The 138,760-nt window shown below is 37.9% G+C and overlaps 1 protein-coding gene, 1 non-coding gene and 1 pseudogene across 6 annotated transcripts; 1 reads left to right on the top strand and 2 right to left on the bottom strand.

The window, feature by feature from the left end:
* Window positions 1-13,994: 13,994 nt before the first annotated feature.
* Window positions 13,995-14,186, bottom strand: LOC116637633. The gene has a single exon (XR_004300511.1). It is a non-coding gene; the product is annotated as a U2 spliceosomal RNA (small nuclear RNA).
* Window positions 14,187-17,070: 2,884 nt separating this feature from the next.
* Window positions 17,071-77,953, bottom strand: GUCY1A1 (guanylate cyclase 1 soluble subunit alpha 1). Of its 5 annotated transcripts, none has more exons than XM_032413049.1 (10): window positions 77,731-77,953; window positions 77,279-77,352; window positions 46,046-46,414; window positions 42,403-42,464; window positions 38,251-38,309; window positions 36,206-36,915; window positions 34,367-34,852; window positions 30,672-30,815; window positions 27,200-27,354; window positions 17,071-18,676 (listed from the first exon to the last, which is right to left on the bottom strand). In XM_032413049.1, the coding sequence occupies exons 3-10, from the start codon at window positions 46,298-46,300 to the stop codon at window positions 18,475-18,477; spliced, it is 2,073 nt and encodes a 690-aa protein (XP_032268940.1). In that variant the 5' UTR covers window positions 46,301-46,414; window positions 77,279-77,352; window positions 77,731-77,953; the 3' UTR covers window positions 17,071-18,474. The 5 variants fall into 5 exon arrangements, with proteins under 5 accessions (XP_032268940.1, XP_032268941.1, XP_032268942.1 ...); XM_032413050.1 differs by lacking the exon at window positions 77,731-77,953 and adding an exon at window positions 77,495-77,708; XM_032413051.1 differs by lacking the exons at window positions 77,279-77,352; window positions 77,731-77,953 and adding an exon at window positions 76,693-76,927.
* A 15,141-nt stretch (window positions 77,954-93,094) lies between these two features.
* On the top strand, window positions 93,095-93,470 carry LOC116637290 (annotated as a pseudogene).
* The last annotated feature ends 45,290 nt before the right edge of the window (window positions 93,471-138,760 follow it).

The following is a 138,760-nucleotide window of genomic DNA, read 5'->3' as shown; positions in this document are numbered from 1 at the left end:
CTTTCTTTCTTTCTTTCTTTCTTTCTTTCTTTCTTTCTTTCTTTCTTCTTTCTTTCTTTCTTTCTTCTTTCTTCTTTCTTCTTTCCTTTCATTTTCACCTCTGCCAAGAGACCCATTAAAAAAAGACCATAAATAAATGGCCATAATTTCCAAGACTACTCAGACCTACTTTCTTGGCCTTCTTTGGAAATCTGTGGTTTCTCCAGTGTAACTTGGGTAAAGGTGATTTTAGTGAAGCCAAGAGTTGTCCCATATGAAAAAAAAGTGGTACAGTAGTGTAGTGAGAACTATGAACTAAATAGGGAGTCCTGAGCTGTGATGTGGCTGTTCTCACATATGTAACATTTGATATGTTGTGGTGGACAGAATCATACCCTCCCCTCCCCATCCTCTTCCTCTCCTTGAGATGTTTATGTCCTAATCCCCAGAGCCTGTGAATATGGCAAAAGGGACTTTGTACACATGATCAAGTTAAGGATATTGGTATGTGGACAGTATCTTGGATTTTCTGAATAGGCCTGATATAATCATAGAGGTTCTTATAAGAGAGAGACAAGAGTATCAAAGTCAGAGAAGATGTGGTGATAGAGGCAGAGGTGGGAGTGATTCAAGGAAGGAGCCATGATCCAAGGAATGCAGGTGGCCTCTAAATACTGAAATAGGCAAGAGAATGGATTCTTCTCTAGAACCGCTAGGAGGAATGCAGCCCTGCTGACACCTTGATTTTAGGACTTCTGACCTTCAGAACTGTAAGGTAATAACCTTTTGTTTTAAGCCACTAAATTTTTGGTAATTTGTTATAGCAGCAATAAGATACTAATACAGTTTTCTCAGTATCCTTTCTTTTCAAATTCTGAGGTCTCTTGAAGACATTGTTAAGGACTGAATATTTATGTCCCCTAAAATCCATATGTTGAAGCCTTTTCCAATTCCCAATGTGACAGTATTAGGGCCCTTGGTAGGTGATTAGGTTTAGGTGAAGTCATAAGGGTGGGTCCCTAAGAGGGGATTAGTGTCCTTATAAGAAGAGGAAGAGGCCAGCCATGTGAGGATACAGCAAGAAAACAGACATCTATAAGCCAAGAAGAGGGCCCTCTTCAGGAACTGAATCTGTCACCACCTTAATCTTAGACTTTCTAGCCTTTAGAGCTGTGAGAACTAAATGTCTGATATTTAAGCCACCAGTCTATGGTATTTTGTTATAATAGCCCAAGCTAAGACAGACCTATAAATTATATTTCTTTTTTTTCTTTTTAAATTTTTATTTAAATTCTAGCTAGTTAACATACAGTGCAATATTGGTTTCAGCAGTAGAATTCAGTGATTCATCACTTACATACAACACCCAGTGCTCATCATAACAAGTACCCTCCTTAATACCCATCACCCATCTAGCCCATCCCCCACTCACCTCCCTCCATCAACCCTCAGTTTGTCCTCTATTGTTAAGTCTCTTATGAATTTGTTTCCCTCTCTCTCTCTCTTTTTTATAAGTTATATTTCTATGCTAATCTTTCAGAGATGTCAGTAATAGTAGCAAATCTCCCACTCTATTCCTTGCATATCCTATTACTATATGTATCGATCTCTTCTCCTGTTGGCTCTGTTGTGTTTCACTGAGAAAAGGATCACACTGATATAGCTTATAATTAATCTAGGATCACGGGCCCCCCTCCCATGGTTAGCCACAGCCTTCTTTGAAAGAATGATCTTTCCCCAGAATTAATTGACACAGAAATTGTTGGTCTCTCCATCAGTCAAAGTTCTGCATTGCAAGCAACAGAAACTAGCTGTGGCTGACTTAAACACAAAAGGAAACATATGAATACTGACTAATTCACAGAATCACAAAGAAGACAGGAAAAATAGTGGGAAAAACATCAATTACATGTAATTCTATTTATTTCCTGCATGAGAAGTGATCCAAAAGCTATTGATTTGAGTCAGTTGTAAATATTACATAAGTATGTAGATTTGGGGAGTTTTCCTTTTTACAAGAAGATAGATGGCATCATTTTACAGTTTTTGACTTGGGGAACTAAAAAATTATCTTTGCTTTTTGTGCTGGTAGGTGCCTTACAGGGTCTGCAGGTTTTTCCTGCCAGTCTTCTCAGAGCTAGAAACCTTCCTTCCACCATTACCAAAATATTTGGTCTGTTTCCCAACACTAATTAATTTTTCTATTTTTTAAATTGCATTTCAACATCAGGAATACATAGAGAGAGGTAGTTCACCCTGAGAATTGAGAATGAGGCTTGAGAAAAAGCCAGCAGTGAAACTAGAAGGCTGGGAAAAGAAAAGGGGAGCAACATATGAAACTAATCATCTTGGGGTAAGGAAAAATTCTGGAGATGAGTCACATTTCAGTGATGAGTGTGTGAATAAAAATCAAAAGGTTATTTATCAGGGATTACACTAAACATACTGATTATACATTTGAGAATAAATGCAGTGAAACCCCTATAAACCAATTGATTGGCTTTTATAGGTCTGAATTCTACCATTTTATCTTCTGGTTCATGGTTTCCTTGGCACAGATTCTTAGTAACTGTCATTTAGTCTTTGTCACAGATGTAACCCTGTGTATGGTGTATGGTCTGGCATTTTGGGGTCTCTTTTACTCTAGACTCAGTGTACTAGACCGTGCATATCATCTCCCTAACCTACTGAACCTTGGAGAGCTAGGAATAAGCAAGATAGAAGGAATCCAAGGAAGCTGCATGCTCCTTGCCTCGGTAAATCACTATGGTACACAGGAAGTAGGGGACCTGTGGGTTGAAATGCTTACCAAGCAATCCATGTGGTTAGAAAAATATTAGTTGTTAGCACATCTTGCCACCCAGGGGTAAACCTTAACAGTTACCCCAACCCTTTGGGAAGAACTATAATAGATCACTGGGATTGAAAATGCTGATAAAAATTTCTTGAGAATTTTGTGCAAAATGCAGATCCCTGGGCCCCAGCCCTGCTATTCTAATTGTTAGGTCTGTGATTGTTTCCCTGGGATTCTGCAATTTTAACAAGCATCCCATTCCTCCAATGATTCTAAAGCAAGTGGTCCACATTTAGAGGTCCACTGTCTGGTTCCCAGGTGAAGTCTAATGCATGGTACTCTTGGGCTCCTCTCACTTGGTATCAGGGTTTAAAAAGGAATGACACCTAATGCTCAGGGAACACCCTGTAAATAACTACAAGAGATTCTCATGCAGGTTGCTTCAGCTGCAAGAAAATTCTGTACAGACTCTTTCCAGCTCCGGCGGCGATGAGCTCCTATTAACAGATGTTCTGCAAGATTTCTGCTCTTAGTGCAAAACTTGTCCTGGAAAAAAATTGCGCTCAGTGTGCAATTGGTTGGGTGGGAAGCAGCCAGCATGCAAGATATGATTGGCCAGAGCATCTGATTAAAGGAGAATGAACCCCTCCAGCATTCCTTCATAACCCATACTGTAGCCAAAGAGTGGTGATGCCCACTATCCACATAAGAAATCTATGGATCAGAGACATTTCCTTGCCTTTGCTAGGTTATAATAAGACTTATTATTATTACTATTTCTTTTTTAAGGTTCCTTACCTCCCTCACCTGGGAACCCCCCAGTTTATAATAGGGAGGGTGTTTTTTGCTCTTCACTCAGATGCATTTCATCTTTCCCTGGAGATAAACGGTTCTGGGCCTTGGTCCAGTAGGTTCAGCAGATGATGGACAAAATCCAGAGAGCATAATCAACATTGTCCTGTTCTGAGAGAGGGGAGAGGGTACATCGTGCTCTTCCCCTGGAGGCTTACATGCGTTGCCACATTAAGATTCTACCTTCATTGCAAATGGCAAGATTTCATTTTTTTTGATGGCTGCTATGGTGAGCGCTGTGAATTGTGTAAGACTGTTGAATCATAGACCTGTACCTCTGAAACAAATAATACATTATATGTTTTAAAAAAAAAAAGATAGCAGGAAGGGAAAAATGAGAGGGGGGAAATCGGAGGGGGAGACCAACCATGAGAGACTATGGACTCTAGGAAACAAACTGAGGGTTTTAGAGGGGAGGAGGGTGGGGGCATGGGTTAGCCTGGTGATGGGTATTAAAGAGGGCATGTATTGAATGGAGCACTGGGTGTTATACGCAAACAATGAATCATGGAACACTACATCAAAAACTAATGATGTAATGTATGGTGATTAACATAACATAATAAAATAAAATTAAAGAAAAAAAAGATTCTACCTTCATTGTCACCTACTCTCAGTGCCACATTGCTTCCAGACCTGAAGATGGGCCTGATGAGGCCAAAAACATTCAATCTCCTGACCATGTGGGACTGCCAAATAACTGGTGGCACAAAGCGCAGAACACTGCCCAGTACTAAGTATGTCCTCAATGAATCGTTATGCCAGGAACTGCGCTGGTCACTCATGTGATCAATTTCTTCCCCTTCCTTGCAGTGAGGCTAGCCATGTCACTTAGTTGAAGCTAACAAAGTGTGAACAGAAAGGACACATGTCACCTCCAAGCCCGAACATAACAACCTGCCGTACAAACATTCCCATTTTCTTTCCCCTTCTGCCCAATGGGTATCTATGCTTAGGGTGTTGCTGAAGATGAGAGTTTTGTCTGTCCAGGCCCTGAATGACTAATGAAAAGTCACCCCGCCTCCCACCCCCCATTTTGTAAAAGATAAACAGCTCACGCGGGCTACTAACACTTTGGGTTTTGTTTATTTGAGGGTTAGCCTACCTTAAATAACACAGTATGAGCTGAGGGTTTGCAGATTGCATTGTTCGCGTTAGTAATACTTCTGCCTCCTGTACCATGTACCACCTTCGCAGGACAGGAAGCTGAGGACATTATTTGCCCTATACTCTGTCCATCCAAATGGGTGTGGGACTCTGGCTTGCCCTTGTGTTAAGAATCCAGTTTTCCAGTTAAGAGGATTACTGTTTCCGTAAACAGGAAGCAAAGGTGTAATCTGGGACTTTATCTGGTCTCAAAATCATCAGGCAGAAAGTTTGCCATGAGTCATAATGTTCGAGTTATTGACACAACCACTCTCTGGGGACTGAACCCAAAACTATTAATGTCTGTACTACTGGGCCAGCTCCAGGATGCAAACCTACCACCCTGTGCCATCTACAATTTAAATAATGACACACAGCTATCTCATATCAGAAGTATGAGAGCAACAGTACTAACGTAAATCTCACTTTATAGAAACTGTATTCTTGACAACTACATAACAGTTCTGAAGATCATAAATCAGATCACTTTAAATGTATCAAGGGTAGATATTTAATGAAATCCTAATATGAGCTATGAGTTATAAAGGAAAGACTCTTTTGATACAGTGAACATTCCATTTTATCATAATTTTCATAAAGCAGGTTTGCTATCCTAGAGAAATACGTAAGAGCCACAATCTCTAAAGCCCACTGGGTTGGGTAGGTAATAGAAGAGTGATGAAACAGATTGGGTACATTTAAGACAAAAGGGAGTGTTGGGGAATGCAGTGAGCCAGTGAATATTTTCCCAGCCCAAATGAATATTTTTCCAGCCTTTCATTGACAGGATAGATTGTGGGCCAGTAATGCTAAGTACACTGAAATTCCTTAGTGAGATCTATGATCTGAATTTCTATGCAGAATCATCTAATTTTTAAATTTTGGCATTCTGTCCTAACATTTTCCTACTTGCAAGCTAAAAAGTTAGCCTGAGGCAGTTCCAAGGGTGCTGGCAGAAAATGTCAGACTCTTGGGACAGTGACTTAAGGACTGTATTACTCACAACAATAGCAATAGCCAGTTTCCTGAGTCCCAATTCCCACAGGATAATGCAAAGTGGGCCAGGAGGCACCTGTGCATGCAGTGGGTTATATTATATCCTAGAAACCTTGACCTTAGGGAACCTGAGTCTTTTATCCTGGACTGTAGGTATGCCTTCCTTTGCTCCAGAGGGAGATACTACCTGTATCTTCCAGGGTAGTTTGCTATACAAACATCCTTGAAAAAGATAGCATGGGAAAAAGGCAGTCAGAGACTCTAGTCGTAAGACATGCATAAATATGAGGTGTCCATGGAAAATTATTTCCCAACAATATTCATCACTAATTTTACGCCATCTTGGCTTCTGGTGAATTTTACAAGTATAGCACCCTGATTAATCTGATTGAAAGAACTGAGTCCAAATCTGTTCAATTTGGCTCATACAGCATTTAGTTATAGCTAGTATCAACAGCACTCTGGGCAGCAGAATGAAGCCATGCTGAATACTGACCTCAACCTTGCCCCAGAATCCCAGACCCAAACAGCTGAACAAGCCCCATAAACCACCAGGTTTAATTTCGAAGGCCAGGTGGCTTTCTCCTCAAGTTTCTGTAGTGACTTCTGCCCTTGGTCAGGTTAGAGATTGCATAGACTCCACCTTGACCTGCAAGGGGAAAGTCTAGGGCAATTTTATCATCATTCATAATCACCCAGACCAGCAAACTGAGGCTGGGTGTGAAGCCTTCGAGGGCTTACATGGTGACTTTGACTTCAGCTAAAGTTGGGGGAAATTTTATTGCACCTTAGTCTAACCATATGACTCCCATCACCAGGACATCTGCTTGCAGTGTATGCATAAATAATTAGTCAGTTATCCCTCCAGGAAGCTTCCCTGGGTAATCAAGGATGATCCCACTCTGGAGAGATCTCTGTACTCCTCTGCAGGCGTCTACGCTTGGCATTGCATTAGACATTTGAAGGTGTCATATTCCTTCCTTATTACTCCATACCCTTACAGTACAAGTCACTGAGTTTTCAGAATGAAGAAAAATTAATGCTGTGCTTCCACACAAGGAGTATAGTCCCAGGTGGCATGTGGTGCCCCAGAAAGAAAATCGTTCTGTTTACCATTCTTGGGATCTCTCAAGTAGAACCTACTTTAGTCAGGGGCAACAGGTTGATAATGCCTCCTCTGTTGCTTCCCAGAAAGCTAGTAGACAGTGGGGTTCCCAGTTCAATTTGAATACATGAGTCTATTGTTTGTTTGTGGAAGCACTGAGTACAGTTGGCCCAACCTGTCCTAAAGATCCATGCCACCAGCCAATGGTACTTATTAGGTCCACGGAATGACTGAGCAACAGCTATAGGAAGGGGGTGGGAAAAATAGTTTGTGTAGGATACGCATGTGCTGGAGCCATCCCGTGTCTGATAGATTCAGTAATGCTGAGGGAGTGGTAATTAATTCACGTTCAGAGTTGTCTCATCGGAAATGGCAGGCCAGTGGTCAGCAAAATTTAAGGCATTTAATACAGTTTGGAACCAAACTAAAGCATCTTCTTTTATGAGGAAGGATCCAGGGATGATAAAGATATTAATACTCTCCCCTCTGCCACATTTCCTGGCGGTCAATATGTTTGCTCTCCAGGGGCCAGGGTTGTTGCTTCTCCTTCATCACCATGAATCTGTTTTAGTAGCTGTAACTTCACTTTTTTTGTAAATTTTCCCCTATTTTCACCCAGACCATTCACCTACAAAGGCTAGATGGTGAAAGACAAGGGCATTTTTATTTAATTTAAAAAAAAATTTTTTTAAAAGATTTTATTTATTTATTTGAGAGGGAGAGTGAGCGAGCAGAGGGAGGAGCAGAGGGAGAGGGAGATGTATACTCCCCACTGAGCAGGGAGCCGGATGTGGGGCTCGATCCCAGGACTCTGGGATCATGACCTGAGCCAAAGGCAGATGCTTAACCGACTGAGCCACCCAGGTGCCCTGACAAGAGCATTTTTAAATAAAATGCAGAAAAATTGATTGAATTCCTCCCTTTGGCCTATGTGGGGACTTGGTAAAAATTATACTCAATCAAGAGATCATTTTATGATTTAGGACCGTGTTAACCCAACAAGGGAATCCAAGCGGCAAATTAAGTCTGCATTTTCTAGGTCCCATGGTATCTGGGCTGCCAAACCAGAGGCTGGAAAGCCATGCTGGCCTGGGATTTCTGTTATGAACAGAAAGAAGATCATGCCCAGGAAAAGTCAGAGCAAAGTCCTGAAGTTTTAAATTAGGTCTATTTGGCAGCTCCTTATCCCTTTCATTCTGTTCATTACTCAAGAAGCAGCCTAGAAGAGATGATTCCTTTCTTGAGACAACTGCATTCAGTAATCAAACTTCTTTATTAAGGTGTGTAAACCAAGAAGAGGTGATGGGAGTAGAGTCAAAAAAATTTTAGTCAATTTTTGAGAAGTTCATTCTAGTGGTCAATGATACAAGTACTTGAGGATGCTAGGAAGCATGGAGTTGAATAATTTGAGTATCAGCACATTGTTGAGTAGCTTTTGCAACTAAACGTACACCATTGTTAGACTGTAAATGTTGCAAGAAAGCTAAAACAATACAGAGTTTATTTCCAAGGGCTACAATAATGTAACAGCAATGAGCTGATCCAGCTGGAATGCAACACTGTGATCCAAAAAAAGTGTCAACATTGGTGATGTACCACTGATAGTTTCACGAAGGGGTCAAAGGTCTGAACCAGATTGTGGTGCCTGGCCTGTGATGGTGAGTGTGTTGCTATGTTCACCACAATGATGGATCCAGGGTAGTGATGGTGGAAATGTGAATGGTGCAGTTTCATCCAGTCTCTGCATTCCATTCCATATCTTTAGAGAACAGGTCCTTATCGCAGGCGTTTACATGAATCATTCAGCAATTGTGATTTGTTCTGACTGTTCATGGCCCCAGAGAGGGGTATCTTTAGTTTGCTAATATGTAATTGTTCAAAGAGCTAGGACATTAGCAACAACCCAGGAATAAGTAAAACTATACTAGGGCACCACTGGGTTTTAGTTTGGCTGAACTGTCAGTGAGCCCGGCTCGGACATGGAGGAAACCTCTGTGGACCAAGGCTCCGCAGAGCCGGGAGCTGTGCTGTAAGCAGCAGAGTAGGGGATGAAGTTTCTCTACAGTGATAGCTGCCACTTTCCCATGGAAAGCTGAGATGCCACTGGGGTTAGGCTGGCTGCAAGCTTGAACATCCTGTTTCTATTTACCAAGTGAGGCTTGTGAGCCATTCCCACCTTGTTAATCACTGAGTCTGAGTCAACCTAGTCTGAAGTGGGAATATCAGGCTGGACGGTCTCAAGACCGTCATGGGTAAGGCATTCAGTCTGACAAGAGCCTAGTGGCAGACTAATAAAGGTTTGATAGTAAGAGTTGTTTAGTAGCTCTTTCAGGGAGGCAATAAGTCTAAACCTCAAAGAGGACTTCTGGGGAAGGCTGACTTCTCTTACCAGAGGCTGTAATCACTAAAACTATCAGAGGAGAGACTTGTAGCTCAGAGATGTGGCTAAAGTTGCAGGGCACCAAAGTTACTAGCATTTACCTACATGCTGCTCTTACTGATCAGGAGAATTCCTTCTGGCATTTAGGGAACAGGGGAATATGAGCATATAACACATCAGTTCCTAATATACATTCAGATATTGATGTGACAACAATGCACTGAATTAACCTAAAAGGCCCTAAACACAAGGCACATTTGCTTCCCTTCTCCACTATGATTCCTGCCTAAATTCTATTAATTGAATTCACTGCCCCATTCCAACAAGGCCACGTAGGATGGTGACTTGTGTACAACATAGGTATAACATTCTGATTTCCTTCCTTACCCCTCCCCAAAGGTCCCCACCCCTCCAACATTTAGATAGGTGCTTATGACCTTTGATTCTCCATGGGTGCAGGGAGACCTTGGTGTCACTCGTAATTGTCTTTCTCCTTAAAGCTGCTGAGGTCAGAGTAGAGAAGAAAGGATGGGTAAAGGGGTAAAGAGAGCAAGAATGGCTCTAATCCACTAAGCAAGGAGCATTTGCTTTTAGTTTGTTGCACATAGCGGCATCTCATGGTTTAACAAAATGGGCTTCCGAAGTCTGACCTGCACAACACTAGCAGGTGGGGATACCCTGACTCAGCAGACATAGCAACACTGTATTCCAACTGGGGGCATGGGGTTTGCTCACCTTAGCTGACAAGCGATTGACGTGGACAGCAGCAACTTCTTTTTAAGGAGATCACTTTAATCTGGGGCCAATTGTTTCACCATTACTAAGAAAATATCCTTAAATTCTTGCCTAATTTAAGTGTAAAGTCTAGAGGAGTTTTCTGGGGCTGCACGTCTGACTTCAATAATTCCTCTATGTCAGCCTCTCATTTTCCAGTGAGCCACTTTGGTCAACAATGTAAATCTAATTCAGGGTAAAGGTCCCAATATAGGTTAATGCCTATATTAGTTGCTAGGATTGTTGAAACAAGTATCTAGGTGGCTTAAACAGCAGAAATTTATTGTCTCCCAGTACAGAAGACTAGAAGTCCAAGATCAAGGTGTCAGCAGGGTTAGTTCCTTATGAGACTGTGAGGAAGAATCCGTCCCATGACTCTCACTTAGTTTCTAGTTTTTCTTGTCAATAACTTGTATCCCTTGACCTATAAAAGTATCACCTCTATTTCTGCCTTCATCTTCATATGGCATTTTCCCTGTCTGTATCCAAATTTCCCCTTTTTATAAGGATATCAGTCATATTGATTAGGGGTCTATCTGCTCCAGTAGGACCTCATTTTAACTAATTATATCTGCTCTGACCTTTTTCCCAAATAAGGTCACATTCTGATGTACTGGGACTAGGACTTCAACAGATGAATTTAGGGTAACACATTCAACCTGTAACACTGTTTTACTATGGTTTCCCATGAGAGTTTGTCTGTTTCAGGGAAATCCCCCCAAAAGAACCAAGCTCCCCTATGGCAGCCAAGACTATTGAAAAGAACTTCAAGAACTTTAACCGTCATCTCTGAGAAGATCTCAGGTTAGCATGAAAGCCTGTAGGAAGGGCTAAGTCTTAAGACTTCCCAGCAGCTGCCATTCTACCTTAACAAGCATTGTGCATCTAGCACACTCATCTCCCAAGTGAACTAACTGAAATTTTAATGATTCACCTGATTCATGCTCATAGGGCATGCAGATTTCTTTCCTTTGCTTTGAATGTAAATGTACACCTCTGTAACTATTGTCTAAAGAGGGTTGTAAATTTCCTTTAACCCAGGACTGATCTTTGCATCAGTTTGGATAATGAGGTAGACTTGAGGCTGGCAGCCTGATTGGGAAAGTCTTCTCACTTGGAGGAGTACAAGCAACAACTAAGCCACTGTTCAGGCAACTGGCTTTGAACCTCCTTTCTGATACTTGACATGAAAAATCCCTCCCTAATTCTTCCTCACTAGCAAAACAACAAAATGGAGGACCATTTATCACCCTGCTGAACATATGATTTGGTCACCATGCTTGTCACCGATTCCCACAGACTCTTCCCTCAAATCCTGTTAATCAGCCCACAAGACCTTCATAATCCTTCTTCCAGGAAGCCATGTCTCTGTCAGCATCCCATTCTCATTGCCAAAACTGTCAATAACTATGAGGAGTGAGATTTTACTTCAGTTGCAAATTAACAAGTTAAACTGCCACAATTTCATGGATGCTGGTAGAAGACACAAAATTCCTGGGTCAGAGATTAAAGACTTCATTTCTCACAACTATGATAGCAGACAGAGAGTATCAGCTTGATCTTGCACTGGTTCCCTGGGCCCCAATTTCTTTCTTTTTTTTTTTTTTTAAGATTTTATTTATTTGAGAGAGAGAGCGAGAGCTTGAGAGAGAGAGCACAGAGGGAGAGGGAGAAGCAGACTCCCCACTGAACAGGGAGCCCAATGCAGGGCTCCATCCCAGGACCCTGAGATCATGACCCATGCCAAAGGCAGACACTTAACTGACTGAGCCACCCAGGCACCACTGGGCCCCAATTGCTGCACAACAACGTGAAGAGAACCAAGTGACCCCTGCACATAAAATGGGTCTCATAGGAAAGAAGCCCTGAGTTTAGGAACACAGATTTTTATAATGGTCACTAAATATGCCTGCCTTTTTGCTCAAGGGAAACGTCATCTTGATTTTCTAAAGTGGTTTCCTATACAAACATCCTGAAAAGATAGTGTAGACCAAAGGCAGTCCGTACTCCTGTTTCTCTACAAAATACAAAGGCAGTGATGGAAAATTGCTTTTTTAGTAGAATGTAGCTGAGACAAATTGTCCCCAGAGCTTGTACTACTAACCATTACACTTGGATAGGCAGAATGCAGTTTTATTCTTGTTTAGGTTATTTTAAAAAAAATTTTGACTTCATGGGTGATTTGAAAACCTTGGATATGAGTTTTATTGAAAATAGGAGCTTTACATATCTAAAGAAATGTATTTTGGTTATGTTAGTGCCGTATTTGACAGTAATTTTTGAAGAGGGATAACAGTTGTTGGTCCTGTTTTTCCACACTGTTGTGTTGGAGGTTTCTTATATCGGTAGCAGCGAGACCTACAGCAGAACAAATGTGTTTGCATGACTTGGAACAACATTGCTTTTACTTGACTCGACAGTTCATTTTTTTTCTTTTTAAACAGCACTCATTTTAAATTTTAAAAAGATTTTTATTAACACTTTTATTACAATATTTCTGTGGCAGCAATATCTAACAAGCTTAGACACAGGATAACTTTTTGATAGATTTTGCAACTCTGCCAGAAGCAGAACTCAAAATAAATGTGTTATTTAAAGCAACTGTGACAGTAATAATGAAAGGAGTGTTGTTAGTATCAAGGAAATTTTCAATGCAAGGTCCAACAGCTGATTCTATTTTACATAGAAGAAAAATGAAAAGAAATGTTTAAATTAGAAAAAAAATGAGATACCTGTAGCAATGCACATTGACCAAAAACTGGAGAAAAATAGGTTGATATGTTAAAAATTTGCCGAAAAGAAAACTTTAGTTGCCGGATGCGAAGCCCCATGAATCATTCCACAGAGTAGGACCAAATAAACTAATTCCCTTTATTCCTCAAAAATCAAAAATGGTTACACCTAAAGCAAAAGTTACTGATTTTTCCCAGTTATACACTTTGCATTTCAAATAGTATTTACATTTTTTCCTCTCTTGATAATAAGTTCTTAAGTTTGAGGGTTATGCTACCGCCCTGGGGTGTTCTAGCACTAGAATCCAGGGAGGCTCCGAAACTCTGGAAATACAGATAAGTCTTAGGGTATAAGGTCATATGCACATTTTAGGATGGGTGATGCTTTGTACTTTCATCTTTTATCCAGTTTTTATAGTGATATGTGAAGTGAAAATGAAGACCCACTAGCTTATTGTAGCAGTTTCCAAAGTAAAATATAAAGATGATTCACTGGGGCTAAGTGAAGAAAATACTAGAATTTTTATTTATATTCGTGCTCATTTAAAAAATAAAATAAGTTTTACCACTATATCATAGTATATTAGATTGAGGGCAGCACATTTTATTTATCATAAACCTTAATAATATTTACATTTATGCTTATATATTTATAATAGAGTGTCAGTGTGTTAAAATATTTTACTAATGGTGTGCAGGAATCCAAAGATTGAAGAACACTGCTCTAGATGAGTGAATATCAAGTTGCCATAAGATTTTGCAAGCCATCTTTAATTAACATGTGGGAGGAGGTGAAGGAACAGTACATTCTCAAATACTAATATATTTTTATTCACTTCAACTTTCCAAGACACTATTTATTTGGGGAAGAAGGCAGCTAATTGTGATTGAACAGTGCCTAGATGCTGCATATCCCTGCTTCACTGGGCATCACTATTACTGAATGCATAGAATTCCGTGACCACTATCACTATAACTTTCCAGAAGGCTTCAGTTTTGCCTCCTTTATTCTTGCTGTGTAATACATCGGATTGTCCAGCTGCTGTAGCAACATTTTTGTTTCGCTTTGTTTTAATTTTCTGTGAACCTCAGAGTTCTTTCTTTGATACAAATGGATTTGGCAACATTTCAGACCAAACAACCATCTTAGCAGATACTTTAAGATTTGGACATTATGCAAAGTCATTTCTTGCCAAGCAAATTTCTTCACAATCTGTAAGGTTTATTTGCAAGGTAATATTTTGACATTAAATACTAAAAAATTGAAAGGCAGCACCACCTTACCCAAAATCTTCACCAGAATACCTGGGAAGTCCTAGATCTGCCATCTAAATTTTGTCCTGATTTTTATCCCAGTTTAAATCCAAAATATTAAACTGATAAGAACAGATACTACACTTGATCTTAGCCAAAAGGCCGAGAAGCGATATTAATCTTTTCCTGAAACAAAGTTCATTATAGTGGAAAAAGAGTCTGCTCTGATGATAAAAGGAGCCTGGCTTTTAGAATATCACCTTTTTTCTCTGTTTGCTTAGTTTATTTTTATTTTTATTATTTTTTGAAATGAGAATCTATGCATTTATGATCCTATGCTATTTAAAAAAATAGTATTTATTTATTTATTTTTGCAGGCACTGAATAGAAGAATTGGGCATAGGTAAGAGAATAGCTTTGGATGAAGAAGAGTGTAGATTGTGTGAGATATAGTCAGAACAGATGCAGGTGTGACAGGTTAAGAGCAAAGCTGCTTCACAGGAAATCTATAGATGGCAACAAAATGTAAAATGTTTGAAGTGGATGAAAGTAAGAATACCAAATGAGTGCATATCATCAACATAATAAAAGGAGCACTTAAAAGGAAGCTGCACTTTGTCTAAAATCTGGAAGCAAAAATACTAAGAGCAAAAGGAATCTGAGCGCAACAAAGACGATGAAGGACTAATTACTTCCATAAGCTTATGCTCTTCAGGACAGGAGTGATTCTTCCCTGTCTCACTAGAGAATGCGAAGATTTCCCAAGCTTTATGAAGAATCCTAACCACAAATGTACATTTTAACACTGTAAACTTTGATTAAAGTACATTTTAGTGTTCTCAGCTTAATAAAGCGAGCTGGCCCTGCTTTTAGCTTGTATTTAGACAAGGGGATTGCACTTCTCTATGGTCTCTGCAGCATTGTGTTCTTGCTTTGAGGAGGATGGTAAGTCCGTCAACATAGGAATTGTAACACCTCTGGCCTAGCTCCTTCCAGTGACCACCCTCCCATCTCACACACCCATCATATCCCCCAATCCTTCTACCTTTCAAATCTGCCTTTATTTAACTTTCCAGGTCCAGCATCTAAAGAGTGAAGTAGCACTAAAGTGTGCAGTCAGGCAAAACACACTTTATGCTTTATTATTCAGTAAAGGTTCACGATCCATCAAGCCACCCCAATGAGGATGTGTGAGAGATTCCTTTTCACTTTTTAATAATGATTTATCCAGGTAAAATCCATGCACTTAAAACTACTACAATAATTCATTAACCCATTCTTTTTGGGACTATTAACTGTTGTTTTAACAGCAATTTGAAAGTTACTTTAAAGCATTATATAGCCCCAGACTTCACTGGGGCTCTGCGTGTAAAGCTCCAGTTGGGCACTTTCCCATTTGGGGAGTCTCAGGGAGCCATGTCTAACCCCCAGACCCACTATGTGGAGTAAACAGTCCCCTTTGTTCACCTCATTCACTTGCTAGACCCGCCATAGAACACCCTTCCCCATTCTATGACTGCTTCTGACCTAACCATAGGACATGCTTCGAAGGGTCTGCCTGGGCATGACTGGCAATATGAAGTATTTGGAGGAAAGGTTAGTAAAACGTTAAAGCAACTTTTCCTTCCTTCCCACCAAAGGATCTGAAGGACTAATGGCCTTTAGATAATATGAAATTCCAATACCAGATACGCCACCTTTATGTTCATATCTGTGTGTTCAAACTCAGGAAATAGCATGAATCATTTTCTTTTGAGATATAGAAGGAACAAGAAGCCATGGATGGAAACAATAAGACCAGAACAGAAGGAACAGTTCCTGGAATTCCGGGGAATTAGGAAAAACAGGCTGATTGGGAAGCACTCTTGGGACCCACATTACTTTTTCAAAAAGTTAACCTGGCAACAATATTCAGAACCCTCAACCCCCAACCCTGTCATACACCCTCCCTGTCCATTCTTTCCTCCATCCTCAATTTCACTCCTAACTTCAGAGCTGCTGGTTTGATCTCTTACTTTCCTTGAAAACTTACCCTCTAGGCTCTCTGTCCCTGGCTACCATCAGTGGTCTGGATCTGAAAATGTCTCCATAATTGCTACCCTCCAAAGTGGATAAGCTAGAGAGAAAAAAGGGTTTCCTTAATTTTCTTAGCATCCACACTGTCAATTTTGAATACATTCTATCATGGAAATGTATGTTCATTGTAAGATCCCTAAAGTATTCCATAATTAATGAGCCTTTGTAGGCTGGCCTAGAGTATCTATCACAGAAGATTTAATTTCTCTGTGAAATTACATTTTTGGTAACTTTTATTTAGGTAAGATTTCAAACTTATGGAATAGTTACAGCAATAGTACAAGGAGTTCCTATATACCTTTTACTCATGTTTACATTTTCTTCCATTGGTTCCATATGTGTGTATACAGAGAAAATATTTTTTGAATCTTAATTAACTTACAAACTTAGAAGACAAATTATTATCAAACAGGGTCTGTTTAAAAATTTGATAAAGAGACATTGTGTTTTATGCTTTTTAATTTCCTTTAATTCATTAATCATTTTTGTTGTAATAAGGGTTCAGTTCCAGAAAGAAAAATGTATTTAAGTCTTTATTTTTCTTTAAAATGTTTTTATTAACTTCATATAATTGTGAGACTATAACTCTATTTTCCCAAGGCCTATGGTACTTTCCAATGATAGGATTGGTATTTAATAAGATACAATCAGTGCTTCAAGAGGTTGGGATATCATTCACTAAATTGTTGTATCTGTCATAGTAAACTTGGGATACTAGAGGACAATCAGTAATCACTTTTTATTCCTGAGCTCACCAGGCTGGTGTATCTATGACTCTGCTAATACTGATTTAAAAATTATAATGTTCATCTTTCTCCTCTTTTGAAATGGAGCTCTTTTTAAAATCAGATCCTTTTTTTTTTAAAGATTTTATTTATTTAACAGAGAGAGACACAGTTAGAGAGGGAACACAAGCAGGGGGAATGGGAGAGAGACAAGCAGGCTTCCCGCCGAGCAGGGAGCCTGATGCGGGACTCGATCCCAGGACCCTGGGATCATGACCTGAGCCAAAGGCAGATGCTTAACAACTGAGCCACCCAGGTGCCCCTAAAATCAGATCCTTATCCCAAACCAAACTCTGTAGGTTATTTAGTTCTTCAGAGAGCTTACACTAATATCATTAAAAATAGAAGTTCCAGCTCCAAAAAATGTTTGAGAATTTTCTTAATGAGATCATAGCATCATTTTCTTCATCAATACTAACATTCTCTTTAAAAAATATCATTGAGATCATTCAACTAGAATAAAAACATTCACAAATGTGTACTTAATTAGAGAAAAAAACTTGATGATTCTTAAGACATACATACACACCAAAGTGTCCAACACAAATATTTAAAAATAAGCTATTAGCCAGAAGAACAAGTCTCAATTCCCACTTCTGAACTTAGATTTTCTTATTGGAACTTTATACGGCTCAGCATGGCAATGCAGGATGTCTGCTGAAATAGATCTAAATTTCTGTGTGTGTGTTTAAATGTTTTACTTCTGGACATTATGGTATATCCCCTGGATTCTTTCTCTCATGTTGCTTCTATAAATTAAATTAGAATGATATTATTGCATTTTAATATAGGCTGTAACCCTCTTTTATCCTGAATGTTATGATACAAAAATGAATTAATAGGAATTAAATTGTTAATATGAATTAAAATAGCCTTTACCAAAGTGCAGAATAGAAAAATGTCAAACAAAAGGCAGTATTTATTGATATGACACATTACGTTATGGCAGATATTTTTATAAAACAATCTTTGATATTTATAGAAGAACTACTTTATATTCATATTGCATCTAACCCATAATTGCTTATTTTCTTAAAAAAAAAGAAAAAGAAAAAGTGCAACAGAAAAAATATTCAACCTATTTTGTTATATACACCAACAGTGAAATGAAGAAATGTAATAAAATGCAGAGCTGAAAGGTTCAAAGAGCTTATGGTATCAAAGACTCTAATTTCTATTTGAAAAGCTTTTTGGAGGTCACACTATCACAAATGCACTTTTACAACCATGGCATTCCACCATGACACAAGACTGCGCGGGTCATTCCATCAGGCTGTGCGGGTCAGGACACTGCAATTACCTGATAGATGTACATGTGCTGAATTGTGAGTACAGATAATAAGTGTAGTGGGTATAGTAACAGAAATAAACCCCAAATGCCATTTTTGAGGTTTCTTTCCTTTTTTTTTCCCCTCTAAAGACTTGAGTATCGAAGTAAATACATTTTTGTCATGTTAAGTGGAAGAAAAAGTAGATCGTGACTTAGCTCCTGAAATTTTAATACTGTTCTTAGTCATCTGCAATCGTAAAGTGCTTTTAGAGATTCCACCCATGCTCACAGGAGTCAAAACCCAAGGACTAATAATCAGATATATATTTTGCTAATCTATTCCTGAGGCTTTGCCTAAGAAATTGGCATTGCCATCTTCAACATCTTTCTTCTGGAACCATGGTTTTGAATTTGTTCCTGGTTGATAAGCTTCCAGGAAATGACAGATTCCAGGAATTTCACTGGGGAAGTTTGGTGGAAGTTCTTCCCTTGATCGAGGGGTAAACACAAAACCAGGGCAGTCTTTGAGTAATCTGAAAAGATTAAAATAAAAATATTAATAAAGATTAAAATAAAAATATTAATATTAAAATTTAATACTGATATAACTGTCTATGCAAGAAAAAACAACCAACTAAATCAATATTCCTGAGAATACAGATCTTCCTTGACTTATGATGGGGTTACATATTAATAAGTTGAAAATACCATAAGTTGAAAATGCATTTAACACACCTAACCATGTAACCTACAGAACATCATAGCTTGACCTGGCCTGTCTTAATGTGCTCAGAACACTTAAAGTAGCCTTCAGTTGGGCAAAATCCTCTAACACACAGACTACTTTATAATAAAATGTTTAATATCTCATATAATTTATTCAATATTTTATTGAAAGTGAAAAACAGAATGGTTGTAAGTGTATTGGTTGTTTATTCCCCTGATTGCGAATAAGAGTGTCATGTGGCATATCTCTAGTTAGGGAAAAGATCAAAAATTAGAATTCAAACTATGGTTTCTACTGAATGTATAGTTTTCCCACCATTGTAAAGTTGAAAAATCATTAAGTTAATCATCAAAAGCTGGGGAATCTCTGTATTAATAAACCAATCATTTTCAGTGTGATTGACAGAACGATCATAATGATTTTTAAAAAAATCTTTACAGAAGAACAATGAAGAATCAATTCACAATAACAAAAAAAATTCTACCAAATAATATATTTCACTCATATTAGGAAAAAAATTTATAAAATATTTTTGTAAAGATATAACCAATAATTCATATAACAGTAAATTCACAATAGTGGGGAAAAAACCAAAATAATCCCAAACTCTAATAATAGCAAAAGACCCCCAAACCCATGCATAAACATAGTTTTATAGAATAAGGCTTCCTAAGTTGAAAGAGAAAAGACATTGTCCATTTATTGATTCATTTATTTCATAAATATTATGGAGAAGTAGTCAAGGGCAAGAAGTTGTAAAAGAGAAGTTCTATATAAGATATATAGATATAGATATATATCAATAAGATATATATATATATAATCAAAGAATAACATTTGAATCTCTCAATAGAATTTTTAAGAATTCTAGGTTAGTACGACTAAAAGGAGATTTAATTGTACAAATTGACACTCTTCTTACTATCTGGTATTTGAAATATTTCTTCTTAAATGTATCTGTTTACCGCATTTTATTATCTGCTACTAACTATGTATCCATTATAGTAAACTCATTTTATTGTATTTATTTTTAGTTTATTTTTAAAGTTTTTATTTATATCCCAGTTAGTTAACATACAGTGTGATATTAGGTTCAACATTTCCATCGGTGCTCATCACAAGTGCCCTCCTTAATCCCCTCCACCTATTTCACCCATCCTCCACCCTCCTCCCCTCTGGTGACCATCAGTTTGTTCTCTGCGGTTAAGGGTCTATGTCTTGGTTTGCCTGTCTCTCTCTCTCTTTTTCCCCCTTTGCTCGTTTGTTTTGTTTCTTAAATTCCACATATGAGTTAAATTCATTTTAAGTTCCAATCCTACTGATGAAGTTACTGGCTCTTCTTTCTATTTGCTTCCCTAGCTTTCTGTCAAATGCAAACTTAATAAGCATTTCTCTAACCTATTATTCAGGTATATGTATTCAGGATGGAAAATGTTGACAGTTCTGGGCACTAAACCAGCTTCCCCAGAAAACCACTTATATCTGCCCAACCAGACCATGGCCTCCGACTCATCTGTTTGTGATGTCATGCCTAAATGTAATAGAATGATGGTGCTGCATTATATTTGGTACCGAGACACCTCTCTATGTACTGGAGAAACCAAAAGAATAGAAATCCAGGTTTCAAAAATGACAGACCTCAAGTAGAAAAGAACATGTGAATATTCAATTAGCTAATTTTTAAAAAGTCATCAGTAAATATGTAATCTGCAAAATAATTAATGAAATGATGCTTTAGTCATGATCCATAAATATCTGAGTGTCTGTTATTTATAAGGCATAATATTGGGTAATATATAATGAGAAGTTACAGAATTCCATAGTATTAAAATTATAAGCTTCAAAGTCTGGTAGATCTAGGCTGGAATAGCAGCAAAGATGTCAGTTTTCTAGCTTTTAAGATGGAGTAATAATAGTACAGGTCTCTTAGGACAGCTGTGAAGATGAAGTAAATAGATTAAACATGATTGGTTAAGCATCAATTAATTATCAGTTAACACTCATCATATTGGTAACATTTAGGGAATAGAAACCTTCATATACTGTTGGTGGGGTATAAATTGGTAAGACCAATTTGGACAGCTAATTGATGCTTAGTAAAGCTAAACTGGACATTGCCTGTGATCTGGGAATACCATTTGTAGGTATCTTATAGATATACATGGCTTATTCATACTCTAGAATACATTTTGTATCACATGCACATATAGTGAATGCTAGACCTGGCTCATACTGGCTTATGAGAGCCAACAGCTAAACATTCAGGAATTTTATGAGCCAATTAACTCCATCTGTAGCTAAAACCTGCTGTGGTGGGAGTACGTACACCATAGAAATCGGTAAATGCAAAAAATCAAAGATTCTCCACTTTACTCCCAATGCTGGTTTACCTGCACGCCGCTGCATTAGGAATAGTTTAAATAAATGAACTAGGTTTCCAATTCATCAAAAAAAAAAAAATCTCAAAAACATAATATGCAGCAGATTTAAGGCAAGTCGGGAAAGGATATGGATAGGTTGAATGGACATCTATTTTTCTCTGGTGGAACCTAAATGAGAGTTACACTCTTGGCTTCTCTCTGCCCACTTTCTTTCCTGGTAGTGAGTTTGGGAGAAGCTGCTGAGCATGCTCTTCTCAGTGCCTTCCTGCCTCTCTTTGGGAACCTGCTTGTCTGCGGGAAATGTATGTTCTCAGCTACTCCTACAAACCCTAAGGGGCATAGAGTCCAACATGTCAGACAGTTGGGGGGGCTAGAATATTTTATTTTTTTTTTATAAAATAGGGATCTGAAACAAAAATGGTAATATACTGACATTTATTAAATATTAGTATTGGCCACATGGGTGTCACATTTTCTTTGATTTTTTTTCTGTAGGTTTAAAATGTTTAAAAATTAATTATAAAAATGCATAAAACTATAAAGGCTTGATAAATAACAATAATAAAATTATAGGTAATTAAGATCTTTCTTTTTTCTGTCCACATCAACCCAGCATCTTCTATCGAATATGGTAATTACAATATTAACCTTACATTTGAGTTTATATAAAATATTCAGCACTTAGAAGTGGCCTTGAAGTATACCATTTGAATTGAGGTGCCTTGCTCACGAAGGCACATCTGGAGAGCTGTGTTTAGCTGTACAGCATGTCTTCTGAATACAAATTCTATGCTTTAAGAAACTTACAGATAAACACAATTAGAGTATCATGAAGTTAGAAATGTTCATTAAATCATCTTCAAGAAAAAATCAGATTTTTAAAAAAGATTATTTATTTGAGTGACAGAGAGCATGCAGGGAGGAAGGGCAGAGGGAGAAAAGAATCTTAGGCAGACTCTTTGCTGAGTGGGAGCCTGACGCGGGGCTCAGTCTGACGACTCAGATCACCACCCTGAGATCACAACCCGAGCTGAAACTAAGAGTCAGACGCTTAACCGACTGTGCCACCCAGGTGTCCCAAAAAGATCAGAATTTTTAAGGAAAACGGGTTGGAAAAATAATACCATTTAGATAAAAGCCCGATGGAGGTCAGACCCAAGAAAAGCAACAGTCTCAGGGCAGATGTCCACATATGGTGGGAGTTTTTCTTTACTCTCTCTCAACCCAATACCATTTTCCCCAAATTGTTGCATTAACTCTCCTTTTTTCTGTCATCTCTCCATATTCTCTTTCTCTTCTCTGTTCCTTCCCCTTATAGAATCCAAGTCCTGTTTCTCTGTTACTAGGTTCTCAGATGTTTCTTGCAAACAGGAGTTCCTGGGTCTACTTCCCCACCCACCCTGGGCAGTATCCATTTATATCCCCCACGAGCCATTTTTGTCTTTAATGATCCCTGGATCACCACATACATCTGTCTTATTAATCCACTGACCTGGAACTTGGACAATACTTAGTCTCGTCTCTGTTTTCTGCACTGCAGTAAGATCAAACAAGAAGGCAGAACATTGTCCCCGAAAATAAAATTCCTCATGACATTTAGAATAAAGGAATGTATAACTGTCATGACACAGCAACATTCTAAATTACTGATTAGAATTGGAAGTGAAAGGCAAGGTTTGAAGTTAAGGATTTTTTGTGCGCGTGGGGTATGTATTCCGTGTCCTGAATTTACAAGTGTTTTGTAAGTATATCAGGGATGTTACGTTTGATATTCTTTTATTTTTTGAGAAATGTCACCCTAGGTTTCAATGTATTACTAGTAAAGTTCTCCAAAGAAATAATTAGGTTTTATATTTGTACAATTTCTAATAGAGTATACTGTTTGTCCCAAACTTGGACAGAACTGGAATTATGTCTCTATTTTACAATCCAGTTGTTAAATTTCATAAAGCATGGATTTTTGATTCAATTTAAATTATCTATTCTCTTTTAAATTTTCCTATTATTTGGAAAAAAATAAAGTAGTTTTTAAAAGAAAGCCTTTTAAAATGTGGTTAAACGTATTTCACATTAAATACTTATTTCTTGCCTAAATAAAGCATTTTAACTACCACTTGCCCTTTAGAGAAGACATAAGTATTTCCTATATGAGAGTAAGAGGTAAGTAAATTGAAAAAGGAAAAAACAAATAAACCATACCATATTTGTTTACAAAAGATAGAAATAAATTTAGCAAATGCATTGATGTTCAGTATCGATTAAATTTTCATTATCATTTACATATGTGCATAAAAACACATACTAAGAAATAATGAAAAAAACACAAAAATGTGAATAGTTACTGTCTCTGGATCGTGAGATTGAGTTATTTTTATTTCCTTCATAACTTTCAGATATTGTAAATTTTCTAAAATAAGCATATATTACTATTATAATCAAAAATAATTGATTAAAAAAAAAGGTGACATTATGTATGGTGTAAAATCCTGTACGTGCATGCTTAGTAACATTGCCTATATGTCATCATATTAATAAATCCTTAGAGGATATTTTTTGTGGTGTCACAAAAAATAATAATAAATCTAAGGATTTAAGCTATGAGCCTTCTCCGGTTGCTGAAAATGTATATCAAAGTGTCATGATCCTCTGTTGGAAGACACGAGATCCTAAATAACATTTGGGGAGTAAAATGAGTAGCTGATATCAATGTCTCCTATCAAGATTTAAGACAACCAGACTTTGAGATATGAAACAAAGGAAAAATTTGGAAAAGTTTTGTCTTATACTGTCTGAAAACAATTAAAATAGAAGAAACAGAAAATACACTTTTTTTTATGCAAAGGTTTGGTTTTAAGGATAGATACACAGCCAAGGACTCCTCATGGTGCTCATGCATATATATTATGTTATTGAACGCGCAACAGCAATGAATGGATTAGCAAACACTCTTACTAATTATTACTCTCACATCCTCCAGAGAGCAGAGTCATATCCTCTAAGGATTTGAGTTCTTATCCCTGCCTGGCATATGTGGGAAGACTCCAGGGCTATTACCATTACAACACTCTCCAAGGACTTTTCCAATTCTCTTGCTGTCGTGACTCATTTTCAGATCAAAGAGTGGACTGTCAATCAATCCATCCTTATTGCTTTCCTACTGTGTTCCAGGCACTGATCTGGGAAGTGGGGCTATAAAACGTATATGCAGGAGGCTGACACTCTACAAGGGGAGGCAGGCAGCAAACACATAAAGAAAACACCGTTTCAGACACAGGTGTGAGCTAAGAAGATGAAAAAATAAAATAATGTGAGGTGTGTGGGACGAAAGTTGTTCCTCTAGCTACGGCTGTTAACTGACTAGTGTGTCTTTGAAGAGGTGACATTTGGCTTAAGGTCTAATTCTGAGAAAGAGGAAGACGCAGGATGATCCAGGGAAGAAGTGGAAAGCAGAGGAACAGCCAGTATCCTTGATTCAAGAATGGGTTTAGCAAGTCTGATGAAAAAAAGGAAGGCCAGGGTGGCAGGGTATCAGCGAGCGAAGGAGAAAGTGGAAGAAAATAAAGTGACACAGGTTGTTGGCAGGACACTGATCAAAGAGGACATTTTAGTCTGTGGTGACATACTTAAATTTTATTCTGGCTGCAGTGGGAAGCCATTGGAGGGGTTTTAACGCAGGAGTGATGAGATCGGATTTATACTTTCGAGAGACAATCTGGCTACTGTGTGGCGCGGATGGACGGTGGGGAGGAGGTGTACAAGAAAGCAAGCAGAAGGGTGAGGATGATCCTGGGTTGGCTCCGGTGGGACAGAGGAGGGAGCCTTGCCTTGGGGTGCAGTCCTGAAGGAAGTGAAAAAAGATGTATTCAGGATATAATTTGTAGGTGGATGTGGTAAGTTGTGGGGGGGGAGAAAGCAATGATCACTCTGAGATTTAGAGTCGAAGGAATGCGGTAGATGGTGGTGCCATTTTAAGAAGGTTGATAAAGCTAGTCTGGATGGGGGTAGTGGATATTTCATCAGGCTCTGGTATATGGGAAATCATTTGTTCTAAGATGATCATGTTAATTTTAATTTGTCAATTAGTCATCCGAATAGAAATATAGAATAAGATACACAAGTCTGTAGCTCAGTGAAGAATTGTGGGATGGGCTAGAGATTAAAAAAAAAAAAAAAAACGTGAGTCAATAAAGTCCAGACATAGAAGACAATGGGGACAGAGCTCCGGGCACTTTGAAGGTTTGGTAGGGAAAGAGTAACAACACAAAACACTGAGACGGTGAAGTCACGGGGTAATGAGAAAACCAGGTGAGTGTGGTGTCACAAAAGCCTAAGAAGAAAACGTTCAACAGAGAGAGTGGTCAAGCTATTCAGTTACCATTGAGATGTTGAGGAAGATAAGGGGAGAGAACTGACCATGATTTTCGCAAGGGACACCGATGACCCTGATAAGAGCCATTTCAATGGAGTGCAAGGGACACATGCCGATCGGTGTGAGTCAGAGAGCCAATGGGAGGTAAAAAAAAAAAAATAGAGACGGTGAGCATGAACTACTCTTGCAACGAGTTTTGCTGGAAAAAGGAATAGAAATATAGGGGGTAGCTAAGATACACTTGGAAACAAGGAATATACTATTTTAAGAGGTCTGATAGTAAGATATGTCTGTATTCTGATGGGAATAATCGTTTCACCAGAGAAATTAATCTTGGAGGTAGAGCAGGTATTTTCAGGAGACAAGTTTTTGAGAAAGCGAGCGATGTGGCAGCACTCAGAGCAAACCTGGGGGGATCGTCTGGAAGAGGAGCAGCGCGGAGGGCGGCACTGTCACCCCAACAAGAGCCTAAGACCAAGGCCCCCGGGGGAGCTAGGTTAATGGGGTCTGCCCTGGAGAAGGTGGTGATGTGCTTATCTGATGCATTTTTGTCTTCTCCTGTGAAATATGAAGTGAAGTTATTGACTTAGAGCCAGGGGTGTAAAGGAAAGGCTGGGGAGTTTTTTTTTTTTCAAAGATTTTTATTTATTTATTTGAGAGAGAGAGAGAGCATGAGAGGGGGGAGGGTCAGAGGGAGAAGCAGACTCCCCGCTGAGCAGGGAGCCCGATGTGGGACTTGATCCTGGGACTCCAGGATCATGACCTGAGCTGAAGGCAGTCGTTTAACTAACTGAGCCACCTAGGCGCCCAAGGCTGTGGAGTTTTAAGGAGAAAGAAGATGCTATAAAATAGCTGTCTCTGAGAACAAGAACGATAACTTGCTTGGTACAGTTTGGTACATTAGCTACCACACGTATCTGGAACACGTTTTGTTATTCAAGCATTTCCGTTGTAATTGGATTCTTATTTTTTTTAAAGATTTTATTTATTTATTTGACAGAGAGAGACACAGCGAGAGAGAGAACACAAGCAGGGGGAGCTGGAGAGGGAAAAGCAAGCTTCCCGCTGAGCAGGGAGCCCGACCAAGACTCGATGCCAGGACCCTGGGATCGTGACCCGAGCCGAAGGCAGACGCTTAACGACTGAGCCGCCCAGGCGCCCTATAACTGGATTCTTAAAATGAGATGAAACGTCTCCCTGTCTGGCACTTGAGCTAAGGGCATGTTGAGGACCATGCCCTATAACTTGTGGGGACCATGCTAAGTCTGGGTGGCTAGTGCCAGGATGGTTCTGCTGTCAGAATAACCATCAAACTATGGAGAGCATTAATATGTGCTTTGAAAAGAATATTAGTGGGGGAAAATAGGATGTGTGTTAAGGGTTACACCTGGGCTACAAATATCTCAGAGTCGTTCTCATGATGCTGAGTAATTTTAAAAAAGGTGAGGATAATAAAATTATTGCTTTTCTCTTTCTTGTCAGATTATCTAAGCAAGAAAATGTTATGGACCATAATATAAACATGACAATTGTGTTTAAATGAAAAGAAGAGATTTCAGGCATTCAATGCAAACCGTACCTGTACGTTGTTGGGCTGACATTGATTTTCCGTGGTACACTGCAGGACTCAAATTTGTTCGCCAAGGTGACATTGTTTCCAAAAAGACAGTAACGAGGCATTTTAACGCCAACGACTCCAGCAAAAACTGACCCAGAGTGCAGTCCAATTCGCATCTGAAAGCCAAAAGTAACACAATGTCCTCGTCACTGGCAAAATACTTCGCGCTCGCTCGTCAGTACTGTATGAATGCCCTTTACAAGATTTTACCCTTCACTGTCACTACACCATTCCACGCTTCCACAAGACCTCCTGCCAACTTCCCTCTACTCGCATCCAATTAAAAATTACTAGTACAAAATCAGTCACACCTCTTAACTCTTCTCCACTATGCACTTAGGTCTGTTCCACAAAGCACCTTTGTTTCAGCTGTCTTCAATGTCTGAAACACATTTCCATGCATCCCTATCACAGTCACCAGAGTGACAAGGCGAAGCGTCTGTGGGCTGTTTACATGAACCTGCTCTGTCCATCAAGGGAGAAGAATTCCTGGCCCCCAGGGGTTGCTTCCCAACGCACCGTCAGAGAAGGGCAGGAGAAGCCGGCTTTTAGAATATAAAGGATAAAAAGAACTTTATGACAGATACTTCCCCGCTCTTCAATGACGAATGTGAAAGGAGAAAGGAACTGTGATGTTTAAGTAGAACACATCACAGACAGAGGAAGCAGAGCTGGGGTTGCTTAGACCTGCATCGCAATGACCACATAGACACTTTTGTTAAACCCACCCGAACGCAGGGAAAACCAGAGCGGTGCCATTATCTAGATATAAGGTGTGGTCTGGGATATGCTGGGGTAAAAGTTTAGGAATTCTGAAGGTTACCAGTGATTTGGAGAACAATTAAAACAATATTTTAAACTGGCATCTTCTATAAGATCTGAATTCTTGATGATCTCAGGGGATGTACAAATTCTGAAATTGCTGTTACAATACAGTCAGTTAAATTTAAAGTCACATATTTTATATGACAATCGGGCACCATGTTCATTCTTTTCAAGTCCTCTGTTCAGTTGACCATTTAAAAAAAGTTTCATTAGATATATGCATTTTAAACAAAGGCTAAGTACTCAATGATTTAATGTTGTTCAGAATTCAGAAGACTCCAGTTTAGCTTAGTTTTACAACTGATTTTAGGTATCTGCTAACAATGTTCCAGAATCATTTGCTTATAAGATGTCAAATCATGAATTTTGCACAATTTTCAAACAAAAGCACTATAGTATGAATCAGGAGACCTGCATTCGCAACCAAACTCTGTTAACAATGGATAGTCTGACTTTCTGTGAGTCTCTTTATGTCCCGTTCATTATTTCCTCATCTATAAAATACAGGATTGAATTAGTTTTAGAGTCCCTTCTTTGTCACATTTTCATTTTAATCAGCAAAGCTTAGTTATCCGTTATATCTGGTATTTTTTTCTTTAGGAAAATGTGGTTTTGCACATATACCATCTGATCAATATGAGCAAAAGGCTATCTTCTCTGTATAAATATCAAACACAATTTTAGCACGTAAGTTAGATCAGGCTGCTCTCTTTGGGCACTCCCCTGGTTAAACCCATTTCTCTCTCTGTACTTAGTTATTCTAGCTTTGTCTCTGATAAATTTATGATAAAATTTTTTCTATTTCATAATCAATCAGTCAATCAATCAATCAATCCAAACAAGGCAGATAAAGTAAATGCCCCTTGGTTCCTCCCATGCTGCTCTCCCTCCCTCTCTTCCCTTTTCCAGTTCTGAATTTCGCTCTCAACTCCACAGCTTTCTTATCAGGGAACTTTTCAAATTCACCAGCAAATTCACAAATTTCGTTTCGAATTCATAAGAAAATGATCCAAAGTTTAAGATGCGCAGCACGCCCTGAATGGAAACCTGCTGGGGAAGTCTTCCATTTGGGGACCACGTTTGCCACAGCACGTGTCTCATCATAGACACCTTGGGAATTTCAGGAAGGAGGGTAACAGAAGTCTGTTTCCAAGTTCAGTTTGCGCTTACTGACTTTCCCTGCCACATTCAGCCCTCTGGTTTCTATCAACACTCCACCTGCAGCTTTCTAAGTCGGAGTGGGTGGATGCTAGTAAGGAAATCAGCAGTGATAGATGATTTATACATATGGCATGTTGGAGAAACACATAGAGCTTGAAAAAAAAGGAAATATTTCCTATTCTTTCACTTTGATTCTATTCCACTGGGTAGCAGGGTAAGAAGGAGAAAAAGGCTGGGCTCAACATATGGCTTCTATTATGAAGAGAGCCAAGGCTACGCTTCTAAGTATTATAGTTTTGTATTTTACATTTTTTTCTCTCATTTCTCTATTATTTTATAGCATGCCAGATAGGATTCTATATGACTTCAAAGTCCCACTTCTTTTTTTTTTTTTTAAGATTTTATTTACTTGAGAGAGAGTGAGAGAGAGAGCATGAGCAGGGGGGAGAGGAAGAAGCAGGCTTCCCGCTGAGCAAGGAGCCTGATGCGGGGCTCGATCCCAGGACCCTGGGATCATGACCTGACCTGAAGGCAGACGTCCAACCGACTGAGCCACCCAGGTGCCCCTCAAAGTCCCATTTCTGAAGATCATCAATTGAGAACTGTTCTATAAAAATTAAGTAGCAGATTCACTCAATTAGGACAAATAAAGGTAATCTTCTTGTATTCTATTAAACTATAATGCCTAGTAATTTTATCTTCTCATCTGTAATAAGACGTTATTCTGAGATAATCTAGAAATTTTAGAGTATTATGTGCTTTGGAAAATATTGGGGTGGATTAGCAGTCAATTTTCATTATAGTGTAATGTCCTCCCCTGCAGGGATTGGAAGACTAAAAATGACGTGTTCCAAACTCCCTTGCATTTTCTAGGTGCATTTCGGTTTGGTGAATCAGATACACTTGCAAGCGGTTTGGAAGCCAGGCTTTCGGCTATGACTGCACCTCTGCGGCTTCCAAGAGCAAGCAGCATGGTGGCAGCCTCTGGGTTTTCTACGGCATGCTTAGCAGAGAGCCCAGTTTCCCGTCCCTCATCTTGTGGAGGTCACGATGCGGGATTTCCATGTTACTGATTCAAATTATAAGTGTCGTTTTGTTCTGCAGTCAATAATAGAGGCAGCAGCTTTCTGAACCTAGCAGTTTCCTGACTGCGGCTGAGGTGGTAGAGTTCTGGAGCCAACTGCTTGATCTTGGAAAAAAACAAGGGCTCTGAAGAGCAGCTTTGGGAGCCATTTTTTGAAGGTTTCATTTATAGATGGCTTCGTTTGTCCTCTTGGTGATTCTGTGAGCCACTGGAGACCCAATTGTAAATGTTTCCCGGCTTCCACCACTTAAGAGATTTTGCTCTCTGCAACCAGACCCCGACTGATGCACTATTCTTTGGATAACTAATTAATAAGCATGTACTCTCCATGACATTTGCTGGGCAGTATATGATCTGTCTTACCTTGATAGGTTCTCCGTGGGGAGACATAACTTCATCAGAGAGCTCCATCATCTTCAGGGCCATCAGTGCTATCTGAACAGCATGGGTGTCACTTTCTTTGTGTAATCCCCCAGCCACACAGTATGCGTCGCCAATGGTCTCCACCTGCACATAACAGATTTTCCGTATTACAAATACAAGTTCGGAAAGAAGGAGAGTGAAGGTCATTAGAGCAGAAACCGCAGGGGTCAGGCCTTCTGGAAAATCAGAGTAAATCAGACACTCTCAGAAATGGCTTTCTCTTTCATGAAATTCATCAAGTTTAGACGCCTCTACATCAGGCGCTGCTCTGGAGGACAGTGTGGTCCTGTGAGCAAACGTCAGGAGGTGGCTTCTACTCCCAGACTAGCTGCTGACTCAACACAGCATTTCACCTTTTTTTTCCCCCCACCATGTAAAGTGGCTCTGTGGAGGCCAATGATGTAATGTAAATGATATCTTGTGTTTATAACAAATTGCTTAAAGATATCGGAATCACTTGCTGATTTTATATCCTCTTTGCGTGCAGTGTTTTAAACAGTCCCTGCTCAATCAATGTCATATGAAATTAGCAAGAATGTGTGATATGAAACTAAGACATTATAGTTTTTCAAAAGGATTTGGGGATTCTCAGAGCAACTATAAGTAGGTCTCCGTGAATATCAATCACGAAGTATAGAAATCAAGATGTCAAACAAGGGTGCTTGGAAGGCTATTGAAAATCAAGCTGTTCTACAAATTCCAAGTGTTAATCATTGTCATTACATTGTTGTAACGGGATTTTTATCTATCCGTGATGCTGATGACAAAGCTACTGGTTAATTTAAATCCACAAATAATCCACCAAATCTTCATCATTGCATGTTTCTTCTCCTCTAAATATTTATTTTAACTTATTAGATCATATCACGATCTTATCCAAACCTTCTAGTATGGAGGGAGATGAGAAAGGAAAAAAGAAAGGGAGACAAACCTTCAGTGATTCTCCATTTCACTCAGAATCAATGCTGAAACTCTTAAAATGCCTCCAAAGTTCTTCTGACCTTTCTGCTAATCTCTGATTTTATTTCTTCATCCTCTCTCTTGCTCACTTTGTCCCAGTGCCATTGGCCTCCTGTTATCCCTCAAACGTACCAAACATGTTCCCATTTGCTATTCCTTTGGCTGGAACAATCTCCCGCAGAGAGCCACTTGGCGTGTCCCTCATTTCTTCCAGTGTCTGCTAAAACATCCCCACGTGAGAAACGCCTCTCGCAACTGCCCTCTATAAAACAGCAATCACCCTTACCTTCTGCACTTCTCCTCCTCAACTTTATCCAGAATAGCACACCAGTTGGAATGCTATAAATTTACTCATTGGTTTACGTTCCTTCTTTTCCCCAGTAGAATGTTAGCTCTCAGTTTGCCTGTTTTACTAACTCCTAACAGTGCCCAGTATATTTGCTACCAAGTGAACCAGGTGGCATGCCTCTTAGAAGATTTTCCTCAGCAACGAATATATAAGAAGTGCCTAACATAATGGCTAACATATCTCATGTGCCCAATAAGTGTTACTTAATTAGAAGAAGTGGCGCCCTCACTCCTACTTGGTGTTAGATGCCTATTCTCTACGCTATCACAGAAGCCTGTGTTCTCAATCAGGCTTTCACCTTATCATATGGAAATCTGGCAGTGGTCGGCCCCTCCCTCCTCTACCCCCACATATGAGATCTTTCCATTCATGCTGGCCAACCCTGGCTGACAGTAAAAATGCGCTAAAACAATCAATAAATGAATACTGAATAAATTGAAAAATGAACAAAAGACTAAAAGACAACAAGAAAATGAAATTAAATAAAGTCGTGGTACAAACAGGTCCTGGGAGGAAAAAGAAGCTAGACTGTTCCTTGGAAGCCACCACACTCACAGGCGAGCAAATGATTACACATTCTGTGCATCTTACATTTATCTCCTGGTGAAGACCCTTCCTGATTTATTCATAGCTATCTCCAGGTATTTTCATGCAAAATCAGAAGTGAAGAGAAGGTGGGAATAAGGACAGAGCAGATGATTCACTATCTAGCTTGGGTTGTGGACGGATTAACCACGGAACTGTGGCTACTATCCATGTGGTAAGGAGCACAGATTCTGAATACTTGTTGGAATAACTGAATTGTTTTAGTTTCAACAAGTAGAAATTTGTAGAAGAAGCCTACCGCCTCTGCTAGCAAGCACAGCAGCTGCAAGCGAGAGCGAGACTTTCTTCTTACAATTCCCAGAAGAGACAATGTCAAGATAGAAACTATCTACAAACAAATATAGTAAATTCCACAAGAGGCCATCAAGTTTAACCTAACGAAAGCCAATTATTTTATCAGTAATTATACATGGACCTCTTTTCTTCCCCCCCCCCCCCCAGGGGGATCATGGTTCTGTCTGGAATTTCCTGCTGGAAATTCTTAAAAGGAAGGTTTTATTTCGAGTGGCTAGATTGGAACAAAGCAGAGGTTTATGTATTCCCATAAATAATATTTGTCTTTTCCTCAATAATGTATTTATTTCATGTTGGGTGAATCTCTGAAACGCCAGATTGTATGTGACAAACTAAAAGGTGATTCAAGCCACACAGGGTGCTTTATTCTTAATGAGAAGGGTGCTTTATTCTTAATGCCAGTGGCGAGAATAATGTGAAAGACTTTAAATTAGTAAAAAATAGGCTTTAATTCTAGAAACACAGAACACAAAATCACTTCATTAGTTCTCTTATGGCTAATTGAGTTACATTTAAAAAAAAAAAGGGCTAGTACTCGTTAGAGACAATTACTGAGCTTCCCTGTGCCTAGAATGATGCCCAGTACGTGGTAGACACTCAGTAAACCCTGCTACATCATGAATAACAGATATTATTTACCATCATCTTGGTAATAGGCCTGTTCATGAAACATAATGTATGTTAGTCATGCATCTAAATTGTGTAGGTGGATATTACTTTCTGTTTTAGAAATGAGAAAGGCTATTCCACTTTCTCACCTTACAAAGCAAGTAGAGAACAAGATTTGAAGACAGGCCTCTCTTTGCACGGATGTCTCTGCCCTTGGCCTCCCTTCAATAATGCCTTAAGTCAGTGTTTTTTTCCTCTTAATCAGCCATACTAAGTATCACGTTAACTCCATATTGAGTTAACCTATTTGAAGATAGTTTGTATACTCCTCTATGAAAAGATGGTTTGCATACTCCTACTATGAAAAGTAGTATTACTCCTCATGTTTCTTCTGTACTTTTACAGAGGATAACTTTTCCCCATGCAAGTCATACCTGGAATTATCTCATGCTTGATAATTCAACTCAGTTGCCACAGTCCAGTGTCACGTTCACTGACGTTTAAACTGTACCCGTTCACGGATCCTACACCCCATCCTCCACTCAGCCTATCACCCCTCCATTCTATGCTTATTCTTTGAGAAGACAATGGGGCAGTTCTTTCATGGAATCATTATCTCTGTTTCTGAGCAGATTTGGAGCTATTTCTGGCTAGAGCACACCCACATGGTTAACACACAATGCCTGCTCCCAGGACGTGGCTTGCAGAGAAAGCCTTTCATCTGCGCGGTAACTCGGTAACTCAGGGGTCCTGGCTGCCGTGCTTTTCCTCAGTGTCTTTTGCCTGTCAAATGGGCCTTGCCCTCCTCCACCCCTACCTTGTAGACATCCAGCTCGCCGCACTGCTGGTCAAAGCGAGTGTAGAGTGCATTGAGCATGGTGATGACCTGCAGCGGTGAGCAATGGGAGCAGATGGCCGTGAACCCCACGATGTCTGAGAAAAGCATGGTGACGTCACTGAACCTCTTGGCTTGCACAACTTGCCCTTGCCACAGCTGCTGCGCAACCTCGCAGGGAAATATGGAGCACAGGAGATCCACCGTCTTCTTCTTCTCCTCCTCCAGGGCTTGGTGGGCTTGCTCAAGGGTGGCCTTCAGCTTGCCCAGCCTCTTCTTCAGGCCATCTTGCGCTCTGGCTTGCTCCCCTATCAAGACTACATCCCTCAGCGCATTGTGAATTGGGATGTCTGAGAGGTAGAGCCCTCGTCCCGTAAAATCTTCTAATCTGTCCACACAGGGTGACCCCAAGAACAAGATTGCACTGGATTCAACAATGTAGATCATTTGGCCTTTGAGGTCCATAACCTGGGAAGCAAAGGCAAACCAATCGTCGTGGTTTATTTCAGTTTCCAACACCTTTTTGAGACAAAAGGAAAGGCAGAAGATACAGTTGTGATTCCTTTGTGTCTAAATGGTTTTTTTCTACCTGCTGAAAAGGAACAATATGCTTTCTTATAGTTCCAATGTACTGTGCATTCTAAAATGCACGTGGGCATTTGAAGAACGGACAGATTGGAATAACTCTACATAGAGATCATGATTTTCAATAAACAATGCAAAAAATTATTGCCTCAAGGCTTTCTCACTAGGGGGAATGCTGATGCTTCTGCTATTATATTCTTTTCATAGTAGCAGATAGCATAAAGGATTGTACCTAGGAAGCCTTGAGAGACGTGAGGCTGTAGGTGATCATCCTGGTTTACTGTATGAGTGAGAACAAATACGTATAAGTGTGTTCCCTGCAGCAAAGAGTAAAATCAACCCCAATGTCCTTAGGTAGGAGACAAGCATACAATGGGATTCTATACAGTCTTTGGAAAAAGGAAATAGGCCTATACCTCACGACATGGAAATGTGTTGTTTAGTGAGAAAAAGGAAGTTGCAAGTAGTATTTTGTTATGTTTCACACACAAAAAAATGTATCTAACTAACGTCTTTGATTTTTTGGCTGCAGTGAACATCTTTAAGTATTACCTATTTTGAGCATTTAGCTACATTGCTTTTATGATAAAAAGTGGTAAAACTGTTTTCATTTTGGGAACAAACTGCACATCTCCTGGAATTATGCACGTTTAAAAGTTATATGCATGTAAGCCTGAATATTAGCTTTGCTTGTACCATCAACTATGATTTTGCAAACTCTTTCCTTGGACTAAATAATTACCCAAATTCTCTACCATAAGAACAACCCCCACAACATTCTCTAACAATTAAAAAGTTATTGATTTTCCATGTCTATTAAATATTGATTAAAAAGTCCATTTAGTTGTCTCCTCTAAGAAACAAGTAGTTTTTGTTTGTTGCAGAATAATGCCTCTTGTTACTCCAAACTGCCAGCTATTTGATGATGATTGAAAGCATATTTTTATATAAATATTTATCTACTTTGGCTTATAAAATACTCTGAGAGGATTTTAAAAGGTAGACCGCATCCAATAAATATTTGTGAAGTAATGAATCAAGTAAGCAAGCAAATGAATGAAAGGATTTTGTTTTAAATTATGTCAGCCTTAAAATTATATTAGAATTGTCTCAAACATACCGGTGTTTCATCAAAACGTTTGAAGTGATGCCTATCTTCCTACCTTTTTGTTTCTAGTCCTTAAACAAGAAATAAAATCATTTCTCATATTCCAACTACTATGACATTTTCCTTACCCTTGAAGATTTCTTCACAGAGTTGTCCCACCTCCTCACTCGGATGACAAACTGCATGTTCAACATAGCCATGATTCCACTAAACGTTTGGTTGATTCTGGGAGTCAGAATTTCAAAGTACTCTTCAAAATTCGGCTTTCCTTGAAAGTCTCTCCTGTTCATCAGCCTTCGAATGCCATGGCCAAACTGCAGAATCGTCAAGTCCTTGTCAAACATGAAATGGAAAGGAAAGGTCTTACAGAAGAGGGAAGCGGGGATCACCAGTGAGGACTGGGGTTTGCCCGGGGACAGGGATGGTTTGGTGCTTTTGACGTGAAGGGAATACAACAGATAGGGCTGATTGACGAACTCGCTGCAATCATTTCGGAAGCAGGGAGGCAGGAGAGACACTTCGACTTCGGTTTCGTACAACACGCGCGCAGCAGCCTTAATGATGCCAGGAAGAATCAGGGACGTGATTTTCTTAGGGAAAAAATAGTATACATTTAAGAAATCCTGATCTTTATCCAGGCACAGAATGGAAGCGTCCTCAAACCCGCCTCTCTTTTCTGCTCCTTGGTAGTGGCCGCTCTGTTTCAGAAGGGTGCTGAAGCTATTTAAAAAATCTTTGAGGGTTCCTCCAACCACACCCAGGATGTGTTCGTCTTCCTCGTAACATATTTTGAAAAGCTCTTCCCCGAGAGATTCTTTGACGATTTCCACTGGAACTCCTGAAAGCAAAGAATACCTTTTCTGCCATATCAACTCTATCATTCCTGGAAGAGCTGTAGTACAGTTAACTACTATTTTTAACACCATTTGATGGGATGATCTGGTCCCCTTTATGTCTGGTAACAAGAGTTTCCACCAAAATTAGCCATCTATATTCAGATTATCTATGTCGGTGAGTTTCTACAATTCTGGAAACGCCAAATAAAAATTCCCCATCAGTTAATTACAAAAGAATGATAAATTAAGTATACTATACGACTTTTAATCTCCCTGAAGAGACTGTTCTTACAAAAGAACAATCAGTATTACAGAATCAGGTTCATTTCAGAAAAAGCTCTCCCGTCATTCTGTTAATGACAAACACAGTACATCTTGGCGAAGGGGCACTGTCCCCACTTGGAGGGCCTCCAGCAGTAGGAATGTCAAACAGGAATGAATTTAAAGTCACCAGTCATGAAACTCAATTTTGTCATTTTTTTCTTTAGAGATGATATAAAGTCATTTTTAATTTTTTTTTTTTTTAAGCAAAACAGCATTCTTGTTGTTTAATGTTACCTGAATATTTGTTTGGAATTTACTTCCTGTAACTTCTCCTTCCCTAATCTCCTTTATTCTTTAAAGTTTGTGTATCATTTTTTCTCTCATCTGTAATTTGGAAGAACAATAGTGCCCTTTCCATTGCACTGTTGTGATGTGGAGAGACTATGTTTAAAATAGTGCCCAGCTCCCAGGAAGGGCTCAGTATGTCAGCCATCACCATTATCATTAAATTCTTAGTATCTTGTATCTTCAGAAAGATTTAACCCATTGGTCCGTGTCCTCCAACTTTGAAAAGGACAGTACGACAAAGTTACTCATCTACTTGCTTCCCTCAAACTAATCATTAATATGAGAACTCTGCTAATCCTTTTTCCCAGGATTGCTTCCAACCTTCAAAAAAATTCTTTATTTTACTTTGTTGAATAAAATTTTTCATGAATAAATGAAGAATACTTAGTTAAGTTCAAGGCCAAAGCATGTAAATGTCTATGAGTCAGCTTCCCATGCAGCCTTATCTATGTCTCAGCAAATAAACATTATAAAGAAGAGGAAATGTTTTCGGTCAAACAAAAATACACAGCATGAAAAAGAATTACTCTTTATGTTAACACAATACATAATACTGAATACTTCACACTGGAAGTCACCAAAAAATAAATATGAATATTTTAGGAGAAAATTTTAGTTCTACAGGTAAATGTTCCTACTAATAGCAAATATTAGTTTATAGGTAAAATATTAGTTCTGTAAGAATAATTACTCCCTAATTACATATACTTAAACAATTCTATTACCTGCTGCAATTGAGTGGTCTGTAATTATTTTTTCCAAGTCTTCTCTTTCCAAAGATATCCTGAAAATATGTCAACATCTTAAATTATAAACTGACAAATGAATGCTACAACTTCTGATTATAACATACAGACATGACGACAGAAAATAGTTTGAGCTGCCTTTTCTGTAGAGGCAAATCGTGACTATCAAGTTTACAAGAAAGGAGCAATGACATGTGCAACCCCAAAATATACCTGATTTGTAGTGTTTCCTCATTTTTTTGAAGCATATATACCTTGTAAGTTAACTTTACCTAGGCTAATACTGTAGAGGTTTACACTGGCAGGGAACCAGTGTATGAAATGGGCAAGTAAGGATGGTAATAAAGCCGCCCAGGGTTTTTCTTTTTTTTTCTTTTTTTTTTTTTTTAAAGATTTTTTTTTTTTTTTTGAGAGGGAGGGAGGTAAAGAGAGACAGCACGAGAGGGGGAGGGTCAGAGGGAGAAGCAGACTCCCTGCTGAACAGGGAGCCCGATGTGGGACTTGATCCCGGGACTCCAGGATCGTGACCTGAGCCGAAGGCAGTTGCTCAACCAACTGAGGCACCCAGGCACCCCCAGGGTTTTTCTGATAACACAACCAAGAAGAAAAATTTACATACTGATGGATTTCACTTTTTAAGTTCCACTATCTTTTTTCTTTTCTTTTTTTTTTTTTAATTTTATTTATTTATTTGACAGAGACAGTGAGAGAAAGAGAGAGAGAGAGGGCACAAGCAGGGAGAGCAGCAGGCAGAGGGAGAAGGACACTCCTTGTTGAACAGAGAGTCCGACTTGGGGTTCCATTCCAGGACCCTGGGATCATGACCTGAGCTGAAGGCAGTCGCTTAAGGGACTGAGCCACCCAGGTGCCCCCACTATCTTTTTTCTAAAACAAATACGTAGCATATCTTGCTTCTGAGTTTAAGGTTCTATATATTTAACTCTCCAGCATTATTACATTGAGCTATGTGTATAAAAATTAGTAACTAAAGAAATCTATTCTTTATTCAATTACTGCATTGGTTTTTACAGCACAGAATTTGATAATATAATAGCATACATTTTGACTGATAAAAAGTTTTGGTAATTTGAGTAGATGACTTATTGATTCATGTTTGCCTATTTGTTTTTTGATGATTTCTGATAGTGATGACTTGTTATGACCAAATTACTAACACATGTTAAAAGACACCTAAGGTTCTATTTGTAGTTCAATTTACCATTAGATAAGCCAAGTTTACAAACAGGCAAAAATCTAAATTTTAAACAGGTTTCAATAAAACACAATACATGTAGAGAAGTTTCAAAACAAAATATTTTCAAGAAGGAAAACTGCTCAGTCCACTACTTTATCACATAAAGGTACATTGCTTATAACTGTTTAAAATGCTAGGTAGAAATATTTCCTTATCTAAATTGGTTGAGGTTCACTATCTAATTTTATATTTAGTGTGAGTCTAGATATCCCCAAACTTCTTCTTATATATTATTTTATGTTAATCTTCTTCAAATTTGCTTATTTTTCTCATTTAAGCAATTCCTGTTTTGTTTTCCTAAAGAATGAGAGCATTTCTGCTCAGAGAACCCTAATTCTGCCAATTCCCTGCACCCATGATATGAGATGTGAGCAAAACTGAGTGCAAACAGCACATAATTCAAATAAAAATAAGTTCTCTGTCTTGACCTTTAGAAAAAGAGACTAAACCTGCATATGTGCCCACAAATGTGGGTGTGCTTGTACACACACACACATACACACACACACACATACACACACACATATACACATACACACACTCACACACACATACCAGCCATGCACAGATATGCTGATGTGATCAGAAGATCCCAGGAAGGGGTGCCTGGGTGGCTCAGATGGTTAAGCGTCTGCCTTCAGCTCAGGTCATGATCCCAGGGTCCTGAGATCGAACCCCGCATCCGGCTCCTGGCTCAGCGGGGAGCCTGCTTCTCCCTCTGCCTCTGCCTCTCCCCTCTCATGCTCTCTCTCTCTCTATCTCTGTGTCTCAAATGAATAAATAAAATCTTTAAAAAAAAAAAAAAAAAAGAAGATTCCCAGGAAAAGAAACAAAGCAAAAGCTCTCTGTGAAACCAACCCAGAGAGATATCACAATGACTGTATTAAAATTCATTCACTTAAAAGGTGGGGAGCAGAGGGCTCCAGTCTTCATTTAGGGACAGTTTATTGTTTAATATATTGATTTTTTCTTTTCAAATCATATAAGATAATAAATAGTCCAAAAAAAGAGTTATGTTCAGTGGTTGGCAGGCTGAGAGCAGTAGAAATGGCAGCTGACTTTCCAAAATGAAGATGGGGGGAAAAAGGAAACAAAAAATATATCCAAGAACTAAAAAAAAGCAAAGCAGAAGAAGCCATTTAGCCTATCAGCAGGCAGTCATGAGAAAAAAGGTTTGTCATCTTATTTCAACAACTGAATAATTATCATTAGCACAATTTAAAAGTATGATCAGCTCTTTAAGAAATCAAGGAAACGGTAAAAAAAAGCTTTTCAGATTTCCAAATAAAATGATTTTTTTTTTTTAAGTTTTGAGGTATTTTTAAAGAGATACACCACTGGGAATACATCCTAACTGAACCCCTGCAGCCTCTGGCTTGGAACATTTCAGAACACAAAGCCCTGAGAATCAATTTTGAGGCAACTGGCTGCCAAGGACTTAAGCAGACAGACACAGTAGCTAGCTACAATGACTGGTGGCTATCTTATCAGCTTGACTGAGAATTGAGGTCAGAGGCATTCTGGAATGCTTTTCCTATCACTTGTGTAAACAAAGCTTCTGTCAGACACAGAGATTCACACTCTCTCCTTCTGGAACCCTCCTGACCCGTTCTGGCTTGCCCGCTGTCTGCAGTCTGGGACCAGTTAGTCAACAGGGAAAATGAAGGACAGATAACCCACTCATGAGAAATAGGCAGATGAATGAATGTATAACATATTCCCGACAACGGTGTTGGTTTGCAAAGCTGCAATGTTCAATTCTGCAAATTTGAACCCAAGTATTTATTCTATTATTTACAAATGAAATAATCCTCGAGATTCCAAGGAATCAAAAACAAGGCCAATCAAATTCCACGCCAGCAGTAAATGTGCCAAGATGTATTTGAAAAAATTAACTCTAGAAAGCGGCTTAAAAAAAAAAAAAACGAACCATCTTATATATTAATCCTTTAAACCCTTTCTTTAAACAAATTTCAAAGACAGAGTTCAAGAAAAAAGTATAGATGGAACTGATACTCAGCCAGTGCCCACAAATATAACCAAAGGGGTTACAAAAATGTGGAAACACTTCCCTTAGGACTGATAAACAGCTGTTGCCTCAAGCCCCCTGAGTCAACCTCTCCCTTTCATTTATTTATTTTTAAAGATTTTATTTATTTATTTGACAGAGAGAGACACAGCGAGAGAGGGAACACAAGCAGGGGGAGTGGCAGAGGGAGAAGCAGGCTTCCCGCGGAGCAGGGAGCCCGATGCGGGGCTCGATCCCAGGACCCTGGGACCATGACCTGAGCCGAAGGCAGACGCTTAACGACTGAGCCACCCAGGCGCCCCAACCCCTCCCTTTCAACCACCCTCCCAACTTTGATTCTTTTTCAATCTCCTCCTGCTGCAGCAGCTGAAAGTTTGACGTGTGCGGGAGGTGCCCCCCTCCCCCCTCCCCTGCACTGGGACCCTGCTCCACCTTTTGACAGGAGTCTGTACTGATCATCTGGGATCCCTGCCTTACCTGTGAAGTATTGACATTACCTCTAGTAGGAAAGAATAGGCTTTATAGCTTGTTAAAAGCAGCAGTATATGGCAACATAGTTAAAATCATGGGCTCCTGAAAAACTCAGGCTTGAAACTCAGTTCTACCTTTTCCTGAACAGCTGTAAAATCCTAAACATTTTATATAAATCTGAGCTCAGGGATGTATTCAATGTGAAAAATAAATGCACTTACTTTCAGATTAGTGGCAGTTAAAACACTTAGTCCAGTTTCTCGAATACCACAGTGATTCGAAAAATGTCGACGCATTCCCTGAGTGGTGTCTATTTGCAGTGATTATCAGTTAAGTGTAATGGGAGGTTCACACAACCTAAAGTGGTTCAGTTTACCTGCTTTCTTTTAGTTTGTGTTTCGCCAGTGTCCTCTGAAGTGCAAGGTTCAGCCGCTCCAACTAAAAATTGAGAAGAAAAGTTTTAAACGTTCCCTTCAACAATTTACTTGAAGATAGATATTTTAAACATTTGTCCTGGAAGTTTTTCTATCAAGCAGAAACATGATTACTTTACTGATGAGTGCGGTGAATTTACGCTTTGTAAACGGAGACTGATTTTCCATAAATTTCTCAACTCTGGGAAGAAACAATGAGCTTTGACTAATTTGAGTTTGGTTGATGTGGACTGTGGCTCCCAGGCTTCGCACTTTGTGGGTGGTCTCACTGACAGCCACAAAACAAGGTCAGCCTGAATCGGAATCCAAATAGAAGACTCCAGTTGGTAATGCCAGGTCTTCCACGAAGGAATTGTGAGCACCACTTCCGCTGGGTCAGGAAATCCTCTTGGATGTGCTGCCAACGCTTCAATCTCAGCGTGGCTCGAGCCAACCAAATTCCTGTTCTCTTCACAAACCCTACACCCGGCCCCCCTGCTGATTTTCTCAACTACAAATGCGAATTTATGTTTCATATTTCATTTACATGTCCTGGCCTAGAAAACTCTGGAGCTATCTCTGTCTTTCCCCTTTCTCTAATACCTTAAATCCAAGCTTTCACCAAGGTCAGTTGATCCCTGATTTGAAACAAATCTTGCATTTACCCAAACTTGTACTAATCTCCTTTCTTTGAACTAATTATTTTCATCAAATACTTACACGTTTACTCTCTTTTATTGATTTCCGAGTATTTCATGAGTTTTTCCACATTGTAAGTTATTTGTATATATTGCTTATATTTGTATATAAGCCTCCATACTTCATAAATACTTGACGATCTATTAATCTCTGTTAACAGCTTATTTTCTCTAACTAGTTGGTAAGTAGGACTTACAGCGTTGGTTAGCAGGGCTGCCAATGTTTTGCATTCCATATAAAAACCATATGTATCTATAAGTGTATATATAACTGTTGATTCTTTCTATGGTTTGCCCAGAGGAAAGTAAAGAATTTTCTGGTTATGTTCCAAGTTGGGAAATTCCTTTTTCCCTAAGAACTATTTATATCCCTCTTACAGTTCCCACTGGTCAAGTGAGGCAGTGGAGTTAAGCAAAATAGAGCAAGCTTCTGTTTTAATAAAATGAGTTATGGAAAGAATTTTTAGTTTTAAAGTGCATATAGAGCTTAGGGAAAAAATCTGGAATTTATTGGAAAAAACAGAAATGAAAAGTTTGCATTGGATGAGCAATAACACCTTTTCAGGCCCTTTTATTCCACTACTCTGGAATGACATCTCCCCACTCTAAATCTTCTAAGGATACTTGCCCCCTCCCCTGCCAAAAAAACCCCAAACAAACCCAAAACACCATGACTGCAGAGTTAAATCTAATTATCTAAAACAAGAACTATAATGCTGTCAAATGCCGTTCTGAGTCTCTCCTTTAGGTTGCTGATAGAATTGAAACTAAACAGTAGGCTAAGCATTAAATCTGTCCACATAAAAAAGAATCAGTGAAAAAAAAAAGTTGTATTTGATCAAAGACATGCTGATGTTTGGACAGTTGATGAAGTGACCTACACTCATCACTACATAGTCCAAATGCATCCAGCAAGTACTGTTATAAGGCAAATGGTCTCAGTTGTCAGAGTTCTAGTCATTAATGCCAAATGTACCCCTTTTACCCCCTAGAGTTCCTACAGCTTTGCCTTCCCTGCTACATGACGCTCTAGTCAAATTTTGATTTTTATTCCTATGAGTTCACGAACAACACAGATTATTCCAAATGAAGAAAAAGAAAAAAAGGTAAAATATCATTTAGAGTTGGTATTCAGAATGTTTTTAATATTTTTTTTAAATTTTTTGAAGACTTTATTTATTTATTTGAGAGAGAGCATGCACAAGCAGGGGGAGCAGCAGGCAGAGGGAGAAGCAGGCTTCCCACTGAGCAGGGAGCCCGATGCGGGGCTCGATCCTGAGATCACGACCCGAGCCAAAGGCAGACGCCCAACCGACTGAGCCACCCAGGCGCCCCCAGAATGTTTTTAAAAGAGATTCTGACGTGTGTCTGACTTCAATGGCAGGAATTCAAAATTTATCTAACACAATAATGAAGCCAACATGGTAATGACAGGACCCAGGGAAGGCATGGGAGCCCTCCAGCTTTCCCATCCTCACCATCTGTTCATCTCTGTGTGTCTCACTCTGTTCTTGGAAATGAGAGTCCCAACCACTTCCCAGACGATGATGCCAACCAACTCCCTATGAAGTATGATGTCGCCCATCCCAGCCAAAGCTGGCTGCCCAGTAACTGGGGTGGGGTGAGAATAATGAAATATTTCCATGTCAAAGGCCATTAACCAAAGTCCTATTGTGTTAAAACTGTATTTGAAGTAAGTTCCCTCAACTCTCTGTTGATTCTAATTTCTCCATCTTCAAGCTTCAGTGCTAGTCCCTTCTTTCTCAGTCACCCTAGCCATACTGTTGACAGGAGTAATGCTCTGCCCTTCGGCAGATGTGTGACTTTAGTCAAGTCGTTTAACCTCCCTAAGTCCTTCCTGGAAATGAAACAAGATTACCTTTGAAGTTCCTTTAAGTTTTAAAAGTCAGCAGTCTGTGCTTCTTCAGTGCTCCACACAAAGCAAAGGGTGGGTGTTGGGTGAATTAAAAATGTTCAGTGGATTATTATAGCTGGAGTCAGATTAGATCAATGTCCAATCTCTCAGATTAAGTGAGTTTATATAAAACTGTGAACACTGCCAGAGGGAAGAAGACATCATGAAGACTTGTCAGCTGCTCTTCTTGTTAGCCCTGCAGGGGGAGAGGAGCTCTCCACATATCCCTCTATTCCTAAGATATGTGACTTCATTAGGTACGTGCCCTGTCCCCAGGATTCTCTTATAGGTGGATTGACAGAAGGTGCTCCAGATCTCAAAGGGGCATGAGGCTACACAGCTCACAGAGCTAGATCAAGAAGTGTCCGAGCTAATGTGCAAGCATGGGGCCATGACTCTGACTCAAGGAAACAGGTCAAGCCTGGCTTGTGCAGAGACTTCAGACGCAGAGCCGGAGGAGGAAAAGGGAGATTTTCCCACCTCAACAAATGGCAGGGAACATACGATGCTTTTTGGAATTAGAAGAAAATGAGTAGAAGATAAGTTATTCTTCAAGGAATTTAATTTTAAGATAATAGCTAACAACTAACAGGCACTTATGGTATGGCAAGAGTCATGGATTAAGTCCCTTCGCGCTCATCAAAACTCTAGGGAGTAGGTACTGTTATTACCACCATTTCACAGATAAGGAAGCTGAGGATAAGAGGGGCTAAGTGGTTACTCAAAGTCATAAAGCTCATCAGAGTGCAGGATCCTGTTGAAAAGAATTCAAGATCTTAAACATTGATTAAGATTAAGCATAATTTAAGAACATGATTGCTTTCAAGAAATGGTTTTATACGTTTCCAGGAAATGGTTTTATACGTTTCCAGGAAATAGTCCACATTTCTTATAGCCTTGCAAGTGAGAAAGCAAGGGTTAACATTTTCCTTAAAAAATATTCTTTTACAATTTTCAAAATATCAGTAAAATCTCAAAAGGGCAAGCACTCACCTCGGGAAAAATCAGTTTACAAATACTCTCCGCTAACGTATGAAGATAGACTCGGCTCCTACTGGTCTTTCTTTGAGGAAGACTTCTTTGTACATTCTTCTCAGGGACATCCTGACAGATGGGCAGAGTTGCTTTGCCACTCTCTGAGCTTCCTGCTATCTCTTCCCCCGGCTCCTTGGGAACCTGCCCAGGTGCCAGTAAGGACAAAGGGCATTCCCCTGTGATCTTGAGATCCTTCAGCTTTGTGCAGAACATGGTGTTAGTAGCCTCTCACCCTGCTGCAGAGCACCTCTGGGTGAGCCGTTCTTCTTATGTGGGACTGACCAGCGGAAGCCACTAGCAGATCAAGGATACTGGTGACTGGGGTGTCTATGGGTAGTAGAAAGTCAGAACAGAAAGACACGTGATTTTGTATACTTACAAAAACAGAAAAAGAGAGGTGTAAAAAATCAAAGACCATACATTCATATGTATTTTCAAGTAAGAAGAAAATTCTGGTGGACGTGTCAGTTCCAAAATGGATGAACCATTTGGTAAAGGTCTTTATTTGCTATGTGTGCATTTTAGTATCCTAGTAAAATACTTGGTTTTAATATTTTTCGAATGGAGCATAATTTTCTCCCAAATGTCCCTACCACAAATGACTGATTTCCATTTTTATAGCCCATTCGGGCTAGTTTGATTCCACAAGAGTGGAACTTAATGGTTTTATGACAAAAGCCAAGTATAAATCTATGTCTTAGGGCTAAGTACTACATTCTCATTATGCTCTCCTTTCTGAAAAATCAGAATAGCAGAAACCAGTGTCTCCCAATATTTAAAGGAAAAAAAAAAAAAATATATATATATGTAGTGATGCTCAAGTACATGTTTTTGGATCTGAAATACTGAGTTTCAGATGAAAAAAGATTAATTGAAATGATTACTGCAAAAGAAGATACTTGTTTCTATAAATAGCAAAATAATTTTAAAATATCATCAAAATGAAAAACAAATAATTTTTTTTTCGAAGAACTCCTCTAAGATCATGCCATGGGATTTGCAGGGGCCTCTGGATCTGAATCTAGATGACACTGGAGTAAACCAAGAAGTTGCTGCTACTCTCTACTTAAAGTCCTCCCCCAAATCTGTGATCACATGTAATTTATGAATCTTCAAGAAGATACAAGGAAGATCCTATCTATACAAGGAAGATCCTATCTATTCACGAGCAGAAGACATTTTCTGCCAGAATAGAATAGGGAGTTCTCTCAGCAGGCTACTGAGTGACCCAAAGGTAATTTGGTGATAGAGGGAATGGTTACTTGGAGTCCTAGAAATCCCAGGCTCTCAACCACATTTATTTTATGATTCAATTCTGAGAAAATAGATGTTACTCAGTCTTTAATGCATCTGAACGTAACTATTACTCACTAACTTCCATTCTCATACATGCTTTAGATCAGTGGACAGTAGACCTTTCTGTAAAAGGCCAGAGAGTAGATAATTTCAGCTTTGTGGGTTTCTATCAGTGACTTAACTCCTGCCATTGCAGCATGAATGCAACCACAGCTGATATACAAAGGAATGGAATGGATGTGTTCCAATAAAACTTTATTTGCAAAAACAATTTGCTGTGGATTTGGCCCTCAGATTCACCCTATCGATTTGGATCAGCCATAGCTTGCTGACCTCTGGTAATAGAAAGCTGAGCAGGTTAACTGAAGCATTTTAATCCAAACAGAATTCTGCCTGTAGGACCAGAGTTACTTCCTCATCTCCTCTACCCACCCCACCTCCAAAATATAGCAGCCTATGTGGATCCAGTTTTGTACAACTTGAAAGTAAAAAAAGGCAGCATAGTAGATAATATTAAATAACTATAAAAATTACAATACCATTATTTTATATTAATTTTCAGGAAAAAGAGCTATATTAACTGAATGCCATGATTTCAGTTATATCAAAAGATAATTATAATAACTAGAAGAAGAGAGTACTCAAAAAAAAAAGGAAAGCAACAAAAAAAAACAAATTTTAGATTGGATCTGATGAAGGAATAGAATTTTTCCTTAAAATAAGTTATTCTGGTAGTACATATCAGAATTTTAGTTTGGGACTTAGGGGTTTGACATAATACAGTTTATGATAAAGTCTCCCACTAAGTTTAACCTTCTCATTAATGTTGGATTTCAACCCTTGTTCCCAAACCCAATATTTTGATTCTCAGCCTCCTATTCAATCTCGCTGCAGAAGAATAAAACCGACCAGTCAACCTTGAAATTCTTTCTTCTCCTATATTGCACAGCACTATAATTTCCAGAAAATGTGTCTAACACTGTTTTTTATTAAGTAAAAACAGCAACAGGAAACAAGTTGTGCTTACTTTAAGATCAGTTAAGTGTTTAGTCTCATTAAATCACATATGTGTAAACAAGCTAATTAGCATTCTTCATCTGCTCAACTGATGAAATTACATTACGAAACAGATGCACTCAGTGCTGATACCTTGGAAACCTATGTTTGTCTTGTGTTTGCCTGCTAGGAATACAGAATACGTTCTTCAACTAAACAAGTGATGATTTTCATGTGTAACATTAGCAGTGACTTTGGAAATGGTTTGGTCAGTGGCTGAACTCAGTACATAGATGGTTGTAGAAATGCGAGTAACATGGTAAGGGAAAAACAAATTAATTAAAGTAATAAACTTGGTGACAAGGCCTTGGCGAGCAGTGGGATATATGTTCTCAGAAACTCGGAGAGGTATTTGCCATCCCCGAGGTTGATGATTAAACAGCCTTCAAATGTATTGAATGCTCTCTCCCTTTTACTAGTAAGTGATTAACTCTGCTATGGTGAGAATAATGACCCAGCTACTGGCCTCATATTAATAACCAGGATGCGTGATTGTTCAGGTAAGGGGGCTGTCCATCATTTCAACTCTAGAGTTACACACAAAATCTTGTTTTCTACTTATACCAAGATCTGAGAGAAAATACCCCATAAGGACTTTGACACAGAAAACCTCTTTTACGACAGCAGGTCTTAAAGAGCAGATTTCAAATTAGAAATTGGGATAGTGGGAGGAGCCTAAGAACTAAGTCTCTATAGTGAAAGCAAATAGTTATAGTCAATGTCCAATTTCAGGCCTAGCACCTAGCCATGCCAAAATCTGTGGTTAAAGAGATGTAAGTGTTTTAAGATCAAATTCCAAAGTTGAAATTTTTAAGAGTAGCTGAAAGGAGAAGAGAACTTAGAAACAAAAAGTGCCTTAGTGAGGATGAAGTTTGCATACAGCAGCACAGACTCATCACCATTTTCATAAATTGGTGTCAAGCTTAATTTTCAGGTAGACCAGAAATCTAAAAAGTCTTTCTTCTTCAAAAATAAAAAAAAATTAAATAAAACTCCATAAATCAGCCTTTCATAATGTGTTTCTTTTCATTTTTCAGTGGGAAATATTTGTAGAACTTTCTCCTGTGATCTATCAGGAAACCAGGACAAAGTACTAGAAAAACTGGTAAGAATGTCCAAGTCACTCCAGTACTAAGTTTAAAAAAAAAAAAAAAGCAAGCCAATGTCAGAGTGTTTCATCTCATCCCTGTTCCCCCTTATGGTCACACTTCTTGAAAGATGAGGCCTTAGGTGCTGTGTTCACTTCCTTAAAAAATAATTTATTCCTAAGTCTACAATTCCCTGGCTTTTGCTTCCACTGAGTTACTGACACCCTGACACGATAACCTCTGAAAAGTTAAAGATCATGAACCTTCTGGCTTTTAACATAGTTGACGAATTCTCAAGTGCCATTTGCCTTTTCTTTTTCATAATCTCCACTCCCACAGATTCTTTGATACTTCTACGTCATTCACTTTTCATTCTGTTCAACAGGTATTTGCGGTGGCCTATACTATGTGTCAGGCCTTCTTCCAGGCACAGGGACAAAGAAGTGAAAAAAGGACATTGCCTGCCCTCTTGGAGTTCACAATCTGGCAGCAGAACTATTTCTGACATATCAGTTCCACGTGTGATCCATGCTACATAAAGGAAAAGGGCAAGTGAGTGCTCTCAGAGTGCAAATCAGGGATCCAAACCCAGTCCCAGGAGGAAGAGACATCTGAGCGGAGCTGTGACCCTGAACTAGGTCAAGAGAGTTCCAAACAGAACAGCATGCTTGGGGGCCAAGACAGACCTAGCTATGTTCTAGGAACTGAAATAATTCCAGCATGGCTAGAGCATGGGCTCAGGGAGAGCAAGGTGATGGTGGAGGTAGCTGAGACAGGCAGAGGGCAAGATTGTGGAGGGCTCTCTAAACCTTGTTAAACAAAGAAAAACTATTCTATGAGCAACCACCTGAAAGACTAAGATGTAAGAATGTGAATAGGTTAGATTGTACTTTTAAAGGATTATTTGGAATGGAGAATGAGAAATGTGTTAGAGTTGGACAGGTGGCTGATCTGGGTTGGACTAAAATAATGACCTTAGCATGAAAGAGTGGATCAATTCCAGAGTATTTCAAGTAGAAATCTACAGCCCTTAGCTATTGACTGGATATGGGAGCTGAAGGACAGTGAAGACATATTCCTCTGACTTTACTTCTCAATACCACAGTGAAGAAAAGACTCTAGGGCCCATGGAGAGCAATCAAAAGGGTCCATGATCCATTTCCTATGACTTTGGTTATTCAATCATAACTGAGCCCAGAATTTGGGTTTTCACTATTACATAACACCTTGTGGGAGTCAGTGTGCTCCAATTCTCTTGCTAAAATCTCCTTTTGGAAAGTAATTTCTCCTTCTTCAAAAGCCCAGATGTGGGAAAGCTGACTCCAGTTTATGTTATAGAACAGAGCATTCACCTTCCAAGACTGCATCCGCGTGCAAGTGTAAGGTGTTTCCAGCTATCTTTAAGAAGAGTGTAGGGTACTTACTTTGAATTTTTGTAACTGGAGAGCCCATACAGTCAACCTTCCCAAAACAAAGAAGTCAACTCTAAGGGCAATGGCAACCTCAGTTCTAGAGACCAAAATGCCAGAAATCCCCCCTCGCCTGATGGCAACTGCCTCACCAAAGCTACAGTATCCATACAGCTTATGTTTAATAATAATTATGACAATAATTTTATTTAATACTGATAATTCTAGTTTAACAAACGGTATTTTCTTTTTTTTATGATTTATTTATTTATTTGAGAGAGAGAGAGAAAAAGTGTGAGGGGACGGGCAGAGAGAGGGAGAGAAGCGGACTCCCCTGAGCACAGAGACCCACATGGGGCTCAATCTCAGGACCCCGCGATCACGACCCGAGCCAAAATTAAGAGTCAGATGCTCAATCGACTGAGGCACTCAGGTGCCCCAAACTGTATTAATTCTCCATTAAAAATAAGGTGGGTATGATTCACAATCTTTTTTCATTAGAATTGGGAGCAATTCTCTGACATCTTTGAAGTAATAGCAGAGTTTAGGATAGTCTATAGTAGGGAGATTTTAACTCTGAGATTCTCAGTTTTTATATCAAAATGTTTACAGAATGTTTTATAACTAAAGAACTAAACCTTTGGGACTATAAATCCTAAATCTCTATGTTTAAGACTTTCTAGTGTGACTATCACTGAAATTTGAATACATGCAGTTAGTATGTCTTCAAATTAAATATCATTACCACTTACAGTAAGTCATGTAGGTCATAAGGAAATCAGATAAATATTTCAATATTTTGCTCCTGAAATATATAAAACAATTTCCTGTAGCTATTTCTGTGATTCCCATCATTGTTTTACTACTAAAATAGTTCCTTAGAGACTTAGTCATTTAAAAATATATTTACTGAACATATAACAATTAGCATGAAAGGAGTTACATGCGAAATGGAATTCCTTTTTACACCATAAAAAGCCATTTTGTTTTTATCTATTTTCAGATAAATCCTGTGTATTTCTGTGATGTAAACTGGCTCATATGCAGTCATAAAGAGGGGAATAATGTTTGTATAAAGTAGCAGTTATGCTGGATCTCCAACCACTCCACCTTCTTCCTCCCAGCTCAGCTGACCTCACGTCGCGTCTTGGAAGTACTTACCACCGTTTTCCTCTATTTTCTTCCTCAGCTCCATAGCTCAGCAGGCTCAGAACTTCCTTATAGTTCCTTCCGATCAAACTACTTTCACCTTTTCCCCTAATGTCAGGCCCATTGTTAATTGCAGTAGCGCAGTATTCCTTAGAATTCCTTAGAATGCAACCAGTCTTTTTACCTAAGCTGGTATAGCTTTTATGATTGTTATTGCTTTTGTTGGTGCTCATCGTGCCAACTGGTTTCACCCTAACACATTTTCTTCCCACAAGTCCTTTTATTTTTAGTGCAGTTTTGCAGCATATGAGGTTTTTCAGGAACGCATACATGGTGTTGTTTTAGAAATGCCTGTACTCCCAGCAATGTTTGGTTTAAATTTGCAAGTAAGGCAAAAAGCTGACTTAACTACCTAGAAAAGACACTCAGTAAGGTCACATTCTTGAAGAGTCTACAGAGTCCATTATGATATAGGTAATACAGCCTGATGAACCTTTTAAAATGAAAACAAGTCCATGATGATTAAACAATTGGGCTGATTGATACATTTCAGTTAAGTAGCAAGATAAAACTAATGACCATCTAACATCAGAACTTCTCCATTTTCTTTTCTTTTTAATTTCGGCCAATCAGGAAGACCTGGAAACACATCTTGGATTTCATATACATGTGTACATACACATACACACTTATTTGCCCTCTTGTGCAATGATGACTTTTTTAAGTGTCTGAGATTATATATTTATATCTATATCTCTGAAGATGATTAGTATGAGAGAGACTTCATGCTTGGAGAGATCAGTTCACACAAATGTTGGGGCCATGCAGAGTCGTGCCCTGAGGTAGTACGGTTAGTATAGAATGACCTAGCTCAGGCTCTGGGACCAGAGAGTCTGTGTCTGCTCCTTGCCTCTACCATCTACCAGCTCTGTGACCTTGGTTAAGTTCTTAACTTCCACCTCCGCTTTCTCCATCTGGAAAACAGGGATGCTAAAAGCAACTGTCTCATAAATATGTTATGAAAGTAAACAAATTGATAAATGTAAAGCACTTAGACAAGTACCTGCGGCCAACATGTAATGACTAATGTTGACTATCACAATTCCTACTTAGCAGTAGTGCAACACTGGACAGGTTTCTTAATTTCACTGAGTTTCTGTTACCTCAACTCTAAAATGGTAAAATGGTGATGAAACAGGGATGTATGAAGGATTAGAAAAAAATCTATGCAAAGACATTGTACAAGAGAATCATGCTAAAAGAAGTCACTAAATAAAAGATTGACAAATTTATTCTATTTCCTCAGAAAGATCAAGTCATGTCTTATACCTATGACACCTTTCCTATTTCCTTTCAAAGCCAGTTTAAGGGAACTCTAATATATAGCAGGTGCTTGGTACTCTACAAATTTGGAAAACATCCTCCACTTGAAGAACATTAATGCATACCAAGAAAATAATATCTACGTCAGTAATTAGGGTTTCTTTTATTGGATTACAAAATAATAGAGTTTACAGCATAGCCCAGAAGAGTAAGATTCTAATTTGGTCTTATCTTATATAATTCCATTAGCTAGTAAGTTGCATGCCAAATTTCTTTAATAAAATATTAGAATAAATTGATGGACTATGTTAGATTTTAAATCTGTTTTTCCACTCATGAAACCAAGCCTGTGATATAAATCAAGCAAACCTTACATCACTGAAGTACATATTATTTTCTGTAAATCCACATTATTCCTAATGTGGAAAAATTTTTAAACAAAATAAACCTGTAACTGAAATAGAAATTCTGTGGTATCTGATTTTCTTTTCCTAGAATGCTAGGTTGACAAATGATTCGTATTGTTATACAAACAATCTTGCCTTCAATCACTGCTTTCATAAGCTAACTGTTCTCAATATTGATTCAGCGTTAACCCTTTTATGTACTTAACTTCTCAGTGTGTACTTATTTGGTAGAAAGATTTAAGAGATGGGTAGGGAGAGATTAATTAGCATGTTAATTTTAGGATATTTGTGAAATCAAATTAAGTCACCCAGAGTCTGATTAAAATAGGAGATGCCGAGGTTTCTAACAAGAATAAAGTGGATTCCGGTTTTGACTGTCACATCTGTGGAGCATTTGAATTAACATTTTAACAATGAGGAGATATCAAAGTGGCCTCATCTTTGATGGGAAGAAAGGGGTGACTGGACTAGCACAGAATTCACCCTCTGGTAGAGGAAAATAGAATTATCTGGGCTTTAACCTGTCATATTTGGAAAGGAGACTCTGGAAGACACAATAATGACCCTCATGAGTCTTCTAACCCAGCCTTTGACACTTTTCTCAAGATCCTTGAGAAAAAGGGCTCCAAACTACAAAGCCATGAAAACTTAAGACTTGTAAGCACCTTCTCTCAACAAAGAGAAAAAACAAGAACAGGAACAAATATATCAATAGTAGAGGCACAAGCAGTGAAGGCGATGCCTACACTGGGCCAGGACTAGGAAGGTCAGATAAAGCTAAACCCCACACTCAGGAAAACACTAGACTTTCAGGAAACCCCCCCCCCCTTTTTAGGAGAAAGAAAGTGTGTGAGAGTGGGGGGGGGCAGGGGGGGCAGAGAGAATCTCAAACAGACAAAACTCCATGCCAGCGTGGAGCCCGATGGGGGAGGAGGGGCTCAATCTCACGACCCTGAGATCATGACCTGAGCTGAAATCAAGAGTCAGATGCTCAACTGACTGAGCCGCCCAGGCGCCCTTCTTGGGGCCTTTTAAAGCAGGGGTTGGCAAACAGTGGCGAAATCCAACCTGCTGCCTGTTCTTGTTCTGCCCTAGAGCTAAGATGGTCTTTATGTTACTAAGTGGTTGAATAAATCCAAAGAATACTTCATGATACATGTACACTATATGAGATTCAAATTGCAGGGTCCATAAATAAAGTTTCATTGGAACATAGCCACGCTATGACAGAATAAGAAATATATATTTGGCTTCTGCCTGCTGTTTCCTGGCACACAACTGCTGAAACCTAAGGAATCTCCAAAGTGATAAGGCTCCTGGATAGCTTCGGGATGGGGCCTGGTTGCCGGGGGAACCAACCATGTGATTAGAGGGTTGGAATTCTCTCTCCCTTCCTGGGCGCTGGAAAGCAGAGAGAGTCTGAAGGTAGAGTTAATCACTGATGGTCAATGATCTCATCAATCATGCCTAGCTCATGAAGCCTCCATAAAAAATCCTAACCAGAGGGGTTTTGGAGAGCTTCTGGGATGGTGAACATGTGAAGGTGCTAGGTGGGTAACACGCCCGGAGAAGGTATGTAAAGGTTGTGTTTTGAAAAAGACCTCCTTCTTCTACAATTTACAATTCACCCAAAAATCCCACCCTGGAGACCCCAGGAAAGATGTTTCTCTGGAAGCTCCTGGGGACATCATGGGTAGTAAGGGGCCTTCCTGGGTTCTCAGTTCAATAGCAGAGCTCTTCTGATTCATGAGACAGAAAATGACCTTCTTGGGCGCCTGGGTGGCTCAGTTGGTTAAGCGACTGCCTTCGGCTCAGGTCATGATCCTGGAGTCCTGGGATCGAGTCCCGCATCGGGCTCCCTGCTCTGCAGGGAGTCTGCTCCTCCCTCTGAACCTCCCCCCTCTCATGTGCTCTCATTCTCTCTCTCTCAAATAAATAAATAAAACCTTAAAAAAAAAAAAAAAAAAAGAAAATGACCTTCTGTCACCAACAGTGGGATACAGATCCTTGATGCTCATGTGGGAACCAGGCCAGCAAAAGAAATGCAGCAGGGTCCAGCACAAATTCCATTCTTTCTGAACTTTTACATAATGATTAAATTAAAAGAAATCATTACCAGAAGTAAATTTTGGCTTCTGGATGTGTCTTTTGCAGGTATATATTTGGATACTCACAAAGTAACATGTTGAGAAAGGCCCAGTTCTTTCCCATTAAATCCAAAACCACAACTATATTATTTTAATGCCTTTTTACATCTAATTGATTCAAAATGGGAAAAGTTAAAAGAAGCCTTCCTGTTCATAGTAAACCCCAAGCAATTTTTCTTCTCCATTTCAGTATCTCCTACGTAAAAGTGAACATAAAGACACAGGCATTTGCATGACAGAAGTTTTGAACTAGCAAAGATGTTAGAGACTGTGTATTGTAACCCTTCCTACTTGCAGATGGCAGAACAGAAGTCAGATTTCAATGACTTGGCCCAAATCCCAAAGTTACCGAGGTGTATGAGTCATTTGGGAACTCAGGCAGATGGACTACAAGCAGCCCAGAATTTACTCCAATATACAGCTGAACTTTGAAAAACATGAATTTGAACGGCATTGGTCCACTTATACACAGATTTGTTTTTCAATAAATACAGTACAGTACTGTCCATGTATTTTCCTTATGATTTTCTTAATAACATTTTCTTTCCTCTTAGTTATTGTAAAAATACAGTATATAATACATGTGACACACGAACTATGTGTTAACTGACTGTTTATTCTATTGCTAAGGCTTCAGGTCAACAGTATGCTCTTAGTAGCTAAGTTTTAGGGGTCAAAAGTCATGTGGATTTTCAACTGTGCAAGGGGCAGTGTCCCTAACCCCCGCATTGTTCAAGAATCAACTATACTCTGATCACCCCTTCACCCGAAATGCAGAAAAGCTCTCCTCCTTTTGTGGACGTCCAACAACTGCAGGGACGGCTTTGAGAAAAATTTAACCCTTAGTAATTTTATTTTTCATTTATTTTTATTTATTTTTAACAGTATTTTTTAAAAGATTTTATTTATTTATCTGAGAAAGAGAGTACAAGCAGGGGGAACAGCAGAGGGAGAGAGATAAGCAGGCTCCCCGCTGATCAGGGAGCCCGATTCCGGACTCGATTCCAGGACCCTGGGATCATGACCTGAGCCAAAGGTAGCTGCTTAACCAACTGAGCCACCCAGGAGCCCCTTTTTAACGATAATTTTAGTTCAAGTTCCACCCTTAAGAATTTTTTTTAAAGATTTTATTTATTTATTTGACATAGAGAGAGAGACAGCTAGAGAGGGAACACAAGCAGGGGGCAGCGGGAGAGGGAGAAGCAGGCTCCCAGCTGAGCAGGGAGACTGATGCAGGGCTCGATCCCAGGACCCTGGGATCATGACCTGAACCGAAGGCAGGCACTTAATGACTGAGCCACCCAGGTGCCCCCCACCCTTAATAATTTGAGAGTTAAAAATACTTCAGCTTAAAAAAAAAATACTTTAGCTTAGTCTAATCAGAGGCTTACATTTCATCCATACATCATTATTAATAATATTAATGAATTAATATTAATACATGCCATCAGATTGCTCTGGCTGTCTGTAGTTTCTACAGTATTTCCCCAGACTCTTTTTCATGATTTTCTCATCATCTTTTGCACTTTCTCAAGAAGCTATCTTTAGTCCTTTTTTAATTCTCTAAAAATATTTTCTAAATAACCTTACTCATGATCCAATCTTTGCCACTTAATTGAAAGTAGGTATGGGGGTGTCTGGGTGGCTCAGTCGGTTGAGTATCCAACTCTTATTTTCAGGTCAGGTTGTGATCTCAGGGTTATCATATCGAGCCCCACCTCGGCTCAGCGCTCAGCATGGAATCTGCTTGAGATTCTCCTCCCACCCACTGCTCTCTCTCTCTCTCTAAAATAAATAAAAAAATAAAATCTTTTTTTAAAGATTTTATTTATTTATTTGAGATAGAGAGAGAGCAAGAGAGAGAGCATGAGCACGAGTGGGGGATGGGGCTGTGGGGGAGGGGCAGAGGGAGAGGGAGAAGCAGGCTTTTGGCTGAGCATGAAGCCTGATGTGGGGCTCAATCCCAGGACCCTGGGATCATGACCTGAGCCGAAGGCAGACGCTTAACCGACTGAGCCACCCAGGCACCCCAAAATCTTTAAAAAAAAATAAAAAGAAAGTAGGTATGTTTTCAGACTTAATCTAACTAGCCAATGTAGATCGCAATTTATTCAATTTTGGACTTCCAATGAGGTTTTTTTTTTAATTATTTTTTTAAATTTTTTATTTATTTGTCAGAGAGAGAGAGAGCACAAGCTGGGCAGGGAGCATGGGGAATGGCAGGCAGAGGGAGAAGTAGTCTCCCCACTGAGCAAGGAGCCCCATGTGGGACTTGATCCCAGGATCCGGGGATCATGACCTGAGCAGAAGGCAGACGCTTAACCGACTAAGCCACCCAGGTGTCCCTCCAATGAGTTATTTTATGCTGTAATTAAATGACAGAACGACTGGCTTGAACTCATCTGTTATAAACATGGAAGGGGTTAGGGTAGCTTAAATCCTTATTATCAAATTCACTCAATCTTTTCATTTTATTTTCACTGGATCTTGTGTATGTGCAGACACAAATACATATATATATGTGTGTGTGTGTATATATATATATATATATATATAAATGGCATACAGCTTGAGAAGAAAAGTGTTTCAAAATGTTTTCCTATATATTTTCCTTTTCCATTTTATTATTCTGTATTTACTGTGTTATTTATTTTTTATTATTTCTTCCCTTTTCTCTTTTTTTATTTATTGTTTACCTTTTTTGGAAAGGAGAAATCTTGTTATAGATAAAAATTTCTGAAGTTTACTAAAGTGTGACAAAGAAGCCAACAAGGCTCAGGTAGTCACCTATCCTCTTTTTCCACTTCCTGTGAAATTAGCTAAGTGAAAAACCATACATGTTTCCTACAGTTCATTGCTTTGTCAGAAGCACTGAGCACAGCATCTTATATTATTTGGTATTCAATAAATATGAGCTAATGTCAATAAAATATACTAATATTAGGCTATTCTTATAACCAATATAAAAGACAAAACAGTCAAAAAGGTATAAAATAGAAGTAAAATGAGGCTCAATTGGCGCCTATAAAATGTGTTGCTTCTTTTTTTTTTTTTAAAGATTTTATTTATTTATTTGACAGAGAGAGAATGAGAGAGAGCACATGAGAGGTGGGAGGGTCAGAGGGAGAAGAAGACTCCCTGCCGAGCAGGGAGCCCGATGCGGGACTCGATCCAGGGACTCCAGGATCATGACCTGAGCCGAAGGCAGTCGCTTAACCAACTGAGCCACCCAGGCGCCCCAAAATGTGTTGCTTCTTGAAAACAAGTTTTATAATGAGTTCTTAATAAATGAACTTATAGTTCAATCAATATTTACTGAGTTTCTGAAAAAGATAAAATGATTCCTTTCTTTAATTTTCTTCAAAGTCTAGAATGGGTGATATATATTTTTGTAAATGGCTATAATAAAAAGTGGAGGATAGGTAGAGACAGAAAGTTAATGATGTTTATAAGAAACATCGCTTTAAGGTAGTGGTAGCAGAAAGGTGATCAGGGATACCTTCTTGGAATGCATGGAATTTGAGCTTAGTTTTGAAAATGACTAAGGTTTGGCCATAAAGTCATCAGCAAAAACTCATGCCAAAGAGGGAGAACAGTGTAAGTGAATGGGGGGAGTGAAGGAAGCTGTGGGAAGGGGCAGGAAAGGATGGGTGCTAGAGATATTACAAAATTAAAGTTGACATCACGTGGCAAATGACTAGATCTGAGGAACAAGATGACTTTGAGGTTTGTCTGGAAAGATAATGGTACCATTTATAGAAAGAGGTAACACAAGTAGGCTTGAGAGAAGGGATACTGAATTCCGTTTTGTACACATGGATCTTGAACTATTAGCAGGACATCTAGGTAGAGATATATTGGAAAATTGGAATTTTTAATTAAGCATTAGAGACATGAGTGTGTGGTCCTCCACACTGAGGAAGCTCTTAAAGTTGACTTTAATTCAAACTGTTTGATGTCAAAGGGCTGCAAGTAGAGAGAGAAAACAGCCAAATTCTTTACTCTGGGGGAATATTCATATTTCAGAGTTGGAAAAGGATCGTTATAACTAAGATGGAGAAGCAGAAATCAGAAAACTATGATGAGAATGGAAACAGAAGAGGACACATGTTCAAAAAGAAGTGTATTTTGCACGTCTGAAGAGGGTAAGGGGGTCTATTAGTCAGCTCAGTCCGATGTTAACAAAATACCATAGACTGGGTGGCTTAAACAGTCAATATTCATTTTCCACAGTTCTAGAAGCTGAAAGTTCCAGATCAGGTGCCAACATGGTTGGATTTGGTAAAAGCTCTCTTCCTGGCTTGTGGATGGCTACTTTCTCACTGTATCCTAACATGGTGCAAGGAGAGAGAGAAAGACCAAGTTCTCTGCTGTCTCTTCTTATAAGGGCACTAATCCCATCATGAGGGTCTCACCTTCCTGACCTCATCTTATACCCAATTATCTCCCAAAGGCCCCTGCCTCCAAATGCATTGGGGATTTTTAGAGCTTCAACATATGAATTTGGGTGGGGACACAATTCAGTCCATAGCAGGAGCACTGAGAAAATATCATCTGATTTTTACATTAGAAAGACATTTATAGCTTTTATGAGACAAATTTCAATAAGAATAGTAGAGTAAAAGTGAAAGGAAACAAGGAGTTATAGTGAGGAAATATTATAGTGTGATTGATTACAGATTACATTGAGAAACAGCAAGTTTGAAGGAAGGATTTTGAGAATGGGAAATCTCTTGTTCTTTATTTATGTATACTGGTAGTTTTCTATAAATAGAAATACTTAACCACATCTGTATCAAGTTAGCTTAAAGTCAAAGTACAGAGTCTTCACTTCTGATTAGATTATAGAAAATCACAAGAAACTCCTACTCCAGTCCCAAGAATGAGAACTAGCTAGATAAACTACATAATCATAGTTTTAAAAAATCTATCAGAGGACGTCTATATAAACTACAGTAAAAGTCATACCCAAAATTAAAGACTTACTACTTTCTACTATGATCAGAAATAAGGCAAAGATGCCACCACACCTAATCAATTGCATTAAAGTTAGATCCTAATCATTGCAATAAGAAAGAGAAATAAAAGACACAAAGATTGGAAAAAGAGAAGTGAAACTATCCCTGTTTGTTGTATGTATATATAATTGTTCATGTAGGAATTCCCGAGGGATCTACCAAATATAAGCATATCTCAGAGATATTGCAAGTTTAGTTCCAAACAATGGCAATAAAGCAAAATTGCAATAAAGTGAGTCAAGTGAATTTTAGGTGCAAATAAAAGTTATGTTTATACCATACTATAATCTATTAAGTGTATAATAGCATTATGTCTAAAAAAATGTACATACCTTAATTGAAAAGTACTTTATTTTTTTAAAAAAATTATTTATTTATTTTAGAGAGAGCGAGCGAGCGAGCGAGAGGGTGGGGGCGGGGGCAAGGAGGGGTGGAAGGAGAGGGAGAGAGAGAATCCCAAGCAGACTCCCTGCTGAGCGCAGAGCCCCCAGACACAGGGTCTGATCCCACCACCCCAAGTTCATGACTAGAGCCGAAATCAAGAGTTGGCGGCCTAACCGATTCAGCTATCCAGGCGCCCCTGAAAAGTACTTTATTGCTAAAAAATGCTAACCAACATCTGAGCTTTCAGTGAGTTGTAATCATTGATCACAGATCACCATAACAAATGAAAAACTTTCGAATACCGTGATCATTCCAAAATGTGACATCGAGACAAAGTGAGCAAATGCTGTTGGAAAAATGGCCCTAGGAGACTTGCTGGATTCGGGGTTCCAACAAACTTTCAATTTGGAAAAACACAGTATCTGTGAAGCACAATAAAGTGAAACCTGCCTGTGACAGCTAGAACTAAGATGTGAATTTAGCAAGGTTGCAAATACAACTATGTATGTATGTGTGCTAATCTACAAAAATCTGTTGTAATTTCTGTACTAATAGTAAACAGCTGGGTAATAATATTTTTAAAAATCCATATATAATAATATCAATAAATATGAAATACTTAGGAATAAATCTAACCAAAGGTTTGCAAGACCTCTATACTGAAAACTACAAATAGCAGTAAGATAAAATAAGGAAGGCCAAAGAAATGCAGAAGTATATCATGCTTAATACTGTTAATGTACCAATTTTTCCCAAATAGTCTATAAATTCAAAGCAATCCCAATTAAAATCCCAGTTATCATTTTAGGAGATATTGAAAAGATGATACTAAGATTTAATAGAAGACATAGAATGGCTAAGTCAATACTAAAGAAGAAAAATAACACTGAAAGATATATATACCTTATTTAAAAATTATTATAAAACTAAAGTAATCAAAAGAGTTTGATACTGGTTTGAAAGGAGTAACATAGAGATCAATGGACTAACGAGCCCCAAAACAGATCCAGATTTGTGTGTTCAATTATACAACCAACATATCAAGGCAATTCAATGAGGAAAAAAAAAGTTTTTTCAATAAATGATGTTGGAACAACTGGATATGCATATGGAAAAAATGAACATTGATCCATATTTCATACCACATACAAAAATTAATTCTATATGGATCACAGCCATAAATGTAGATGTTAAAATGATAATACTTATAGAAGAAAACAGGAGAAAATCTTTGTGACCTTGTATGAAGCAAAGATGTTCAAAGAGAAAAAACAAATCATGAAACATCAAAGAAAATAATAAATTAGACTTCATCAAAATTTTAAATCTTTTGCTCTTCAAAAGACGTCATTAAATAAACAGAAAGATAAGTCACACACTGGGAGAAAACATTTGCCACACATAAATCAGCAAAGTAATTAAATCCAGAATATATAAATTTTACTGCTAAATAAGAAAGCAAACAATTCAATTAAAAGTGGGCAAGAGACCTGAATAGATATTTCATTAAAAAAATACATGACTAGCCCATAAATATCTCTTCCTATGTTCAATAATACTAATTATGAGGCAAAAACCCATTGGAATGTCTACAACTTAAAAGTTTGACAATGCCAAGACTTAGTGATGATGTGGGATAACTGGAATTTTTTATATGCTGTTGGTGGGAATGTAAAAAGGAACTACCACTTTGTAAAACAGTTGGTGGTTTCTTAAAACGTTAAACATGCCTTCTCATACCACCCAGTTATTCCATTTCTAAGTATTTACCCAAAAAGAAAGGTAAACATATTTTCAAACAAAGACTTGAATGCAAACGTTCACAGCAGGTTTTTTTGTTTTTTTGTTTTTTGGGGATTTTTTGGTAGTAGTCAACACCTGGAAATAATTTAAATGTCTCTGATCATGGAAACAAATAAAAAGAGATGTTGTATAGCCACACATGTAAAGGACTATTACTCAGCTCATATAGGCAACAAGGAAGATAAATCTCAAACTGTGAATGAGACCACACATACAAGAATACATTACTTTTCCATAAGATCTAGATACTGCAAACAAATCTGTAAGTACAGAAAGCAGATCAATGATTGCCTGGGGGCAAAGGAGTGGGCAATTGATCGGAAAAAGACACAAGAAAACTTTTAAGGGGTGATGGGGATCTTTTTTATGTTGATGATGGTGGTGGTTTCACAGGTGTATACATCCGTCAAATCATATCCAACTGTGTATTTTATATACGTGAGATTTTACATAAGTTACACATTGGCTAAGTTGTTTAAAAAAAACTCAGTGGAGAACTCAAAGAAATCTAAATGAAATAGATTTCAAAATAAATAAATAAATAAAAATAACAGGCAGTGGGAGAGATGAGACTCATGGCTATTTTCATCCCAGATGAAGTGGTGGAAGGTGACAGAATCTCCCCCGGGGCAGGGGTCAAGAAAAGCTGGTTAAATGTTTATAAACCTTTTGACTGCTGCAAGATAGATTAGAACCCAGTGATGCCCCACAATTTATATTGACTCAGTCTTCCACACTTGCAGCTTAATATATATGTGTGCATGTGTAAATAGAGAGCATCCATTGAGAAATGGCAAGCAAAGAAAATGAAATAATTGGAAATGCTAAAAATGAGAACTACAATACCAGCAATAAAGAATTCCATTTAATTGGCTTAACATCAGAGGAAGGGATCAGTGAACTTGAAGTCAGGTTAATAGAAACAACCCCAACAGAATCACAAAGAGAATAAACAGCAAAAAACAAACAAACAAACAAACAAAAAAACCAAAAGAGCACCTGAAATCTATAGAACAATATCAAAAGGTCTAACATACATGTATTTAGAGTCCTGGGTGGGGGGGAAGGTGAGGGGATGCAGGAAGAAGAAATATTTGAAATGGCTGGGAATAGTCCATATTTGATAATAGCTTTAACTCACAGATCCAAGAAGTTCAGCAAATCCCCATGCATGATAAATACAAAGAAAATCACACCTAAGCATTTAGTTACCAACTTCTGAAATTCAAAGATAAAAAGAAAAAAAAAAAGCCAGAGAATCATGGAAACTAGCAAATAATGAAACAAAAAATTAAGGACTGAAGAAAGGAAACAAACCAATCTGTTTCCCTTAAATTATATATCCAACAAAATATTCTTTAAGGAGCTAACACATATGAAGAATAGAGTTGCCTAAACACTGCAATCATAACAACTTTAGACTGGTGGAAAATTTAAAGATATTTTATTTTAATTTAACTGAATTTCTTTTTTGTTTTGTTTTGTTTTAAAGATTTATTTATTGGGGTGCCTGGGTGGCTCAGTCGTTAAGTGTCTGCCTTCGGCTCAGGTCATGATCCCACGGTCCTGGGATCGAGCCCCGCATCGGGCTCCCTGATCAGCGGGAAGCCTGCTTCTCCCTCTCCCACTCCCCCTGCTTGTGTTCCCTCTCTCGCTGTGTCTTTCTCTGTCAAATTAATAAATAAAAATCTAAAAAAAAAAAAATTATTTATTTATTTTTAGAGAGTGAGTGGGGTGGGATGGGCAGAGGGAGAAGGAGAGAGTCTTTTTTTTTTAAGATTTATTTATTTATTTATTTGTCAGAGAGAGAGTAAGAGAGAGAGCCAGGCAGAAGGAGATGTGGGCTCGCAGCCCAATGCAGGACTTGATCCCAGGGCCCCTGGGATCATAACCTGATCAGAAGGCAGACGCTTAACCAACTGAGCCACCCAGGCATCCCTAATTTAACTGAATTTCTATCAAAATTCTTTCAAATGCATTAATTATCTCGTTTCATACATTTTATTTGAAAGTTCACAGGTCTTTGAAACCTAACTCTAGAGTTTAAGTTGACTACTATATAAGCAAATATGTTATTGATCATTTGGAAAATAATTTACAAACCACCAGAAACCTTTTCTATAGCCAGGAAAGGTGGTAAAACATAGTGTTTAAGAGGATGGACGCTGCCTAACTACAAACACTGGTTCCACCACTAACAGAAGGTATGACAGTAAGGCAAATTACTTTTCTGCTCTTGACTCCGTTTCCTCATCTGTACATTTAAGTGATAAGGTAGAACATTTCTCAAGGGGTTCAATAATGCTTTAATTTTAATTCAGTTTTAACAATGCTTGGAATATAATATGTGCTTAATAAACGTTGACTCCTAGGGGCGCCTGGGTGGCTCAGTCGGTTAAGCGTCTGCCTTCAGCGCAGGTCATGATCCCAGGGTCCTGGGATCGAGCCCCGCATCGAGCTCCCCGCTCTGCGGGAAGCCTGCTTCTCCCTCTCCCACTCCCTCTGCTTGCGTTCCCTCTCTTGCTGTGTCTCTCTCTCTGTCAAATAAATAAATAAAATTTTTAGAAAAAATAAAAATAAAAAAAATAAACGTTGACTCCTAGTTTCTGAAATTAGGTATAAAATTATTCTAGCGCCTGTAAGTTACATTGTTCGAGGCTTGGTTGACCTAAAGCAGTAGTTGTCAACGTGTCATCTGCAAGTTCTTGGCGATGCCCTGAGGCCCTTTAAAGGATATGCAACATCACAACTATTTTCATAACAGTACTGAGATACCAAGTGCCCTTTTCATTCTCATTCTCTAAAGGTATTGAGTGCAGCTTTCCAGAAGCTATACAACATCTAATCATCTAACAATGTCCTAATTTTATCAGCCAATGGAATCTGTGCTTGCGTAGAACTTTCTAAGGTAGTAGATTTCATGTATAAATGTATGTATGCTAGGGACTAACTCAGTTTGTTCTCAGAACTTCTGCTGTGCTCTTCCCAGAAATCACTGGATATACTTGCTATTATCTCTGTAACCTCATCATTGTTCAATAAAGCATCATTTTGAAATTCCTGAGTTTTTCTTACACCTCCATGTAAATACAAAAAATAACTGCACTTTGCTATTTTGTTTTGCAGTAATATTAAATTATGTTAAGTTTTCTAAATTGCAAATTTTTCACTTAAGCTGCTATGTTAGAATTTAATAATATTTATTCCAATTGAAAGGAAAATTTATTTGTATTTTTCATATATTTATGGATGGGTTATTGGCTTGAAAAGATGAGACTGGGAGACTTTCTCAGCCATCACACCACACCACAGCTGGACCTTCTACATCTGCCATGGTGAACTCGACAGCTTCCCAATACTTAAAAATTTTTCCGGAGGAGATCCAAGGTGATATTGATGAATGCGATTTTTTGATACTACATGATAAAATGTAGAGTGCATCCACCTTTGTTAGACCTGGCAAAGCTCAGTGAACCAGTATTTTCCAATGACCATGATGTTACAAAATCATGCATTAATAAAGATCCATTCACAGAACACAGATTTTAATGGTTTCTCATCCCATACTGCAAGTAACCTTTAGGTTATGATCATGTTTCAAATTTTGAAATTTTTATACCAGAAAAATCTATAATTATCTGAAAATACTATTAAATCACTCCTCCCTTTTCAACTGTGTATCAGAGTAAGGCTGGGATTTTTTCATAGACTTCAACCAAAACAACCTGAATTTGTTAAATGTTAAAAAAATATATTACTTTTGGGGCGCCTGGGTGGCTCAGTTGGTTAAGCATTGACTTTTTTTTTTTTTTAAAGATTTTATTTATTTATTTGACAGAGAGAGACACAGCAAGAGAGGGAATACAAGCAGGGGGAGTGGGAGAGGGAGAAGCAGGCTTCCCGCGGAGCAGGGAGCCCGATGCGGGGCTCAGTCCCAAGACCCCGAGATCATGACCTGAGCCGAAGGCAGACGCTTAACCGACTGAGCCACCCAGGTGCCCCTTAAGCGTCGACTCTTGATTTCCACTCAGGTCACGATCTCAGGGTCCTGGGATCGAGCCCTGAGTCAGTCTCATGCTCAGGGAGAAGCCTGCTTAAGAGTCTCTCTTTCCCTCTCCTTCTGACCCACCTCCCGCTCACACTCTTTCTCTCTCTCTAAAATAAATAAATAAAAAAAATATTTTAAAAAAGAAAAAAAATATTACTTTTTACTTCAAACAAGTATATAATGACTGTGGGTTCTTTATCAAATGCATAGTTAGTGCTTTCAATTAATATACTTTAGGTTTATATCTCACAAATCATTTGGGTAATGCCACTGCTCTCTTCCACAGCATTTACCTTAACATCACACTAATTCTGTATCCACCAATGTATACTTCTTTCTGATATTGGACAAGACAATGTATTTCCTCTTCAAAGTCTATATACTGCTCTGGACTCCCATCACAACATGCTTTCTCCAGGACCTTTCTTTATAATTACTCTACCTAATCTTCCCTTAAAATATTCCCCTTTCTTCTACCTGAATTCCTCAATTTATCCATCCATCCATCCATTCATTCATTTGTTCATATATCCTAGAAATATTAAGCATCTATGACTAATTTCTAAGAGATGAGGTTTCAGAAAACAAAAACAAAAAGAAATAAAAACAAAGCAGCACTAGACCCTTAAGGAATGTTTCATGTAGGGAATGGGGTGTGGACAGACTAAAAGCACACACATTCAGTTAAAGTGTGATCTCTCATGACATGTGATGGGAAGACAGAAAATCTGCATCTAAACCTGACTTGGTACACTGGTAAATGCTTCCTCGAAAAAAGACTCAAGTTGAAGCTTCTAGAATAAGTAAGAAATAACAAGGCATAGAAAACAAGAAAGGTATTCTAAGGAGCAGAAAAAGATGTGCAAAAGACAATGACAGAAACAAACAAACAAAAAGAGCTTGGTGACCAAGTACAGTAAAGACAATATGTCCATAACACAGAATCAAGTAAGAGAATAACCAAGACATTGGCCAGCAGAGTTAGACAGTAAAGTAAGGCTGGCAGACTACTTGAAATTATGAACACTGCATGATCTCTACAACACTGAAAATCATTTTTAACACATGGCATGCAGCAAATTCTTGCTACTCATACAATGACCAGTGATATTTATCAAGGACAGTTAATGTAAAGAAACGTAGCCAAACACCATTTTACCGTGTGTAAAACAGACTACGACAACCTACAGCTACCAATTTCCACTATGTACTGAAACAGATCCAATATTAAGATAAATATAACTAAATTGATGTTACTCTGGTTTGATTTAGATAGATAATCAAGACCACAACATGCTGGTGAGGAAAATGTTCTAACCATCCCCAGTTAGGATAGGGAACAAAAATGTGAAGAAACAACTCTTTTCAGGACCTTAAACTTTTTTAACCTTCCTCTTTCTGTCTGAACACCATACTGTCACCCAAATGTACCCTACTTGTATCTACCTTTCTCATTTATGTCCTACATGCTAGGTCTTTCAGTTTTCTTTTTCTCTTACATTTAAACGTCTACGGTCCAAGAAACCATACTCTTGCTTGAAGGTATAAGGCAACATAATAAATGTGACTTTTGCTATTGGGCAAAAAAGGCTATGCTGTTCTTCTGAGTAAAACAGTTATTCCAGGGCCTCCTAGAGATAAAATCCACACTTGATCTTAGCCAAAAGGCCGAGAAGCGATTAGAGATAAAATCCAAAGGACCACATCAATCCAAAGGAGTTGTCCCTAGGAGAGGACCAGTGGAAGAAAAACTTTTGTGGTAGATGGCCTTATGAAACTCCTCAAATACAACCTTCTTGCCCTTGGCCAAGCCATGAGATGAGTTGCAGGTGGTAATCCAGTCTAAATCAGGATAAATTCTTATAGCTTCAAAGGGTGGCAAAGAAAGAGGGGATGGGGAAAGCTAGCAAATTCAGTTTGGATAATTTGCTATCTACCCAAGGAACAGACTTTCTCAAGAAAGATCACAGCTCTCCTATATACCACTGCTGATTTTTTTAAGCATAAGACAACACAACACAAACGTAAGAATTACTGTAAGCCAGTCACTAGAGAAAAGAACCAGAAATAGATGCATGGGGTATTAAATTGTTATTTGGGGTAGAGGTGGACAAAGAGGAATGTTACTTACAATTAATGACTGCGAATATTTTAAAACACTTAAAAAATGGAATTTTACCCAAAGAGTCTTCACTGGGAAAAGTGTGTTTTCCTAATCACATTTACAAATGAATACTAATCCACTGTAAGAATATCTTGTTTTAAATATTGGACATATCAAGTACTGACAATGTTAATGTGCTTATCCAAATCTCTTCCATATTAGAGTTGTAATCCCCTAAATATTCCACCTATTGTGCTATCTTTGTTAAACTTTATGCTCACAAATATATGACTTAAAAGTTTATATTATACCAATGGAACATTGAAATTCCTTGCCCTGTGTGTTATTAACTTAATAATATAAACCACATAACATTTAAATATTTATAATAGCATCGGAAGCCGCAAAATGATTGAAAATTGAGAACAATCAGCAGCTAATAACTTCAATATCCTACAAATAAAATTAGACTAGTAAAATAACAAAACTTCTTTAACAAAACGAATAGCATTAAAGTTATGGGGGCTTCTCAACCTCACAGATGGAAACACCTGATGCAAGGTAAGGAGCCAAATAATTTCCTCATTAAATCTAGAAAAGCATATCAAATTTTGAATGGTTTGAATTGATTTACAAAGGTCTAATTAAAAGTCATGCATGTGCCGTATCCTGTCCCTAAACTAAAAAAACAAGATAGTTCTACATTACCTAATAAAGCAAAAACTCAGCCTGGCATCCTGGTCTTTTGTAATCTAACCTCTCTTTACCTTAAATCTTTTTATAAATATGCCCCAACATAACCTCATCACTCCAAGCACGCCTGTATCATATCACACATTTTTACTGAGTGCTTAGGATCCATGGGACACTTCTATTAGGTGTCTATGAATAGAATGAGAACTAGACAGAAATGGTACCTCCTGCCACCGAATAGGAGTATACTGGTGAAAACAGACAATTCAGCAAGCAATTACAGGGTAGTATAATAATATGATGGGGGAAGCACAAGGCATTGAAGAAAAACATAACAGAGCACTTAACACAGGCTGGAAAGGTCAGGGAAAGTTTCTGAGAAGTAGAGCCTAATTTGAGACGAAAAGGTTGAGTAGGTATGGGCCTCTCGAAAACTGAGCAAAGGGAAAAGAAATCTAGAAATGGGGGGGGGTAGTAGTATTTCACACAAAGAAATACTTCAAAGGTATTCTTGAGGAGACTTGCTGTTGCCCCTTCTCCCTCCATACCCTAGTTCCTCATAGACATGCACGCACGTGGATGCACACACGCACACCCCACTCACCCGCTTCCTGTTCGGCGCCTTTCCTATTCTCTGCCCAGAACACCCTTCCCACTCTTCTCTATATTTAAATCCTGCAGGTCCTGCAAAGTCCCACATCAGTCCTCTTTTAAAATCTCAACTAAGAGCCAGATCTTCCCTAGAGAGCCTTCAGTATTTCCACCCTGCAAAGCTCTCTCCTTTAAGTTCTTCAGACCACCACTAATATTAAGTTCATTGATAAGTGCTGATGTGTGTAATTCTGAGACTACTTCTGGGTTCTGTTATTTCTACATGCAGACTTTAAATTCCCTCAAGTCAGGGACTGTGTCATGAACTGTGTTGTACGTCGCTCAGTGACGAACATAATCCTTAATAAACCTTATTGCGTGAAGTACACAAAAGTGACTGAGCCTCTGAGAAGAGTGTCATAAAATATAAAATAAGCTGAAGCTTTCAAAAATTACAAATTCAAAAAAAAGTTCTTTTAATTCTTTTAATTTATCTTTCAGATAAAGTGGAGATAATGGCATTTATACTGGTATAGGAAGAGTTCAAGGACTTGAGGGGGATGTGAGGAAATTCAAATGATGGCACAGGACTGGTCAAGCAGAATTACTCTATTTTTGTTTTGTTTCATCTCCATTCCTCAAGAAAATAATATTCATACTGGCAAAAGTAAGACCAAAATCAAAATAACAAATTTAAGGCCCAAGGTATAGAATGATATTAAATATTCTAAATGAGTTTAAATCCATTCATGTGAAGAAACTACATGACGAAGTACTGAAAGCATTTGCGGATGAAATAAGGGAATAGTTACAATCATCTTTAAAAATATTACAATGAAGAGAAGGGTTGATAGAGAAGGAAGCATCCAGTCATTGTCTCAATTTTCAAAATAGAGAAGGTGATTCCATCAACTCCAGCCTAGAGAGCTTGACATTCATTCCAGGCATGATTCCCAAGAGATCTGTAACACTATGGTATGTGAGTATTCAAAATGTGATGTGTTGTTACCTACAAGCTAGTGAAGGTCGCAGGGAGCATATTATTATATAAAAATAATAACTTGGTATCTATTCTGCAGAAAGTAGAAATGCATTTTCCCAAGGAATTTGACCAAGTCTGTCACAGTATATTCCTGGGCTACACAAAGGAATGTAAACTCCAAAGAAAGAGATATTGATGATATATTTGGCTGGACATCCTCATAAAGAGGACTACTAATTCATAGACTAATGTAAAGCAAGAAGAAAGTGTCTAGGATCTAGGATTGTGCCAGATGTCCTTCCAGTTCAGCATTGTGCAGTTACTTGGATGAAGATCTTAATTGTATCCTAATCAAATCTATTAATGTTGCTAAATTGGGAAGAATGGCTAATCTTTATCAAGGAATCAGAATCCAAAAATACCTTGACCTTCTGGAACAATAGACTAACTAAAGGTAAAGATTATATTTAATTGCAGTAAGTATTTTTAGAAGTCCCAACTCAAGTGGCCAAATGTACAACTGAGGAGAAATATATCTGCAGAAGAGTACGGACAAAAGGATGCATAATTAAACAATGTAGTGTGGATGCAAAAAAAAAAAAAAGTGGGGGAAAAACAGACTAGATTTTAGGATGATTTACTATACGATATCCAGAGGACTTAGCCACATATATCTAATGATAGCAGTCCGCTCATCTATGTTCAGCTCTAGGGCCCACACTTTAAGAAAAACAGGAGTGCATCCAAAAGAGAAGTTCCCTGATGATAATGAGACTTTCAAGTCATGTCAAATAAGGATGAGTTGAAGGAACTGGATAGTACCAATAGAGAAACAAGAGTTGTCATATATAAAAGCATTTTGTGTAAGTACTCTAAGAGGTAATAATCAGGATATGAATATTACAGAGATTAGTAATATTCATATATTCATATATAGTATTGTTCTATATAAGAAAAGAGTCCTTATGCTCAAGAAGGGTCAAATAAAGAAATGCCTCCTAAGTTCCAGATGAATCTTGATAAATGATTTGCCTAAATTGGTCTTAATATTCTCTGTGAATACGGAAATAAGGTCATCTGCTAAGAATGAAAAGAGTAAGGCTAATGTGGGCAGACGGAAAACCTAGAAAAATCTGGAACAAGTATTATGAGGAGACTTGCTCATACTATGAGAGAATTTGATATGGAATTATCCAAGAGAGGATAAACTAACTTCTTAGCACTGTTAACCATCTCTTAAGCTGAAGTTAGAGTGAATCAGATTCTGGTAGCTCTAGTGGCAAGAGATCTGAAGTCTGAAGCAGAGTTGACGTTGCTGTTCAAGACGAGTGTGGTAAGTAAAGAGGAAAACATGAGAAAATTGGGGGCGGCCAATGAACAGTAATGGGAGAGAAGGGTGTTGGGTAGTGATGAGTGAGTGGAATTAGGGGAGGGATAAGAGGTTATTGGTAAGAAAGACTATGAAATGCTTAGTTTTTCGTTCAGCCAGGGCAATCCTGAGTGATGAGAAGGCCCAAGTGGGTGAACACCAGCGGACTCCCAGAGGGAGGTCGAGCAGGTTATGGTCCTGTGAAAGCCAAATCCGTAGATGTTGAATGAAGCCCTGGACAATGACAGCTGATGAAAAACCTCCATTATTTTAGATTCCCAAGGAAAGTCGAATGTTCAGGAGGTCAAAAAGCACTGGTAATGGGGGCAGGGTAACACAAGTGAAAGATGTAAATTTAAAAAAACAAAGGGTAATTGGACGATGGTGAAAGAAGTAACAGTTTACAAGCAGTTCTGAACAGGCTGAAAAGCCACATGAGAGAAGAGCACAGCAATGTCTCTGGATGATCAAGACCTATATTCCATTGAGCATCAGTGCAAAACAAATATTTCTTTAAAAAATCATATTCTTGAACAGAATAATTTATAGTATCAAGGCATAAAAAAACCCTTAATTCAGTAATTACAAAGACAACACAATTAGTCTTATTAGACACCTACTATGGGCCAGGTACTGTGGATCCAGTGATGAGTATCCTGAAAGAGATCTGAATTCGGTAGGCAATATAGACATATTTACAGGTATTTTTAATGTAATGCCACATAGAGAAAGGAGACATGTAGATAGGTCAGACCTGGAAAACAAATTCAGGATTAAGAAGTTTTTTTTGGTCTGCCCAACTTCCTTTCCCCCGGGTGTTCACTCCCAAAGCCATTGTCTTCTGTTGGCTTCTTGCTAATTCCTACTGTGGTGCGTAGGAGGTGGTGGTATGTGGGGAGTTAATTAAATTGAGTTGCCTTTGATTTTCTGAAAGGGAGGGTTCATATTATAGAACAAGTATTAATTGCCAGAAAGCATTTCGGGTAAGTGATATGAGTAACTACAAGCAGTGAAAATCACATTTTTGTGGGAAGGGGTAATCATGCCCCAGAGACCCTCAAGTTTTATAAGGTAATCATTCTTTCCTACTGTAGGCTGAGGAGGGAGCTTACCTAAAGCTCTTCACTCCTTGCAAATAATTCTATTCATACTCTATAACCCTCATGACTACAGGAAGATAAAATCTGTTGGCCTGAACCCAGGAGAGAGAAAAAAATATGAAATAGGTCAGACACTTCTAAACGGTTTGAGAGAAATAAAACAAGCAAATGTGATTCAGGATAGCCAAACATTATTCCAACCCCAAATAAGTCGAGTAGTCCATGGACAGCCAAATTTGTTCATATGAAAACCTAAAAATTGTCAAAAACCCTTCTCGTATCAGGTCAAGGTAGAAATACTCAAAACTATTGCATAGGCACCTAACAAATACCTACTGAGTAAATCCAGATGGTCTAGAGACTAAAAACTAAATTTATTGATATTTTACAAAGAAAAATATCTCTTTCTACAAATATACAGAAAAGTAATTAGTAGTATTTAAGAAAAGTAGCTTGGGTGAATATCTATAATTAAATGGTATAAAAATCAGTGCCATAAAAGTTATTTATCCCAGCAAAAAAAAAGAGAAGCTAAGCAACTTGCTGGCAAATCTGACATATGGAAAATATTCTCAATAACTAATTTCCTCCAAAAAATTTTCCCATCAGTAACATATCTTTTGATTTACTCAAATACTGTTTTAGCTTTCTACTTCTCCTTACATGGAGAAATTAATTCTTAAGGCTAATTTGATTTTTAACTAGAGATTTTTTGGGTACTGATACTATTAAAAAAATAAATATTCTCCCCCCTACAGTCATTATTAATTGTTAGCAAATGTGATCTACAAATGTAAATATAGGATTTAATTTCCCTGATATGAATTCTGACAAAATTCAAGGTTATCCAATCTTAATTTATAAAAAACAAACAAACCTGGCATTAACTAAAAATTTAAGTCTTTTTGTTTGAAAAATATCTATGACATAACAGTTGACATTTAGGCACAAAAATATTTTATTGATGTATTCATAATAGAAATAATTTCATTTCAGTTATCATTTCTTTAGTTTTTAGTGCAATATTAAAACAGTTTTTCAAAATAATGCCTTAAAATAAGATTGTTTCATAAACCATAGTTGTAAGAAATATAAGGACTAAGACTTATGAAGTTTCCCACATTTCTTTTTCCTTTGGTGTTGCCAGATATAAGTCAAATACCTTTATATTTTCTTCCACATTCTCTAAATGACAGAAAACTATCTTAGATATACTGTACCTGGACATCTAAAAACATGGCCTTTAAGGGATAATTTATATTCACACACTTTGAAACACCATACCAAGTATAAGTACTTTATATTTCTGTTGGGTTTCAAATAGTGAAAAATAAAATTTTTATTTTCTGTGTCATACTAGAAAGAGATCTTACAGCAGAAGAAACAGAATGTACCTATGTATTCATCACAAATTTCTACTAAATAAAGTTCCCCTACCTAAGTTTCCTGATACATTTAAAAACATACAAGTGGGCCTATCTTATATGAAATGTTTAATTATTATAACATGAGTTATTCTAGAATTTTTCCTACCATTTTATGTCTGCAGGCTTTATGTAGAAAGCCTATTGTTTTGACAAGAAAAAGTAAAGCTCATATATTATAACTTTGTGGTTATTTTTCTGTTGGGTCAAAGATCCCTTTGGATATCTGAGAACTCTGGACTATCGCCCTAAAATTGCAGTGACTCAAATGTTTAAATACAATATCAGGGGCTTCATGACTCCTTGAAGAAGATCTACCGACCCAGTTGTTTAATAACTTAGCAGAACACAGACTACTCAGACAATCTCACTCAAAGAGTAATAAAGCTTATACAGCTTTTTGACAAATTAAAGTTTGCTTTGGAATCTTAGATTTTCATATTGTTGTTATATTTTTATTGTTACTGATTTTTTACCACTCTTCATAGTATAGCATCTGACATGACCCCTCCTGAAGAGAAATATAGCCATTTTAGGAAAAGCAACAGATTACTTCCACATTATGAACTAAGATATAAAAGTCTCTATCATTAAGTGCTTCGACGTTTATGTATGTAACCAGAGGGTTAATGATGTTCCCACCAAGACCAGTTCAAGTAAGTAGGTAGACATTTAATGATATCACCATCGGAAGACTGACCCTGAAAAATCACTACTGATACAAAATAAATGCACGCACACACACACACACACACAAAATGGCCTGTTGTATTTACAACTCAGACGAGTTTTCAGTATGTTGGAAACAAGGTGACTCTGACCGGTTACCATTAAGGGAGAGGTTCAACCTGGATTACTTCAGAAGATACAAACTTCATCCAGTGCAAAATGAAGAACCGTAGGAAATAAGTGAGCAAAAGAAAGACGCACGAAATCCATAGCCTGAAATCACATGACTACGATGCACGGCAGCCCCTCACACAAGTGCCACTGTGAGGCTGCTCAGCTCAGCAAGCACAGGCTGCAGGCACAGACGCGACGCGCAGAGACGGTTGTGATCCTTTGCTCACCATCTCCCCAAGTGCTGCAGTCATAATGAGAACAGAAAAATGGTCTGCCAAATTAGACCGCGCGCGTACACACACACACACACACACACACACGCACACACACACACCCCGCGCGTACACACACACACACACACACACACTTACTCTTGGGTCCAGCCCCGAGCAGCCCTGCTGGAAGTTTGCTGGATGCTTTCTCTAAGCAATCGAGCGATCGCAGCTGTTTGCTCCCTACAAGGGCGAATGGTTCGCCCACGCAGCAGCCGGCGGGGTGAAGTTGCGGTGAAGCCGGGGCGCGGCCTCGAGCCCCGGCCGGCTCTCAGGTCCCGGCGGCCCTTTGCTGCCGCAGCTGGCCCTCGCGTGCGCCCGAGGCCCCGGCGCCCCGGCCGTGGGAGAGCAGCGGCCCCAGCGCGCCCCGCGCGTTCTCACGCCCCGGCTCTCCGAGCGCCACCGCGGGCGCTGCGCGGCCCGGCGCCCACCCCCGTCAGTCCTCTTCCCTCGGGCCCCGCAGCTCCCCCGGGCCCTGAGCCGGGCCCCCGGGCGCCGTCTCCTTTGCTCCCTCGCTCCTCCCCGCCGTGGGAACCGGGCCCCGGCCCCCAGGGGCTGAGCAGCTGGGAGCACGCGGAAGTCTTCCCAGGGAGGGGAAGGGGGATGAGCCCAGGCCAGGGGCCCGGGGAGAAGGACTGCCTCTCTGGGGAGCCCCGAGCCGCGTGGGCACTCAGAGACCACTTACTCGCTGGCTTCACAGACCTCGCGGCTGCGTTTCCGGATCTCCGGCAGCTCCAGGGTGCGCCTGGCAAATCCCCACTGCGAACGCAGAGAGAGTGGGCGTCAGGGACAGGAGGGTGAGCGGGAGAGGGACCCTGCAGCCGCACCTGTCAGTCGGGGCGCGAGTGCAGCCACCAAACACGCGACCGCGGTATTCACACTTGGGCTCACTCCGGTCTACCTGCTCAACAGGCTGGGCGGGACGCGACGTGCCTCGCAAACCGGATTCCCCGCTCTGCTCCCAAACACTCAATCAGCTCTGGCCGTGGTCCCTCCCTGTCTCCGTATCTCTCTCTCTTCTGATGACTCCAAAGGATCCCTCATAATCCCTTTCCCTACGGCATTCAAGTTCTTTTCAGAATCCTTCCCCTTCCCAGCACCGAAAGACTGAAAAAGAAAGTAGCGACTAAAACGCACCATGGTGAGGTCACTCAGGGTCTGGGTCCCGCCGATGCTCGTGACGCTCCCCGCCCCCTCTCCCTCCGCAGGTGTCGGTCGCCTGGGGCGGCTCCCCGGCTGCTCTTTGCCTTTTGGCTCGGGTTTAGCGCAGCCAAAGTGTTGGAAAACTGCATAGAAACCTGCTTTGGGAAATCAGCTCTCTGTGTTGGAGTCCCACCCACAACGCCCAGACTAGGGCAGGGGAACTGAGTCCTGGCCTCTCCAGCCGCCCAATCGCCATCCCAGCAGTTACTGTGTGGAGACAGGGAGAAGGGACAGGGACAAAGGAAGAGAAACAAACAAACAAACAAAAAAAAGGGGGAGGGAACTCAAGGAAAATTTGGCTCACTTAGAAAAAAGAAAAAAGTCTCCACTACATACTGGTCCAGAAAAACTGTCGTTTACAGTAGTTAAAACTCCCCAACATTTCTGCTCAGAAGTTAATACCGCACGGACGGTTTTCTTGTCCTGGTTTACAGGTTTAAAACCAATCTACGCCTTTGCAAATGCAATTATGCGATTGCAAAACTTGCACATCTTTCCAGTAAAGTCCTGATTCTGCTTGGTTCAGTGCATTCATTTCTATTGCTTGTGTGTGTGTCTGTGTGTGTGTGTGAGAGAGAGAATTCCAGCACAGAAAAATAAGTTCTGACACTGATTTTGAGTCAGTTTCCTGACTTAAAAAAATCTCATTATGCTGTTTCATTGTGAATTCATAATTAATCCTGATTATTATGTGATCCTTCTTCAAACCCAGGAACTCTGAAACAAATCGTTCATGGTTATCTGCAATTCTTATATTTCTCCCAACATCCAGCACATGATCTAGTCCCATGTTAGACTCACCACATTTGCAAAATTTTCTCCCAGCCTTGTGCACTATGTTCTCCTCATGGCAAACATGAGTGAGAATAAGCAAAGAAGGGGGAAAAAAAGACATTTAAATTAAAAAAAAAAAAAAAGCATTTAAAGGGATGCCTGGGTGGCCCAGTCTGTTAAGCGACCGCCTTTGGCTCAGGGAGTCCTTCATTGGGCTCCCTGCTCTTTGGGGAGCCTGCTTCTCCTTCTGCCTGCCACTCCCCCTGTTCATGCTCTTTCTCTCTTTCTCTGACAAATAAATAAATAAATCTTTTAAAAAAAAAGCATTTAAGTAAACTTTGCCTTAGTATCAGGCAAAAGTTCAGGGCTATAAATTGGCATTTTTTGGTTCTGCCATCTCTGAAACATTCTCCTCCTCTACACCCAACCCATGTTAATGTCTTAAGTCAGTAGGACGTTTGTCCTCACAGCTCTTAGAATTTAAGACCTAGAATAAAAAGTAAAAATAAATACCCAGTGATGCACTGTGCACTAAAACTGCAGTAGGTGACTATGTCAGCCTTGTGTGATTGTCTCAGGTGATCTCAAGGAGAAATCAAGAACAGGAAGAACTGGAAAATCAGTTAAGTAGAGGCATGCATACAATATTTTTAAACAATCAGATACAATAGAAACATAATGTATTAAGATGACCTAAGGGTCTTTCTTGTGTCTATTTAGAAAGCAGAAAAACCATTATTTTTAACACTGTATTATATTTACAACTGTATTACATTTTACAACTGTATATATATTTTTACAACTGAATTATACCTTGTGATGTGCAAGTATTTGGAGAACAAAGGGTATGTACCCTTTCCCTTTTGTATCTATAATCCCCTGTAGCTCACAAGCTTTAAAGCAGTTCTTCAGAGCAATCTGAAACACTGTCCCAGGCTATAGTCCTCAGGGAGACAATGAATAAGGCATTGACTAACCTACCATGAGGTTGGCTTTCTTTCAGTGGACAGCATAATTGAAAGAGGATCTCTTACTATTTTTTAAAAATAAATTCAATGATGTGAAAGCTCAGAAGAAGAAGGATATCTTCTGATAGGAGAAATACTTTATAATGGAGCAGCATTAGAGTTAGTTCTTAAAAATTTGGTCATTACAAAAAGATGAAATAGAGGAGATTTTTCTGTTTTTTTAAAAAAAATTTTAAATTAAATTCAATTAATTAAAATATGATGTATTATTGGTTTCAAAGGTAGAGATCAGTGATTCATCAGTCTCATATAATACCCAGTGCTCATTACATTGCATGCCTTCCTTATTGTCCTTCATCCAGTTACCCCATCCCCCCACCTCTCTCCCCTCCAGCAACCCTCAGTTTGTTTCCTATGATTAAAAGTCTCTTATGGTTTGTCTCCCACTCTGATTTCATCTTGTTTAATTTTTTCCTGTCTTCCCCTATGATCCTCTGTTTTGTTTCTTAAATTCCACACATGAGTGAGATTATATGATAATTGTCTTTCTCTAATTGACTTATTTCACTTAGCATAATTCCCTCTAGTTCCATCCACATTGTTGTAAATGGCAGGATTTCATTTTTTTGATGGCTGAGTAGTATTCCATTGTGTGTGTGTGTGTATATATGTATATATATATATATATATATATATATACCACCACCATATAAATATATACCACCTCTTCTTTATCCATTCATCTGTCAATGGATATTTGGGCTCTTTCCATAGTTTGGCTATTGTGGACATTGCTGCTATAAACATTGGGGTATAGGTGCCCCTTTGGATCACTATATTTGTATCTTTGGGGTAAATACCCAGTAGTGTAATTGCTGGGTCATAGGGTAGCTCTATTTTCAACTTTTTGAGGAGCCTCCAAACTGTTTTCCAGAGTGGCTGCACCAACTTGAATTCCCACCAACAGTATAAGAGGGTCCCCTTTCTCATTTCCTGACTTGTTAATTTTAGCCATTCTGACTGGTGTGAGGTGGTATCTCATTGTGCTTTTGATTTGGATTTCCCTGATGCCGAGGGATGTTGAGCACTTTTTCATGTGTCCGTTGGCCATTTGGATGTCTTCTCTGGAGAAATGTCTGTTCATGTCTTCTGCCCATTTCTTGATTGGATTATTTGTTCTTTCGGTGTTGAGTTTGATAACTTCCTTATAGATTTTGGATACTAGCCCTTTATCTGAGAAGACATTTGCAAATATCTTCTCCCATTCTGTCGGTTGTCTTTTGGTTTTGTTGACTGTTTCCTTTGCTGTGCAAAAGCTTTTTATCTTGATGAAGTCCCAATAGTTCCTTTTTGCCTTTGTTTCCCTTGCCTTTGGCGATGTGTCTAGGAAGAAGTTGTTGCGGCTGAGGTCACAGCGGTTGCTGCCTGTGTTCTCCTCTAGGATTTTGATGGATTCCTGTCTCACATTTAGATCTTTCATCCATTTTGAGTTTATTTTTGTGTATGGTGTAAGAAAATGGTCCAGTTTCGTTCTTCTGCATGTGGCTGTCCAATTTTCCCAACACAATTTGTTGAAGAGACCGTCTTTTTTCCACAGGATATTCTTTCCTGCTTTGTTAAAGATTAGTTGACCATAGAGTTGAGGGTCCATTTCTGGGCTCTCTATTCTGTTCCATTGATCTATGTGTCTGTTTTTGTGCCAATACCATACTGTCTTGATGATGACAGCTTTGTAGTAGAGCTTGAAGTCCGGAATTGTGATGCCGCCAGCTTTGCTTTTCTTTTTCAACATTCCTCTGGCTATTCGGGGTCTTTTCTGGTTCCATACAAATTTTAGGATTATTTGTTCCATTCTGTGAAAAAAAGTGGATGGTATTTTGATAGGGATTGCATTGAATGTGTAGATTGCTCTAGGTAGCATAGACATTTTAACACTATTTGTTCTTCTGATCTATGAGAATGGAAGGTTTTTCCATTTCTTTGTGTCTTCCTCAATTTATTTCATGAGTGTTCTATAGTTTTCTGAACACAGATTCTTTGCCTCTTTGGTTAGGTATATTCCTAGGTATCTTATGGTTTTGGGTGCAATTGTAAATGGGATTGACTCCTTAATCAGAGGAGATTTTTCTTTGTTTTGTTTTGTTTTCAGGCAGAGGGAAACTTGTGAACAAGGGCATGGAGGTGGGAAGGCATGAAGACCAATATTCAAAAAACAGAGGGTGATGCCAATAGATAGAAATATGAAGTAAATGAAAAACAAAAAAAGTCTAGGAAGATAAAGTGCAAAGATCAGTTGGGGCCAAATCCCCATTGGACTGTCCTCCAGTTGCATGCCATGCAGGCTTGTATAAAATCTGTGTTTTTGTTTTTGTGTTCCTTTACTCTTGTCAATATTCCTTTCATCCTGGAACATGACTTGCTTAACTCATTCATTTCTGCCTTCACCATCTTCATATCCCATAGCACACTGAAGTCCTTCACAAGTACTACATTTAACTTCAGTAATCTCTGTCCCAGGCTACTCAGTTTTACCAAGGGTAGATTCTCAGCTAGAGAGCACTTATATTCTCCTTCTCCCATCCTTTGTGACTGTCAGGCAATATGGTATGTGGGAAAAGTAACCAATCGAGGGTGTCGGGTGATCATGAAGCACATGTTCTAATCTGGATGTTTGATATGCCCTGAAAAAGTGCTGAGAGTTCCTTGATGTTAGAGAAGTAATCTTTGCAGCCTAAGTGCCTAGCAATGAACACAGTTCATAAGAGAAATTTGGTAAAATAACTATCGAGTGGATGAATGAATATGTGAGTATTTCATCGTCTTCCAGGTCCATTCTTCCATCTTATAGATAATGTGTGGGTTAAAACCCACTTACTTTCACTTTATTGAGAATAGGAAATTTGTCATGACAACTTAATAAAAATATTAACAAGGACAAGTATTGAGTTTAAAGCAATCCTTGGTAGTCCTGTCAGCTTTGTCAGAAAAGCTCAAGTTTTTCTTCTCAAATGCTTTGTTTTTTCCTGTGCCCACAATTGACAATGGCACAAGAAACATTCAAATGTGTATTCTTTTCACACTCGCAAATGACAATGGCAACCGGCGATGCGATCTCACTCCTTGCTACTCAGAGTGTGGTCTGCATATCGGCAGCATTGGCGTGACCTTCCTCCTGCTGGAAATATAGAGTTATGAACCTCATTCCAAATTTATGGAATCAGAATATTTATTTAACAAAATCTTCAGGGGCGCCTGGGTGGCTCAGTCGTTAAGCGTCTGCCTTCGGCTCAGGTCATGATCCCAGCGTCCTGGGATCGAGCCCCGCATCGGGCTCCCCGCTCCGCGGGAAGCCTGCTTCTCCCTCTGCCACTCCGCCTGCTTGTGTTCCCTCTCTCGCTGTGTCTCTCTCTGTCAAATAAATAAATAAAATCTTAAAAAAAAAAAAAATCTTCAGTTGATTCCCATGCATATTAAAGTTTCAGAAACACTGATCTAATATCAATGCATTAAGTATGCTAGACTTGGAAACAGGTTGTATGAATGTGTTTAAACCTAGAGATTTTTAGGACCAGCTTCTTTTTTGTTTTTCTGTGACGTTATTACCAAATCAGTTTACATAAAGTAATGGGACTAATAGATTCATCTCTACTGGCTTCTTGGTCTAATTCATAAACCAAACACAAATTCATAAACCAAAGGGAATTGTGAGAGAAATGAGGTTGGGAGCAATGAAGCAGGAGGGAAGATATGATAAACATTGAACATTATTGTATACTTTTTTAATATGTCAGGGACAGAACTTCACTTTATTTTTTTAGCAAACAGACAAACCACTTGACTGTACTGTTTATCAAATCGGGATAACTTGTCAAACACAAGAAAGATAACTTCATTATCTTCTTCCTCTTTATGACTTTTTTTTCCTCCTTTTCTTCTTAAGATGATTTCCTTTCAATTTGTTTTAAACACAACTAGTTAGATAAACTTTACATTGGTAACTTGTCATTACTGAGATCGTATTAGTACTCCAAAACGTCTCTTTTAGAATGTGAAGTTTCAGGATGCCTGGGTGGCTCAGTGGGTTAAGCATCTGGCTTCTGCTCAGGTCATGATCTCAAGGTCCTGGGATCGAGCTCTGCATCAGGCTCCTTGCTCAGCAGAGAACCTGCTTCTCTCTCTGCCTTCTGCTCCCCCTGCTTGTGGGCTCTCTCTCTCTGACAAATAAATAAATAAAATCTTAAAAAAAAAAAAAGAATGTGAAGTTTCAATTAGGAAAAGCAGACCATGTAGGGTTGGGGTCCCTAAATTTCTCATCCTGGTATCCTGGTATCGATATTTATGAAGCAGTTTGGACTCTATAATCCATTATATATACTATATACTATAGTACATTAGAAGAGATTCTAATGATGACAGAAATGTTCACTATGTTTTCTCAAACTGATGGTGTTTGTTATCAGTAAATAGAATAATGTGCCCTCCCTGCCCCAAGGTGCCCATGCCACCCCTGAAAACTATGACTATGTTATGTTACGAGGCACATGGCAAGGGGAAGTTAAGGTTGCACACAGAATTAGGATTGCTAATCAACTGACCTTGAGATGGGGAAGATTACCCCAGATTATCCATTTGGGCACATTGTAATCACAAGAGTCGTTATAAACGAAAAATGGAGGCAAGAGATTCAGGGTCAGAGTCAGAGTCATGCGACGTGAGAAAGACTTGACCAGGAATCACTGGCTTGGAGGATGCAAAGGTCTTACCAAAGCATGTGTGCAGCCTCTAGAAACTGGATAAGGCTGGAAAACCTATTCTCCCTGAGAGCCTCCAGAAAAGAAGCAGCCCTGCCAACACTTTGATTTTAATCTCGTGAGACTCATTTCAGAGTCTCAGTTTGTGTTGCTTTAAGCAACTAGGTTCGCGGTTGTTTGTTACAGCAGCAATGGGAAATGAATACAGATTTTGGTACTGGAGCGTGAGGTGCTATTGTAACAAATACCTAGAAATGTGAAGGTAGCTTTAAATGGGGCAATGGCAAAGCCTGGAAGAATTTTGTGGAGCACGGTTTTTAAAAAGCCTAGGTTGCTTTGAATGCACTGTCAGTGAACATATGTATGTTAACTCTGTTAGCGAGGACTCCAAAACGTGGTAGAGAAGTGGACGCATGGTAGAGAGAGCCTGTATCATTCTAGAGAATACTTAATATGTCATGATCTGACTGCTGGTTGAATTATGATGTTAAAAGTGCTGCCAGGGACGACATAGCTGGAAATGAGGAATCTGTTACTGGAAACTGGAGGAAAAGCAATATGGCAGGAAACTTAGCTGAATTATAGCCTGCAGGTACCAGAAAGGAGGAATCTGGATATTGAAGTAAGCACTATTACTATATAAACAAAGTGTTGGAAGGCGTGGCTTGGGTTTTTCTTGCCGCTTACTATAAAATGTGAGAAGAAAGAGAAATTGAAAGGAAGAACCATTAAACAAAAACAGAATCAGGATTGGTGATTTAGGAAATCTTCAGTTTATCCAGACTGCGAAAGATGCCATGCCATCCTTTTCCAGGTAAACGTAGTGTCCTTATACTTGGGTGAAAACGGAGGGCTTTATCAATTCTTGTGTTTGAAAAATCTGCAGAACATACTGATATGGCAGATCCCCATATTTTAATTTTATGTCCTAAAGTACTATAGTCATATTGACTCTTTTAGCCCCAATATCATTACACAGCACCAGTAGTATTCCAAGAATTGTGCTTTGAAAGGAGGCCAAAGTGGTAGTCTATAGACCTCAATATATTTACTGCTGTTGACTTCAGGAAATCGAAAAGAAAATGTAGAATGGAGACATTGACATGGAAGTCCTTAAGATGAATGGGTTAGGATACTGCAAAAGAAAGACTTGAAAAACTTACTAAAGGTATCTATTGAGTGTAACTCTAACCAGTAAAAAATATTTCCCATGAGTAAAAATTGACACATTTAAAAGGAACAGTTCAGCCCTACAAAGATATGATGTCTATAAAAACAAAACAAAAAGTCCATAGCTATGGTTAATCTCTCATTATAACTTAGTTCAAAACACACTTAGTTTTCACTATTGCTGTTTCTACTCTAGCTTAGTCCCCTCCCCCTACCCTGTTTTTACAAGATTTCTAGGCTTTCCAAAATAATTAGCCATATAGAGACAGATTCTGTTTTCTGGGTCTTTTACTTTTCTATTTTTTAAATAGGAAAACTAATGCCAGCTTCCAAAAAGGTTATTTGCACTATTTGTAATAGCCCCAAACAGGAAACAACTCAAATATCCAGCAGCAGGTGAATGGATGAGCAAATTATGGTATATTCATATAATGGAATACCACTCAGCAGTAGAAAAGAAGAAACTGCTAATACGTGGAATCACAAGGATGAACCTCAAAAACATTGTGCTGGGGGGAAAAAAAGACATAAAGTATACATACTGCATGATTCCATTTATATGCAATTCGAGAAAGGGCAAAACTAATCTGTAATGACGGAGGGAAGAATAGCAGTTGCTGGGAGCCAGGATAGGAAGACGCCAGCAAAGGGGTACATTTTTGGGTGATAAAAATGTTCTATTTCATGATTGTGGTGGTGGTTATGAGGGTTTATACATGTATTAAAACTCATTGAACTACACACTTAAAATGAGTGTATTTTATTGTATGTAAATTTATCTCAGTGAAGTTGATTTCAAAAAACATCCACAATCAAAGGCACTAAAAGAAGGATGAATGACTTCTTTTCTGGAATTCTAACATTTTAATGGTCAAGAAGAATCATAATAGTTGGGATGGTAGGATGTTAAAGTTAAATATGTGCCAAACAGTTCTAAGTACTATGAGCATTAGGTCATTCGTTTCTTCCAGTAATCCTTTGAGGTAAGCACTATTATTATATTTGCTTAACACATGAAAAAAATGGAGGTATAGGAAGATTAAGTAACTTTCCCAAAAGCATACAGCTAGCAAGTGGCAAAAACAAGACTCAGACTCAGGCCATCTGGCTCGTAATCCTGAGGTATGAATCACTCTGGTTATCCTGCAAAGAGCTTCTTAATTTTGTAAAGTAAAGAGTCCTAGTGCAAACATATTAAATCAAACTCTTGGGGTACCGGTACATCCCAGGAACCTGCATTTTAACAAGCACCTGTAGATCATTCTGGTGGTTGAGTATGAGAAACAGATATTTCAAGGTAGTAAAATTTTCTTATTGAGAATTCCTTGGACGGGTACCTATTCCTGACAGTTATGTAATAGGTTTGGGTTTTCAACACTTGCACTTCAAACTGTTTATATATTCTCTTAAATTCTTTGCTTGACATGAGTTTAAGCTGCCAAGTAAGGAGCGGAGAACATGAGTTTCAATAGCTTTAGTTTTTAATAGAATGGTTAACTAAATAGGGGTAGTATGTTTCCATTTAATTATGTATTTATAGAAAGTAAAAGAAAGACACAAAGAAAAGGAGGGAAGGAAGGGAAGGACAAAGCTAGGCAGATTACTGAAGAGGTAGGCAAAGCATTGGAATTATATTCAACAAAGCACCTTACAGAAGAAACTATTAAGGAAAATACACTCAGGTAATTTTCTACCAATTCTTCAAACGTCATAAAGGTTGAGTTGTTCCTACTTCCTTTCACGGCAGGGCATGTTAAAAAGTAATCATTGATTAAACGAATGCCTTATACAAAGAGTTGGAAATTCTTTAACACTTTTTATGTCTAGGCACTGAACGTAGAAACGACCCCAGAGCTCCTGTGGTTGAAGCTCCCAAGAATCTTCCTCGACAGGATGACAATACTATTTCAGGGGGTTCCTGTAGAGCTGAGTTAAAATAGAGTTTAAAAATAACACCGTCTTAATAGAATATAATTTGTAAAGGAAAACATTTAATCAAAATGAGAATTTTTATATGCAAATATAAATATGTGAACATCTAGCCGCCCTTAAATCTTAAAAGAAATATTCCAAGGCAGCATTACCTACTGACCTATAGAAAAGAGAGCTCTCTGCATGCAAAGCCATGTTTGTAATTTTTCTTTTATTTTTTAAAATTTATTTATTTGACAAAGAAAGAGTGAGCACAAGTAGGGGGAACAACAGGCAGAGGAAGAGGGAAAAGCAGGCTCATGTAGGACTCGATCCCAGGATCCCGGATCATGACCTGAGCCGAAGGCAGACGCTTAACGACTGAGCCACCAAGACACCCCCATGTTTGTAATTTTTCAAATAATGGCAAATGAAATGAAAAGTCAGTAAAGCACCCTCTCTCCTTTTAAATATCGTAACACATAAAACCTTGTCTTGCTTCCTCTGTTACTCTTTTATAACTTAAACCTGCAAAATATGATGTGAGAAAAATAATACGCCTCTCACTAAGCAGCCCAGTGAGAGCATGGCCTGGTAGTTTTCCTAAGTCTAACACAGGACACTCACCAACTGGGGATTTGTTATGCTAATGAGCTATGAGTGTGTGTGTCAGAAACATCTAATGAATGGGTATCAATTTTGCTTTTGGTTTTCGATTTACTTCCGAAGCCAAGATGTTTTCTTTGAGCTTTGCTTATAGGAGTGTTTCATGTATCCTTCTCCTTCTGGGAAAAGTGAAGCACATAGATCTCACAACTAGAAAAAGCAGCCAGAGAGCCCGAGATGTTCTTGAAAGATAGTCCCACCAGACGGGGCCAAAAGGTATGTCCTGTGCCATGGATTAAAAAAAAAGAAACCAATTCCAGATTCAAAGTAAAGAGAATTCTGTTTTGGCATTAAAAAAAAAAAATAGGCAAATTATGCACAGGCAGACTAGTTAAAATCTCATTTGATGAAAATGACAGTTATGGCTGTGCTTTTATATTTATAAAATAATTTCTTCAAATAGTTGGCAATATTACCTAAGGGAAATGATGTCTTACCAAATCCCTTTCTTCTTACTTTTTAAAGTATTCTATTTTGGTCAGGTTATAAAAGTAATGCAAGTAATAAAAAGAGGCCTTCCCCTTCCAACACCATAGCAGATGTGCCTAGAAACCCTTCCCATAACAGAACACTGGACGATGCTAGAGAAAAAATTAAACATGATTTTCGCGCTTAACCAGGCTGGATGTCCAGAAAGGGTAACAAGCTGAAACCAGACGCAGTGAGAAAGAAAGATTTCCCTGGTAGGCAAGCACGGTAGTTGGCAATTGTTTTGAGGTCATGAGCCTATTCACGGTAGGCCAGAACCTGGGTTATGGAGCAACATGTGCAGGGCACCGAGAAGCCAAAACCAAACGCAAGTAGGAAGTGATAACACATGTAATAGGAATCTTGGAGGTGGAGTTTTCACAGGGAACTTTTTCTCTCATTAGATATTGACTCAGAATGGAGCAGGGGGAAGAAAACAGATCTCTCCTAAGGATTCCTGTTCCGAAGCCTGAACTTCCACAGTTTGGGATTGGAAATGAATACAGATTTGGTGGCTTGAACATCTGCAGGCAGAACCTTTAGTTTAAAGTGATGGTGCATACTGAGTATTTACCCCAAAGATACAAATGTAGGGATCCAAAGGGGCAAGTGCACCCCAATGTTTATAGCAGCAGTGTCCACAATAGCCAAACTATGGAAAGAGCCTAGATGTCCATCAACAGATGAATGGATAAAGAAGAAGTGGTATATATATATATATACAATGGAATGTTATGCAGCCATCAAAAATTGAAATCTTGCCATTTGCAATGACATGGACAGAACTAGAGGGTATTATGCTAACTGAAATAAGTCAATCAGAGAAAGACAAGTATCATATGATCTCACTGATAGGAGGAATTTGAGAAACAAGACAGAGGATCATAGGGGAAGGGAGGGGAAAATGAAACAAAATGAAACCAGAGAGGGAGACAAAACATAAGAGACTCTTAATCCCAAGAAACAAACTGAGAGTTGCTGGAGTGGAGGGGGGTGGGAGGGATGGGGTGGCTGGGTGATGGACACTGGGGAGGGTATGTGCTGTGGTGAGTGCTGTGAATTGTGTAAGACTGATGAATCACAGATCTGTACCCCTGAAACAAATAATACATTGTATGTTAATAAAAAAATAAATAAATAAAATGGTAGTGCATTGGGAAGGCTGCAGGAACCTGGCAGAAGCAAGCTCAAATCCTCAGTGGGGGGAATCCACTTTGAAGAAAGTCTTCAAATAATTTCTACAGATAAAGTCCCAGGAAAAATGAGCCTATAATAAGGAAGTCACCAAATACATGAGGGAAAATGCAACCATAAGTGATAGAGAGAACTCAATAAATGAGAAGTCAGACTACAAAAAGACTTCAAAAGTAGAAATTATTCAAAGAAGAATATAAAATAAGTATGTTTAATATATATATATATATTTAGATTTTATTTATTTATTTCAGAAAGGGAGAGAGCACAAGGGCGGGGGACAGGGAGAGGGAGAAGGAGACTCCCCGCTGAGCAGGGAGCCCAATGCGGGACTCGATCCCAGGATACTACCAAGAAGGAGCAGAGAGTTAGTAGAAGGTGATATTAAAAGGGACAACTGCTAAGGTTTTCCAGAATTTAATTCAGTCACCCATCTTCTTCTTAGTCTAACAATTCAAAAAGGATAAATACAATTTAAAAAATCTGTTCATAAAGCATTTGATAAAACGACTAAACCAAAGATAAAGAGATCTTCAAAGGGACCAGAAAAAAATCTGGATCATCCACAATGGAATGACAATTAGGTTGACTGCCAATTTTGCTAGTTTCTTCACAGAAACAATTGAGGGTAGCATAAAATAGGTTATTACCTTCAAGGTGCTAGAAAGTGCTGAGAGAAAAAGAGCTGCCAATTTAGAATTGTATATTCAACAAAATCATCTTGCGAGAACTGGCAATAGGGTGAGAAGAGGAAGATTTTACAGCCGTCATCTTATCTATCAAAGAATTTCTAAAGGTGTATTCCATTTTTAAAATATATTTATTAATTTGTTTGTTTGTTTGGGCGTGGAGCCCCACAGGATGCTTGAACTCACAACCCTCATATCAAGACCTGACCTGAGCTCTAGAGTATAACCAACTGAGTCACCGGGGCACCCCGGGTATACTCCATTTTTAATAGAGAACATTTTGGAAAACACAGTATTTCCAGTCAGATGATCTGAAAGCAAGACAGAAGAGTGAACAAAAGAAAAATAGTAAACATGTAATATGTTTAAGGCAAATGTGAACAAAGGAATTGATAGCTAAGCTTTATTTTTAATTTAAGAACTTCCTTTCATCAGAGACACTATAAAGAGAGTAAAGAGACAAGACATAAACAAACTGAAGTTATTTGCAACACAATTAAAAATGGATGAATGACTTTGTAAATAAAAATCATTTGTTCACAGGCCTTATATTTTTCTCTATTCATTGCCAGGAATTTGGGTCCTAGAAAATGAGTCATTTTATGTTTATTAATGTCACTTGCCAGATCATTTCATAAGTTTTAATCAATTTATAATGTGAATTTTATATAAAGGATATCCCACCTGCTTGCTATTAATTTAAATAGATTTAGGGCACCTGGGTGGCTCAGTCGTTAAGCGTCTGCCTTCGGCTCAGGTCATGATCCCAGGTTCCTGGGATAGAGCCCCGCATCGGGCTCCCCGCTCCGCCGGAAGCCTGCTTCTCCCTCTCTGACTTCCCCTGCTTGTGTTCCCTCTCTCACTGTGTCTCTCTCGGTCAAATAAATAAATAAAATCCTTAAAAAAAAAAAAATTAAGTAGATTTATTTCATGTTAAACATTTTCATGGAAAGCGAATCTCAGATTATATTAGTTTCATAAATGATTTTAAATATCTTAGGTACTTATTTGGTCATTATTACTACCACTATCCCTTATTTTTTGAAATGTCAGTTTATGCCCTTTGCCTTTGGTTAAGGTATTAATGTTTTTTTCCTAATTCATTTGAAGGAACTGCTTATGTATTTAGAATATTCAGCTGAAATATCAAAATCATCAACCCCCAAATTGAATTCTTCTTGATTAAAATTACAAGCAACTATAGATCACAATGGAATTTAATGATAAATCATGGAAGAGAATACTATTCAGTGCTGGGCTGATTTTTACCCTTTTCAAGTTAGTTAAGACTTATGGTGACCACAGTAGGACAATGAAGGAAGAACACAGCTGGAGGACTAGTCAAATAGAACAAAGACTTATTTAAAATGAAATATGCATGCTCTGTTTCTTCTTACCGTAATTAGAGCCTGCCCTTTTTTTCTGCTTACTGACATTCAGGAAAAACGAAAAAATATTTTCTCAGGTTCATTCATTCATTAAAATATTTTTATTGAGTAACAATCATACAAAAGGCACTGCTCTAGAAACTGGGGACTCGGCAGGATGATAAACAAGGATCCTTGTTGTCATGGCACTTTTACTATGATGGGCAGTTAAAAAGATTAACAAGGGCGCCTGGTAGGCTCAGTTGGTTAAGCACCCAACTCTTGATTTCAGCTCAGGTCATGATTCAGGGACGTGGGATGGAGCGGGCTCTGTGCTGGGTGTGGGGCCTGCTTAACATACTCTCTCCCTCTCCTTCTGCCCCTCCCCCAACCCAAAGAGAGAGAAAAAGAAAAAAAAGATTAACAAATAAAATATATAGGGTGTCAGACAGTGATTTGTGATGTAGGGAAAAATAGAGAAGGATGATGGAGGTGAGGTGGTAAGGAGGAGTTTCAACTCTTCAAATTCAACCAATACGTTGTTTTTTGTTTTTTTTTTTTCGTATCTCCGCTATTGAATATTTAGGTTTTATTATAACCACTATATCAGAATCTTTTTCTGCAGGAAAACGGAAATCACGTTATGCATTTCAAACAGAAAGATGCTAAGAGAACTATTGGAAGGCCTTGAGGAGGAATGTACGATCAGAGGAAGTATGATCCTACTGATGATGTTAGCTGCCTTCAGGGGGCACCTGGCTGATGCAAATCTTATGAGTCCCTTTATCAGTGCAGGCGCCTGCGGCTGCCAGAGGGAAATAGCACTTCTCTTTTTCTCTGCTATCTGAAGATCACACATTCAAACTAAATCCTGCTGGTGAGAGATTCTGGGAACTGTAGTTTCCATGCTCCGGCTTGCATTCCAAGAATATAGGAAGGGGCTGGGCTGAGGCTCAGTGGACAAGACTATCTAGTCTAACAACAGAGTTTGAAATAAATTTTATTATTGCAAATACTGCATAAGTGTGTTTTTGATCAATTAGCCCATATAATATATTTGCTATAGGATATTGAATTTACTCATCTAAGGTATAAATAAACCCACCAGTTTTGAGTTAATTAGCCAGAAGTTCAGAGCACAGAGATGGTATTAGAAAAAGAGCACGTCACTCGTGTCTCAGAGGAAGGGCTTCCTGGAGCACAGAGGAAATACAAATCATGCGAGGATGGCTTTCAGAGGAGACTGTCCTTGAAGCTGTCCCTGAATTGGCAGGTGAGAGAACATGGCAGCCCAGAAAACCAGGCATGGAGATTGATCCTGCGGGAGAAAGGGGTTCATTATGGCAGATGACCTAAATCAATTTCTGTATAAAATATTACCAAGTGTTGAAGGGCTCCATGCTATTGTTGTGTCAGATAGAGGTGGAGTGCCTATTATTAAAGAGGCCAATGGTAATGCTCCAGAGCATGCCTTGGGACTTGATTGCTTATCCTCCTTTGCCTTTGCAACAGACCAGGGGAGCAAATTTGGACTTTCAGAAAAACAAAAGTATCATCTGTTCCTATAACACCTACCACGTTGTTCAATTCGATTGTTTACCTTGGATGGTGAGTTTCAAAGCCAGCAGCAATGTCAGTACTGGACTCATTGTCAGTCTAGAAAAGGAACTTGCTCCATTATTTGAAGAATTGGAACAAGTTGTGGAAGTTTCTTAATCTGGCAGTGGTTTTGATGTACACCTTATTTTCATTATAACAGACACAGTATCAATCCAACAATCTTTAGACTACAATAATATTTGTATCCATGTAGGGCTCCCTTTTCCCCCTTACACTAAAGAAAGAACCTATAGATATAATTTATGGACGGATTGATTATTATCTTTTCTTGTTTAGGGTCTTTTCTTATGTAGAGAGATCTCGGGATACCACAGAAATGGTTCAGTATATCACAGCTCCCATGAAGTTAGCCTGGTCACCAAATATGCATGAGATTCTGTTCAGTGGATCAGAATCAAAATGGTGCTTGAGCCAGTATGTATTCCTTAATATATAATATACCCAGGACTGCAGAATGGAAGCAGACACTTTTTATTGCAAATAATAACAAGGACATATTTTTTTTATATTGTTTTGTTTATTTGAATTGAATGTAAGGAAGATAAAATGGCGTGGTAAAAGTAATAAAATCAGTACAACCACCAGAAAAAAAAAAAGGAAGAAAAAGAGCAGGTCAGAGGAGAACATCGTGGAAAGGTGGAGTTGAGGCTAAGAGGCAAGACAGTTCTATTGCCACGCCCGTATAAGCTGTTTGGGATATCAAGAAAGCTTAAAGCATCAAGAGCAATAGGAACATTACTTCAATCAATTATATTTCAGATTTATTCATTAAGTTCACATATTGAAACATTCTACCATTTCAGGAGATAAACTAATGCCCTTAATGATAATGCTTCAATTAATTGATTGATTCTTTCACTTGGTTCAATAATATGTCATTAGTTGTCTATTGACCTAACTGTTGGGAATTAAAAAAAAAAAAAAAGTGATCTAATTATGGTCCTCCAGGAATTCACAGTTTAAAAATGGAAAGGAAAATTGAAAAATAATTGCAATACAGGAATGCAAATGCTAGGATAGAAATGCTCACAGGGTGTTTTAATAACCCATGAAGAGTCATGAACAATTTCAGAGAGTCGATGATGTTTGAATCTGAGAATTCGGGGCTGTCTAGTAATTTTCTAAGTGGAAGTGCAAATTATTATTCCAATTTTACAAAGTAGGAATTGAAGCTCAGAGAGGTTAGGTACCTTTGTGAAGTCATACAGTGTCTAGCATAGTGCCTGACACAGAATAGGGACTACTAATATCAATATTTATTGAATGGATGGAAGGATGAAGGGTGATTTAGTATCCAGCGAAATGGGGATGCAGATACTATTTTATTTACTGAAGTTTTCTAAGGTTTACATTTTCAAATTTCAGAAAATGCTTCGTGCTTGATTCAGATTCTTTTTTAAAGATTCATGATGTATTTTTTAAAAAAAAGACAAAATTCTTGATGTGATAATAACCCACCAAACAATACCAATAATAAAAGAAAGAACAAAGAAATTAAACCTGCTTAAAAGACATACATAATTATGTTAGATGATCATAACAAAGGGAACCAAGAAGGCAAGGGAAAACCTTTAAGAAAATTCACAACTATATTCATACATTTTAATTATGGTTTTATATAATTCAACAAATACTATTAAGAATTCCCAAATATTTTCTATCTGCTTTCCCCATAAATTTGTAATCTAAGATAGAAATCAAATATATAAAAACCAGGGGCACCTGGGTGGCTCAGTCGGTTGAGCATCTGCCTTCAGCTCAGGTCATGATCCCAGGGTCCTGGGGTCGAGTCCCACATCGGGCTCCTTGCTCAGTGGGGAGCCTGCTTCTCCCTCTCCCCCTCGCTCTCCCTGTCAAATAAATAAATAAAACCTTTAAAAAAATAAAAATAAATAAATAAAAGGAAAGTAAACAAATATACAAAAACCAACTGAGACTGTTGCTTTTACAGAATATTTTATCCTAGAGGCCATGGAAAGTAAATAGCCAGTGTCCAGGCAGTTTTGATGAGTTATCACGTAAAATTAATTATTTTAATCATAGTGGAGCAGCAAGAGCATTTTCATCCTATTACTTACATGCTTTTCTTATACAAATAATGACTCTTTTCTTTTGGGTGTTAAAATGGGTAAATCAAAGTAACTAGAAATTTGATATGTTAAAGAACAATTGTTTGCTAGATAGAAAAACATAATACTAGTAGTAAAATTGCTATGTCTTAATTTTTCCCTTCTAGAATTAGAATGGTCTTTAAAACCATCAGCTGAAATATGGAAATAATTTATAATGCAAAATAATTTAATATATTTGGTCATAAACTTTAACTGGCATTTCTATATGGAAAATGAGTAAAACAGGCAGTTACAATTAACAAGTAAAAAATCTTGGTTATATTAAATTATTAAAAAATCAGAACTGATGACAGGTCCTAGGTTGGCAGGATGACTTGTCTAAACTGAGTCATTTATGAGAATGAAGAGGTAACTAACAATTATTATGTTGTGATAGTAGACATAAAACAAGAATTTCCCTGGGCCAATTGTCCCTATCTCTTTCCTCCATCAACACTCCTGAGCCCCCTACTTCCCACCCCACAGAATGTGGTAGGATTGTCAGAGGATACATTTTACTGAACACAAACCCTCTGCTCATGTCACCTATATGCTCTTCTAGACTGTCAGATGTTGCAAATTTGGAATCCTTTCTTAATTTGCCATCTCTCCAGTCTTATCACGGAGGGTTCTCTCACTTCCCATCCCACTCAGGACGTCTTCCCCCATCTCTACAATGTCAAAATCATCATGTACCAGTTAGCCATTTTATTCTTGTCTATGGTTTTTGCTGTCAGATGAAGTAAGGAGATTAGCAGTAGCTCCATGTACTACATAAATGTGGCTCATAGAGATTTGGGCCTTTGTGGTCAATGGATCTGAGGAAAGGGAAGATGGAAGAACAGGGAACAATGGCCTCTGGAGAATGGGATTTTCTGTATTTGAAGTCACAGTCGTGGGTCAGGGAGAGAGAGAAAAATTGAAATGAGATTGGACTTTTTTTGTAATATTAAGGAAAGGTAACAATATGAGATAATTTTATAGAAACCAGAAAAACAATAAAAGAGAAAGTGAAAACCTAGTATGACTTTGTGGTTATGCAAATGAAACAGATGATACAATCTGATGTCAGGACTTCCTTCAAGTTTTGGTAAATCATAATGCAGTAGATCAACTCTTAGCATATTATTAATATTATTATTTTACTTATTTTATTTGATTGTAATTTTTATCTTCTGTTGCTTCAATAAAGACTACTGTAATTTGGAATGCTGCCACTATTAACCTTTCTTAGGTATTTATTAATTTCCAGTAAATTATTTGTGTTTTACATTGAGCTGTGTGGTTATTTTTCAAAAATTTTAAATTATTCTTGTGAGCTCTTATCTATAACTATATCATGGTTAACAACTTGACAAAGGGCAGGCACACCATTGTTTTTTTTTTTAAAGTTACAAGCCTTGATCACTACAGCAGTGGTTTTATTTCTGATATACAAAGTAGGATATGTAGGGTATTTATTTATTTATTTATTTATTTGTTTGTTTGTTTATTTATGTTATGTTATGTTATGTTAGTCACCATACAGTACATCATCAGTTTTTGATGTAGGCATACCAATTTTTTAATGAGACTATTAACACAATTAAGCTTTTCAACATGTAGTGTTTTCCATTGCCTTTGGGGTGGGGTGATGATGTGGTTGAATCATCTCCATAGCTTCTCCATGTTACAAGTTTTTTATCATATGAGTATTGTGAAGACATTTAAGGAGTTGGGATAAAAACCAGAAAAAGTATATTCTTTTTCATTTCTCTCATATGTGTTAGAAATAGGCATGCATAAACCTAAAGAAGAAATCTTGCATTAAGTAGAAAATAAACATTGTAACTTCAGATGCCTGTAATTTAACCTTGGTTAAAATTAGGTTGGCAAGAGAGGGTAAAGCTTCAAAAGCAGACACCTTTAACAGAAGTTAAATAGTTACTGATGCTAATTCTTTGAGAACACGTAAAGCAAAGTGTTGGATAAACATTGCCTTTTTTTTTTTAGGCAAGAAAATATTTGTATACCTGTGTTCACATAACAAGTATAATTTATATCTGTTCTGAATTTTATGTCTAAAAGCTGTTTCATTTTAATTATATTCCCTAAAAGAGGCAAAGAATGGTCCTATTATATGAAGTATTTGTTTCAATACTTTCAAGAAAATTGAGATATAATCTTGAGAATATGAATTTTGATGTAGAAAACTTTACTTGTTCACTTAGTTATAAACCATGTTTGTCTTAAGGACATTTTACGCACCAACTTTATGACAATTAATATACTGATTATTTTTTTTTAAAGATTTTATTTATTTTTTTGACAGAGAGAGACACAGTGAGAGAGGGAACACAAGCAGGGGGAGTGGGAGAGGGAGAAGCAGGCTTCCCGCTGAGCAAGGAGCCCGATGCAGGGCTCGATCCCAGGACCCTGGGATCACGACCTGAGCCAAAGGCAGATGCTTAACGACTGAGCCACCCAGGCGCCCTAATATACTGATTATTATTAACTCATCAATCTCCTTTTGATTAACTCAACCAACATATAAAAGACTGTGTAGTGTCCTTTAAAAATAGGAAATACTTAACAGTAATTCTCCTTGCCAAAAGGGAGTTTTGTAAGAAAATAAATGTGACTCTATTAGATGAATATTATAACAGAGTATGGGATCTCCAGTTCCCATGACAGTTTGGAAGCATGATTTGGGGAAAGTTAAGGGTGATGGAATAAAACTTGCTCTAAAATTCAATATTTTTTCAGGTGTAAGTAATTCTTACTCCGTCAGATTTTCTTTCAACAGGGCAGGATAACACTTTATACACCTTCTCTAATGCTTCTCTTTCAGAGAGGAAAGAGCCATTCAAGTAACAGTGATTATTATAACCATTAAATAATTCAAGAAGAGATATGTCTTAAACTTTCTATAACAGTGCAAAACTGCAGTAACTATTGCCCTGAATTAGCAAAACATTAACATCAGATTCTTAATTTAGTCTAAATTTTCTCTTCCGTCTTCCAGTATAAACTTTATTTTTAGAACTTGGTTAATTTAATCTTGATTTTATTCCATAACTAAGAGGAATGAAACTTTCTAAAGCAGTATAACTTCTTATACTTGGATTCTCTTAAGAGTTATTTAAATATCCTGGCAAATTGAATACTTATATGAAGCACTAGTTATACGAAGATCATCTTCTACTTATATCTTAACTGTTGTAAGGAAAGAAAAAAGTTTTTCTGTTATTTTCAAGAAAGAACATAGCTCAGCTTTTCTAGTGTTTTCTTTGTTCATTGCAGGTGCCCCCCTTCCCCCTCTTATTGGCAGAAATTCATAGTGAAAATACAAAAGTATTTGTATAAATGTCTATTTTTATCGTGGAAGTTTGGGGTGAGTACTTAGCACAGAGCATATTTTTGTGGTGATAAAACAATTATCAGAATGCTTTAACTCTTTCTTTAAGTCACAGGACATGAATTTCACCATATTGAGAAGCAAAGTTTACTCATAACACGAGAAGGAAGATAACACAATTATCCAAAAGCTTAGATTGTCCAGAGAACAAAACTAATTCACTCAAATTCCCGACATTCATCTTAGTTAACTAAATTTAATCAGTGTTGAATCATCGATTGTACACCTGAAACTAATATAACACTGTATACTAACTATAGTGGAATGAAAACTTAAATTTTTTTAAAAAGTTAAAATAAATACTTTTAATCAAATGAACATTAGCCTTAAGATAATTTGAGATCTCCTTTAGAACTTATCCTTGTTTTAGATATTTAAAAAGAGAACAAGCTGGGACATGGCTCAGTCAGTTAAGCGTCTGCCTTCGGCTCAGGTCATGATCTCAGGGTCCTGGGATTAAGACCCGCATCGGGCTCCCTGCTCCTTGGGGAGCCTGCTTCTCCCTCTCCCTGCTGCTCCCCCTGCTTGTGTGTGCGCACTCTCGCTCTCTGACAAATAAATAAATAAAATCTTAAAAAAAAAAAAGCGAGAACAAGCTAAATGTTACTGATGCTAGTTCTTTTATTATTCATTTTATTATTATTCAACTACACTCATATCCCTGCAACCTAAAGATGGGGCTATAGAATCCTAAATCTGTAGACCATTTTTTCCTTCAACCATCTCCTGAGAATTACCACATGAATTAGTTTCATAGAGCTACCATAACACATTATCACAAACCTGGCAGCTTGTGACAACAGAGATTTCTTCTCCCACAGTTCAAGAGGCCAAGAGTCTGAAGTCAAGGTGTTGGCGGGGAGGCTCTGAGTGAGAGCCCATTCCATGCCTCTCTCAGAGCTTCCCCTTGCTGAGAAGGAGCAATGCTTGGCCTTCCTTGGCTTGTTGCTGCATAGCTTCAATCACTGTCTCCATCTTCATGACATCCCCCTCTGTTTCACCATGTCTTCAATTTTTCTGTCGCTGATAAAGATACTTGTCATTGGATTTAGGGCCTATCCTACTCCAGGAAGATCTCATCTTGAGATCCATATCTTAATTACATCTGCAAAGACCCTTATTCGAAATAAGGTCACATTTTGAGGTTGCAAGTAGACCTATCTTTGGGGGGCTACAATTCAACCCGTAATGCCAGAGTTATCAACAATTGGAAAGTTTTCAGATAAACTCTAGTTTGCATGAAGGTTTAGTGAAGGATTTCAGAACTATCTTGTCATAAACACAAGAAACCAGGAATTTAGGCAAGGTGACATCTAACTGTATCCCATTCATCGCTAAGATTCTGTAATTGTGATAATATGATAATAGTTACATTATGCATTTGCAGTATTGATGGTCTTATAAAATTATCACTTCATTTTGTGCTGTATACAAACAATAGAAATAAAACCTATTCTTTATCTTTTCCTTTTCAATGGATTTAGTTTATTATTCTACTGGAAAGATCAATGTCATACTCTCACAGAGTATCATAATTTTAAAGAAATTAATCAGCTTTGAATAAACAAGGGTTACAAAATTAAAAATGAGGAAAAGACCAAATTTTACTTAAAATGAATATATTAATTATTAAAATTTATTTATTATTAAAATATATATTCAAGGTGAAAAATGGACAATAACTTCAGTTTTATTAAAATGTAAAAAAATATTATGACAATGTCAAATCTCAGGCCTGAGCCTTATTTTGCAGCATATTTTGGCTTTTGTATTGTTTAAAAATAAACAATTTTCTTATATATTTATTTTAGGAATAAAGTTCTTACTTTAAAAATCCCTAAAATTCTAATTAACCAGATTGAACCAGGGAAATTTTGGCAAAGGAATTTGTCTGCAACAAATTCTTAGGTGTCCACTTACATTGATGTGTTTCTTTGTTCGTCAGGATAGGTCTATATCTATCTATGTATCTACATCTATATCTATATATTTATAATATCTATATTTTGCAACATTAGCTGATCTTTAAATAGTATAAACAAATCAACTAGTGATACTGTGTTCATCATAGACTTAACGGTATTTCTTTTTCAAACCACTTGTTATAAATCTCCTTTTGGACTCACAGCTCACTCTGTGTGTGTGTCTCTGCCTGTCTGTCTGTCTTTCTCTTTCTACCTCTATTTCTCTCTCTCTCTCCACATACTATATATAAAACATATTACATGTAATTATGTAATTCAGTATATGTCCATATATATAAATTTCTATGTTGCTATGTATATAACTCCATTATCCATAACATATATGTAGATTTATATATATATATATATATTTGTCTATTTAATTAACATTTCTCCAATAAAACATTAAACTTCACTAAAGCTTTGCCAGAATGGTTTTTAGCTGCTTATCTCTTAAAGGTATTTCTGCAATTATCTTTGAAGTAAGCTTTTAATTTTTTTCCTGGTTACAATGGTTTTCTTAATAGTTCTTGTTTAAAAGCATATTCCCTTAATGAATTACCAGAGAGCCAGATTAATGATTTATCTCTTTCACATTATTTTCTTTTAGGCTGCTAGCATTTTTCTCTGCAATTTTAACAGCAGTCATGTTCAAACAGTTGATTTTATAATCTGAGTTGAGGTAAATTGGTCACTTCTGTTAAAAGTGAATTTTTGAAACTCCTCTTATTCAACTTTTAGGTACTTATATTAACCCTTTTAAATATCGGGCAACTTTATATGCCAACGAAAGATTAAATGTGATGGAAAAGCCAAAAGCTAGTTACTTAAATTGCTTTTGATCATTTTAATATCTTTTGTTATATACAAAAGCATTCCAACTTAAATTCTAATTATTTTTATTGGGATAATTAATTTTCAAGAGCCTCTCTAGACAAAGTGGTTCCTACTAATGTGAAAAATCTCTCACATAGTAAATCATAATCCAAAATCATAATCCAAGAGCACAGAGCCTGTGAAGTTTTTCACTGGGAGTAATACCGAGACATGCTGGCTCGCCCTCCGTCAGGGGTCCTGGTTGTGCTGGGAAGGTACTTAGGAGAGGTGAAATCTAACTGTACCCCATCCATCTCTGAGATTCTGTAACTGTGATAATATATTTTGGCTATGTCAGCATGTCAACATCACCTTGAATTTCAATGTAACATTCATTTATTTATTATTTAATAATAATGCCACGCAAATTTATTGGAGAAAAAAATGATCAATATAGAGAAACTTAAAAATAAAAATTAAAATCTCATGTAACATTCACCATTCAGAACAAACCTGTGTCATATTTTCGCAGATATATCCTTACTATTTTATTCACTCACATGTCTACTATAAAATTTCAAATAATGCAGAAATCAAACCATATTTCCCTTCTTAAAATGAGATTACATTTTCCTTACTACTAATCACTCTAAATATTTCTAAACACTCATGAGTAATTACTGCGGATAAATTCCCCAGGAATATAACTGCTGGGTCAATGATGGTTATTGTTTTCAAGCCACGGTTGTTTTTTAAACAACTTACATGTTTCGAAAGAACTATTTCTTCTAGCATTAGCAACAGTCCTCATGGGAAAATGGGAGCACAATTATCAGGTATAATAATGTTGCCATTATAAATATATAATTAATTATTTAGACAATTTTTTGGAATAAAACCAAAGCAAGAAGTCTGTGGACAACAGTTGTTCAGAACCCATGCCGTGTAAAGTGCCACAGTATGTTTCTACACATGCCATCAGAGGGCATAGAGAATGGAACAAGTTCAAGGCTTATGGGGGTTTCACCATTCTTGGAACAAAACATAGTCTATGCAATGCTTTTGGAACACATAAAATAAGATGTGATATGATATGATATGATATGAGATATGATATGATAACCAAAAAGGAAATAAAACAGATTTGTAAAACTCTCTGGACATATTCATTTCCTTCACATGAACCTTGCCATTTCAAAATCATGTCTAGTTTTCTAAAAATTTGTAATTTTTTTTTCACCTATCTTGACATATACAAATAAAAAAAGAAAAGAAAAGATAAGCCCAGAGTTGTCTAGACACCACTTTGCCTAAAGAACAGAAAAATCTACACTGGCTCTTCTCAGTTGGAGCTAGGACAGAACTAAGCTGTAAGGCCCAAATTATCCATTGTATGTAATGAATGATCTCTCCTAGGCACCGAGAATGATACTAACTATATAACATTCATTGAAGAATAGGGCTTGCATGGAATACTGGTGGAGAAAGGCTATCCTATGAGATTTCTGTGCCTATGTGATCCAAGCATAGGACTAAGGCATGAGAATAGGATGGGCACATGGAAACGATGAGGTCACCATGTTAGCCCTACAGACGTCCACACACTGGGTGGTGAGTGAAGGAGCAAGCATGCTCTGGCAGCCTGGCCTAATTATCACCAAAGTAACTGTTATTATTCTGACTTGCACAATGGCCTGCCCCTGTGCTTGCCCCAGCCCCCGCATAAAGAATATCCTTAATTGTGGGATGGAGAGACATGGATTGTGAAAGGGTCAAGTAGCATGTCTTGATTACCCCTAGAGCTGGGACACAGCAAAGGTACACCACTGGAACTCAGGAAATGCACTGCAGAGGACAATAAAATATCAGACACCTTAATTCTGCAGTTTCCACGAACTGGTCACCATTTGAGCCTCTGTTTCTCTGTGTATAAAGTGGAGAACATGATAACATCTACTTCAAAAGATTGCCTCAAGGATAAAATTAAATCATGCCAGTAAAGATATTTTTGTTACCTTTAGAATTCTAAATAAAGGATTTATTAGAAAACAGCTTCCATGGGAGCCACTTCTCAAAAAGAGAGTAAGTTAACATTTTGTTGTCTGGCTAAATTACAGTACACATTTCCTCCCTGACATGCTGTTGTGTAATCAAGTACACATAATCTGTACCATTAAAATATAATTATCCCCGTAAGAGTCAAAAATATGATTTTAATTTTAAATGGAAAAAAAAATGAATCCCATAAAAAACTTATTTTCCAAGAATAAATTTTGTTCCAAATAGGTTGTCTTTAGGGGTACCTGGGTGGCTCAGTTGGTTAGGTGTCTGCCTTTGGCTCAGGTCATGATCTCAGGGTCCTGGGATTGAGTCCCGCATCTGGCTTCTTACTCAGCGGGGAGTCTGCTTCTCCCTCTCCCTCTGCCTCTCCCCCCCAACTCATGTTCTCATTCACTCTGCTCTTTCTCTCTCTTAAATAAATACATAATCTTAAAAAAAAAAAAAAAAAGAACCTTCACATAGGTTGTCTTCAGTTGGTTTAAACCATCTAAAGTTGACTGGTTTTATGCTATTGGAAGGATTTTATTTTATTTTATTTTATTTTTTATTGTTATGTTAATCACCATACATTACATCATTAGTTTTTGATGTAGTGTTCCATGATTCATTGTTTGTGTATAACACCCAGTGCTCCATGCAGAACGTGCCCTCTTTAATAACCATCACCAGGCTAACCCATCCTCCCATCCCCCCTCCCCTCTAGAACCCTCAGTTTGTTTTTCAGAGTCCATCGTCTCTCATGGTTCGTCTCCCCCTCCGATTTCCCCCCTTCATTCTTCCCCTCCTGCTATCTTCTTCTTCTTCTTTTTTTTTCTTTAACATATAATGTATTATTTGTTTCAGAGGTACAGGTCTGTGATTCCTCAGTCTTACACAATTCACAGTGCTCACCATAGCACATACCCTCCCCAATGTCTATCACCTAGCCACCCTATCCCTCCCACCCCCCACCACTCCAGCAACCCTCAGTTTGTTTCTTGAGATTAAGAATTCCTCATATCAGTGAAGTCATATGATACATGTCTTTCTCTGATTGACCTATTTCGCTCAGCATAACACCCTCTAGTTCCATCCACGTCGTTGGAAATGGCAAGATTTCATTCCTTTTGATGGCTGCATAATACTCCTATGTATATATATCACATCTTCTTTATCCATTCATCTGTCCGTGGACATCTTGGCTCTTTCCACAGTTTGGCTATTGTGGACATTGCTGCTATAAACATCGGGGTGCACATACCCCTTCGGATCACTACATTTGTATCTTTGGGGTAAATACCCAGTAGTGTAATTGCTGGGTTGTATGGTAGCTCTATTTTCAACTTTTTGAGGAACCTCCATACTGTTTTCCAGAGTGGTTGCACCAGCTTGCATTCCCACCAACAGTGTAGGAGGGTTCCCCTTTCTCCGCATCCCCGCAAACATTTGTCATTTCCTGACTTGTTAATTTTCGCCATACTGACTGGTGTGAGGTGGTATCTCACTGAGGTTTTGATTTGGATTTCCCTGATGCCGAGCGATGTTGAACACTTTTTCATGTGTCTGTTGGCCATTTGGATGTCTTCTTTGGAAAAATGTGTGTTCATGTCTTCTGCCCATTTCTTGATTGGATCATTTGTTCTTTGGGTGTTGAGTCTGGTAAGTTCTTTATAGATTTTGGATACTAGCCCTTTATCTGATATGTCATTTGCAAATATCTTCTCCCATTCTGTCTGTTGTCTTTTGGTTTTGTTGACTGTTTCTTTTTAAATGGATTTATGAAAACTCCCCTAACAACTGGTAGTCATATTCATATATGAAAGCTGGCATTTTGAATATAAAGGGAACATCACTATTGCAAAAGGATAGTTTCAGAGATTACATATATTACTAGATCCAAAAAATGTCTTCCAAAGACAGACCCTCTCAAATTCAGTCTTCAAAATGTAAATAATTTTGTTTTCAGGTAATAAATGCCTTCGTCTCATGTATTTAATTTTGACTGAAGATTTAAACAAAGAAGACATTTATGTTTAGCAACATTATCTAACCTACATTTGTTTAGCTAAGCATTGTGATCTTTTATGAAAATTTTAATATTTTAGAATTTGAATGTGGTAATTTTTTAAATTAATTTTTTAAAGACTTATTTTTTTAGAACAGTTTTAGGCTCACGGCAAAGTGGAAAGGAAGGTACAGAGATTTTCTTTTTTTTAAAAAAAGATTTATTTATTTATTTGAGAAAGAGAAAGCAAGGAGGGGGAGGGGCAGAGGAGAGGGAGAGAGAGAATCTCAAGCAGACTCCCCACTGAGCGCAGAACTGGACCGGGGGCTTGATCTCACAACCCTGAGATCATGACCTGAGTCAAAATCAAAAGTCCAATGCTTAACTGACTGAACCACCCAGGCGTCCCGAGATTTTCCATATACCCTTTGTGCCTACACATGCATAGCCTCCCCATTATCAACATGCCCCACCACAGTGGTACATTTGTTATAACTGATCAACCAACAATGACACATAATCTGCAAAGTCCACAGTTTCACTGGGGTTCACTCCTGGTGTTGCATATTCCATGTAATTCCATATAACGACATATATCTATTATTATAGTATCACGCAGGGTATTTTCACTGCCTTTGCTGTGCCTTGATAGACAATTTAAATTATTAGACATCCATTTTAAAGAGGTCCATCAGGGGTCCCTGGGTGGCTCAGTCAATTGTGTGTTGGATTGTTGATTTTGGCTCAGGTCATGATCTTGGGGTCCTGAGACTGAGCCTGTTGTCGGGCTGGGTGTGGAGCCTGCTTGAGATTCTCTCTCTCTCTCTCTCTCCCTTTGTGTCACTCTCCCTCTCCCTCTCTCTCTCTAAAAAAAAAAAAAAAAGAGGTCCATCAGTACCATTCTTTTGTCTGACATCTGAAAATGCATCATGTCAATTTCTAACAGCTATTGTTGAGAATGGAATAAAAGAGTTTTGAAGCAGGAAGAACAAAAATTTTAAGCACTTAAAAATTCTATACCCTTTTGCATTTGTCATATACCTGTTCATATTTGGAAAGTGTAAAAATTGCTTCATAACAACTCTAGCTAAAAATTCAAGAGTATCCAAGTATATTCTACTGTATTTAATGCAAAAAATAAGTTGTGCACATATGTTGTAAGTAGATCATAAGTGTTTTACTGAGCTTAATTATACACAAGATTTGAGGCACTGCATTACACATAGGTAAGATTTTATTCCTGTATTTTTAATTCTATTCTTGAAACTCTATATGAAGCATTTTAACAGCACGATCTCTAAGGCTCAGCTGGATGAATAAATCCTATATTCAAATATATTGTTATGTTATTTATTCAGATGCTAAATGTTAATAAAATTCATTGTAGAGTAGAGGACCACAGGGGAAAGGAGGGGAAACTGAACGGGAAGAAATCAGAGAGGGAGACAACTATGAGAGACTCTGGACTCTGGGAAACAAACTGAGGGTTACAGAAGGGAGGGGGATGGGGGATGGGGCAACTGGGTGATGGGTATTAAGGAGGGCATTGTTGTGATGAGCACTGGGTGTTATATGCAACTAATGAATCATTGAACACTACAGCAAAAACTAATAATGGTTATCTGAACATAATAAAAAATTAAAATTAAAAATATTGTGGATTTAGCTTAATATGCTTAATATCTATAATAAAACTTACTTCTTTTAATAAAAAATCATTGTTGTAAACAATGCAAAGCATCTTGATCATGCACACCTTGTAGATTCTTTTTTTTTTAACTTTTTCTTTTTTAATTTATTTATTTGACAGAGAGAGACACAGCGAGAGAGGGAACACAAGCAGGGGGAGTGGGAGAGGGAGAAGCAGGCTTCCCGTGGAGCAGGGAGCCCGATGCAGGGCTCGATCCCAGGATCCTGGGATTGTGACCTGAGCCAAAGGCAGATGCTTAACAACTGAGCCATCCAGGCGCCCCTTCGTAGATCCTTTTTTTGAGGTAGGTGGGGATTAGCCATTTTTCTCCAACCTTACCACAGGTCATAATGAAATCAACTCTCATAAAAGTTCTGCTACACAAACATATATTTATTAAAAAACATTTATTAGCTAATGAGCACAAAAACAGTTATTATCAACTGGTATATAAGCTTGATGAGTCCCAGTTTTCTTTTCTCTTGGGAGATACTACCTTGCGTAATAGTTTCATTAGTTTTACAAATGCTTCCCTGGAGGCCTTTGTAAAAATATTCTACAGGTAGAATTCTCTTACTCTTATAGTTGGCATCAGGCAGCTAGAATACTACCCTGTGATAGACACAAAATTATTTAGAGATCAAGCCTCAAGCCCCACATTGGAGAATCTAGGATTGCTCAGACGAGAATGGAAAATGTCTGTATAATATCAGGCAGTTTACTTACCTTTCATATTACTGACTTTGCCAATGAGAGTCCATTTCTAACATTAATTAAAAAGTAGGACGTAGGAAGTAGGAAGACCACAAGTACAGGTTTACCCAGGAGTATCTCACTTGACCTGTGACTATTCTTGTTTATTCTTATAATCCCTTTGTCACAACTGGATTCGTGTCAATATAGACTTCTCATTTTTAAAAGTACAGTATTATTATTAATCTTTGCGTTACAATAATCAGGAACCGGTTTGACACACCTTCCTTTGTGCTTAGCCCCTGCTATGCTGCTCTATAGTACTGAGTATTCTACTGCAATAGAAAGACTTTTCATTTTAACATGTGGATAATCAATAAGACAATCAGTGACAATTCACCTCCCTTTTCAGGTGCAGTATAAATAACTGGCCTCTGCCTATTAAAGAACAGATAAAGGGCACTTGCTGTTAAAGATGTGTGCCGAGACTAGAAATTGCTACTTTGAAAAGGATTATAGGCAATTTTATAAGGAAATAAATATAGTAATAGCATATTGAATAGTAAATTCTTTAAAAATTACCCAGGAACATAATAATACACAAAATTGACTAAAGCGGGGCGCCTGGGTGGCTCAGTCGGTTAAGCGTCTGCCTTTGGCTCAGGTCATGATCCTGGGGTCCAGGGATCAAGCCCCGCATCGGGCTCCCTGCTCTGCAGGGGGCCTGCTTCTCCCTCTGCCTGCTGCTCCCCCTGCTTGTACACACACTCTCTCTCTGTCAAATAAATAAATAAAATCTTAAAAAAAATTGACTAAAGCTTGTGAATATATAACCATTATATTTATATTTCATATTGCTTATGCTATTCTTTATATAAACTTTTCATTTTAGAGCAGTTTCAGATTTATAGGAAAAATAGCAAGGATTGTATAGAGTTCTGATATACCCCACATCAAATATCCTCTATGATTAAATCCCATATCAACATGATACATTTGATACAGTTGATTAATACTGATATGTTCTTGGGGTGCCTGGGTGGCTCAGTTGGTTAAGTGTTGGACTCTTGATTTCGGCTCAGGTCATGATCTCAGGGTTGTGAGACTGAGCTCCACGTCAGATTCCACGCTGGGTGTGGAGCCTGATTAAGATTCCTTCTCTCCTTCTCCCTCTGACTCCACCCCCCACCTAAAAAATATATATCTATATATTATATATATAGATATAGATAGATTAGATATATTCTTATTTACTAAAATTTGTAAATTTTAGTGTGAGACGGCAGCTCACACTTAAGTAGTGGAGAATTATGCTGTATTTCTTTGAGGCTGGAGTGTCCACATCGATTATTTGAAATTCTTCTGTAGGAGAGATTTGTCTCTTCTCTATTTATTCATTTATTCAATCAATTGTATATACCAGTGTGGACTCAGATATCTATGTTATATTTGGGGTTGTAATCCAATACTACTTTATTTAATTGCTCAAGTTTTTCCAGCTTTGGCCATTGAGAACTCTTTCAAATGACTCCTTTGTCTTTTGACATACATCTATCGTTTTGTTTTCCGAGCACCTTTTTATTTTCTGGCAGTGCAAGACACTACAAGCTGATGTTGTAATGTTGTGTATTTCCTGGATTCAGTCATCCCCAAAGAGGCTTGATTCCTTTTTTGAAGAATAATATTAGGAACCAAGATCTGGTATTGGGTCTGTTCATTGATGTTAGGGTGTTACTGTTTTTAGGCTTCTGAGCTGACTTAGCATGGAAATACATGTGTGCATATTAACCAGTCTGTACTCAAATCTATTAATATTTCCTTATGTAACCATCTGTATCTATATCAAGCTAAACATGAGTTCATACTGATATCTCTGACTCTTAATCTGTTACCATGTGGATCATTCTAGTCTTTTCCTGGCTTAGCTGTAACTTCCCGCTCCAACAGTGAGAAAGCTGGCTCCCTGCATTGGCCATCCACTTGCTTTATTGCTCAATTCCAGTATACATGTATGGTAGAATCAGAATTATTAATTTTATCCCAATAGGAAACAACTTTATTAATTATTATCCCAATTATTAATTTTACCCCAATAGGAAACAATTTTATCATAATGTGCATAGTTTCTCTTGCCTCGTCTTACAGACTGCACTCATTTCCAGATTTACTTAGGTCAACAGCTGTTTCCCTGATTCCATTCAGTGAGGCCTTTTCATACATTTGTAATGCACTTAGATTATTTCATCACTTTGTGCAGACCATCCTGGGATTCCTCATCCTCCTAAATGAATTTGTCATACTTTTCATGCATTAAGATTCACTTTTTGCTTCCCGGAATCCAGAGTCTCTCGTGGTTCATCTCCCCCTCTGATTTACCCCCCTTCATTTTCCCCTTCCTTCTCCTAATGTCCTCCATGCTATTCCTTATGTTCCACAAATAAGTGAAACCACGTGATAATTGACTTTCTCTACCTGACTTATTTCACTTAGTATAGTCTCCTCCAGTTCTATCCATGTTGATGTAAAAGTTGGGTATTCATCCTTTCTGATGGCTGAGTAATATTCCATTGTATATATGGACCACATCTTCTTTATCCATTCATCTGTTGAAGGGCTTCTTGGCTCTTTCCAGTTTGGCTATTGTGGGCATTGCTGCTATAAACATTGGGATATATGTGGCCCTTCTTTCCACTACATCTGTGTCTTTGGGGTAAATACCCAGGAGTGCAATTGCTGGGTCATAGGGTAGCTCTATTTTTTTAAATTTTTTTATTGTTATGTTAATCACCATACATTACATCATTAGTTTTTGATGTAGTGTTCCATGATTCATTGTTTGTGTATAACACCCAGTGCTCCATGCAGAACGTGCCCTCTTTAATACCCATCACCAGGCTAATCCATCCTCCCACCCCCTTCCCCTCTAGAACCCTCAGTTTGTTTTTCAGAGTCCATCGTCTCTCATGGTTCGTCTCCCCCTCCGATTTCCCCCCCTTCATTCTTCCCCTCCTACTATCTTCTTCTTTTTTTTTTTTTTCTTAACATATATTGCATTATTTGTTTCAGAGGTACAGGTCTGTGATTCAACAGTCTTGCACAATTCACAGCGCTCACCATAGCACATACCCTCCCCAATGTCTATCACCCAGCCACCCCATCCCTCCCACCCCCCACCACTCCAGCAACCCTCAGTTTGTTTCCTGAGATTAAGAATTCCTCATATCAGTGAGGTCATATGATACATGTCTTTCTCTGATTGACTTATTTCGCTCAGCATAACACCCTCCAGTTCCATCCACATTGTTGCAAATGGCAAGATCTCATTCTTTTTGATGGCTGCATAATATTCCATTGTGTGTGTGTGTGTGTGTGTGTGTGTGTGTGTGTGTGTGTGTGTGTATATATATATATATATATATATATATATATATATATATATAACACATCTTCTTTATCCATTCATCTGTCGATGGACACCTTGGCTCTTTCCATAGTTTGGCTATTGTGGACATTGCTAGGGTAGCTCTATTTTTAACTGAAGGTTTTAGAGGGGAAGGGGGTGGGGGAATGGGTTAGCCCTGTGATGGGTATTAAGGAGGGCATGTATTGCATGGAGCACTGGGTGTTATATGCAAACAATGAATCATGAAACACTACGTCAAAAACTAATGATGTACTGTATGGTGACTAACATAACATAATAAAAAAAAAAAAGAGGAGTAGACCCTCTTGTAGGAAAAAAAATTCACTTTTTGCTGTACATTTCTAAATACACAGTGAAAATTTGAAATGCAAATTTGAAAATGCATAGTGTCATGTATTTACCATTACAATATCATACAGAATAACTCTAAAAAATCCCCCTGTGCTTTACCTATTCAACTCTCCCCCCCAGAAGCTATTGTCGTTTTTATTGTTTCTAGAATTTTCCCTTGTATAGAATGTCATGTAATTGGAATCATACAATATGTAGCCTTTTCAGACTGACTTGTTTCATTTCACTTAAGATTCATCCATTCTTTTTTTGGCTTGATGGCTCATTAATTTTATTTCCGAATAATGTTCCATTATATGAAAGCACTGCAGTTTGTCCATTTTGGTTGTTTCCAGTTTTTAGTGATTATGAAAAGAGTAACCATAAGCATTCATATGAAGTTCTTTGGGTGAGCCTAAGTTTTCATTTTAGTTGAGTAAATACCTGGGAAAACAATTACTAGAGTCCATGGTAAGACTGCTTAGCTTTGTAACTGCCCAACTGCCTTCTAAAGTGGCGGTACCATTATGAATTCCAACCAGCAGTAAATAAAAGTTCATGTTGCTCTTCATTCTCATCAGCAACTGGTATTATCAGATTTCTGGATTTTAGCCATCGTAATGTGTGTTGTAGTATCCTGCTGTTTTAACTAGCAATTCCTTCATAACAAATAATGCTTAGAACTTTTCTCATGTGGTTATTTGCCATTGCATATCTTCTTTGGTAAGGTGTCTATTCAGATATTTTGCCCATTCTAAAATTTTGTTATTTTGGTGGTGTTTTTTTTTTTTTTTGTACTGTTGAGATTTAAGTTCTTTTATATTTTATCGGACATATGATTTGCAAAAGTTTTCTTCCAGTTTATGACTCATCTCATTCTTTTCATAGTGTCTTTCATAGAGCAAAACATTTTCTTAAATGAACTTATTTTAAAAAATAGTTTTATATCTCTAGAAAACTTCAGAAGTTATTACAGAGAGTTCCCATATACCTCACATTCAGTGTCCCTTATTATTAACATCTCACATTAGTATGATACGTTTGGTACAATTAGTAAACCAATAATGATAAATTATTATTAACTAAATTCCATAGTGTAATCATATTCCCTCAATTTTTATGTGATAACCTGCTTTTTTGCCCAGAATCCCTTCCAGCATGCTCCCTTTGCACACTATACACTTTTTCAACATTTTCTTTCTTGTAATGTTTATCTGGCTTTAATATTAGGGTAACACTGGCTTCATGGACTGAGGAGATATTCCCTCTGCTTCTATTTTCCGAAAGAGAATTGTTGAAAATCGTTATCATTTATTCCTTTAAAGTTTGGTCAAATTCATCAGTGAAACCATCTGGGCCTGGTGATTTCTTTTCTGGAAGGTTATTAATTTTTTACTAGATTTCTTTAGTAGATATAGTACTGTTCATTTTTCCTTGTGTGAGTTTTGGTAACTTGTGTCTTTCAAGGAATGGATCTATTTCATTTAAGTTATCAGATTTGTGGGCAGAGAGTTGTTCATAATATTCCTTTTTCATTTTTTAATGTCCATGTTGATAACCCTTCTCTCATTTCTGGTATTAGTCATTTGTATCTTCTCTATTTTTTTCATTTGCCTGGCTGAGAGATTTATCAATTTTGTTTATCTTTTTAAATGGTCAGCTTTTGGGTTGACTTGCTCGATTGTCTCCTGTTTTCAAGTTCATTGCTCTCTGCACTAATTTTTGTTATTTTTTCAATATGCTTTCACTGCTTCTGCAAATTTTAATAGTTGAATTTTCATTTTACTTAGCTCAAAATATTTTTAAATTTCACTTGAGACTTCTTTGACCCATCATGTTTGGAAAAGTGTTGTTTAATTTCCAAATATTTGGGGAATTTCCAGCTATCCGTCTGTTAATGACTTCTAGTTTAATTTTTTTGTGATCTGAGAAAATACGGCCTATGATTTGTGTTCTTTTAAATTTGTTAATGTGTGTTCTGTGGCCAAGAATGTGGTTTATCTTGGCAAATGGTCCACATGGGCTTAAGAAGAATGTGTAATCTGTTATTGTTGGATGAATTATTCTACAAATGTCAATAAGATCAAATTAGTTAGTGGTGCTATTCAGGTCAATCTTATCCTTATTGATTTTCTGTCTGCTAAATCTATTGATTAATAAATGAGAGATGTTGAAGTCTTTAACAACAGTAGTGGATTTGTATATTTATCCTTTCGGTTCAATCGGTTTTGCCTATTTTGATGCTCTGTTGTTTTGTACATTCACCTTTAGGATTGTTATGCTTTCTTGGAGAATTGACCCTATTATTGTCAAAAGCCTTTCTAGATCCCTGATAATTTTCCTTATGCTGAAGTCCACCTGGTCTGAGATTCACATAGCTACTAGAGTTTCCTTTTGATTAGTGTCAGCATTGTATATTTTTCTCCATTGCTTTACTTTTAGCCTCTCTGTTTATATTATTGTAGATAACATATAATTGATTCTTTTAAAAATCCATTCATATAATTATTGTATTTTAATTAGTGTACTTATACAATTTAAGGTATTTATTTATTGATGTAGTTGAGTTAGCATCCATCATGTCTGCAACTGTTTTCTATTTATTACATTTGTTCATTGTTTCTTTTCCCTTCCTGCTTTCTGCTTTCTCTATGTTTAAAGAGCATTTTACATGGTTCTGTTTTATCTCCTATCTTAGCATATCAATTATACTTATGTGAAGAAACATTTTAGGGGTTGCCCTTGACTTGCCAATATATATTTTTAAGCTTTTTAAGTTATCTTTCAACTAAAACTAGATTGTTTCACATGTAGTATAGGTGACTTAGAATATTCCCAATGCCTCCTCCCATCCCTATGACACTGATGTCATTTATCCATATGCTATAATCACTCAATATAATTTTACTATTGTTACTTTAAAGAAACAATCATCTTTTAGATAAATTAAACTAAGAAAAAAATACCTTTATTCTTTTTCAACACTTTATTTATGTGGATCCAAGTTTCTCTTTCTCTCTGAAGAACAGTTGCACATTTCTTTTTTTTTTTTTTTTTTTTTTTTTTTCATTTTCACATTTCTTATACAGGTTTGTTACCAATGAATCGCTTCAGTTTTGCCTGTCTGAGAAAGTATTTCCCTTTCACTGATAAAGGTTAATTTTGCTGGATATATAATTCCAGGTGGGTGTATTTTTTTCACTTAATACTGTAAGTATTTGACTCTACTTTTGTCTTGTGTGTTTCTGATGAGAAGTCCAGTATAATTCTTACCCTTATTCTTCTAGTTAATATTCCCTCCCTCCCAACCTCTCTCCAGTTTCTTTAAAGATTTTCTCTTTGTCTTTGTGGTTTTGCAGCTTGAATATTGTATGCCCAGGTGTCAATTTTTTTGGTATTTATCCTGTTTGGTGTTCCCTAAAATTCCCTTATCCGTGGTTTGCTGTCCTTAATTTTGGAAAATTCTCAACCATTATTATTTCAAATGTTTCTTCTGTTCTCTCTTTCTTCCCCTTCTAGTATTCCAATTATGTTATATCTTTTGAAATTTTTGCATTGTTCTTGAATGGTCTGTTCTATATTTTCGTTCTTATTTGTTTTTGCATTTTGGTTTGTAAAGATTCCATTAACCTATCTTCAAGTTCCCTGATTCTTTCCTTGGCTGAGTCCTATTCTATCAATTAGTCCAAGTCATTCTTCATTTCTGTTATCCTAATTTTTAATTTCTACTCTTTTCTTTTAATTCTTTTTAAGAGTTTCCATCTCTCTCCTATATTACCTATCTGTTCTTGCATGTTGTCCACTTTTTCCGTTAGACCACTTAACATACTAATTTTAATTATTTTAAATAAAATTATTTTAAATTATTTTAAAATAATTTTAATTATTTTAAAGATACTTAACATACTAATTTTAATTATTTTAAATCTAATGATTCCAACATCAGTGTCATATCTGAGTCTCCTTCTGATGCTTCATTTGTTCTTTTAGACTGTGGGGTTTTTTGTTCGTTTGCTTTTATTGTTGTTGTCTTCTTTTGCCTTTTGTCATGACTTGTAACTTTTGGAAAAAGCTGTACGTATTATACTGAGTAATAGAAATTGAAGAAAATAGGCATTTAGTGTGAAAATTTATGTTATGATAAACATTGGACTGTGCTTGATACTTGCTTTAGCTCTGGGTGCCAGGGGCTTCAAATTCCTTTAGTTTCTTGTTTTTATCTTCCCTCTTGACTCTGGGCTTCCTTAAGTACAACTCCTTAGGGAGAGTTTGCATCTTGTGGCAATTTCAGCTGTGATCCACTATTGTTGTTTAAGAGCTCTGTTGGTATGGTGGTGAGATGTGAAAGATGGAAAATATTCTATAATCTTGTGATTGAATCTGTCTTTAATATGTGACATTGATAGTGTTTTTCCAGTGGTTTTATGTGTTCCTCCTTTAGGTAATGCAGAAGTTTGGAGCGGGAGGAATACCCTTCCCCCAGATAAGATAAGGTTTTGGTAAAACCTTTTCCCTAGAGAATAGGTTTGTGTTATGGAAAAGGCAGTGGGCATTTTTCGTAATGATTTCTGTCTTTCCCCCTACCGTTTTTTGTGGATCTTCACTCTGAGAACCTGGAGAGATGCCTGGAGGTAAAACCCACAATTATGGGAACTCTTCTAGACTGTGGCGTTCAGGACTTTCTCACTCTCATCCCAGACCATTCTCAACATCTCGTAATTAATCAAAATAATCATTTAAATGTTCCTACCAGTTATGTCACTAGTGGTTTCTGCTGTTCGGCAAGCAGATCCAAGCTGTGGTCCTCTTGATTCTCCTATCTCTTTGGATTTTGGGATTATGGTTTTCCATGACACCTCAGTTCTCTGGTGGGTATAAGAAAGTAATTGATGTTCAGTTTATTCAACCTTTTTTTTTTTTTTTTGAATGAGAGTGACAACTTCCTAGTTCTACATGTCAGAGCCGAAATTGACAGTTTGGCTTATATTATATTCAAAGTAGTCAATATAAAAAAGACTAAAATATCACTTTGATTTAATTTACATAAATATGTTACTTTTAAGAAGAAAGCACTTTTGAGAATAAACAAATTTAAAATTATGTATATAAATCCACAATATACTAAAACTTTCCTAAAATTAAAGAAAAAATTAAACATTTCAGAAGTTATATAATTTTAATTACTTTTAGTATCTTCTTGCACTCTCAAAAATGTTTGATTTGGAGTATAAATTATGTGGGAAGACTCAAGCACCTAAAGTTATAAAGTCCTGTGCAAGTGTTCAACTATAATGCCTTTTGTTTTGTCTATAAAGACTCACTGTATAGTTATCATTACAAATATTTGATAAACATAAAATCACCTACATTAGCAGAAAATGGTGTAGACTTGTCAATAACTAAAATATACTTATCTAAATTATGTACAAACAGCAAATATTCCCATCAAGTTGATAAGAATGTTGTTTAACATCTATTTCTCTAGATGGAGCAAATAAATTTCTGTGATGAGGGATTTTCTTGGATTTGTTATTAAGTTTCTTTTAATCCTAGGTGGGAATAGATGTTAGCAATAATAACTTTCTTAGAAGTTATGGAAAAGGAAACATCCGACTTCCTCTGTTTATAACAGAAATTTCCTATGCCTCACATTAGAAGGTCCTGTGGCTCAGAGGTCTTTTCTTTCTCAGAAGAAAATTTTTATAACTGCCAAGTTAGATGCATCAAAAGAACAGCAAAGATGAAAAAGTGGACATTAAAGATTTTTCCCTTAAGTCTTACTCTTGAAAAAGTAGAGATATTTTTCCTTTGGGTATTTGAGATTATACACTAGAAAGTGCAATAGAAAATAACTAAAACATCTGATTTGAGTAGTCTATGTTGAGATTCAGAAGTGAAGGATACCACTGAAGTAGCCACAACAAAGGAGTGTATCAAAGATAACATTTTCAAATTGGTTTAAGCATATATTCTTATTTATTAAATAAAGTCTAGACTAAATACACATTAACAAAATACAGTGGTGAGCAAAATACTTTAATATTTGCCCACTGCTCCATAGTTAGTGAGATGGGAAACAATAGCCAAATATATCATTAAAAACAACCTAAGTGTTATGAAAAAAAGAATAGGGAAGTATGAGAACTTATAAATGGGGAATCTGATTTTTCTCAGATGGGAGGTAGAGATATGGTCAGGGAACCTCCCAGGGGGAGTGAAGTTGAAGCTGAGATATGAAGTGTGCTTGGGAATTTAGTGGAGTGTTGGGGAAGGAAGAGTGTTCCTGGCAGAAGGAACAGGATATGCAAAAGCCCTGAGGATAGGAAACAGAACCATCTTGGAAGAGTGAAAGGGAGATGAGTATAGCTGGTATGGAAACAGCAGAGAGAAACACATGGCCTTGGCAGTGTTTAAGAACAACTTCTGATTTTTATATGTGTTTAAAAGCACAGTGGTCCATGGGCGCCTGGATGGCTTAGTCGGTTAAGCGTACTCTTGGTTTTGGCTCAGGTCTTGATCTCAGGGTCCTGAGATGGAGCCCCACCTCAGACTCTGCACTCAGCAGGGAGTGTGCTGGAGATTCTCCCTCTCCCTCCCCCTCTGCCCCTCTCCTTCCCTCTCTCTCTCAAATAAATGAATAATTCTTAAAAAAAATAAAAAATAAATAAAAACACAGTGGTCCAGGGAGGATCCAGAGATCACATTCTCTCATCTCCATATCCACTTTGGACCCATGTTGCTCTCCAGTCTCTTATAAATTTGTATTTCTTCCCAGAAAGTATCGGCACCTGCAGGATGCAGGTAAACTTGGCTCTGTTGTGAGGAAGCCCCAACCTCAGCCCCTTGTAGACCGTTCCACGATTTCTTCTTATATTCCAGAGAGTAGAGAAGCCAAGAGTGGTATTGACATTCATATGGGTCTTTACCCCCTCCCCTTGCTGCTTGAACTTCCTCTAATGTGTGAAGTCTCTCTTTCTATGCCCAAACTGTAAATAAGAGTTGAGCATTCTTCTTTTCTGTTTTGCTCATATTTAGGATTTAGGATACTATAGTGCAGTATTTTGTTTACATCTGTCTGCATTACTTGACTATGAGCTGTTTGGGAAAGGACTATGTCGTATTCATTAGAAATTAATATATATATATAATTTTTTAAAAGATTTTATTTATTTTTTAACAGCGAGAGAGACAGCGAGAGAGGGAACACAAGCAGGGAGAGTGGGAGAGGGAGAAGCAGACTTCCCGCCGAGCAGGGTGCCCTATATGGGACTCGATCCCAGGACCCTGGGATCATGACCTGAGCCGAAGGCAGACGCTTAACGACTGAGCCATCCAGGCTCCCCAATATATTTATTGAACGGATGAGTAAATAAAGCTTATGTAGTTACTAAAGAATTAGAACATTGACACTGAATTCATTCCCTTTAAGGCTTTACCTAAGATGAGTGGCCTAGTTAGCAGAGGGGTCTTCCCTTACGATAATCATGGAAAGGTGGCCAAAGGGGGCATTGAGTCAGATCAGAAACAGCTGACTTTTGTTTTTTGTTGTTGTTGTTGTTGTTTTTCTCTTTCTTATTCTCAAACAAAAGTCTGAACTTCCTTTGACTAGTCTGTATTTGTGAGTCTAATTCATCTTTCAGAGCAGACTTCCTGTTTTTTAGTCTCCCCAACACAAAAAAATGATGCGGACCGTGCCCCCCATTCCTGTAGGTCCACCTCTATTAAGGACTTTGGTACAGACAGGAGGGGGCGCTGGTTAGGTGGAGACCAGGGGTGCTTACTATGATGTCGTTCCTCACCTGCTACTCAAGAAAACACTTTGAGATGCAAATGACAGTGCCACTGTTGTAGGGATAACCTTGAATCTACTTTATTTTTCGAGCAAATCTTGCACATACTTGAGGATTTTGCTAAAATTAGCCAAATTTTGAATGCACAACCAATCTTAACAAACTATAATGTAGAACTTCTAACTCATCTGATACAGTCACTCTGAACGGAACCTAGTAAATTTTCTTTTAGCAAACTCAGGGCTAATCTTGACATAAAGGTGAGAATCATATTAATCATCAAAACCATTAATCAAGACATTGACATCAAGCCATTTGCAAGCTCTTGGGGCTGCTGAAGGTTGTGTAAGTTGCAGACTGCACAGCTCCGGGAGTACCAGCCACATGCACCATTCAAGTGTGCAGCTTAACTCAGAGCTATACACAGTCTCTGTGGGCCTTCCCAGGGTATGATGTGATAATGTCATTCCCCAGTTACCGATCACTGAGTAACCAATATTGGATTTCAAACAGTTCCAAGTCCATTCATTAGATTAGTTTCCTACAATTTATTGATGAGAATATCAATATTATTGAGAAGAATTCAAATTATTGACTACGATCTACTTAAATATATCTGTGAATATATTAAACTACTTAAATTTCAAGTAGTTTTTTGTTTAAATGATTGCCATATACTGACATTTCACTAGTTCTATTGTTATCTAATAAAATCTTTATAGCATGTTATGGAGTTAATTGAGAATACCTCAAATTATTGATTTCTGGTTCTGAGAGAGGGAACATACATCTTCCCTGACCAGTATGTTTGAATCATGGAAATTGGACCTGTTAAGTGTTCTGGGGCTTATCAATGCCACACAAATTGTAGCATATGTCCTTTTAATTCTCATTTGAGATATGTGGTTATTCAAGAGACGTTGAAAATGCTAATGATCCAGCCCATGAATTGTGAGTTTTCTGGGGTGGCAGAATATTTTCTATAATAGGAGCTATACAGTTCTTTCTACTCAATTGCTTTACAGCAGGTGACTTGTTCAATTAATTTTGTCAACAAACAATTTAAGTAGATGAACCAATCTTGCTCAAGTTTTTTTGAACAGACTGATTATTTGACTTGAAGTTCCACCAAACTATAAACTCCTTGAAAATAGGAACTGTGTCTTACTATCTTTGTATCTCTAAATCTGGTGGAAGAAGAGGTATGTGGTCGGTGGGTGAAGTTTTGGGTATATGTGAGAATAGGCATGTATATTTTCAAGAAATATTGCAAATAAAAATCACTTAACATTGAGTGAATTAATTAATATATCAGTCTATTTATTCAAGATGTTTAAGTAGTGATTTGCATAAGTAATCTAAATGTATTTTAATGACTATACTACAACGATACCATGTGCATGACAAAAAAATCAACAAGCATCGATTTATGATAATTATAATTATTATTATTTTTACATAAAGATCCTTTGATAAGTAGCCATAAAATATTCTCATAGCAAGGATTTATTAAGTTGATTCAAAGTGAGTTTTAAATGGGGACTTTCTAAAAAGATATATATTAAGTGTTGGTACAAAGCCAATATACTAAGATGTGCTTTTAAGGAACCACATTTCTAAGATTTCACATCATAATGCTGTAGACAATGAGATATTATTATCTCATTTTTTCATAGCAGTTGGAAATCTATTTGCTGCTATCAACAAAGAACTGTGCATTATAATAAAGTTTCCAAAGCCCCAGCCAAGAGGTGCAATGTAACACCAAACAGCTTATTACCTATATCAAAATTACAAATATCAGACATGTATTGTTAAATAAATAATAGCTAAAAGATGAATCTGTTGAAGATCTGAATTGAAAAGGGGACAAATATAAAATGTGGTCCAACAGGTGGAATATTTAAAATAGAAACAGCTGCTTACCTTCAGTCAACCTGTTTTCTTTAACAAACGTCGTTTCCCAGTCACTAAAACACTTTTTTCAAGGCAATGTACAAAGTCTGAAATAGCTATTTTGTCAACACACATCTGCATGATCTCAAAATCTAACTGGTGTGACTTTACAATGCAATTAGTGGAGTTTCATTTGGAAGAGTCCAAAAGGATGTAAAAAAGAGGGAAACGCCTTTCAGTAAGAGGCAAAAGGATGTATTCCAGAAAAATAATGATAACTTTCCACATTAGTGTATAATAAATGTCCATTTTGTTATTGCTTTGCAAATAGTAATGAAAAGATTAGTTGAAATATGAAAAAAGTAAGTTGTAGTCATGGAAGTGATAAAGAGAAGTTTGCATAAGATTTTCCTAAATTAACAGTTTATTTGAAATGAGTGTAGTGATAATTTCTAAATGAGCATTTAGTGATTAACAATTAGCAAACACTTTATTATTTTTGGATGGTATGAAGGGTGACAGAGTGGGAACTGGTAAAAGAGGAATAGTTTATTATACCATAAGTAGTGTTAATACCTGTAAAAATAGTTGTATAAAAATTTCATGTTTATAGTATAATTTAAGTTACAAGAAGATTTTTTTTTACATTCAAAGATCATATCTATATACAAGATATATCTACTACAAAGTAGGAAAAAATACATTTGTGTATTGACATATATCACTGAGACTGTTGGTCTCAGAGTGGCAAATCAGTTTCATCTTCTTTACCAATCCTAAGTGACTGGAAGTGGCTGCCTGGAGCATTGTGTTGAGAAAAATTCTGAGGACTCACTGAGAATATATATAATGACAGGTTAGTGATTTTGGGGGTAGTTGTGGTGAGTGATGGCCTGTATACCTAATATATTTTATCTCTAGAGCTAATACAAGCTTAGAAATTAACTGCAAAGGTCAAAATTTCTATCGATATATCCCTGAATATATAGTTAACATTTTATTCCACAAAACTCAAATTTAATGAAATGTATAGTGAAGTTTTATTTCCTTTTCTCTCTAAATCACAGTACTTTCTCTGGTATATACTAACTTCATATTGCTTTCATGTTTGGGGCAATTTTTGGTTGTGAAAATAAAACAAAGAGATTATAGTAAACTAAAAGTGTAAGTCCTACTCTTGACAGAGTATTTAAAATAACACTTAAAAAAAATAACACTGTGGCGCCTGGGTGACTCAGTCGTTAAGGGTCTGCCTTCGGCTCAGGTCATGATCCCAGGGTCCTGGGATCAAGCCACATCCTGGCTCCCTGCTCCGCGGGAAGCCTGCTTCTCCCTCTCCCACTCCCCCTGCTTGTGTTTCCTCTCTCGCTGTCTCTATCTCTGTCAAATAAATAAATAAAATCTTAAAAAAAAAAAAATAACACTAGACATACAACCAAAGTCCAAACTTTCTTATAAACTGCTTGGATAGTGAGTACTAAAGAGTTTTTACACTGGAGTTTACAGGAACAAAACACATAGACAAAGACAGTAAAGGTTAGCTCTAATCTAAATAAACAAAAATTGTTGAAAAAGAAGTTGTAATTACCATTTGAAAATGTAAGTTATGGAAAACACATTCACTGGGCCATTGGCAGTGCAAACACTCAACTGGTTTCTCATTTCTAGACAAGTCTTCTGGAATTAATTTTTTTTTTTATAAGTATAATGATGTTCAAAGTTTTTGGTTAATATGGAGAGCTTCACAAGGAAGATTGCTGATTTGGTAACATAAGCGGAAAATTTAACTATTTTATTACCGTTCAAATGTATCTGCCTGAGGGGAAAAAAAGACAAAGATCAGGGTTAGGGTTAGGGCCAGAGGTCAACTCATACATAAGTAATAGACACCTCCAAAATGAGCAACGTGAAAAACGACAGCCCTCACACGAAAAAGACTTCTTAAAAGTTTTGTATTCCTTAAGTTTCTATTTAAAAGGAGTTGACCCTTATCTGATCGTTGGTTTTCAAAGGAAGAATGAGTCATGTCAGAAATGTTGTCAATTTTTCTTTTATGAGGTTTGGCAAAGAACTTTCTATTTTCTCCATATTTTATGAGACCTCGAAATAGATTTAGGAATTTCCCCTCCGAGAGTGCACATTATAATACCAACTTGCATTTCGAAGATAGTTTTTGGCTTCCAAAGAGCTTTCGTCTATAGTATTCAGCTTTGCCAGTCCTGATAGCCTCGCTCAGTGTGGAGTAGAGGTGTTAGCATCCCTGTGTTGCACATGAGAGAATTAAGACAGGATTGATTAAGGGGTTTTCCAAGGGCACATGGCTGCTATGAGCAAAGCAGGGAACTGAAACCCAAACTGTGGGACTCACTGCTGAATTGCTCTTCTGACCACTATACACTGAGTGCTGTGGGCCATCCTGAGGAAGCACTTAGGGCCCTTCTTCAAGAGCGAAGGCCCTTCCTCTACCCGTAGACTCATAAAGGTATGGGGAGCATGCTTTTAATAAAGGCCACAGAAAAATCTCTCCACAAGAAAAAATGTTTGTGTTGCGCTGCATTAACTTTTAATCCTTTCTCCTTTCATATAATCACCCTGGATGACATTAGTCATTCCTTAGCTTAGTTTACAAACAATATCCTGACAACTCCTGTATTTATCTCTCTGGCTTGGATTTTCCTTCCTCCATAACTTTAGATCTAAGTGTGTACCTGTCTACTGGATACTTCCAGTGGAATGCCTTCTAGGAGCACCACACTTAAAATGTCCCAAACAGATTTTCCCATCTTGTTCCCAAACCTGATCCCTTTCTGTGCTTTCTATGTTGGGATTGATACTACCCTATCAAATGAAACAAAACTTGGGCTGCATCTTATTTCCTTCCCTGATCACCTCTCATATCCAAGCATTCTCCAACCACTGCTGAGTCAGTTTTCCAAACACCATAAATCTTAGTGGCTTTTTCCATTTCTTCTGTTTTTATTCAGGTCTCATGATTTTTCACATGGATTAAGGCCCACACTTTCTATTTTTTTTTAATCTTTTTTTTTTTTTTTAGTTTGTGTTATATTAATCATCATACATTACATCATTAGTTTTTTGTGTTTTTTTTGTTTTTTAAAGATTTTATTTATTTATTTGACAGAGAGAGACACAGTGAGAAAGGGAACACGACCAGGGGGAGTGGGAGAGGGAGAAGCAGGCTTCCCACAGAGCAGGGAGCCCGATGCGGGGCTCAATCCCAGGACCCTGGGACCATGACCCGAGCCGAAGACAGACGCTTAACGACTGAGCCACCCAGGTGCCCCTACATCATTAGTTTTTGATGTAGTGTTCCATGATTCATTGTTTGCATATAACACCCAGTGCTCCATTCAGTATGTGCCCTCTTTAATACCCATCACCAGGCTAACCCATCCCCGCACACCCCTCCCCTCTAGAACCCTCAGTTTGTTTCTCAGAGGATTAAGGCCCACACTTTCTAACTGGCCCCTCTTACTGCAGTCTGGCCCGTTTCCAATCTAGTTTCCATATTCCAGTCAGCCATCAAAGGCTACCCAAAACATTTATGATAAATTTCTCAGTTTTTAATTGGCCTTTAGAGCCTGCCTAATCTGGCTCATGCTTGCTGACCAGCATTATGCCTGATCACTTTCTGCTTCATCATCTAAGCTCAAGCTAACTGAAGTCGATTTAAGTCTTAAGATACAGAAAATTCTGTATTGGGTCTATCCCTTTGTTTATACCTTTGACAGATGATTTAATTCTTTTGGCATTAAGTCCAGTTCTCAATATGATTCCCCTCCCTGCCCATTGGGAGATTATGCATTGTTGCCCTATGGATTTGGCCACACAATTTGCTTTGTCCAGTGAAATGTAAACAGAAGTGGCATGTGTCACTTTTGGATGATAACTCTAAGAGCCAGCTGTCTTCTGCCACAGACATGCAGTGTCTTAGCTGGGGGATGATTCATCGACTTGTGTCCTGGAGAAAAGAAGACGTGGAGCAAAGCTGCAACCAAGCTATGATGGACACATAGAATGAAAGCAAAACAAGCCTTCGTAGTTGTAAACCATTGACACTTGGAGATCTTTCTTGTTATCTCAGCATAATTAGACTACTTTTATTGATACATCTGCCTGGAAGAAACTTCTCCCTCTTTGTCTATATAACTCCTCTTGTTTCAGCTGAAATTTTATTCTTTTCATAATCCATTTCTAAATTCTTGAGTGAGTGCAAACTCCTGTGTTTCTGTAGCACTCTGTACTTCCCATAATAATAATGCTTATTGAATTGCATTGCAATTATTTGGTTATTGTTCCTGTCCCCTACTAGACGGTCAACTCTGTGAGGACATGGCATTCTTTCTTCTTCATCATTTCATTCCTCTCTCTTAGTACCTAGTGCATAAATGGTATGCAATAGTCATGTCATATGAACGAATGATAAATAAATCAATGAAGGAAAAGTAGTCCAAGCAGTTCTTGCATCCCTAAGTAGTGTGGAAGTTTGTGTGAGCGCCAATGATACATGGACATTTTCTTTCCTGTGGTGACAGATGGAATTCTAAAAGGAAAATGTGTCATCACTGACCTCTAACACACACCAGTCTCATTTTCTGTTTATCACACATTTTCAAATTATAGAACTCTGTGAAAAGTTTTAGTCATAAATTGTAGCCTGGAGTACATTATTGTCTGATGAGTCCCCTGAGTATATTCAGTTTCATTGTGGTAGTCAAGCCATGAAGGACAGTTCATCCTTGGGTCACAAATGTGAGATAGCAAGGCCATTCTATTTCAGACAGACCTATAGAAGTTTTATAAGAAGATTTGACAAATCACCATCTTCCTTAATCTGCTTTCTTCTTTATGATGTGTGTTTTCATCAAAAATGTTTGGCAGTCTAATTTTGGTCTAGAACTATGATAATTTTAGTTTTACATTAAAATCACAGTGCAGTTTTAGGTTCCTGTTTGTGATATATGTTGCTGACTCTCTAGACTAGTGCCGTACGTGCAATAGGTTTTTAATAAGTACTTTTTTCCAATCTACCTCTTGCTACTACTTATATTTTTTCCTTTCACTATCAAATGTCTTAAAAAGATTAAAAGAATAATTTATGTATTTTTACCTTCATTTTCTAACATTTCATTCACATTTTAGCCCATTGCTTTTTAGTTTATACCTTTAGTAGTCTACCCAAACTAGCGTGCACACACACACACACACACACACACACCCACCCACACACACACACACAGAGCAGCCAGGTCAAAGATTTTAGCCTGAGATCATGAAGATCCTATGACAAAATTCTCCTAAGAGAAATTTCCTAGAATCTTTCTCCAGCTCCTATGTATTTTTCTCCCTCTGCCTAACTCTTTTAGATTGGTTTGCATAGTCTAATTGGCTTCTGATTCAGATTCTTCCTAAGATGATGTCTTAGATTATCCTTCTGTGGCTACACATGGCCGAGATGGGCAAGAGATGGCTATCCTATAATTGACCCAGACTCCCAGACACTGTACCCCAACTCTGACTCAGCATTTCAGATCCTGATTTCTTAGGAAGGGAAAATTGGAGAATGACAGGCTCTTTCACTCCCCTTCAGCAATCTTGAGCACCACTTGGGGAGCTTGTTGAGAACTCTACTTAAATCTAGGGGCATCTGATAATTTAGCTTTAATACCATCATCTGAAAAACAGGGTCATCTGAAGAAAAGTCATAAAGTGTTAGGACTAGGAAAGATCCTATGCCACACAGCCTAATGACTCATCTCATAGATGCAGTCACTGAAAACCAGGGGATGTTTAATGGTTTACTAGAGCTAATTAGTGGGAAGTATGGAAGTAGAACCTGGATGTCCTGAAGTTCGTTCGTTCTTTCTTTCTTTCTTTCTTTCTTTCTTTCTTTCTTTCTTTTTCTTTCTTTCTTTCTTCTTTCTCCTTCCTTCCTTCCTTCCTTCCTTCCTTCCTTCCTTCCTTCCTTCCTTCCTTCCTTCCTTTCCTTCCTTTCTTCTTCTTCTTCTTTTCTTTCTGAACAATTTTCTTATACCAAACACAAAAATTAATTCAAAATGAATTACAGACCTAAATGTGAGACTTGAAACCATAAAAATCCTAGAAGAGAATACAGGCAGTAACTTCTTTGACATCAGACATAGCAACTTTTTTCTAGATATGTCTCCTGAGGCAAGGGAAACAAAAGCAAAAATAAACTACTGGGACTTCATTAAAATAAAAGTCTTCTGCACAGTGGAAGAAACAATCAACAAAACTAAAAGGCAACCTATAGAATGTGAGAAGATATTGCAAATGACATTTCTGATAAAGGGCTAGTATCCAAAATATATAAAGAAGTTATACAGGCACCCGGGTGGTTCAGTCAGTTAAGAGGCTGAGTTTTGATTATGGTTCAGGTCATGTTCTCAGGGTCCTGGGATTGAGTCCTGCATTGGACTCTGTGCTCAGCGGGGAGTATGCTTGAGGATTCTCTCTCTCCTTCTCCCTCTGCCCCTCTCCCTGCTCTCTCTTTCTCTAAAATAAATAAATAAACCTTTTTTTAAAGAACTTATAAAACTCAACACCCAAAAAATGAATAGTCAAAATTAGGCAGAAGACATGAACAGACATTTCTCTAAAGAAGACAAACAGTTGGCCAACAGACACATGAAAAGATGCTCAACATCATTGATCATAAGGGAAATTCAAATCAAAACTACAATGAGATATCACTTCACACCTGTCAGAATGGCTAAAATCAACACAAGAAACAAGTGTTGGCAAGGATATGGAGAACGATAAACCCTCTTGCACACTGATTTGGCCGGTGGGAATGCAAAATGGTGCAGCCACTGTGGAAGATAGTATGGAGGTTCCTTGAAAAATTAAAAATAGAACTACCCTATGATCCAGTAATCTCACTACTGAGTATTTACCCAACGAATATGAGAACACTAATTTGAAAGGATATAAGCACCCCTATGTTTATTGCAGCATTAGTTACAGTATCCAAACTATAGAAGCAGCCAGGTGTCCATTGGTAGATGAATGGAGAAAGAAGATGTGGCGCATATATATATGTATATATATATATATATATATATATATAATGGAATATTACTCAGCCATAAAAAAAGAATGAAATCTTGCTATTTGCAATGACATGGATGGAACTAGAGAGTATAATGTTAAGTGAAATAAATCAGTCAGAAAAGACAAATACCATATGATTTAACTCATATGTGGAATTTAAGAAACAAAACAAATTAGCAAAGGGGGAAAAAGGAGGGGGGGCAAACCAAGAAACAGACTCCTAACTATAGAGAACAAACTGATGGTTACCAGAGGGGAGGTGGGTGGAGGCATGGGTGAAATAGGTGATGGGGATTAAGGAGAACACTTGTGATGAGCACCAGGTGTTACACGGAAGTGCTGAATCACTATACTGTCCACCTGAAACTAATATTACACTGTGTGTTAACTAGCTGGAATTTAAATAAAACTTAAAAACAGTGCCCATTTCTCAAAGTTTCTGAACCTCATTGGACTTACTGTTGACATTTCAAACAAAGTCCTTCAGAGGACCTGTTGCAGAGCCCAGGCATTCTGCACATGGGGTGACTAATGGATAATAAATTAAATAAACTCATATCTCAGATGAACAAGTTGGAAGAGAACATAGGAACTAAAGCAGTGGTTTATTAAGAATTAAGAATAACTCAAAGTAGAAGGCTGACATTATGTATATGCTTGGGATAATGTGGTATTAAGGTTTTTTAGGAGGAAGGAGAGGGAAGATTGTAAGTTTAGGGTTAAATATATCGAATTTGAAATGACCGTAATTTATGCAAGTAGAAATATATAGCGGGCTGTGGAGACTGAAAAGAAGAAGAAAAGTCAAGGCTGATGAAAGATGTAGGCCAGGAGAGGTATTCTTTAAGTACTGAGTGTGACTCTGAAGAGAAAATTTAGAGACAGGCAAGAGAGGGGAGGCTATGCCTACAATTAGCACTTCTAGCAAAGGAAGCAGAGAAGACACAGCCAGAGGCATTCTCCTTCTCTAAATAATAGTGAAATAGTTTCCTGGAAATCAAAAGGGAAAGATTCTGTGGAAACAATCAAGACTGCAGGTAGAAGGAAGCACAGTAATGTGTTTGGCTTGTCCCTCAGATGCTCTCTCTAGGACTTTTGACTCTTGAAGAGTGACACTTTGACTCCTACACAAAGAAGCTTGGAAATCGAAATAAGCAAGGTGTCTGGAGTGTGAGAATAACAGACTGCTTTAGCAATGGGAACCGGGCAGGCAGTGAATCCTGCTGCCAAGACCTCTTTGTTCTTGCCAGGTTTCTGGGGCAGGTCTGCAGCTTCCCATTGATCATGAGGTCCCTGACTCTGTTAAAAATTCTCTTTCTTATTTCAGATGGCCAGCACCAGATTCTGTTTCTTGCTACAAAGCACCATGTCTGACACACAGGGTGACTTCATATTATTTCTGGGAACCTAGAGAAGTATTGATTTCTGCAAGGCGTCCTGGTGGTAGCAAGGAGGAAGAAGGGACTATATTTAAAGTCAAAGAAGTCATTGGTGATCTTAAAGGGGTCAAGTTTTTTTTCTTATTTTTCTTATTATGTTATGTATGATCACCATATTATGTTATGATCACCATACATTACATCATTAGTTTTTGATGTAATGTTCCATGATTCATTGTTTGCGTATAACACCCAGTGCTCCATTCAGTATGTGCCCTCTTTAATACCCATCACCAGGCTAACCCATCCCCCACTCCCTTCCCCTCTAGAACCCTCAGTTTGTTTCTCAGAGTCCATAGTCTCTCATGGTTTGTCTCCCACTCCGATTTTTTCTTTTTTTTTTAAATTTTTTATTGTTATGTTAATCACCATACATTACATCATTAGTTTTTGATGTAGTGTTCCATGATTCATTGTTTGTGCATAACACCCAGTGCTCCATGCAGAACGTGCCCTCTTTAATACCCATCACCAGGCTAACCCATCCCCCCACCCCCCTCCCCTCTAGAACCCTCAGTTTGTTTTTCAGAGTCCATCGTCTCTCATGGTTCGTCTAAGGGGTCAAGTTTAATAGCCTGTGGAAGGTTAGATGTTACCCTGTATGGGATCAGGGAATGAGTAACTGGTGAATTAAAGGAGGCCTTAAGTACAGACAAGTTTGGGCAATTTGAAATTATTATGAATCTTCAAATTTATTTATGGGTAGGATGTACAAGTATGACAGGTGGGGTACAAATGTCATGAGGAGAAATGTGAGAAAATCAAACATGGCACGCTTAGGGTAAATCAACCAAACATGTAACCAAGTGTGTTGGTGGGGGTGGAATGACAGGGTGAAAAAGGAAAGCATTATAACCACAGAAGTGAATAGAATTATTTCCACATATAAACGGTAATGTGATGGGATTTTACTATTATTGTCCTCATTTATACCAATAGCACAATTGAAATAAATTATGTTACCCTAGGGAAAACAGTCAATAAATTGCTACAATTAACCTATTTGATCATCCCTATTGTTGACATAAACCCAAACATCAAGGAAAGGAGGCCCATGATTATTGCTCAAGAAGGCATTCTTTCCCCAGTTTTTTCAGATATCTTAAATTGTGAAACACTTTTGACATCTGAGAACCTTTTACCTGGGATTAGAGAAATATGCCCAACTAGTGTATGAAAATCATTATTGATGTACTGATTAGTTTCCTCAACATATTTTAGTTGGTCTCATTTATTTTTCCATTGGAAATCATGTTTTGGTCATACAGAGCTTTAGAGGAAATATGATTAAATATAGAATAGCTTTATTTTTTTTCCCTTTGCCATTACTACAGATAGATTAGCCATATTGTGTGTGTGTGGGGGAATGATTAGCAAATTTCACAGTTGTCAACAAGTTTATAAAACATTGCTTTTAGTAACTTCATAAAAAGATTTGTTTCTTTTATGTTTCAAATATATTTTGAATTAATTTGAAGTAAAGAAATTCTAAAGTCCAAAGAAGATTTTTTTAAATGTTATTAAATTATAGAATCTAAACAAACAAACACTGGAAGGACACATTGATTCTTTCGGTTAATTTCTTGACAGAAAACATCAACATATGTGGCTATGTCCATAGAGTAGACTCCATAGACCCCCTAGTGTCTGTTCACCATTCTACTCTTAGCACCTGGCCCTGAGTTCGGCACATGGTAAGCACTCAATAAACACTGGTGAGTTAGTGAATGAACGGGTGGATGAATGATATAGATGGAAAACGCCTTGATCATATGACTTATATGTAACTAGTTTCTATAATTTCAACTCACTACACAAAAATGCCGGGGACAGAACAAGTAGTAATCTCTGTATCTCCACAAAATTGTGAAGTTTGAAGTATACCAAACAAGCTAATACTAAGAATCCTTGCATCTGGCATGGAATGCTAACATTTCATTGGGAGGTTTTTGGCATTGAATTAGTTTTAATTAATAGATCTACATCTGTATATATCTATATTTATTTCTATATCTATAACATCCACATGTATATCTATATTTATAAAATATATATTATACTTAATATATAGATAATATATATACAGTCTCACACAATTTAAAAAATATATGAAGCTAAAAAAACTCGTTGAAGGATCTTGTAGATGCTCTGGACATGATAAGTTAATAAAAATAAACATGCTCTTTTTTGATAGCTTAGGAATAGCCTAATTTTTGTAATAGTAAATTTTTTGTGTCTATGACATTATTTCATGACCCAGGACACTACACATATAAGAAAAGTCTGAAGACTTTTGAGACTGGACAAATTCTTATTTTTTTTAAAAAGCATTTGCTTTTCTGTGAACTGAATATTCTTGCAATCATGCTATTATTTGATCAAACTGAGTCAAAGTGATATAATGAGGAGGAAAAGAAAAAATGCCATTTGGTATTGTTCTAAATTTGTTGAAAAGCTACGATTTGATACTGTCTTAAAGAAACACAGCGACTTGTATTTTTCAAAATGTGGTTCGTCATGATGAAATTTCCACAAAACCACATGTCTTAAGATTAAAGATATTATCTCTGGTCTAGAAAAAAATACAAGACTACATGTCTACTACATATATACCTGTTATATGCACTTTATTTTCTTGTTTTCTTATATACATCTAATTTTTATTCCGCGTAGCCTCCTCCTACCTCCAGCAGTGGCAGTGAGGACTCTGCTGCCTTTGACATGAATACAATTTTAACAGCATCATTAAATGACTGCCATATCCAGGTCATGATGGTAAATGTAGAAAGACATTTAAATATGGTTCTCCTGCCCTCCCCCAACAGCAACAAAAAATGGATGGTTTTGTCACTAGTATTGAAATTGCTCATTTCCCAGCCACATTGTGGGATCTTTGGAGTATATGGATAACATAGAAAATTAAATAACCACAAGCAATGGCATACAATTGTTATTTTATAACTTTTTTTGGAACTTATAGGATTGGGCGATAAAATACTTCAATTCCAAGACAGAGGAGTCCTTTAAAGGATTTCATGGGTTACATTCTTTCTGACATCATAATACCTTCAATATCCTCAATATCCTTCCAATTCTGCATTCTACAAACATTTATCCCATCTATAGTATATAGGAAGAGGCAAGGCTAACCAAATAAATTTTTCTAAGGACCGGCTTTCATTTTTATATACTATATTAAACAGAACTTACATATCAATTGCATTTAAGAATATTCATGACTGAACTAAGGGTCAGGCTACACTATTATGATTCTATCTAAATTGGGAAAATTAGTTTTCTATGGAAAAGAAGAGGCATTATAATTTTAGAAAATATTTAATTACCTAGAGGAGATTTTTAAAGTCAATTAACTAGATGAAGAAAGAGAGAGGAGGAGCAAGATGGTGGAGGAGTAGGAGACTTAAATTTCCTGGGTTCCAAGAATTCAGCTAGATAGGGATCAAACCATTCTGAACACCTACGAACTCAACAGGAGATCAAAGAAAGGAATAGCAACAACTCTCTGAACAGAAAAGCGACCACTTTCTGGAAGGTAGGACGTGCAGAGAAGTGAATCCGAGGTGATATTCGAGAGGATAGACGGAGGGGGAGGGGGCCTCCATCAGCCGCTTCTGGCAAGTGATAGAGCAGCAGAGCACAAAATCAGAACTTTTAGAAGTCGGCTCCGCTGAGGGACGTCATTCCAGTGGCTAAGCGGGGGGTGGAACCCTCGTGGGACAATGTGGTCTCAGGACCCTCGAGGTCACAGAAAGACCGGGGGTGCCTGAGTGCGGCAGAGCTCCCAGGTATCGGAGCAGGGAAGTGGCTGCAGAGACAGAGCCGAGGCTTGGGCTCTCAGCTCGGGGTTGCCATAAACCATGATCCGCGGCACAGTCAGGCCACTGCTCCTCCAGCAGGGACCCAACAAGTGGCAGATCCGGGGAGACTCCCCTTCCTCCCCCGGGAGGAGCAGCGCGGGAGCGTACCGCAGGGATCTGCTGGGTTTGGAGACTCCACACGGGGTCGGGTGCCAGAGATAGAAACGCTCGGTCACAGGCTGGGTGAGCACGGATTGCGGCCGGAGACCGGGGAGATGGGAGTGACTGACTGCTTTTCTCTGGGGGCTCACTGAGGAGCGGGGCCCCAAGTTCTCGGCTCCTCCGGGGCAGAGATTGGGAGGCCGCCATTTTCACTCTTGTCCTCCAAAGCTGTACGGAAAGCTTGCAGGGAACAAAAGCTCCCGAGAGCAAACCGGAGCAGGTTACTTAGCCCAGACCGGGCAAGGGCAGGGCAATTCTGCCTCCGGCAAAGACATTTGGGAACCACGGCAACAGGCCCCTCCCCCAGAAGGTCAGCAAGACCAGCCAGCCAAGACCAAGTTTACAGATCAGTGAGAACGGCAGAACTCCAGTGCTAGGGGAATACTGCACATAGAATTCATGGCTTTTTTCCCAATATTCTTTAGTCTTTCAAAGTTAATTTTTTTAACTTTTTTTTTTAATTTTTCTTTTTCCCTTTTTCAACCAATATAATATCAATCCCTTTTTTAAAAATCTTTTTTATTTTTCATTTTTAGAGTCCTATTCTATCGCTTCATAGTAGTTAACCTTATTTTTGGCATATATATAAGTTCTTCTCTCTTTAAAATTTTGGGATACAGTTTTTTCTAACAGACCAAAATGTACCCTAAATCTCTAGTGTATGGCTTTGTTCTAGTCTCCTGCCTACCACATTCTCTCCCTTTTTTTTTTCTCTTCTTTCTTTTTTCAACCAACTTCTTATCTTATCAATTCCTCTTGTAAAATCTTTTATAATTTTCATCTTACAGTCATATTCCATCCTTTCATCGTATTAACCCTTATTTTTGTACATATATAAGTTTTTCTTTCTTTAAAATTTTGGGAGGCACTTTCTTCTAACAGACCAAAATACACCCAAAATCTAGTGTGTGGCACTGATCTATGCACCAGCCTGATCATATTTGATCTTATTCTGTTTTTTTTGTTTTTGTTTGTTTTTCTCTTTTTCTTTTTCTTTTTTCTTTCTTTCCCTTTCTTTTCCCCTGGTTTCAGGTCTTTTCTGATTTGTTTAGTGTATATTTTCTGGGGACATTGTTACCCTGTTAGCATTTTGTTCTCTCATTCATCTATTCTCCTCTGGACAAAATGACAAGACGGAAAAAATCACCTCAACAAAAAGAACAAGAGGCAGTACTGAATGCCAGGGACCTAATCAATACAGACATTAGTAAGATGTCAGAACTAGAGTTCAGAATGATGATTTTAAAGATACTAGCTGGGCTTGAAAAAAGCATGGAAGTTATTAGAGAAACGTTTTCTGGAGAAATAAAAGAACTAAAATCTAACCAAGTCGGAATCAAAAAGGCTATTAATGAGGTGCAATAAAAAATGGAGGCTCTAACTGCTAGGATAAATGAGGCAGAAGAGAGAATTAGTGATATAGAGGACCAAATGATGGAAAATAAAGAAGCTGAGAAAAAGATATAAACAACTACTGGATCATGAGGGCAGAATTCAAGAGATAAGTGATACCATAAGATGAAACAATATTAGAATAATTGGGATCCCAGAAGACGAAGAAAGAGAGAGAGGGGCAGAAGATATATTGGAGCAAACAAAGTATAGCAGAGAACTTCCCTAATTTGGGGAAGGAAATAGGCATCAAAATCCAGGAGGCACAGAGAACCCCCCTCAAAATCAATAAAAATAGGTCAACACCCTGACATCTGATAGTAAAACTTACGAGTCTCAGAGACAAAGAGAAAATCCTGAAAGCAGCTCGGGAGAAGAGATCTGTAACCTACAATGGTGGAAACACTAGATTGACAACAGACCTATCCACAGAGACTTGGCAGGCCAGAAAGGACTGGCATGATATATTCAGAGCACTAAATGAGAAATATATGCAGCCAAGAATACTATATCCAGCTAGGCTGTCACTGAAAATAGAAGGAGAGAAAAAAAGCTTCCAGGACAAACAAAAACTAAAGGAATTTGCAAACACGAAACCAGCCCTACAAGAAATATTGAAAGGGGTCCTCTAAGCAAAGAGACAGCCTAAGAGTAACATAGACCAGAAAGGAACACAGACAATATACAGTAACAGTCACCTTACAGGCAATACAATTCATATCTTTCAATAGTTACCCTGAATGTAAATGGGCTGATAGCCCCAATCAAAAGACACAGTGTATCTGATTGGATAAAAAAACAAGACCCATCAATATGCTGTCTGCAAGAGACTCATTTTAAACCCAAAGACACCCCCAGATTGAAAGTGAGGGGGTGGAAAACCATTTACCATGCTAATGGACACCAAAAGAAAGCTGGGTGGCAATCCTTATATCAGACAAATTAGATTTTAAACCAAAGACTATAATAAGAGATGAGGAAGGACACTATATCCTACTTAAAGGGTCTATCCAACAAGAAGATCTAACAACTGTAAATATCTATGCCCCTAACATGGGAGCAGCCAATTATATAAGCCAATTAATAACAAAAGCAAAGAAACACATTGACAACAATACAATAATAGTGGGGGACTTTAACACCCTCCTCACTGAAATGGACAGATCATCTAAGCAAAAGATCAACAAGGAAATAAAGACTTTAAATGACACACTGGACCAAATGGACTTCACAGATATATTCAGAACATTCCATCCCAAAGCAACAGAATACACATTCTTCTCTAGTGCCCTTGGAACATTCTCCAGAATAGATCACATCCTAGGTCACAAATCAGGTCTCAACCTGTACCAAAAGATTGGGATCATTCCCTGCATATTTTCACACCACAGTGCTTTGAAAGTAAAACTCAATCACAAGAGGAAAGTCGGAAAGAACTCAAATACATGGAGGCTAAAGAGCATCCTACTAAAGAATGAATGGGTCAACCAGGAATTAAAGAAGAATTTAAAAAATTCATGGAAACCAATGAAAATGAAAACACAACTGTTCAAAATCTTTGGGATGCAGCAAAGGCATCCTAAGAGGAAAGTATATAGCAATACAAGCCTTTCTCAAGAAACAAGAAAGGTCTCAAATACACAACCTAACCCTACACCTAAAGGAGCTGGAGAAAGAACAGCAAACAAAGCCTAAACCCAGCAGGAGAAGAGAAATAATAAAGATCAGAGCAGAAATCAATGAAATAGAAACCAAAAGAACAGTAGAACAGATCAATGAAACTAGGAGCTGGTTCTTTGAAAGAATTAATAGAATTGATAAACCCCTGGCCAGACTTATCAAAAAGAAAAGAGAAAGGACCCAAATAAATAAAATCATGAATGAAAGAGGAGAGATCACAACCAAAACCAAAGAAATACAAACAATTATAAGAACACATTATGAGCAACTATATGCCAGCAAATTAGATAATCTGGAAAAAATGGATGCATTCCTAGAGATGTATCAACTACCAAAACTGAACCAGGAAGAAATAGAAAACCTGAACAAACCTATAACCACTAAGGAAATCGAAGCAGTAATCAAAAATCTCCCAACAAACAAAAGCCCAGGGCCGGATGGCTTCCCAGGGGAATTCTACCAAACATTTAAAGAAGAATTAATACCTATTCTTCTGAAACTGTTCCAAAAAATAGAAATGGAAGGAAAACTTCCAAAATCGTTTTATGAGGCCACCATTACCTTGATCCCAAAACCAGACAAAGACCCCATCAAAAAGGAAAATTACAGACCAATATCCCTGATGAACATGGATGCCAAAATTCTCACCAAAATACTAGCCAATAGGATCCAACAGTACATTAAAAGGATTATTCACCATGACCAAGTGGCATTTATTCCTGGGCTGCAAGGTTGGTTTAACATCCGTAAATCAATCAATGTGACACAATACATTAAAAAAGAAAGAACAAGAACCATATGATCCTCTCAATAGATGCAGAAAAACATTTGACAAAGTACAGCATCCTTTCTTGATTAAAACTCTTCAGAGTATAGAGATAGAGGGTACATACCTCAATATCATAAAAGCCATCTATGAAAAACCCACAGCGAATATCATTCTCAATGGGGAAGAACTGAGAACTTTCCCCCTAAGGTCAGGAACACGGAATGGATGTCCACTATCACTACTGCTATTCAACATAGTACTAGAAATCCTACCACAGCAATCAGACAACAAAAAGAAATAAATGGCATCCGAATCAGCAAAGAAGAAGTCAAACTCTCACTCTTTGCAGATGATATGATACTTTATGTGGAAAACCCAAAAGACTCCACCCAAAACTGCTAGAACTCATACAGGAATTCAGGAAAGTGGCAGGATATAAAATCAAAGCACAGAAATCAGTGGCATTCTTATACACCAACAACAAGACAGAAGAAAGAGAAATTAAGGAGTCAATCCCATTTACAATTGCACCCAAAACCATAGGATATCTAGAAATAAATCTAACCAAAGAAGCAAAGAATCTGTACTCAGAAAACTATAAAATACTCATGAAAGAAATTGAGGAAGATACAAAGAAATGGAAAAGTGTTCCATGCTCATGGATTGGAAGAACAAATATTGTGAAGATGTCAATGCTACCTAGAGCAATCTACACATTTAATGCAATCCCTATCAAAACACCATCCACTTTTTTCAAAGAAATGGAACAAATAATCCTAAATATTGTATGGAACCAGAAAAGACCCCGAATAGCC

This window comes from Phoca vitulina, unplaced genomic scaffold (genome assembly GCF_004348235.1).
Source record: "Phoca vitulina isolate PV1807 unplaced genomic scaffold, GSC_HSeal_1.0 scaffold14, whole genome shotgun sequence".
In the NCBI taxonomy this organism is placed as follows: Eukaryota; Metazoa; Chordata; class Mammalia; order Carnivora; family Phocidae; genus Phoca; species Phoca vitulina.
This window is presented reverse-complemented; position numbering and strand designations above follow the sequence as displayed.

Bases quoted from the DNA above. Each gene is read 5' to 3' on its own strand.
- GUCY1A1 (XM_032413049.1), bottom strand. From the start codon at position 46,300: ATGTTCTGCACAAAGCTGAAGGATCTCAAGATCACAGGGGAATGCCCT. The intron at 42,465-46,045 runs GTGAGTGCTTGC...CTCAATTTTTAG, and splicing joins GTAAACTGATTTTTCCCGAG to TTGGAGCGGCTGAACCTTGC. The intron at 18,677-27,199 runs GTACGGTTTGCA...TAATCTTTTCAG, and splicing joins GTCAGCCCAACAACGTACAG to ATTACTCAAAGACTGCCCTG.